Consider the following 144,179-nt stretch of genomic DNA (forward strand, 5'->3'; position numbering starts at 1 on the left):
CAGAGGTACCTTCCTTTAGTGAAAGCAAGGGCTGGGTTAGTGGTTTCAGGAGCTGCTATGCGTTTCCCAACGTTAAGTTATCTGGTAAAGCCATGAAGACAAAGAAGGAAGTTGCAAAAGTATTTTCCTTTGTGTTTAAAAAAAAAAAAAGATGAAGCCTCCTAAATCAGATTTCTAATTTTGAGAAATCTGGTCTCTTAGAAACAAATGCCCCTATATCTCAAAGAGGAAAATGCAAGCCCCCAAGTTCAAAGGCGGCATAGGGCAGGCTCTAGTGGAGATTGACTGAGTTTTTTTTTTTTTAAATAGTTGTTTGTTGTTTTTGTTGGTGCTCCTGTTATAAAGTTGGGTGGTGTGGTCTGCCCCAACCCTGTTTATCCCATATGCCCTGTTATTTTTAGTGTATGCTTTTGGAGAATGCAAAGCTTTAAATGAATGCACGTATGACTTTTTACGAAGAACTGGCTGTTCAAAGGAAACAGTAAGAATAGCATCAGAGCAAAGCATAACCAAAAGAAGACTCCTCTTTCACATCTCAACACTAATCTTTCAGTCAAGGTTGGCTTTCCAAACTGCCACTTTCCATGATTTTATTTTCTTTAGTCATCGAGAATAAAATCTTGAAAAATGCAAAGCCTTAAGCACTTTACCTTTCACACTCCTTTTCTCAGGAAGCTGCTAGAGGATGTAGCTCTTCCAAAGCCAGGAGGGTGTGTGAAGGAAGGGGGGGTGCAGGAGACCCAGGGGTGTAAGGACCAGGGTGATGGTGATGAAGAGTCCCCAGAAAACAGCTCTGAGGCTGACAGAGGAGTAAATTACTCAGATGGGGCTTGGGAAGGGAGGTCCCAGGGGATAATGGACAGGATGTGCAGATGGAAAAGTAACGTTGTAAGGTCTGTTGCAGCTCGATTGGGGAAACCAGGAAGAGTTACCTGGAAGACCACTCGGAACCAGTTCTAACTTGACTTAGAAACGAGATAGGACGGTACTTGCGCCTCCCACTGTGTAGAGCAGGTCACACATCCTGCATCGGCTCTTAGGATTTAAGAATGAAAAAAGCCATGTCATCTTGTCACTTTTCAAGAGTTCCAGTAACAACCCTGTTCTTCAAATAGGAGATTTACCTGTACTATGCACGTGGAATACTTCCTGCTGTTGTGCCAGTGGCCAAGCACAGAGTGCGGCTGCATCTCCCAGAATCCTGGCTGGAGAGCCCCATCTCTGCACCTTCCCACGGGCATAAAATTCTGATCGTTCCCGTTGCTCTTCCTGAGTATCCTTATCCAGACCTTTGGCTTCAGGTAACAACGGTGCATCTCCCTCGCCCAGTTTCCTAAGTCCAGCCTAGAGCTGACACCTCAAAGTGTCCCCTGCTCATTTGATCCGCTGCTTTTACAGATGTTAGGTTTACGGTCATATATGCCCCCCCTTGCAGAGGGTGGGCCTTCTTAGGGTCAATCTCTGGAGAAGAGGCTAATTGGAGGAAACGAGCCCCCCTAAAAACTGCCTAGGGTTATGGAAAGGAATTCTGGCCTTTACATTCTTTCTGGCCTTGTTGCCTTTAATTGCACAAGCCATCTGCTTCTTCCCTAGTGGTTTTGAGTTACTTCACTGAGCAATCTTTTCGAAGGCATTTTCAGTGACAACAAGGAATCCAAATTTAAGTTGAAAATGTAACAGTTGGAGTGCTAATAATGTAACTAGGTGACTGTTCACAGGGTTGCCCGTGGAGCTGAAGGGGAACACTGAGCTGGCAAAGAAAACTGTCTCAACTTCTCTTCTCCCGGCAGCTGAAATATTCCACTGACATTATTACAGAAATCTGAAGTTCTGAGTTGTTCAAAATGTGGCTCATAGAACCAGGAAAATACGGTGATTCCAGAACTCTAGAAAACTGTTTTGTTTCTTGGAAATTGTGCCAGGCATCAAAGACCTTTTAAAGCATAGCCCCAGCCTTCAGGAAGTTTCTATAAGATGAAGTAATGATTAATTCAGAAGAAACCACAGGGGAGAGAAGCAAAGACCACTGCTGATCACATGTAAGATTCGGTAAGGACTATAATAAGAGCCGAAGGACAAGGGTGAGGTCCAAAGGTCAAATTAATACAATTGCCCTATTATCCACACACAGAACTAAATGATTGAAAGAAACTACTGTAATTTTCCACATGAATAGGGTTCCGAAGTTATGCGTTTTCCTGGCTGTGTAAACACAGCTAATATGGTTGATTCTGAACATCTGGAACACTTTTGGCCACGTGTAACTTGGAACAGAACATTTGGCATCCTTTCTAAGGGTGTGTGTATTCACAACTTGGGAAGGAATCTCAACTAGAATTCCACAGTTAAAAGCAAATACAATTATTTAACATACTGAAAGAGTGCTATCCTGTGTGGTAGAGAGACACCAGCCAATAAAAGATGGAACCCAGGGCAACACAAATGTCCATGTGGCACAGGTCCTGTGGAATGTGGATGTATTCAGAGACTTCGGTGATTTTAAATTCTTAATGGAACCCAGATGCTCTTAAGTATTCCAGATATTATTAAAAATTAAATGGAATAAGAAGTGGCCACAAAATACTGTAGTGTTCCTATGATAATTGTTTTGAACACTGATGTACAAAGAGCTGCCTCCTTTTACCAACACGGCTGTTTCAAACCTACACTAGTAAAATTTTATGTAGTATTGATTACTTTTTTATATTTCCTGTTATAGAAATCCTGTACCAAGGGGGATAAGATATATTTAAATTTCTTTCCTTCTAATTATTATCCATCATGGCCAATGCAAGAAGGTAGAAAATAGAACCTTGAAAATGACCCAAATGACAGTTGAAGCTCCTTGTTTTTAAAGTCGCATGTTATGCGACTTTGCTTTAAAGTTTTTAAAGTTTTAAAGTTTTGCTTTAAAGTTTTACCTTTGCTTTAAAGTTTTTTGGCAGCCCCACAAAATATTTTGTGGTGGAAAGAAATTTCTAAATATCATAAAATTTGTTTTAATTTTTTAAGAAAGCAGAATTCAACATACACCTTTGAAAGGGGAGACAAATGCCGTACGGTAAGTTAATTTAACTTATATTTGCAAGTTATGTTTGAACTTAATGGGATGTCAACCAACCATATTTGTATCAAATGTCAGAGACATGGCTCATGACTGTGATGGAATCTTTAGTACATACGATCACTTGGGGCAAAATAATCTCTGATGAAAGAACTTTACAAATAGCTTTGTAAAAATGGTAAATACATGGGGAAATGGTAATTTAGGATGAGACTATTATCGTTTACAGAGGAATGTTTCTATTATCAAATAACCAGCTACACTCAATCCAAACTTAAAAAGTAGTATTTACTAAGGAATAATTACTCGCCTTTCACAAATGTCTAGGCTGTACAAAATGATTTGCTTCAATGTTCTTTTTAAACAGCGAGCAGCCCTTGTGCATTTAAAAAGTGATCGAGTTGACAAAGTATCATTTACATTTTTTTTTCAGGAACATATTTCCTCTTAAGTGAGATTCTCTAGAAGGTACATAAACAAATTTGTTCCAGGAAAGTCAGCTGAGGAGTGTTTTGAGTGGCAGTTTCACTTCTGAACAAAGCATTGTTCATAACCTTGTTGGTTTTATACCCTGAGGAGGGAAATGTATTTCGGAACAAAGGCTAATGTCATAAGGAGTTTAGGGCAGTCTGGTTTGTCATGTGGCTGAGATTCTTAAAAGGAAGCGGAAGTTACATAATTCAGTAGATCAGGTGGTCTGCAAGGGTTTGACTATTTTTGGTTTTGATGGTGAAGTTAAATCTTCGGAAATAACACTGCTAATTAAGGTAGTGTTCATATTTCAGGAACCTTAAAAAGACAAAATTCTCAGCTCTGAAAATTGAATACAAATGCATTCGCCTCTTTACTCCTTCCCATATGCATACATAAGGCAACATTAGCAACCAGAAAGATATCTAAGAGGCATCCTTTTAAGTAAGAGCGCTGTACTTTAGGCTTCCACTGTACATGGAATATTAAAGAGATTTTAACGTGCAATAATGTCCTTGGGTAGTCATGCCCTACCATGGTAATTGTTAGCGTATATTCATATTTGTGGTCTATTTGTGTCAGACCACTGAAAGTTCTAAAGAAAGTAACATGTTCTGGAAAATAACTACATTTCAGCTGTAGCTAATATATTTATGATCACGGTTTGACTCTAAACCAATAATATTTTGATCTTACTATGTCTACATAAATATTATTCAAAGATGAGTCATGTAGAGTGATATGATTACATTTCTTGGTCAATTTTCCTCACTTTTTTTCAGTGCTTTGTACTCTAATTTCTTATCATTAATTCACCTCCCCACTCCCAGAAGCAAGAATCCCTCCCAATGTTCAAATTATTATTCTTTGGGGAATTCCCTGGTGGTTCAGTGGTTAAGACTCTGCGCTTTCACTGCTGAGGGCGTGGGTTCCATCCCTGGTCAGGGAACTAAAATCCTGCAAGCTGTGTGGCATGGCCCAAAAAAAAAAAAAAAAACAAAAACAAGTTATTACTTTTTCTGGAGACATTCCTCCTAGAGCCTTCCATCACCCAGTTTCACGTGGAACTGCATGGCCATCGTACTAGAATCTCCCTTCAACATCATCCTTTAACTCTTTGGGCCTCTCTCCAGTGCTCTGGGAACCTCCTCATCCTGTTTTCCTTTCTTGTAGTGTTCTTACTAAGTACAGCAAAGTGTACATTTCCTTTGTCGTTTACTTCCTGAAAGAGGGAACATGAGAGAGAAGCTTGTTGATTCCTTGGTTGATATCAAAGTGTCTTCATTCTATCAAACTGGAATGACATAGTTTAGCCCAGGATAGACTTCCAGGTTAGACATCACTTTCCCTCATAATTCTGAAGGCATTGCTCCATTGTTTCCTAGCTTCAGGCATTTCTGTTGAGAAGTCCAATCTATTCTGATTCTCAGTCATGGGTATATGGCCTGTTTCTTCTACCTGGGAACTTTTAGGATCTTCTCTTTAATGTTTAAAATTTCACATCTTCAAATTTGCCTTCCTTGAACTCTTAGACTAATTTTTGTTCCCTTGTATCTTTCCACAGTCCCTTGACCTTTTTTGTTTTCAATTTATTTCACTGAAGTACAGTTGATTTATAATGTTCATTTCTACTGTACAGCAAAGTGATTCAGTTATCATATATCTATTTTTCATATTCATTTCCTTTATCACAGGGTATTGAATATAGTTCCCTGTGCTATACAGTACGACCTTGTTGTTTATCGATTCTCTATATGCCCTTGAGCTTTTTCTTAAACACCCATCACAACCCTATTTGTGTAATTATTATATTTTAAATTAATAGACTTTATTTCTTAGAACAGTTTTGGTTCACAGAAAAATTGAGCAAATAGTACAGAGTTCTCAAGTACTTCCGTCTCCCCACAGTTCACCCTTAATCTCTTGTATTAGTGTTGTACATCTGTTACAAATGATGAACCCGTATCGATACATTGTTGCACATCAGGGTTCACCCTTGGCATTGTACAGTGTGTTCCATTCCATCAACAATTCTTTGACACCACCTGGATGTCCTACAATTTCATTAAATCTGGCCCTAGCTACCCAGAGTTATAGTGTCAGATCCTACAGGTTAAGGACAAGGTCTCTAACAAGACTGCACCCATGTCACACAGGAGCCACAGATGGCATCCTCACGATGTCAGCACTTCTGTCCAACTTGGTTATAAATCCGGTGATTCCCACAATGCACCTTCAAATTTGGTGCTTAGAGTGACTCACTGGAAGCACTAGACTTTGGATTACGGTTTTTTTATAAAGTACACAAATAGCCAGATGAAGAGATACACAGGGCAAGGTCTGGAAGAGTCCCAAGCGCAGAAGCCTCAGTCTCCGGAGCTGGAGGTGCGTCACTCTCCTGGTACCTTGATATGTTCACTATAATCAGGAAGCTCCATCGAGCACTGGTGTTCAGACTCTTTATTTGGGGTTTCATGACGTAGGCGTGATTGAGTAAATTAACTGGCCCATAGAGGAACTCACTCTTCAGCACCCTCCCCTTCCTGAAGGTTGGGGAGTGGGCCTGAAAGTACCAACCTTGTAATCTTGTGCTTGGTCTTTCTGGTGACCAGCCTCCATCATGAAGCTTTCTAGGGCCCCTATTCCCCCACCCACATTTCAGCCATGAGCTACCTCCTTAGCATAACAAGGACACACTGGCACTCATGAAACTCCAAGGGTTTTTGAAAGACTAAATATATATATACATATATAATTATACCACGTATTGTCCGTAATGTCATGTATCTACCATTATAGTATCATACAGAATAGCTTCACCATCCTAAAAAAAAAATCTCCTGTGCTTCACCTACCTTATCCTTCCCCGTATTTTCCAAACCCCTGGCAACCACTGGTCTTTTTTTACTGCTGCTATCATTTTGCCTTTTTCCAGAATGTCACATGGTTGGAATCATATAAGAGGTAGCCTTTTCAACTGGTTTCTTTCACACACAATATGCATTTAAGGTTTCTTCATGTCCTCCACGGCTGCAAGTCTTTGAGCAGATATGTATTTTGCAAATATTTTCTCCCAGTTTGTGGCTTGTCTTTTCGTTCTCTAAACAGTGTCTTTCATAAAGAAGAATTTTTAAATTTTAATGAAGTCTAACTTGTCAATTTTTTCTGTCATGGATTGTGCTTTTGATGTTGTATCTAAAAAGTTATCATCAAACCAGAGGTCACCTAGATTTCCTTCTGTGTTACCTTCCAGAAATTTTATTGTTTTGAGTTATAAATTTAGGCCTATGATCTATTTCAAGTTAATTTTTGTGAAGGTGATAAGTTCTGTGTCTAGATTCTTTTAAAAAAATTTTTTTTCTTTTGCATGAGGAGGTCCCGTTGTCCCACTACCATTTGTTGAAAAGATTACCCTTTGTCTATTGAATACGTTTGCTCCTCTGTCAAAGATCCATTGAATGTATTTGTGAGAGTCTGTTTCTGGGCTCTGTATTCTGTTCCATTGATCGGTTTTTCTATTGCTGATACCCCACAGTCTTGATTACTGCAGCCTTTTTTTTTTTTTTGGCAGGCAGATTCTCATCCACTACGCCACCAGGGAAGCCCTGCTGTTGGGTCTTTGTTACTGTGCGCGGGCTTTCTCTAGTTGTGGTGAGCGAGGGCTACTCTTCGTTGCGGTGCACGGGCTTCTCGTTGCGGTGGCTTCTCTTGCTGCGGAGCACGGGCTGTAGGCGCGCGGGCTTCAGTAGTTGTGGCTCGCGGGCTCTAGAGCTCAGGCTCAGTAGTTGTGGCGCATGGGCTTAGTTGCTCCGCGGCATGTGGGATCTTCCCGGATCAGGGCTTGAACCTGTGTCCCCTGCATTGGCAGGTGGATTCTTAACTACTGCCCCACCAGGGAAGTCCCTACTGCAGCCTTATAGTAAGTTTGGACGTTGGGCACACACAGGCCCGTGACTTTGTTCTTCTTCTTCCAGTTTGGGTTGGCTCTTCTGGGACTTTTGTCCTTCCATACAAACTTTCTAATCAGTTTGTTCATATCCAAAATATAACTTGCCGGGATTTTGACTGAGACTGTGTCAAATCAGATTGGGAAAAACTGACATCTTGACAATAACAAGTCTTCCTATTCATGAACGTGGACTGTCTTTGCATTTATTTGTATCTTCTTTGGTTTCTTTCATCAGAATCTTATAGTTTTTCTCATAAATTTTGTATTTTGTTAGAGTTTTACCTAAGTATTGTTTCACTGTTTTTGTGCTAATATCAGTGATATTGTGTCCTTAATCTCGAATTCCAGCTGTTTATTGCTGTTATATAGGAAAGTGGTTGGCTTTTATATGTTAACTTTGAATCCTGCAACCTTGCTATAACTGCTTATTAGTTTTAGGGTTGGTTTTTTTTTGGTCAATTCTTTGGGACTTTTTACATAACCATGTCACCTGTGAACAAAACCAGTTTTGTTCCTTCCCATTGCAATTTTTTTCCCATTGCAATTATTTTAAAATGTCTATCAGACCACAAACTCTGAGGGCAAAGTTTTCATCTTATTGTCATCTCTTTTATGCTCAGGTTTTTATTTTACCATAGATTAAATTATTGCACTAAATAATTTAGCTAGAAATAAAATGCTTCTAAGTTACTGCTATTTTGTCAAGTACTGTTACTCCATGGTAAGTACAGAAAACTTAGGCAAACTGTGCCTCCGTGTCTTTGTATGTTAAAGATGATGTTGTATCTGTCTTTGACGTAAGGACCAGATAAGACTGCTCTATACATCAAGTTCTTCGGACAGTGCTTGGAACGTAGCCCTTAAGAAATAGTTTTTCAGTTTTTGTATTAGGATAAAGCTATTACTTTTGTGCACTACCACACCTAACCTTCAACAACCAGCAAACTTCAGCTCAGACGGACAAAGAGTAATAAATGCCAAAGAAAAAAGTTGTAACGCAAAGAAGGCAGGAGTCGAGAAGGGTTGCGGAGCCCGTGGGTGTGGTGGAATTTTAGGGCTGGCTGGGAAATGGGCGAACGGTAGGTTCTCGGGCCTCCCGATGTGTCGGAGGTGATGGGGGACTAAGTGACCGTGAGGGCGGATGATCAGCAGTGCGCTGGGGGCTCCCGGCCGTTAGGCAGGGAACTGTCTGGAGAGCGGAGCAGGTGGGCGGGAGCGGCAGAGCAGGCGCACGCCTCGCCCCGCCCCCGCCGTTACCATGGGGAGCGGGTCACCTGACCGAGCGCGGAGACGGAAGGCGTGGGGGGAAGGCGCGGGCGGAAGGCGGGGACGCGCGGCGCGGGCGGTCCTTGGGCGCGCACCGTCCTCCTCTCTCTGGGTCTCGGAAGTCTGAGCCAGTGACCGGCGGCGGCTGCAGTGTGTGCGTCTCTGCGGCCTCGGTGAGCAGCCCTGGGCGGGGAACCGGGGGACTCTCACAGGGCGTCTCGGGCGCGGGCGTGGGGCCCCGGGCAGCTGGGCGGAGGGCGTCTCGCGCTGCCTTCCCCTCTGTGGGCTCCGCTCCGCGCCCTTCCCGGCGCCCGGCCGGGCCCGGGGCGAAAGTTTGCGCGAGCGGTGCCCTTCGAGAGCCCACGACCCTGTGGGTTTCGGGGTCCCGTCCGGGGGTGGAGGGCGAGCCTGGGGCCCGGCCGGGGGCGACGCCCGCCGCCCCCAGTCCCCGTCCGCGGGCGACGCCCGCCGCCCCCAGTCCCCGTCCGCCTCGACCCTTTTTGTTCGTGTCGGGTGAGCTATCCGGGGCCGGTGAGGGGAGAATCGCCGGCTGCGGGCCGTCCTGGTGTCGCGTCCCCGGGCTGGGCTGCGTCGCCTTCCTCGGTGGCCGCTTCGAAACGTTGGGACGTGGATGGAGGAAGGAGGTGTTCGTTGCGCGGGCGAAGCCTTGCCTTTCGGGAGGGGGAGGGGGAGAGGTGTTCGCGGGGCGCTGGCTTCTGGAGAAGTTGGAGGAAAGGGAGAAACGCCCCCAGCAGGGTGCGCTCAGCAGGAATCCTCCCTCGAGGGTCGCGATTCTCAGCTTTCGCTTCAGGATTCGCTTGATTAATATGGAGCAGGCGGAGGCATGTAGATGTGGATAAAGTTTTCCCTTTTTACCAAAATGGATTAATTTAAGCAGGGAGTCTCCTAAGGTGCTAATTTTTAACGGGAGATTTCTAGGTTTATCTGGCCTGTGTATATTATCTGCACAGCTGTTCACGGTTATTTTTAATATTATGTACCTCTCTTAGGAAGTACGTTTGGTTTACGAATCTCACGACATCCAGTTGTTTCAAAGAAGAAACAGTTGATTAAGAAGGAAAGTTACAGGGGAACCCAGCCGCAGCCTGGTTAGCTTTATCGCCAGTATATTACAAATGGTGAAATAAAATGTGTCCATTCTTTTAAGTTTTTCTCTTTGAGGTTGAGGGCAAACGGTAAAAATGTGTTTGTTTTTTCTTTCATTTTCTCTGTTACCAACTTCGTTCTACGAACTTCTGTTCTTTGAACGGTGTTTAAATATTATAGATCAGATAGTTTGTGCTGCAGAATAAAAATAAGGATATGGAATGTCTTTTTTTTTTTTTTGCATCTCTATTGGAGTATAATTGCTTTACAGTGGTGTTGGAATGTCTTTTAATAGGTTCAGGAAAGAGTCATTCTATTAAAATTCACATTTAATTTTGGCACCATTAATTTTTAGTTACGTTTGGGCATTATAAGAAAGGATATGAGAATCGTGACTAAAAGAGGAAGCATTTACTAATAGTTGGCGGTTGAGTGTACTATTCAGTAAACAGTTCCTTTAATTGAGCATGACTCAACTATTTTTTCTTTCCTGTTTTTTTGTCGGATTTAGGTACTTCTTTAGGTAGTAAATGCCATAAGTTTCTAAAAAGAAAGATTCCCCCCCAAAAAAAACCAGCTGTTACATCTAGTCATAGTTATATTCACATTTATTCATTTCTTTCTAAGTGCTGCCAAGATTTTTTGCACATTTAGTTTTTGAGGAGGTAAGCAGTTACAGGGCTCAACATTTAAGCAAAAAAAGGGTATACAGTGTAAAATTTCCTTCCTTCAAGGTCCTCTAGCCAACCATATTCTCTTCCTGTAGGAGCCAACTCTTCGGCATTTTTTAGGTATCGTTCTAGGGATATTTTATACCTGTACAAACCTATAAATATATTTTCCCCCCTTCTGTTGTTTTTCTCTTTTTTTTTTATTGTGGTAAAGTACCCGTAAATTTTACCATCTTAACCATTGTTAAGTGTACAGTTCAGAGATATTAAATACACTGACATTGGTGTGCAGCTATCACCACCGTCCATCCCCTTGAGTCTTTTCATCTTAACACTGGAAGTCTCTGCGCATTAAACAGTAACGCCCCATTCTCTCCTCCCCCCAGCCCCTGGCAACCATCGCTGTACTTTGTGTCTTTATGATTTTGATACTGCAAGTACTTCATGTAAAGTGGGATCACGTATTTGTCTTGCTTGTGTTTGGTTTATTTCGCTTCGCGTGATGTCCTCAAGGTTCATCCATGTTGTATCAATAGTACATTGCAGAATTTCCTTCCATTTTTAAGGTAGGATAAAGTTCCGTTGTGTGTGTGTGTGTGTGCGCGCGCATATATATGTGTTGACATTTTGTTTATCCATTCATCTGTCGATAGACACTTGGGTTGCTTCCACGTTTGAGCTGTTGCGAGTAATGCTGCTGTGAATGTAGGTATACAGATACCTCTTCAGGTCCAGATTTCGATTCTTTTGGGTGTATACTCAGAAATGGAATTGCTGGATCATACAGCGTTCTATTTTTAATTATGGGGGGAACTGCCGTACTGTGTTTTATAGCACCTGTATCATTTTCCATTCCCGCCAACAGTGAATAAGGGTTCTAATTTCTCCACATCCTCGCCAACACTTGTTTTCTTTTTTTGATAGTTGTTACTCTGGCTGTGAGGTGGTATCTCATAGTTTTGATTTGCATTTCCGTAATGATTAGTGATGTTGAGTATCCTTTCATGTGCCTCTTGGCTGTTGCTCTGTATTTTTTGGAGAAATGTCTATTCATGTTCTTTGCCGATTTTGTTGTTTTTAGGAGTTCTCTAAATATTCTGGATATTAATCCCTTATCAGATATGATTTGCAAATATTTTCTCGCATTCAGTGGGTTGCCTTTTTACGCTCTTGATAGTGTCCTTTGATGCACAAATTTTTTAAAATTTTCATTAAGTCCAATATGTATTTTTTCTTTTGTGACGTGTGCCTTTGCATATCGAAGAAACCATTGCCAAATCCAATGTCAGGAATGTTTTGTCCTGTGTTTTCTTCTAAGAGTTTTATTGTTTTAGGTCTTACCTTTAGATCCTGGATCCATTTTGAGTTAACTTTTGTATATATTGTGTTAGGTAAGGGTCCACCTTCATTCTTTTGCATGTGGATATCCAATTTTCCCAGCACCATTTGTTGCAAAAACTGTCTTTTCCATTGAATGGTCTTGGCACCCTTGTCAAAAATCATTTGACCATGTATACGAGGGTTTATTTTAGGCTGTCTGTTCTATTCCATGGGTCTGTGTTTGTCTTTATGCTAATACTATACCATTTTGATTGTTTTTTAAAAATTTTTAAAAAATTTTTGGCTGTGTTGGGTCTTTGTTGCTGCACGTGGGCTTTCTCTAGTTGCAGCGAGCCGAGGCTACTCTTCGTTGCGGTGCGCAGGCTTCTCAGTGCGGTCGCTTCTCATTGCAGAGCATGGGCTCTAGGCGTGCGGGCTTCAGTAGTTACCATTTTGAATACTCTAGCTTTATAGTAAATTTTGAAATCAGGAAGTGTGAGTTCTCCAGTTTTGTTTCTAAGATTGTTTTCAATTTCTTTCAGCAGTGTTTTGTGGTTTTCATTGTACAAGTTTTTTACCTTCTTGATTAGATTCGTTAAGTAGTTTATTCTTTTTGATGCTATTGTAAATGGATTTGGTTTTGTGTTTTCCTTTTCAGATTGCTTGCTATTTACGTATAAAAATGCAGCTGATTTTTGTGCATTGACTGTATCCTGTTACATTGCTGAATTTGTTTTTTAGTTTTAATGCTTTTTTGTGGAGTCTTTAAAGTTTTTTAAACCCTAAACATATAAGGTCATATCTGAAAACAGAGATAATTTTACTTCTTTTCCCGTTTGGATGCCTTTTATTTCTTTTTCTTGCTCTGGCTAGAACTTGCAGTACTGTGTTGAAGAGTAGTGTTGAAAGTGGGCATGCTTGCCTTGTTCCTGACCTTAGTGGAAAAATATTCAGTCTTTCACCATTGAGTATGATGTTTGCTGTGGGTTTTGCATATATGGCTTTTATTATGTGGAAGTTGTTTTCTTCTCCTATTCTGTTGTGTGTTTTTATCATAAAGCGGTGTTGAATTTTGTCAAATGCTTTTCCTACATCAATTCAGATCTTGTGTTTTTTGCACTTCATTTTGTTGATATGTATTACTTTGAACAATTTTCATATGTTGAACCATCTTCGTATTCCAGAAATAAATCCCATTTGTTAAGAGGTGTCTAACCCTTTTAACATGCTGTTGAATTCTGTTTGCTAGTATTTTGTTGAGGATTGCATCAGTGTTCATAAGGGGTGTTGGTCTATAGTTTGCTTTCTTGTGTCTTTGTCTGGCTTTGGTATCAGGGTAATGCTGTCCTCATAGAATGAAAGTGTCCCCTTTTCAATTTTTTTGCAAAATTTTGAGAAAGATTGGTATTCTTCTTTAAGTGTTTAGTAGAGTTCACCAATGAAGCTATCAGGTTCAGGGCTTTTCCTTGTTGAGACATTTTTGATTACTGATTCAGTCTCTTTATTAGTTTTGGGTCTATTTAGATTTTCTATTTCTTTCTGAGTTAGTCTTGATAGGTTTTGTGTTTCTAGGAATGTGTGCATTTCATCTAGTTTATCCAATTTTTTAGTGTACAGTTGTTTATAGTGCTCTCTTGTAGAGAGACTTAATGTTTTATTTCTGTAGAAACTCTGCTAGTATTTCCACTTTCATTTTAACATGTTGAGTTTTCTTTTTATTTCCTAGTCCATTTAGCTAAAGGTTTGTCGATTTTGTTGATCTTTTTAAAGAACTAAATTTAGTTTTCATTGATTTTTCTTTATTTTTTCTCTTCTCTTTTTTATCTCTGTTACTTCCTTACTTCTGCTAGCTTTGGGTTTAGTTTGTGTTTCTTTTTCTGGTTCCTTAAGTTCCCCATTCCTTTTAACACAAATTTGAGCATACTTTATATACTGCACTAAATAATGCTTTGTTTTTTCCAGTTAATGTGATAATATTTTCAACCTCGTTTACTGTTTTGTGTATCTAGTACTTCCTCCTTTGTTTAAAGAATTTTGCTGTTAGAGTTGGTGCTTCAGTGAATAAAATGTTACATTTGTTGCTTTTTGTATGTAGGTACGCTTATAGACTAAAACCTGAAGTGGTATTGCTGGGTTGGAGGGTATCTGCATGTACGATTTTAGTAGATATTGCAAACTCACTCTTTGTGGAAATTATACTACTTTACACTTTTACCAGTAATGTATGAGTGTTTCTCAAAGCCTCATTATCAGAGAGTGTTGTTCAGCTTTGGATTTTTGCCAGTTCAATAGGTGGGAAATGGAATCTTATGGGTGAAAAGAAGTTATACTTCGAGTAGACTTCATATGACCCTCTTTCTCAATTGCTTATCATGATAGTCTCCTGGGATATTTATTAAAAGAGTAATTCCTACGTCCTTCCATGAAATCTGTGTCGGCTTGGTAAAGTATTTTTAACTAGTGCCCAGATAATTCTGATCTGATGGTGAGCCAAGTCTGAGAAGCACTGCCATGAAGACTGTTTAGGACTTTATCACAGTGTGTTGCGTGACACCATATGTGAATCGTCTGGAATGCTTATGAATCCACAGTGTACTAGAAAACATGATCAGTACTATTTATCATCTGGGTCCAGTGAATATTTTTTATAATTTAGGTCATTTTATGAATAACTTGCAGAAATGAAAATAAAGGCACAAGGAAACACGGTTTTACTAGAAACAGAATTTTAATAACAACTTGAACATAAGAAACCAAAAATTTTGTTCTGAGTTTTCCTGGTTTTGAAGGTATAGATAGCTGAAACGGGCAACATCTTTGAGTGCAACTAATTGCTCATCCACTGTCATCCATACAGTTGGGAGATACCCTTTTTATAAATATTGTTCCAGATTTCAGTTACATCTCTAATATATCTTAGCTTATCATTACTTTTAGGTTTTTTTCATGCACTTGGTTGTCAAAACACAATACTGGATTTTAGATTTCATATCCATCTCTAATAGGTTCTAACGTTACTGTTCAGTAATTTTTGTACTTGCGTTGTCAAAATGCAGTATTTTTGCAAACTTTCATGGTTCGTGATTATGACCATCTGACTTACATTTGCAAAGAATTTTCATTTATACTTTTATAAATACCAATTAGAGTAGTCAGTGCAACAGATTTTAAAAAATTTCTCTACATTGCTATTTTCATCTGGTCACCTTTGTTTAACTACCTGCCTTCATTTGGCTACTTAGAAACCAAATCCAGTAAGTTTTGCTGTATAGATATAAAAGAGGAAAGAAGATGGTAAATATCCTTTTAAACAGGATCTAGGGACTTGTTTTAAAATATTGCATGATAAAGTGCTTTCTTCAGAATGACTAACTGAAAAATTGTATTTTTTAAATTAAGTATAGGCATATTGTTTACTCATTGATTTTTAAGTTTGAGGAATTTCAGTTAGGATATCTTCATCTGAAAACTCATAGTCTGAGGTTTGCTTTTGATCAATTCCCTCATTATCATAAAAGTCTAGAGTACAGCTGTTTCTTTGTATTCATTTCTGATTTGTCTAATGTCTTCCTCCAGTTTATTCTCTGTGCCATCATGGGTGAAAAATGAAAAATCCCACATTTTCTACTGTGTTCAAAGAATACAGTTTAGAAGAAAGGCTACAAAGATGGTGTCTCCAGACTTCATACATTTTTGGAAGAGGATGCAGTACTTTGGGCAACACATACTGAAGGATGACATAATGTATTCCTAGAATGAATAAGAATGATTCTACTTTTTGTTCCTATTGTCATTTTAGTTTTTTCTTTAGCATACTTGGGAATAACGGATGAATAATGATTAAGTAATTCGTAGATACATTACCAAAACTGTTTCAAGATATGGGAAAAATAAGTTCACTAAGATTCCGTAACGCATCTTAGATTTATGAAGGAGTCCAGTTGAACCCTTGTGATATTTGTAAGGTAGGGTGATTTTACTCTATTTAAAGATTTTTTTTTCCAGTTCATCCCTCCCTCCCTTTCTTTTGTCTAAGAAAGAATAAAAGTCGTGAAATAGAACTTCTGAAAAAAGAAACTCAGAATTTAAAATTGTGTCCATTGGACGCTGATGGTATACAAAGGGTTAAAGGGCAGATTTCTGGACTCTACTCTTTTAGTTTCTGGGGCCAGGACTCAAGAATCTGTTATTAACAAGATTTCCAGGTTATCCTTATGGACTTGAAGATGCGATGTTTTAGGACCTTAAGAAGGCTTTTACTTTACTACCATATGGAAGTACTTTAGATTACTTCTCTGATAGAGCATTTCAATTGTTTCCTGTGCTGTGAGGTGATAATCTCACTGTGGTTTTGATTTGCATTTCCGTGATGATGTTGAACACCATTGCATGTATCTGTTGACCATCTGTATGTCTTCTTTGGGAAAATGTCTGTTTGGATCCTCTGCCCTTTTTTTAATTGTGTTTTTTATTTTATTTTTTTTCGTTGTAGAGTTATATGAGTTCCTTTTTTAGCTTGGCTGTTAATCCTTATCAGATGCGTGATTTGCAAATATTTTCTGCCATTTGGTAGGTTGCCTTTTCAATTTATTGTTTCCTTTGCTGTACCGAACCTTTTTAGTTTGATGTACCACTTGTTTATTTTTCTTCTGTTGCCTTTGCTTTTGGTGTTAAATCAAAATAGTCATCACCAAGACTAATGTCAGGTGGCTCATTGCCAATGATTCCTTCTAGAAATTTTATGGTTTCAGGTCTTATGTTCAAGTTTTAACACATTTTGAGTTGATATTTGTGTATGGTGTAAGATAGGGGTCAGATTTCATTCTTTTCCATGTGGTTGTCCAGTTTTCCCATTTGCTGAAGAGAATGTACTTTTCCCATTGTATATTTTTGACACCTTTCTCACAAATTAATTGACCATACATGCGTGGGTTTGTTTTGGGGCTCTTTATTCTCTTCTGTTGGTCTATGTGTGTGTTTTTATGCAGTATCATACTGTTTCAGTTACTATAGCTCTGTAATATAGTTTGAAGTGAAAGTGTGATGCTTCTAGCTTTGTTTTTTCCCTCAAGTTTGCTTTGACTATTGGGGTTTTCTATGATTGCATACAAATTTTAGGGTCGTTTATTTTCTTTCTTTTAAAAATGCTATTGGAACTTTGACAGAGATTGCATTAAATCTTTAGATTACTTTGGATAGTATGGACATTCTAACAATATTAATTCCTCCAGCCCAGGAGTACGGAATATCTTTCCATTTGTGTTGTCTTTCATTTCTTTCATCAGTGTGCTGTAGTTTCAGTGTACAGGTCTTTCACCTCCTTATTTAAATTTATTTCTCTGATGCAGTTGTAAATGGGATTGTTTTCTTAATTTCTGTTTCTGGTAGTTAATTGCTAGTGTATAGAAAGGCAACAGATTTTTGTATATTGGTTTTGTATCTTCCAGCTTTACTGAATTTATTAGTTCTAACAGTTTTTTGGTGATTCTTTCAGCTTTTCTACGTATTAGTAACATTTCACCTGCAAATACTGACAGTTTTACTTATTCCTTTCCAATTTGGGTGCCTTTTATTTCTTTTTCTTGCCTAGTTGCTCTGGCTGGAACTTCCAAGAGTATGTTGAATAAAAGTGGCAAGGTGGGCATCCTTGTGACTACATTTTTACATCCCCCACCCCCATTTATACTTTTGATGTCACAGTTTACATCCGTTTATCTGTGTTTCCCTTAACAAATGGTTGTAGCTGGTTGTGTTTTGTTTTGTCTTATAACCTTTATTCCAGCTTTGTGATTAATCCACCATGTTTACAGCTTTAGGTTACTCTGAATTTTTTTATATATTTTCTTTTACCATTGGGATTGATACTTTATGTTTTCCTGTTACTAATTAGCACCTTTTTGTTTCAACTTAAATCCCTATAAAATTTCTTATAAGGCTGGTCTAGCGGTGATGAACTCTGTTAGCTTTTGCTTGTCTGAGAAACTCTTTACCTTGCCTTCAAATCTGAAGGACAACTTTTCTGAGTGGAGTATTTTTTTTTTTAAAGATTTAATTTATGTTTGGCTGTGTTGGGTCTTTGTTGCGGTACGCGGGCTTCTCCTTGTGGTGGCTTCTCTTGTTGTGGAGCACGGGCTCTAGGTGCGTGGGCTTCAGTAGTTGTGGCACGTGGGCTCAGTGGTTGTGGCTCGCTAGTTGTGGTGCGCAGGCTTAGTTCCTCCGTGGGATATGGGACCTTGCCGGACCGGGGCTCAAACCCATGTTCCCTGCATTGGCAGGTGGATTCTTAACCACTGCGCCACCAGGGAAGTCCCCTGAGTGGAGTGTTCTTGGCAGCAGTTTTTTCTTTCAGCGCTTTGAGTTATATCCTGCCACTTCCTTCTGGCCTGTCTGCTCAGAGTCTCTTGGGAGTTCTCTTGTACATACCAAGTTGTTTTTCTCCTGTCGCTTTTTAAGATTCTCTCCTCGTTTTGATATTTTAATTATAATATGTATTGGTGTGGGTATCTTCATCTCTTTTATGGAACTCCCTGAACTTCCTGGATCTAGATGTCTGTTTCCTTCCCAAAATTAGGGAAATCTTCAGCCATTGTTTCTTCTTTCTTATGTGAAGGAAACTTTCTTCACGTAAGTTTTCTGCCTCTTTCTCTCCTTTCCTTCAGAGAACCTTACGATGCAAATGTTGGTTAGCATGTTGTCTCATACCTCTCTTAAGCTACCTTCATTCTTTTTTCTTTTTGCTGCTCTGATCAGATGAGTTACACTGCCCTGTCTTCTGCTTTGTTTCTTCCTTTCTTCAGATTCATTTCTTCCTTTTTTCTGCTTTGTCTAGTCTGCTGTTGAACTCCTCTGTTGTGTTTTTTAGTTAAGTTATTGTAGTTTTTAGCCTTATGATTTCTACTTGGCGCCTTATATTTTCAGTATCTTCTGAAATTCTTACTTTGTTCATCCATCGTTCTTCCGAGCTTGGTGAGCATCTTTATGACTGTAATTTAAAACTGTTTATCAGGTGAATCACTTTCATTAAGGTCTTTTTTACAGAGCTTTTATTTTGTGCTTTCGTTTGGGTCATATTCTTGTTTCTTCGTTTTCCTTGATTCTCTTTGTTCAGATAAAACAGCCACCTCTCCTAGTCTTAAACGACTGGCCTCACAGATGAGCCTTCTCGTTCGACCCTGCACTAGCTCTTGGTTGTATTTCATAACCTTGCAGCTTTCCCAGCAGCCTGCTTTATTGCTTTTGGCTCCCAGTAGTTGAGGGTGTGTCAGGTCTGTCACTGGCCCAACGGGGAGGATTGCGGTCAGCACCTAGATTCGGGCCGTTGGGAAGCTATGCTCTCAGGCAGCAGTTTTAAAAGTATGTGAATTTACCTGTTTCAGGGGAAGATTGGGAAATAGGCATTTCTGTCTGCTCCCTCTGCACTGAGCCCTGGTAAGACTGCCAGTTGACTGTGGCTTGTTTGCTACGGTCCTGTTGAACTGGTGAATACAAGCCCCGCTGGCCACCAGGGCCAGGCTAGCCAGGGATGTCCCCTGTGGGCGGCAGACATGTACACTGGCACTAGGTCCTTGCTCAGAGACGCTGGCTGCCTCGGGTGGGACAGAGAGAGGGAGAGTGCACAGATGGTACCTGCTGGCCCTCCCAGTTTCTGGAGAGAATTATAGCCCCTGGGTGTGTGTTTAATTACAAGCCTGCTTGCTCTACAGGCCCCAGCTTTGAAGATAAGGTAATCGACCTCTTTTACAGGGAGTCTGGGGTGCAGTTCAGTCTGCTGTCTTTACACTGTGCCCTGGAGGAGAACCTGTTAAGAACTGTTTTCTCGGTAGGCCAGCTCGGGGGGCACCAACTTGTATGGGTTCCACAGTTAGACCATCACTGGGCCGCACCTTTGGGCCGACAGAGCCAGATGATGGCGCCGTTGTCCTCTCCACAGATGCAGCGTACTGTTGGCTTGGTGGTGGTGGAGGGGACTCAGGTAGGGTCTTCCTCACACCTGAAGCTGCCTTCGGGGTGAGCATATCATACAGGTCCAGCCCCTTCCATGCAGCTGTCAGTAGGAGTGCCGTCGTCCTGGGGGACGTGTGAATGTACACCCTGCTGGCAGCCAGAGCCAGGCGATCAGGGGTTGTCCCCTGGGCGGCAGCTACAAAAACCGGAGCACCAGATGTGTTGCACCGTATTTTTTTTTTTTTTTTTTTTTTAAGATCAGTGGTTCTGCAGTCCTGAATTTTCATCATCCCAAGGTTTTTTAAAAACAACTCAGACTAAACAAGCTGACAAACATTGTTTTACCTTGAACGATCACACCATTTTTAAAAGGGGAGGCCAGTTGTAGTGGGTGGTTTGAGAGAAGGAATGAGTCAGTCGCTCAGAAAATGATGAGTGGTGCCATTTAGGTGACATTAACGGGACATCTTCACTAGCACGTTTCCTACTTTGTTGATCAGAGCATTGCTGCTAGAAAGCAAGTTAACTAGTTGTTCCAAAATATCATATACAGTGTCTGAATTTCAGAGTTCTTTGGTCTGTGCACATATTTAAGGACCAAGGAAGTTACCCTGACATTGCCCTGAGGAGGTAGAGGGTCAGATGGAAAACTTGATACTGAGGCAGAATTAGTCAAATTCTTTTTGTCTTCAGTTGCTCTGGAAGAACCCTGAAACTGTTCGAAGCACTGAGAAATCTCTTAGTAGTAATTGATTTGTGGGGTTATCTTCTAAAGGCCTGCACCACGGCGTGCAGAGGCGTTCAGTGAGGTGTGAGATGCAAGGAGGTTCCCGGAAGCATAGAGTGGGCCAAGCCTGGGTTTAGGGGTCAGTGAAGAGCACCAGTTCTTTTCAGGAATTAGACCAATGAAACAAAGTTGTTACTTTGTCAGGAATGTTGTGAGCAGACCATTAGAGTAGATGGCAAAGGTGTGGTACCTGCTGATCTCGGGAGCAGCGAGAGCTGTAAGCTCTCCCTTCTCACTGATTGCTCCGTCGGCTGAAGGGAAGGCCTGCAAAGAGATTTTGTCTTCAGTTGGTAGAGTCATAGTGTTTGATAGAGTTTTAAGTGAGAGTAAAATGGGAATTCTCACACTGATGTAATGGAATTATTTTCAGAGTTCTCTCAAATCTCATTATTGATCATTCTGAAATTCCAAACATAATTGAAAGGATTTCAAGAGTAGCCTTGTGGTTCTTCAAAAAGGGCTAAGTATTTTTTTTAATATTTATTTATTTATTTGGTTGCACTGGGTCTTAGTTGTGGCAGGCAGGCTCCCCAGTTGCGGCTCATGGGCTCCTTAGCTGTGGCACACGGTCTTCCCAGTTGTGGCATGTGAACTCTTAGGTGTAGCATGCATGTGGGATCTAGTTCCCCGACCAGGGATTGAACCCGAGCCTCCTGCATAGGGAGCGTGGAGTCTTATCCACTGCGCCACCAGGGAAGTCCCCAGGGCTAAGTATTTTTGACACTTAGCTTTAGGTCAAAGGTTTAAGTATACCATACAAGTGAGTTAATGGAGTCCTTCAAGAAAAATAATACAAACATTATTCTCCTGGAACGCTTTTAACAGTGTTGTTCGAAGTAGTAGGTTTGTTGGGAGTTCCCTGGTGGCTTAGTGGTTAGGATCCCAGGCTTTCATGGCCCTGGCCTGGATTTAATCCCTGTTCTGGGAACTGAGATCCCATAAGCTGCTCGATGTGGCAAAAACAAAACAAAGCAAAAAAACAAAAAAACCAAACCCAACAAAGTAGTAGACTTGCAAGGTGAGACGATTAGAACTTTGCAGTAAAAGTTTTAACCATATCTTCTTTACTGTAATTTTGATACTATTGGCTAAAATATTTGATAAACATTTGTTTCCTGTCAGGATAAGGTATTGTGTTAGATAAATAAAAAATTAAATGTGGGCCTTGATCTCAAGTAGCAGAGTTAAACATAAACTAGCTGTAATGAAAGGCAGAGTGAAACTGTAAACTGAGAGACACAAATAATGTCAGACTGAAGTCATCAAAGGTGACCTCACAGAAGTCACCTTGACTAAGATTTTGATAGAAAAGTCCTGGGAGAATATTCCAGGAAGAAGACAAAGCTTTCATAAAGATGTGGAGACACAAACACTTGACCTGGGTAGGAAATGGCAAGTCATTTGTGGCTGGAACCTTGTAATGTTTGGAAAGAAACTGGATGAAATGAGACCAAGAAATAGTTTGAAGTAAAAACATTGAGGAATCCTTTGTATTTTAGAAGAATGGTGAGATTTAATTAAGGTCAACCTACTGAAAATGAACAAACTAAATTTTTTAAAAAGTATAAGTTGGGGTGATATTTGTTATTTTTAAAAAAATTCTGGGAAGCCCATTTCTTGGCCTGAGTGTGGGTATGAGTGACCTCAGAGTTGTTGAGACAACTTCAGTTAATATTAGTTTGAAGAAAAGCTTCTGTGGGGATAAAAATTGAGAAAACTACTCAGTGAGTTTTGAAATGAGCCACTCATCCATTTCATTTTTCATGAGGAAAAATGGGATCTTGTAGGTGACCAGTGGCAGAACCAAAAATGGAAATAGCACCTGGATTACTGGTCAACATTAGTTACAGTGAATTTAAAATGATTGTGTTTATGATGTCGATAAAATGGTTGAAAGTTTAAATAAAATGGGTTTAAGGAGAAAGCTTCTAGGGAAGTGATCTTTTGAGACACAAAAGGGTACTTCATTTTGTTTCCCCGGATTAATAGAGTTAAGCCGTGTTTGATTGTGCTTTCTCAAGAATTTGCATTTTATCCACAAACCTAGGCCCCGTTTTCCTCTTCAACACTGTATCAGGCTACTGCTATTCAGCATTTTACTGGAGGTTCTACCCCAGGGCAATTAGGCAAGAAAAAGAAATAACATGGGCAGAGGATTTAAATAGACATTTCTCCAAAGAAGATATAAAATAGCTACTAGGCACATGAAAGATGCTCAACGTTATTAGTCATTAGGGAAATTCAGATCAAAACTACGATGAAACGCTGCTTCACGTGCAGTAGGGTTGCTGTAATAAACAAAGCAGACGATAGCGGGTGTGTAGGGCCTTGAGCCTTCACAGGCTTTATGTGTGCGGGCGTGGGCAGCGGAGCTCTTAGAACCAGTGCCCCGCAGATGCCGAGGGACAACCGCACTGGCCAAGATAGAAACTGGAACCCTCTCATGCGCCGGTGGGAATGTAAAGTGGTGCAGTCACTTCAGAAACCAGTTCAGTTCCTCGAAAAGTTAAAGAGGATGCCCATGTAACCTGGCAGTTTTACTCTTGGCTGTATACCAAGACAGGTGAGCGTTACGTGTTTACACACGAGTTTGGACGTAAATGCTCATTAGCATCATCGCTCAGAAGTCAGAAAGTGCAAAGCCACCCAAAATGTCATCGACTGCCACCCACAAGTGTCGTATCCATACAATGGAATATTGTTCAGCCATTAAAAAGGAGTGAAGTACTGGTACCTGCTACAGCATGAATGGACTTCGGGAGCATTATACTAAGTGAAAGAGACTAGACACAAAAGGCCACATGTCCTGTGATTCCAAGTTAAATGTCCAGAACAGGCAAATCGAGAGGCAGAAAGTAGATTCATACTTGCTGGGAGCTGGAGGGACGGGAGAATGGGTGGGCATGGGGTTTCTTTCTGGGGTGATGGAAATGTTATAATATTAGGTGATAGGGACGGTTGCACAACTCAGAATGTACTAAAAACTGTCGAATTGTATACTTTACAAGAGTGAATTCTGTGGTATGTGAAGTGTATCAATTAAAAAACCTGTCCTTTAGTATCCAGCTAGGAGACAGAAGCCATATAGTAATTTGAGCAGTGAAAGTTTAGCGTACAGAATTTTTAACGATACCATGATTGAAGACACAGGGCTTGGCCCGTCCGAAGTAAAGAGAACTTTAAAGAATACAGGAAGAGCACGTTTTTTAAGTGTCTGCTCCCCCCAGGGCTGAGATAGAGTGCCCCAGGATGAGCTGTCCTCTCCCCGTATCGTGATCCAGGCTTTGTTGGAGAGAGTGCAGCCGTCGCTCAGTGGACGGTGAAGTTGCTGAGATACCAAACTTCTGGATAAGTCTCCCTTTGGGGTGCTGCACCTTGGAACTCGCCGCAAGCCACAGGAAGGGGGTGCTAGGGAAAGCTACTCGTGAGGGATGCCTTGCTGGTGACCCCATTGCTGGGAACTTGCTCGACAGAGTACTGGGGACGGTTGGCTGCTGTGCACTGCGGGAGCTGGGTGCTCAGGCTGCTCGAAGGTGGCGCCTGGCTGGAGCCGTACACAGGAACTTAGAAAAGAAAAAACCCTTTCTCCTGCAGTGTGCCTCCAGCTTCCTCTGCTGACAGAGATCAGCATCTTGCCACCTGGTGGAAGAGCAGATAATTAGAGGGCCCATCTCCATTTCCACAGAGCAGCGGATTATGGGTGGATTTTGATTGGGAGGTAATAAATTGATATGTCAAACCCTGTACCAATTTAGAATATATTCTGTTTTGTTGGGTTTAAAGGAAGTGTTCATCTCAAAACAGCTAAACAAAATTTTGGAGTGTATATCCCTGTAATTCTTTTAGAGAATTGTGTTTTAAATTACTACAAAAAGCAATTCATGGTCACTAAAAATCGTTGAACAATATAGGAATGTTTAAAATATAAAAATGTCCCTCTTATCCCTCAGTCCCTTACCATCTATTTCATTCATTTCTCTTAAAGATAGAACTCTTGTTAACAGTTGGTGTGTATTGTTTTTTTTACATATACACATTTATGTAATATGTGTATATATATTTTCCTAATAATAGAGGTTTTATACATAGGTAACACGTATGAGATGTTGTAGATTTTTCTTAGAAGGATGTAATAATACTGGCTCAGTTGCCAAGCCCTTGTGTAAGCTAGATGAGTCACATAATCGTTCTCTTTGATTTTCTTTTTTTGGGGGGTGGTGGTACGCAGGCCTCTCACTGTTGTGGCCTCTCCCGTTGCGGAGCACAGGCTCCGGACACGCAGGCTCACAGGACCAGCCGCTCCGCGGCATGTGGATTCTTCCTGGACTGGGGCACGAACCCGTGTCCCCTGCATCGGCAGGCGGACTTTCAACCACTGCGCCACCAGGGAAGCCCCTTTTTGACTTTATAAACTTCAGAAATCAAGGGGCTTTTTACTAAGGGAAATTTAAGATCTGTAATGGATGTAGTTTGATCACAGAAGGGAGGAAGAGGTAGTTTGGCAACCGTTCGTCAGCCAGCAGTTTTTAGTATAGCTGCACGCTCATATTTTCCCATGTGTTTTGCAAATTAAATGTCTCTTGTGTTAAACATTTATACACGTTTATGTGTATGTTGCTGGCTGCATGTACTGTTGAAATTTCAATAAAATCTGAATCATAGAAATTTTTTATTTTTTCTTTAGGAAAATCCTGCAAAAATGTCTCTGTACCCATCTCTTGAAGACCTGAAGGTAGACAAGGTGATTCAGGTATGTTTAAGTCCTTTAATTTAAGTACTTTTTTTTTTTTCCATGTACTCTGCCATACGTTCTGGTTATAGGTGAAGTGAAGCAAGAAACTTAAATAGTAGATGTATTTGTCCGTTTTTACACTTTATAAACTTTGCAATTTTTTCTAAAGTTTTTCTAACTAAAAAGTTAGAAAAGCTAGAGATTCTTCTTCATTTCACTGTGGATTAATGGGTACACGTTATTATTTCTTTGAAACGGGACTGTACTCTTCAAAGATAGCTTGGTTTTATAACTAAGGTTTAAATGAAATACATTTTGTTGTTGTTGCGGTACGTGGGCCTCTCCCGTTGCGGAGCACAGGCTCCGGACGCGCAGGCCCAGCGGCCATGGCTCACGGGCCCAGCCGCTCCGCGGCATGTGGGATCTTCCCAGACCGGGGCACGAACCCGTGTCCCCTGCATCGGCAGGCGGACTCTCAACCACTGTGCCACCAGGGAAGCCCTAAATTAAATACATTTTTAAGTTGGTAAAATATACTCCAACTTCTTAGACGTTCATTGTCTTGTTTAAAATTCGTACGTTGTTCTTTTGGGTTTTCAGGTATGACAAGTCTTTAACATAATTGTCTTCTCTGAAGTTAAAAATCATAGAAAATAGGGAGGTACATACTGCTTTAGGAAGAGTAGTAGTGTAAATGCACAATGAAAGTGTAGTGATTTGTTTCTTTTTAAATGTAAGCAGCAGACAGTTTACTTGTTCCTGCTGTAAGTGGCTGTGTTAGTACAGCTTTTCTAATTTCAGTAAGTCAGAAATTTTTGTATTCCTTTATGTAAGTATTAGTTTTGAAGATAGATGCTTCTGCTTAAGAAGAAAGTTTGCGTTTGGGATCAATTCTTGCAGTTCTGTAGATTTTTATTTTTCTTTTTAACTAGAGATAATTGTATTTAATGAACCCATCGTGTTTCCAGGTTGCTTTCAACTTGTTCTCTCAAAGTCAGAATTTTTTCAGCTGTCATTTGTTCTTCTAATTTGACAAGACAGATTGAGCGCCCTGTTATACTTCTTTATTGCTAAAATCTTTTTGATATGATAAATGTGATGAAATTCTTTCATTTTGAGTTGTTTTAGTACTTCAAAGTTTCTTCCCCTAAAGATCATTTTACTTGAGGTCTTGACCTCAGTTTACTCTAAATGAGATTTACTTCTTAACAATTATTTAACGAACATAAAAACGTTTATTAGAAACTTGTGAGAAGAATACAAGTGTTTTTTAGGTAAAATGTTGGCCCTTTTAGGGTGAAAAAAAAAACCCCAGCAAAAATAGTAACAAACATGTAGCTGAAATTGTTAGCCGTGTAGCAGTGATGGGATAAAAATGGGGCGGGGGGAGATCGTGACCACTTGTTTCCATCATGGCGCCCCTATGGATGTTGATGGGTGGTTTGTAAAATCTCTGACATCCGTTCAGCTGCAAAGGCTTTGGTGCCGGACCGTTTTAAGTGGACTGTTCGGTCATCTGAAATCTTTTTTTCTTTGGTATTTTGTCATTGTTTTTCTCATGGTTTTTATTTCCACAAAGTTCATCTGAACAGGCACTTTCTTTTTAAAAAGCTTTCATTTGAAATATTTACCCTTCAAGAATAACAGTTAAGCCATTAATGTGATATCAGAGCACTAAGTGATAGGATTTGCAGATGGGTCTGAGAAAATGACTAATTTCCTTTTCGTGCTTTTTTTTTTAAGTTTTGATGGAATTGAACTTTAAATTAACCATAGTAGACATTGAGCAGAGGTTTTTTATTTTGAGAGCAGCGGAAAGAGAAGGAAACAGTTGATACTGGCAAATGTTGGATTGGAAGATAAAGAGGGCTATAGTCTACGTCAGGCTGACCTCTTGAAGGAGAGGCAAATTATATGGGTGTTTCCATTAGAAGACTTTTTATGTCCTGAGCAGAAAGCTGGCTGCCTGGAGATGTAACAGCAAGTAAGGAGGGGGACAGATGGTTCTTAAATTCTCACTGGATTTTAAAAGATTCCTAACCCAGCCACCGCAGTCTGGGGCTGGTTTTATTTTTTTTTTCTTCATTTTCTATGGTAGGTGATACTTGGGCTTTTGTTTTTGAGATGCCTCTGTAAAGGTGGTGTTCATTTTCTTCTCTCCTGGCCTTTTATACCACGGCAAAACTAAATCGCAGCATTTTGTAAACTGTCTTACAATCAACGTTAGGCTTGTGGCTTTCAGTATCATGCAGTCCCTGAACCTCCCTGTCCCCTGTGAGTCTTTGAGAGGAACCTGTGGTTGCCATACCTGTGCAAAATAAGCTGGTAAGAAACCGTGATTTCGTCAGTTTCCTGTCACAGTGAGCAGAGATTGACACTGGTGGCTCCATGAGCGTGGTGTCTCCACATGCTTTCTGTAATGGCAGAAACAACACACTCTGGCATAACTGTGCGCTCCGTGGGACACTCCCTGCCTCCAGACACCATCCCCCTCCCACCCTTTTTTAAAAAAATAGTTTGAGATTTCGAAGTATGTGTGAAATGCTGTGCTACATTTAATGGCTTACAGTCCTTAAGCCCTTATTGTACCATCTTCCTTCTGTTTTTACTACAGAATATATAGTAAGTAAATACATAACTTTGCAGAGAGCTTTTTATATATATTCTTCAGTATTCCTTGGATGAGAACAATAGCAGTGAATGAAAGAACAGAAAATAATAGATCAGTGTAAAAAAGGATCAACTTTTTAAAATTAGTAAATTCTGTTTTTTCAGAGCAGTTTTTAGGTCCACAGCAAAATTAAATGGAAGGTAGTTTCCATGCCAGTGACCCCCTCCCAGGCACCTCCCCCCGACTCCACCTGCACAGTGCATACAGTGCCCGCCTTCCCCCTGCCAGCATCCTCCCCAGCACGGTGTATTTGTTACCGTTGATTAACCTGCCCTGACACAGTACTGCCACCCCAAGTCCAGAGTTACACTTGACGTCCATTCTTGAGGTTGTCCGCTCTTGGTTTGCACGGATGTTTGGTGACATATGGCCACTGTTGTAGTGTCGTGTAGAATATTTTCACTGCCCTCACCGTCCTCTGTGCTGTCCATTCCCCCCTCCTTTTCCAGAATGTCCTGTAGTTGGAGCCTTTTCTGATTGGTGTCTTTTGCTTAGTGATGTGCTTTGAAGATTCCTCCATGTCTTTTCATGGCAAGCTCATTTCTTTTTAGTGCCGAACGGTATTTTTTTCCTTAGAGATTAGCCAAGAAGCAGTCCACTGGCTACTAGCTCCTTTTAGCTGATAGCTGGTGAAAGGATTTTCATAACTCAGCATACTTTGAGTCTGTGGATATGTTTAAAATTATAAAGATTTTCATGCTGCATTTTATTTCAGTTTAGATTGTGACAGATTATGAAACAGTAAATATTAAAGAATGACTCAATAACAAGCATATCAGAACATTTACAATCCAGAGAGTGAGGTACCTTCAGTGGTTTTGTAGACTTTCCTTATTTAATTAAGCTTCCATCTCTCTAAGCATTTTTGGGACTACTCTTAGCATTAATTTCAGTGCTAGGTTGATATGTAGGTATAAACTTCATTACCTAATCGACATATTTCTGACTAAGTAAAAAATGATATTAGAGATGGATCTTACAACTTCCTGCCAACCAGTGACATGTGTCTATTTTAGAAAGTCAGATGTATCTGTAAAGGAAAAAGGAGTTCCTTCAGTGGAATACTTAAAACGACACAGGCTGCAAAGGCAGCCCTGGGAGGAGTTCCTGGCATGCTTGCGCATGAGTTGTACTGATTTTAAAGTTTCTGCAAGCTTGACAGTTATAAGTTACATTACTTTACCGTCATTTTTATGTCAGTGATACGGTATGTGTTTTGCATACTTCGTATTATTTATGTATTTAGTATAACATAACCCCTTCTCATACTTGCTAAAATGTAGATAAAATTATTTCAGTGGGATATGCTAAAATGGCGAAATAAATATAAGTAACTTAATAAATATTTAAATTTTCAGGTGTTTTTCTGATATATGACGTTTTATATAAATACGGTTAAGCTTTTTTCACATGTAAATAAGATACTTAGACTAATTAGCAAAAGAATAACGAAAACGTAATGTGTGTAACCTTCATTTTATAATGCATTTTGAAAATATTAATTTGCAGTAGCACTGAAATATTGATTATATTTAGAATGGTGCTAAGTCATGTGTTATGCGATAGTGTTAAATATTTATAACATGAAATACATTTTTGATTTGTGGATTTTCTTTGAAAAATATATTGCTGAAAGTGTTTGGAATTAAAATTTCTTGAATAAAACTAAAGTGTTTTAGTTTCTTTTTGGAACTACTGGATTTAACTTACAAATTATATAACAAGTTTATCTGTATAGCATTGGTGTTAGAAGTTTCTTCTTTTCTTTTTCAGGCTCAAACTGCCTTTTCTGCAAACCCTGCCAATCCAGCGATTCTATCTGAAGCTTCTGCTCCCATCTCTCAAGATGGAAGTAGGTTTATACTTTGGGTTCATTCTCCTTGAACAGAGATACTTGTTAAGCCTTCTTTTGCTGAAATAGGGAATCCAAGATTTTTTTTTTTTTTTTAACATATACAGCATGAAATGGTGGTTAAAGCTCTAATAGTAAGAAGAAAAAAAATGTTCATTTCAAAAAATGACCCTTTAATCAAGAAAGTGAACTGTGAATATGAAGGTGTGTTTTATGACTTAATGAAAATTAAGTTAAATGGAACTCGCCGGCTGAACTGTCCTCTCTTTGCAGGGCTCGGGGGTCGGTAGAGTTGAAATTTCCAGCCGCTTCCTTCTGAGGGAACTTCCCAAATCCTGGAATCTCTCCCCGGGTTTCATATCCTTCTTCCTGGTCCCTTTTCCTTCTAAGTTCATAGGGATTCAGGACAGAACCCTTAAATAACATGACTTAAGATACAAAAGGAGTGTTAAATGGGTTTTTATGGCCTGTCATCTTAGAACATTGTTCCTTTTAGAAAATTCATTTTAAGTCACAAAGCATGTCAAAAAGAGCTTTTGGAAATAGTACCTGACTTTGCCACTCGGTTACATACTGTCAATATTTAAATGTACTGTTTCCAAGATTTCATTGGTATGTGCTTTTAACATTCCTAAAATGATACGACACTAAATAAATTTACAAGCTTTCAGTTTGTTTTTTGGTAGTTCAGAAGAATCATTTCATAGCTGTGTTTACTGAATGGATTTAAAAAGTAGCTGACTGGACAGTGTACATTTCGGTCCGTTGTTCTTAAGTGGAGAATCAGTGGTACGTTTACAAAATTCCTAATCAAATAGGTTTAAGAAAAAGGCAAGGCAAGGTAATCTGGAAAAATTCTTTCTACTCTTGAGTATTGTGAAATCTGAGGTTTCAGTTCAAATGTCTTATTTTACTTTCATCTTTAACTTTTTCTGTATTTTCCATTTCTACTTGTCATTACAGAGAGAGTGGGATTTTCCAAATTGCTAATTTAAATCCATCTTAGATTTTATAAGTTAAATGTAATTTTTTAACACAAGTAAAAGTCCATAATAACAACAGTTTTTGAGTATTCTACCAATGTTTTTTCTTTATTCATTTATTCGTTTATATTAGATCTCTACCCTAAACTGTATCCGGAGCTCTCTCAGTACATGGGCCTGAGTTTAAATGAAGAAGAAATACGTGCAAATATGGCCGTGGTCCCTGGAGCACCAAGTCAGGGGGTATGTATAGTGTGATTTTGAATATATGAAATCATACTTTACACGTAGATATAAGCTAACTCGTCTCTGTGGCTAACACAAACGTATAACTTTAGCATTGACCTCTTCCCAGGGATTTTAGATTGCCTTCTAGATATCGCTTTTTATGTAGTCTACTTATGTGCTGTGGCCGCTTTTCTAATTTATTAGGAGTTAGAGATTCAGATGCCTCTGACTGGTCCATTCTCCATCTTCTGCATTCAGTCAAAGACCTAGTGATTCTGTTTCTACTGTGTTTCTTCTATTCATGTAATCCATTCCAGTCCTGGTATGACCCTATTCAGGGTTTCTGTACTTGTAACCTAGATTATTATAGTAGTCTCTGACGTTTCCTCTAGTAACTTCTCATATCAGACAGTACTAGGCTGCTGCTAGACTCATCATTCTGAAATATAGGTCTGTCATACCTTCTTTTTGCTCATAATCTTCTAACATTAAGTCTAAAGTTCCTTGAAATTAGACACCAAACTCTCGGCTTAAATATAGTGTATCTCAGTCTTTTGTTAAGATTATTGCGATAAGACCATAGTACTTTATAGCACTTGTCGTAATTATAGGTAAATGCTTAACTTCATGAAGATGGCGTCCATGTCTGTGTTGTTGCCATGACCCCAGTGCTTAACACAGTACCTGGCTTTTATTTATTCACCAAATATTTATTAAAAACTTACATGAGTCAGGACAGTTGGGACGATAGAAACCACACTAGAGTTTTCAACAGAGATAACTTAAGAAATCACACAGACAGGTTGAAGAATTTAAAACAAAAGTGGAACACAGATGTAATTGCAGAAGGTAGCTGCTTCTCCTAGGACTGGGGCGCTACACAGGGTGGAGGTTGGAATTATCAGAGCTGACAGGCATGGTGGAAGAGCCCCATGACCTGGGCCTCAGAGGCGGGGACGCTGGCTGTGGGTACTGGTGCCTCTGAGGGGTTGTACCAGGGAGGCTGGTCCTGGGAGGGTCGGTAAAATCTGGAGAATGGAATCAGCTGCTGTCAGCAGCGTTAAGGGATAGACTCAGGCAGTGCTGCTAGCAGCAGGGGGCAGGCAGGAGGAACGAGACACTTGCCCTCTTCCGCGTGTGCTGGGCGCTAACCAGAACCCCCGGCAGAGGACTGCGTCATCTGCATGGTCAGGCCCCAGCCGCACCAGCTAGGGTGGGTTCGGAGCTGACAGTAGCTTATACCTGGTGCTGCCTGCTCCTCTGACCATTCAGTATATCCACATGCTTCCTTATAGTTTCCCCTTAAAAGATGCAGTTCTTCCTAAGATTGAGGTTCAGCAAATATTTTCTATTAAGGGAACCATGGTAAGTATTTTAGGCTTTGCTAGCCACATATGTCAGTACAGACAGAGAACTCGAAGGCCTTCAGGCAGAAGTGAACTTGGCAGACCTGAGAGACAAGGCCTAGGTGATGGGCAGACAAGGCAGAACATGGTAGCAGATGGCATTGGAGGGGTTGGCATTGGAAGGGTAGTCAGGGCCAGGTGGCCTGCAGCCTCGTAGCGCATGGTAAGGGATTGGGCTCTGAGTTGTGGGAGTGACATAATCGGATTTATTTAAAAAAGGTTTCTGTGCTTGCTGTGTGGCACATGAATAGAGGGCAAGATGGAGGCAGGGAGACTATCTGGAAGGTTATTGTAGCCGCCCTGGGCAGGAGGGGGCGGAGGTCACGTGGTGTTGATCATGCGGTCTTCTTAGTGAGAATACTAGGCAAGTGCTTAACAAAACCTGGTGGAAAGAATGAAGATTTCTTTTCCAAAAGTAAGGCCGCTCCAAAGCTGCTCCTTTTTTGGTCCTATATTCCAGCTAAACTAAATAATTCATTTGCTTCTTAAGTTTTTCTTTTTCTATCCTATTACCTAATTTTCCTGTGCTCTCACGGCTATAATCGTTGACTTTTTGTAATTCTTCAAAAGTTACATTTTCTGGTATTGTGTTCTAATTTGTAGTATAGCTCTGTGTGTTACTCCGATAGACCATCAACTTTAGAATATGGTATCATAATTACCATGAATTCTGGACGAAAAGATTTGCGGTCTGTGGTATGTGTGTAACGGTGGTTCCTCTTTCCCTATCATTGCTGCTCTGAGCATCACAATTACTAGGTAGATCAGAGCTTTTTATGACAGATTCCAGTTAAGAAGCCTTGGTAATAAATAAGCTCTTCCCTCACTGTCTCTGGTAGAGGGTCCAGGGTCCACTTAAAACAATAAACTGATTTTGGTCAAGAAAACTTGAAAAAATGAGGAACTTGAAACAATGGTACCTGACAGAGTCCCTAGTATAGCTATTCTAGGGCTGTTTGGTGTGTCTGTTCAGTTGGTTAATCCATAGATGTTTATCACTGGGGACGAGAAATACCATTTGAGTGTCTTGTGTGTGTCAGCACTCGTATAACATGCACTTTTCATCCTTACAGTGGAGCTGTGAGCTAAGAAGTTTTCCCCTTTTATAGAAACTCTGAAAGCCTAAGTAGGTTGTTGAAGATCAGGCCATATAAAAGAACCCTCTGGAAAATGCTGAGTGAATTTCAATAGTATGAGATGGCCTTTATAACGTTCAAGGATAATTTGGCTTGAAGACAAGCCAAAGTACACATGGAATGGAATAGATGCCAGTGAATTCACGAGGCAGCAGACAGTCTCTTGGAGACATGTATGTGGGAATAAGTTACCTGAAGAATTAGTTTAAAAAAAAAAGTCATTTTTGCAAAATATCAAATTTTATCTGAAGGAAATAATTTTCAGATTATATTTTGGGAAACCACAACTGAATATACTCAAGTAACATCATTTTAGATTTTTTCAGGGAGAATGTTTCTAAATATTGACAGGTTGTGTGTGTTTCTGTCAGCAGTTGGTAGCAAGAGCTTCCAGCATGAACTATATGGTGGCTCCTGTAACTGGTAATGATGCTGGAATCCGCAGAGCAGAAATTAAGCAAGGGATTCGGGAAGTCATTTTGTGTAAGGATCAAGATGGAAAAATCGGGCTCAGGCTTAAATCCATAGACAATGTGAGTATTTTGTATTGTTTATTTGAATTTGTCTAAATAGTTACTAAGTGATCAACGTTAGAATAATTTTAAATGTAGGTGCTTTAAGTAGTTTTAATGGTGCTCTGTGATCGAGAGTATTTTAAATCTGACGTTCCACGTGGAGACGCCGCCCCGTTCTGAAGAGGCAGAGTTGGGACTTCCAGCATTACCTTGAATGAAATTTTTTTTTTCTTTTTTGAGTCCTTTTCTTGGAATAAAGTTGATTAGTCTGCCTGTAAACATAACAGTTTATACAAGTAGAATTCTGGCATTGAAATAGGGCAACACATGAAGAAGTTAAGGGAAGACTGACCGGTGAGAATCAGTGGTCTTATGATGTGTGTTTTTAAACTAAATGAAGATCATAGAACTTGTTGTAATGTGGTTTTACAGGTCTGTTATTTCCATCCTTCAGTTTGGGTTTAATGAGGCATTTTCTAGGCAACAGTGACTTTCAAAAGTACTTTAGAGTTACTTTTGCCTCTCACCTGACCAGACTGAAGAAATTAAACCCAGTTACTCTGAGGAAACATTCAGGAATGTTGAGGATGTGCTGAGTCTTCACCCCGATTTGTGGGTTTGGGCATTATTTATTGGATTCCTTTTCAGTCTTCGGTCTTCTTAGCTCAGTGTGACCACCTTTGCACATAGAAAAGGATGGTGTGGCCCACGGCGGAAGGTGGCTGAGGGCACTGTGTTCGTCTTTGCACACTCGTTGCTTTTGCAAGACACGTGAGCTTGCTGCTCTGGGAAGCTCGGACTTCTCTGCCCTCCCTTCCTGTTTGGTGAATAGAGTACACTGCTGCCCCTTCCTCTGTCCTAAAGGAGGAGGAGACCACACTCTTCACAGCCCGTCCCCCATAGCAGTCATCCTTGCAGTGGGTTTGTCCCCTTGGCTGAAGCTCTTTGGTCCAGCCACTTTGCTGGGTGCCGCCTAGTTTCAGGCACCGCCCTAAAGTGTAAGACATGCGACATCATGTCTGACCCAGCTTAAGGTGGGAGAAAGGATCCAGCCTTACAAATGCTTTCGTATTGATGTTTTACCATGCTTCCTTTTCCTTTATGCTTACTTATTTATATTGTACGCAACATCTGAGATTGAGAGTTTACATAAGTAAAAACATCCCTGTGGGTTTAGTTCTCAGTTAATTGTACTTGAGTTTTCTGTATTCACTTCATAGTAGGTTCTTTTAACTGGAATGGTATTGAATGTGCCCACCTTTTTAGGCTGTTAAATCTAATCGTAGTGATTATGCATAGTTTAGCAAGTGGGCAAAGGAATTCTTCAGCTCAAAAGGTAGAGTTCTGACCTTAGACTATCGTTTTTTAAACTGTGAGAGAAATCACACAACTTCTAACACTTTACTCCCTTTCCCCCTAAGTAATGATCAGGTGCTAATACCTGTTTGGTATTTTATCAAACTCATAGAAGCTTACATTTATTATAGTAATCTGACTTTATTTTCCTTAGTCTTTTTATTCCAAGATGGGGGCGGGGGGTGATGGAGGTTGGTCGGGTGGGTCATGATTTGAGGTAGAAATTACCACTGAGATCTCACTTTTTTACCTATTTCTTAGGGTACTGCCTTGATAAAATTTTCAGTTTCGTTCTTGGGGATAATGACACAACTCATGTAATTTTTTAATTTTTAAATAGGGTAGATTCCTAACCAGTTGGTTCCTAAGTTTCCAGCATTTTTAAACATGTAACAGTGGTAAATGATGGGTGATTTTCCTGTTCTCTAGGGTATATTTGTTCAGCTGGTCCAGGCCAATTCTCCGTCCTCGCTGGTTGGTCTGCGATTCGGGGACCAGGTGCTCCAGATCAACGGGGAGAACTGTGCTGGCTGGAGCTCCGACCGAGCACACAAGGTGCTCAAGCAGGCTTTTGGAGAGAAGATCACTATGACCATTCGTGACAGGTGAGCTGGCTAAACAGTCCACGGGGAAACTCAAGACTCGTTTTCCTTTTCTTGGGCTTTTAAGGTTCTGTGAATATAATATTTTGTTGCAGAAAATGATCAAATGTTACTGGTTAGCCTTCTACCCTTGCAGCTGTGCAGTGCAGATTTTTCTTACGTAGTTTGACTTTTTAAAAATAGCATTCTGGTTTAGCATACACTTTATTCCAGAGCTTATAGAAGTTGGTCCTCTCAGAAGTCACTTTCCTTTCTTAATCTGTTTCTCTAGAAAATAGAAAAGAAGGATAGAAAGGTAACTGAGCAGCGGGCGTCTCAGCCTTGCTTTCCGGTTTCCTGCTCAGGGTAGACACGTGGTGCAGGGCCCCTGCAGAACTCCACGGGGTCTGCGGGTTCAGAAAACCCAGTCTGGCCTTTTGGGTGGATGAGGCTCTAGTTGTCAGGTGGGAGGATGGAACGCTTTCTTTAGCTTGTTTATTTATAATGGAAACATTCAGCACATGTACTGTGGGCTTCCTTCCCGGCCACATGGGCGTTGAGAGTGGACCTGTATCACATTGTTAGCTTTGGGGGTTTTATTCGTCTTAGTTAAATTTGTTTTATCTACCTGTGTGTTTCCATATCACACATGGTAGGTGGTAAACATTTTGTAGAGGAATGCCACCTTTGCTTTATAGCTAAGGAAAATTTCAAAAAGTAACTTGGACTAACACGAAGACATGACTGTTGTGAAGTTTATAACGTGCAGTTCGTATTTTGTCATGAAACCTGTGCAGTCACGTGGCAGCAGAGTTGCAGAGTGGGCAGGTGCAGCTGGCGGGCGGCCGGCGCACGCAAGCACACGGCCGTCTTAACTGCCTTTTCTCCTAAGGGGCTGGGGAACTTCCGTCTCGCTGCTTCTGTGGTTCTTCTAAAACAGAGCAAAAATATCTTCTATAAAGTTTTCGAAATCAAGATGTGAGAAATATTTTAAAGGTTCTAAACAAAATAAGTATTTCCTAAGAAAAATTAAGCTCCAGGAAATACTAAGAAGTTAAAAAAGATAAAAATTCATTTTTAAGACTGATTTTTGTTCAAACCTGTCTTCATGTTAAATTACAGCGAGTACTGTAATTTCAAGGGAAGAGCATATTGATAAACTGCATGAAGGTTAAGTCTTTGCTTATAAGAAGGAAATCGTAAGGCAGGCAAACCGTAATGGAGAGAATTTCTTAAAAAGTCATCTTTTGCACTAAGATGCACAAGACCTGTGCCATCCATACTAAGTAGCTCTCACTGGAAGCAGTGAGTTTATTGTGACAAAGTATCCAGTATGTCAGAATGGAAATCCATGAAAATGCTTACTTTGGAATTAAAGTTTTAATTGAAGCCATTATGTTTACAGGCCCTTTGAACGGACAATTACCATGCATAAGGACAGTACTGGACATGTTGGCTTTGTCTTTAAAAATGGAAAAATCACATCCATAGTGAAAGATAGTTCTGCAGCTAGAAACGGTCTTCTCACGGAACACAACATCTGTGAGGTCAACGGACAGAATGTCATTGGACTGAAGGTCAGGAGCACAACTTAGGACTCGCTCTACTGCAGTTTGATTTTAGCAAAAGCGTCTTTTTCATTTGTCTATTTCACTGGTGCTGTTATTGACCAACATGTAGAAATGCAGTGGGGTCCTGGGCTCTGGCCGTGCTCTCAGGCTGGGGCTACCACCTGGAATTGTGGCTCCTGTAGCCGGGGTGGGGGCAGGGCTAGGCTAGATCTCTGAAGTCCCTCGACCTAGAACTGTGGAGACCTGAGCGTTGAAGATTTTGAGGACACTCTGGATGAATGATTGCTTTTTTCAATCCAGGAGTTGTAGGAAATGTGCACTAGTTTATGTTCAGATTAGTACTTCATTCTTATGGTTTATTCCCTCCACATATTCCTAAATAGAACTATTTTGAGGTCTAAAGGTTTTCATTAAGACCTGCTCGTTTCATTAACCTGGGTTAAGAATACACAGCCGAGGGGCTGTGGTAATATTGTATATGGGGACAGTGATTTGATCGTAAGTGATGAGAAGAATGATTTGTTGGTTGACATTTTCAACTCGGTTTACTTAACAGTTACCACTCATGAAATTGTGATTCTGCTGAATTAAAAACTTGGTAAAGAAACTAGAAAAACTATAAATACCAAGGGTCAGGATTTTAGAGACGATTTTAGAGACATTAGCAAAACCTGAGAGGACATATGTCTGAGAGGACATGTTTTATATGTATTTAATAAAGCCTCAGTAGAATTAATTTTCATTGTGTTTTCAACAGGACTCTCAAATTGCAGACATACTGTCAACAGCTGGGAATGTAGTTACTATTACAATCATGCCTGCTTTTATATTTGAACATATTATTAAACGGTAAGTAGACAAATTCTTCAACCTGATGCTACGTTCGTGTGACCTCACAGAAGCACTGTGCTTCTTGTAATTCTCAAACCTTTGGGTTTTTTTTTTTTTTACCTAAGAGATGACATTGGCATTATCTAGAATTATCTAGAAATTTAAAGTAAATTTAAATCAGAGGAGTTGGTTGGTAAGGATGACTCCTCACAAGTTCCCAAGTATGGAATAAAATCCACTTCCTAAATTTTGATGTTTCCTAGTAGAAAAAGGGAGGTGGGCAGGCTCTCGTCTCAGTTTTCAGTGAAATCGTAGTTGTGGTCTGCCTGCAGCTCCTCTGCTCCGTAGACACCTGCTTGTGGTTCATGAAGAATTCTTGCGTGTGGGGTGTTGGAGAAACAGTCTTTTTTTTTTTTTGGCTGTGTTGGGTCTTTGTTGCTGCGTGCAGGCTTTCTCTAGTTGCGGCGGCTTCTCGTTGTGGAGCACGGGCTCTAGGCACGCAGGCTTCAGTAGTTGTGGCACACGAGCTTAGTTGCTCGGTGGCATGTGGGATCTTCCCGGACCAGGGCTGAAACCCCTGTCCCTGAACTGGCAGGCAGGTTCTTAAGACTGTTCCCCCAGGGCTTCTCTGGTGGCACAGGGGTTGATTCCCGGGAGCATCTCAGGAGGCAGCAGAGCGTGAGAGTGTGCTGTCCGTCCTCAGGGATGGGCCTGGAAAGCTGAGGACGGAGAACAGAAAGGGGGTGGCCAGGGCTGTCTGCCCAGCAGCTTTTACGCTCTGGCTTGGCTCAGCCAGCGTCGAATTCTTCTTGCAGAATCTACCTTGCACGTGGAAATAGAATTTAAAATATTAAAAACATACCACCTGTAATGGTTTGTTTCAGCTTCTGGGTAGAATGCAGCTAGCCGCTCTTGGGGTCTTGGCAGGGAGAGTTGTCAGGACTGATCCTGCAAGAGCTCACTTTTCTTAAACCAGTAATAGCTCCCACCCACTTCCTGCCAACAAGTGGCATTGTCGTTTTCTGTCTTCTTAACTATCCAGCCTTGATACAAGGACTTTTCTGTATCTTATCTAACTTTACTAGCCAGGATGCAGATAGCTTTTCACGCTGGGTATTTTAGATCTGAACTCATTAAAAAAAAAACAAAACCTTCCCCTGCATTCCAACTTGATGCTAACAGTGCTAGTTTGGAGTTTTCTCAGTATTAATAAAAGTGACTCTCTTGTAGGATGGCACCAAGCATTATGAAAAGCTTGATGGATCACACCATTCCTGAGGTTTAGAAGCCGCGGCGCAGTACAAACTTCACTGAAGTTCTCCCGTTTACATCTCTGGCAACGTACCTTTCTATTAGCACATGAAGCTTTCTAGGAGCCAGCAAGCATATGCTGCATGAGGCCCTTCCTGTCTCACGGTAGGGCTGGGAATCTTACTGTCTGATCCGACATCTTGTTCAGACTTCAAGATAGTTGTAGCCTTATCCTGATTTTACAGTTGAAAGACTTACTTTTGTAGACTAGTGTCTTTAGTGGAAACCAGATGCTTTTACAACCCGGGTCATTAGGATGACTGATCCAGGCTCAGCTCTGTTGGAACCAGTCACCTTCAGTCCTGGCTCTCAGGTAGTGCTGTTCGTTCATATCACTTTAGTTCTAGGGGATATGTGCATTTTTACTGTTACCATAGTGCATTTAGAATGATTACTTTTTTTTCTTTCAGTTCTGTTTGTATAAAACACCAATTAACACTGGTTTCATTCCATGTAAGCATTATTATACAGTGTATGTAGGCTGCCAGACTGTACTGACTATCATTACGTTTTAACTACCTTTACTTAATAGGCTTGGACTGTCACCTTAACAAATCTAGAAATAAAAGCCAAACTCTTGCTGCCTTTCTAAAACCCCCGATGCAATTACACGGACAGTAGCCCAGAGCAGTGTGAGGGTACATGTTGAGCAGCACAGCTGCTTAGCCGCAGTTGAGCTTTTCTAGTCCTTGTGTAATGGAAACTTTTCCTCTCAAAGTTACGGGTGTCACTTTCTGAGAAATGAATCACTAGATATGTAATGTAAAAATTCTTGTACTCACTAGGAGAAACTTTGACTTCTTTTCCATGTGTAGATGAAGTGGGATAATACCTGGTTTCGGCACTTACATGTAACGCAGCTGCTCTGGGCTGTCTTAATTTGCTCCATTTCCTGACCCCTCCCTGCAAACAGAATGACAGCGACACTTCATCCTGATTTGTTTTTCCTTCTCTTTGGTTTATGCCTCTTCTATTTTAATTGAAAATGTATAAATAAAGTTAGATTTTAGTCTGTCTGTTATTGCATCATTGGAAACAGTAGGCCTGTGGGAGACATTCATCTCCCAGAGCAGCTGCCACCCGGGAGCCTGAGGAAAGCCCCTCTGTACTGAGGGGGCCTGAGTGTCAGGAGAAGGGCCTCCAGCCGGGAAGCTGGACTGCACTGAGCCTACTGCTCTCCCTGGGGGCACCCAGGCCGAGTCATAGTTAACATTCAGCATACACCAGGGCTTGTAAACGGTGTAGAAAGATCTTAGGTCACATACTTGCTGCGGTTCAGAGGTCGTCAGTGCTACTGCTTCACAGCTTACCTCGTGTGAAATTCAGAAAAGCCAAGCACGGCACGTTTCTCAGTTTGATTCTCTACCTCGTTATCTGGACTTTGGCCTGAAGATAGTTACTGAAGCAGAGGAGGATGTTCACGGTACTCAGTATGGTTTTCTAGAAGGATCAGTACTTGAAGTACCCAGTACTTCGTTAATAAATCATTTAAATGAGAAAATGAAAACTGCTTTCATTACAGAAAAATATTTTTAATGTCATAGAAAAGATGGGCATTTAATAGCTATAATGAAATAAACTGTTCCCAAGAACTGCTAATCCTTCCCCAGGTTCTTAGAATCGGGGCCAGTCGGTTACAGAAAGTAAGCACTCCGTGGACACACATCCCGAAACCCAGTGGGCAGCAGTTGTGCCGAGTAGGAAGACAGAACGGTGACTCGGCAGCAGAGAACACTCACATTTTCTTGGAAAGTCCTTAAATTGTTCAGTGCTTTTGGGAAGTTTCCCCAGCTGGTTTAGTCTCTCTTAGCTATGCTCTTTGCCACCCAAACTTGGCTTCTGACCATCGTCATCCTGGGCTGACCACCTGCCTAACAAGTGTTAACGTTTTTCTCCCCAGTACTGCCACACCTCCATCTGCCTTAGAGCATGACAACTAATGGCTTTCAGTGAAGTCACCATGATTCATAAAGTTTAAAACCACTAATTTCTCATGTGGTAAGACTTCTAACTACTCTAATTGCACATTCACCAGTTCGTTTAAAAGTTTGGTTTAAAAAAGCGTTACATAGAGTTCAATAATATTCGAGGAAAAGGCACTTAATACTGCAATTTCCAAAACATAAGTTGTCTGTCTTCCCCTCCCGTGATGACACTGCTACACTGGTCGTTCATCCACATACACGTTACGGCACCTGCGAGAAGAGACGTGTGGTTAGGGGGTGAGCTGACCAGGAGGTACCACGTGGTCTTGTCCTATAATACAGTCTGCATGAACTCAGAATAACTACTCAGTACAAGGAACTTGGGAGGAACAAGAAACTATTTGAATGTAAAGCTAAAGCAACTGGGAATTGCAGAACAGAATACAAATATTATATACACCTGTGACAAAAGGCAGGCAGCAGATGAGAGAAGTAGGGAATTGGTGTGAGTTTGCTGGTTTACTTCCATTTCTATCAGGAGTCAAAGTGTTATTTAAAGCTTGTGAGCTGGGGAAGAAAGGCATAGACAAGTCACTTCAACGTATAATGTTACGAAGAAATAACCACACACGACAGTGACAGAGGGAAGAGAGTGAAGGTGGGCAGTCAGTAGACACTTACAACCATAGCCATTACAAGAATTATAGCCATTACAAGAATTAACCATAAATCCTCCAAGTGCTTGAGAGGAGAGGAAGACGTGCAAATGTAAGCAGAGTGAAAACCCAACGGGCAGAACGCTGACGCACACAGCAGCGCATCCTTCAATAATGTGAGACATCTCCAGAAACCCAGCTGCAGTCTTCCCAGGATGAGGCCCGGGAGTGGGGGGTCTGTGGGAGGAAGACTTCCTTTCCACTGTGATTCATTACTTTGGTACCATTTCCATTACTTTTGTATTGTTTCTTTCTACCGTGTGCATGTATTAAATGCACATACAGCTTTTACTTGGCTTTTAATTCTCCATGTGGAAGTTAAAAACTTCCATTCTGGAGTCGAATGTCTCTCAACCCAAGAGATGCAGATGGCCTGGCCAGCCAGGATCTGGAGGGGAACGTCCACGGCACAGTGGACACACGGGGAGTTTTCTGCTTGAGAAGGGCTCGTCTGCTGGTGGGAAAAGCAGGTTTGGTGGAGTCAGGTCAGCGGCAGACAGCTTACCTGTGTGGCCCTGGATTCTCTCCCTGATCTTCCCCCCGAGCAGGTCCCAGACAAGCAGCTCACCGGACTGACTCCCGGATAAAACAGAATTTCCGTCCCAGAGAAAGCACCTGCAAGAAGGATTCAGAAATCATCCTTTCATCATTGGTCATGAAGGAAGGGCCAAAGCAGGCCCTGCGCCGTGATCGTGAGCCCGTCCATAAATGTCTTCACCACGAGTAACTCGAGAAAGTGCACCTCTGGGGCTCTTCCGAAGTCATAGAAGAGATGAGCATTCCTGTCTGCACATCGACGACGTTTAGACAGCCGTCTGCTCCTGCGCTGAGGACGTGGCGACTGTCTGAAACACAAGGCGGAACGTGGATACGGGTTACAGTTCACGAGTGTGGTTTAGATTAATCTGAGATTTTACTGCTGAATCCAGGGCCCAAATGTTCGCTTGAGCTACAGCTACAGCTACTTGTTGTATTTAACCAATGATGACTAGCCTCTCCCTGAAACGCTTCTGTTTTTAAGACACTGGGGCTGATGACCCTTTGGTGTGAATTCATTTACACCTTATAATTTCTCCAGCGAGGTGAGGAATTAAGAACAGTACCTGATACGGCTTTTCTGATACAAATACCACATACACCGTATTTTACCGTGAAGCAGCCTTACCCATAGGCAAAACCTCTTTTTATCAGCAAACAGTGCTTTTCTTTTTATATTCTTATTATATATTTCAAAATAATAATTCCAGTTCCCCTGGTGTTATCTGTATTAAAAAGGCTAATACTACCTGGGCTGAAAGCAGTATCACATACAGTCCCTGAGTGACACGGAATCTGGTGCAATATGGTGGCTGCAGTGAGGTCCCAGATAGTCACTGTGCCTTCTTTGGTGCCTGAAACCAACAGTGTGCTTGCAGCGCTTAAACTGATTGTATCGACCTAGAGGAGAAAACAGACAGTACTCCATTTAGAATCATGGTCACTGAGCTGTGTTTCCCCAGCCCATTCTTTCAACACCACCTACTGAATGATAATTCATTTAAAAGTGAAATTCTTCATATGCCAGTGAATACAATGAAGTATTGCTGGGGTAAACGTAACTTTTAAAAAGCCTAAAATTGACAGTCTCAGAATGATAACTCCATGAGTAATAAGTGGTAGCAGGGTGCCGGACTGCCCGGAGCACAGCGGCTCCACCATCACCTGGGGAGGTGGGCATCTCTCAGGGTTATCCTCGCACGCCCTTCTTGAACTACACAGTAAATAATACGTCTCAACCCCAGTCAGTCTGCTGACCATGCAGATTCGGCACCAGTTCACAACCTCAGAGGAAAGGCAGTAGTACCGCAGGCCACGGCAGGAGATGCAGCCGTGACCTCGTGGAGACAGAGCGGGTGAACAGGACGCGGTGCCAGCCTTGTGTGTGCCCGCTGCACGCACCATGCAGACAGGTTGGTGTCCTCACCCTAGACAGAGGGCCCCCTTTCCACCCTTGGTGTCAGAAAACACATCTAGTTGCCCCGATAGTGTGAGGATACCCAGGTATTCAACATCGTGCTCAGACACTGGCCTTTTGGAAGTCTAGCTGGACGGTAGCTAATTCTCAAAGAAACAGCAAACTGGGGGAAAAGAGACAAAGAAGACTTGGAAGCCCAAAGAGCTCCAAGAAACGAGCTGAGAGTTTGCCTGTGCTCTCCCCTCTGATGAGCAAAATAATAAGCAAAGCAAAAGATGGTAAACACACAAGTGAAGCCAAGAACCTCCACCACCCCGGACGGGTCAGCTGGGCTCCCGTGCAGCTCTGTTGCCGGTACTCACGCTGACATCGTGCTCCAGCTCGGCCAGCAGGTCAAATTGGTGTCTCCTGGAGCCTGGCATCTCTGCAGGAACCCCGGACCACACCTAGGACGGGACCCATTGCAGAAGGTAGTTGCAAACACTACAAAAGCATTTCTAACACGTGCAGGAAAAACTCTCCTGACTGACCAACTCCCCAGCTGCCAACGAAATGAAACGTCGCGAGGCTCGGTCCCTCTGCCACGTGCCTGAGCTTTTATTCCCACCACCACGTGCTTCCCGAGAGTCTGCTGTACCCGTGTCTGCTTCCGTCTCTTGCACTTGCTGCTGTGACTTAAGTATTGGGTGAACTAAAGAAATCAGAGTGCGGAAGTGTTGTGTCTATTAAGGTTTTGAGAAAACTCAAAAAGGCAAGTCACCAAAAAAATTTACTGAAATCACACGTAGGCAAGAAAACTGACCTACAATAATGTCCCCCTCAGGGGCGGGGGCACAGAAATGATGAAAACGTCTTGAAGAAATTCTAATGGTTTTAGGTTCTTGCTTTCTGTTTATATAAATGCAAATTGGAAACCAAAGAGGATGAATACCACTGTGGTTTATGCAGTAAAGTAGTGCAGAATTCCAAAGAAAAGGCCAAGTATGGTCCTACGTCAATAATGGTGAAGGACTGTGTGTTTCTGTGTTCTGACTTTAAATACAATGTCTTGCCTTACAATGATTCTCCACTTTAACTTGATATTTACTGATCAACTGCTAGTTCCGTAGCTGCGTGAGGTAAGAGGGGCTGCTGTATGTTTCCCTCTAAGTCCGCTGTCTAATGAACCACCCAACCCCCAGCGGAACACACAGGACAAACTCAGGAAAGCGTCCTCTTATATTAAGATGTGACCTTCCACATCCTTATACGTCACTCACACTTCGTGAAAAAGTGACAACACATCAACAGCAGGGAGCTGAATGGCTTATAATATTTGTATTATCCAAACATTTTAATTTAGAAATTGTATATAAACCTTCACAGTAGAGTCCCATGACGCAGAATACAGCCTGTTGTCATGCCAACAGATCTTACTAACAGCATCGTCGTGTCCCATTAATGTGTCTTGGCGTCTTCCAAATGCAATGGAGTAAAAATAGCTAACATAAAAGATAACGAGAGCTATTAAGACAGCATTCCAGCTTAATGTTAAGACTCTTAAATACATTTTCAAGAAACTTTAGGTCATTTAATTCTATACTTATAAGGCCCACTGGAATTACTAATTACTTGTTCTCATGTTATTAAACCAATACTCAAAATGTGAATTTAAAACTAGAAATTTCCAGGTCTGGCTCATCTGTGTTTTCACCTCAATTTAAAAACTTCTTGGAAAATAGAGTCCGACTGGAGAAATTACTAGATTGAGATAATCACATCCAAACCCAACTGTCCTCATCTGTTCCCTTTTGCAAACAACGGGAGATCCGCCCTCTCCTGCTTCACGTCCACACGGGGAGCTGCACTGCGTGTGGAATCGCGAAGGGGCCCGCGCAGATGCATACACATTGTTATCCCACGAAGAGCTTACGACAGTGGCATCTCCTGGTAAAAGTAAACACGATGACAAAGCCTGAAATACAAATGATCCAACATTAATAATTTACAAAATTAGTGAATCCTTAATGGGGTAAAGCTATCTTACAGGTTCCCCCAAATTCATGCTCAATTCCGTTCACTGTTGGCCTTCCTCACATTCATGAAGTTTCTTTTCATCTGGCTAATTCCAGATGCCTAGGTTCTTCCCAAATGTAGGAAAGTCAAAAGCGTGTCGAGTGCATGAGGACCTAGCCTGACGGTCCTCACTGCCCTGGGCTGAGGGACCCCTACTCACATCAGAGTGAGTCGCGAGGGGTGCAGGTAGGGACTGTCCTCAAGAATCCAAACACCAGCTCTGAGGTTACAAGACTCAGGTGGGGAAGGAAAGCTTCCAAAAGTCTTTAGGGAATTTCAGAATCTTTCAGATGCTTTACATTAACAATAAAATGTATTTTTTCAGAAAAACTGATTTTCTAGTATTAGATATCCTATCAACTCAGAAATGCATTAAGTTATGTAAGCAGCACACAGACGTTTAGTCTGACAGTTCCAAAAAAGGCAAGATTTACTAAGGAGAATTCTACTTTCTAGGTTACAGATAAAACCACGATAACATGAGAAGAGGCAGCCTGAAAAAATTTCTAGCTTAGAAGGAATCTATCTAAGGCATTCTGAACAGAAATAAGCCCGATTGTTTGGGAAGAAACAAACTCATATATGCGTGTATATAAACAAACTGCTACATGAAATTCCACCGTAACACTGATGTGAAATTAAAATGAACTCACCATATTTGAAAATGATATACTTCTTTGTAGCATCTTGGATTCTTTGGAAAACATCTTCAAGGTAGAATCTAATTTAATAATGACAAAGCAAACATATAAGAAAGATTTCCTGACCCTTACAAATGACCAGCACACGCAGAGGTAACAGGCGAGGTGACCGAGGGTCATGTCCCCGACGAGGACGCTATGGTCTGTGGAATTCTATGATCTGCGGCTCCACAACAAGGAGGTCAACTTAAAGCCATGACCGAAGGCAGATTTAAGCCTAATTACTGACAGAAGCTAAAGAGGACGAAAAGAGCGATTTTAATATTAAAGAAAACAAAAAGATTTGGGCAGTGTTTTTCTTTTCACATAGCCCAATTATGGTGTGATATCCTTGTAGGGCATGACCATTTATGGAAGAGAAGCACTAACTTTCTAAATAATAATTACAATGTCCAAGCTCTTAATTTCCTTGCCTAACAGAAGCTTTTAGAAGTGCATCAAGGTAAACCTCTTAAGCGACAAGACTGCAAATTACAATGTGCTCCGAACATCCCATATTTGCAATATGTAACATTACGGTTCCTAATTTGAAAACATACAGCATGATAAATAAAAGGTCAGATGAGCTTCAAATAATGTCTTCTGTATAGTAAAATCTAATATTTCCACCTAATTTTTGCCAACACCAACACGCAGACGTGCACTGGGGCGTCCTACAGAAAACAGCCAGCCTGGTGTGTAAAGCTGCTTTTCTCAACTCAGAGGTTCCCTCTCGTACTAGGGGTAATCATGTCAGAGGCTGCTGAGAGCTGGTCCCCCAGGTGATGGGGTCACCCGTGGGGTCACCCATAAGCCTGGACACACACCACCTCTGAGGAAGAACCGTAGCTCTGGGGTGATCGTCAGGGTATACGTAAGTCAGTAATGCAGGTGTAAACAAAAACGCATATAGATCAGCAACGTGAATTATTAACGGTGAAGAAACAAAAAAAAAAAACCAAAAGCTTTTGACTGAAAAGAATCCCCCGTGCCCCCTTATTTGGCAAGTTCACAAAGAAGTGCTAGGCTTAATAAGCCTCAGAGGGTTAAAGCCCTGATGCTCGTAAAACTCACGGTTTACAAGGTCAGACCAGCACAGGGAACAGGGGGATTTAACAAACCATGACAGACAAATCCAGCCAAGAATGCCGGCTTTGCTAACAGGTCAGGGTCTCGTCTCGGGTGGTAGCACCGGCAGGAACCCTGGCAAAGCACGACTGCTCACTCATGCCACCGCGTCGTCTCGGTGACCCCGGAGTGGCCCCGTGTGTTCGCCGCACGTGAACCAACTTTGGTCCACAGTGGGATCATTTTCTGCGCTTTGTGGAAAACTGTTTTACGCATCTGAGATCATATTTGAAAGAGAAAGGAAGGACGCTATGGATGGTGAAGCCACGATCCCAGAATCTGAGAGCAGTAACTCTGATTTACCCGGAGGTGGTGCAGTTGGACAGCACCTTTCCTTAACTTAATGGATGAAAAGCAGAATTTCCTACAATAACGAACCAAAGCGCCAGTAGCCAGCCACTCACAGCCAGGTACGAACTCTGTCCAAACCAGGCAGCTAAGCTACTCGCTTCTCATCTCCGCTGCCCCGGCGCGCCTGTCAGCAGGCTTCAAACGGGACGACGGGGACGAGATAAACAACGACTTATGGTGTAGACGGCCAGGAAGGGCAGCGCTGTGGCTGCCAGCAGAGGCTTGACGCTTAGCCCTTTTGTAGGATCAAAACAGTGAAGTTCCAGTGTGTCATCAAGCTAGTTACAAGTCCCATCAACCAGCCACTGCAGGGCTTCTGCGTGACTCTGGTAACGTGTAAGACATTAACAATGTGTGAATTAGATTTCGAGCTAAATCCTCCAGTCCACACCCAGAAGCACACACCCAGTGACGAACGTGAAAAGCTGACAGCACGTGTGCCCCGTGCCGGCGACGATCGCCCTGTGTGTGGCTCGGCCCTCAGGGCGGGAAGGTCCCAGCACACGCTCTTCGCCGCCCCAAATCCTGGGAAACCTTATCAGCAACAGGGAGGCATTCTTCATTACTGTTTTTGGCTCATCACAGTGGAATGTTACACAATACACAACAAACTAACTGCTCAAAATTTATTTCACGTGGAGGTAGCACATGAAGGTACAGTCCTGGACCGAGTCAGGAAACTTGGACATTTGTGATTCCAGGTAACCCCCCTTTCAGGTAGGAAAACCTACCTTGTGAGGTTGTAAAGACAGATGACCCACTGCGAGACACTGCTATTCCAGTGACTGCCCTGTTGGAAAACAAGGTTTCATAAATTACCATCAACCACGTGCTAGGAGACCGGTCTCCTTCAAGGCCTTGATTTAATTCAGCCCAGTGTCCGTCATCATTTTCGTCACAGCTCGTTCTGCGGGACCTGTCCCATCCTTCCACCAGGCGTTAGCAAGTCATGGCTTGGCAACTCCTAATTCTGTCCTGACAACGCCTGCGGCTGGAAAACACCCCGACCCTTAGCTCCTGGGCCACCCTGCACGAAGGCTGGCTGCCTGCCCACGTCTGCCCCCTGGATAACCAGTAACGCTAGGTGACCGCCACCCAAACCACCGACGCCCCCCGAGCAGTCACTGCACTCGCTTCATCACTTAGCATCTGGCCAATGACGATGTCACCGTCTGGTCCTGAGGCAGGCTGGGACCGGGGACCCTTTGCCACAGAGCCTGCACCCGGACAAACGTCTCCTCCGGCAACAGATACACAAAGAAATTGTGAAACTATAAGGAACTGAAAATAACTGCATGCGTGTACAGCTGGGGCAAATTATGGGCAGCAAGATACAAAAAGACCAAAAAACCCAACTGCCACTTCTGAAGAGCTGGGAGCAAAAGCAGGGCACTGCCCGAGCCCCCTGCACACACCACCCAAGGGGTGGGCACGCCACCTAAGCCCCGCTCCAGCCGACCCCTGGACACACCCCTGCCCTCACTCCAAAGAGGGGACCAGCTCGCCACTGCCTCGTGGGCCCAGCAAGGGCACCTGCTGTCTGTTCTCACTCCCCTCCCCCCCCGGCAGCAGGAGCCCCAGTAAAGCCCTGCCTGAATCTCCTGTCTGGCCTCTTATCAATTTCTATTGATTAAGGAGGCCAGGACCCTGACTGGTATCAGTCCCAGCACGTTCTCTTAAAGGTTCACTCATGTCTTCAACTGCCTCGGGTGACAAGGCCCCTTTCCACGTGCCGTTTAGAGAAGGTGACAAAGGAAAGCCGCTGTTATAACGACTAAGGTGGGACTTTGGGTTGCTCTGCAGGAGGCTGTGCTCTGATTTGGAGCCACCGATCGGACGGGGACCGGCCCGTTCCGTTCCACCCATGACCAAGTGTACGTGATATCAAACGTCAGACAGGACGTCGGTGGCCCTGGAGCAGAACAATGGGCCTCGTCCCTGGCCCTGAGTTTTCTTTTCTGGAACAGGATGGGTCAGCAAGGTCAGTGCTTCCCCAGCCTTCCCACCAAAGTTCATCACTAGCCCTGCAGACAGGGGACCAGGGACACTCATGACCACTCTAGGGCCAACAGCAAGCCTGATTTTGGGGAAGAAAAAGGTTTGTTAGTTTTTTAATAGATCTTTATTGGAGTACAATTGCTTCACAACACTGTGTTAGTTTCTGTTGCATAACAAAGGCGAATCAGCCATATGCACACACATGACCCCGTGTCCCTCCCTCTTGAGCCTCCCTCCCACCCTCCCTATCCCTCCCCTCTAGGTGGTCACAAAGCACCGAGCTGATCTCGTGCTATGCGGCTGCTTCCACCAGCCAACTATTTTACATTCGGTAGTGTATATACATTGATGTTACTCTCACTTCACCCCAGCTTCGCCCTCCCACCCCATGTCCTCAAGTCCATTTCCTACGTCTGAGTCTTTATTCCTGCCCTGCAACTAGGTTCATCAGAACCTTTTATTTTTCTTTTTTAGATTCCACATATATGTGTTAGCATACGGTATTTGTTTTTCTCTTTCTGACTTACTTCACTCTGTACGACAGACTCTAGGTCCATGCACCTCACTACAAATAACTCAATTTCGTTTCTTTTTATGGCTGAGTAATATTCCATTGTATATACGTGCCACATCTTCTTTATCCATTCATCTGTCGATGGACACTTAGGTTGCTTCCATGTCCCGGCTACTGTAAAGAGTGCTGCAATGAACTTTGCAATGTTCTCTCTGTGTGTGGCATAACACACACATCTGTTACCATGTTTTAAAAACATACATTTTCCCTGACAATATCAGTAAATGCAACACGTGGGTAAGACATATCCTGTTCCTCCCCGAAGGTTCCCACCATCAAGGACTGGAGGGGCCGTGTACTTCTCTTGAGAGGCACACAGCTGCCTGCTGTCTGCAGACCCCATCCCGTGCTCTAGAATGACCGACAGCAGAAATGACACACACCCATTTTGTGCCACGCTTTCCTATGCCACACTGACCCCTGGTGGCTGTTCACTACTATGGACAGTTTAGGGGGATTAAAACCAATCAAGACCCCCAGGCCAAGACCCCAGCATGTGCGTAGCCGCGGCCGAGACGTTCTTACTCTTTGTGGATTCTGTGCTGCTCGTGGAGCTGCAGTCGGGTGATGTTACTCCAGGCCAGCGTTCTGCTTTCTTCGGTCAGGTCTTCAAAAGACTCTTCACCTGGAGAGACTACGTTAAATGGCAGCTCAGTCAGCTAAATTTCTGACCAGGGTCGGCGACGACAAGCGTCAGAGGCACAAGATTTTCTATTAAAATCAAATAACCAAGAAAGCAAAACGTCCACTGAAACAGAGCTGCTTCAAAAGGTCCATGTTAGTCAAGGGAGAAGAATGAGGTGCATCATCGAAATAAAACAGCAATCATTTGGAGAAAGATTAGAAAGTATCTTTGAATACTGCGGGTCTTTGTATACTTTTATCAGTGTTTGCAGAGTTTTCACTCCGCCCCTAAATTGGGAACTTCAGGAACTATGACCCTGAGTAACCATTTCCTTGTCAGCAATCTTTGTATAAACCGGACAGTTCCCTAAGAACACTGCCATTTGCTTTTGGTTTCCAGACAGAGGAAGAAGAGATGAAACCAATTACTACCGTGCTCCTGAACAGGACTAGCTAAGCAGTCCCCAGTCCCTTCACTTCTGTTTTAAGAAAGGCTGGAACAATTTCCCTTTTAAGATAATCCTCGTGGGTGGGCCTGGTGATTAAGCAGAGCACGGGTTTAAGGGCATCACGAGATAATCTCCAGTCTTCATGACTTAACCCCAGAGACGAGCTGCTGGCCAGCCCTGGGTCACGTGACCGCGAGAGGCCCAGCTGTGTGGCCCGAGAAGCCTGGACACTCCTGGGACAGAGCGCAGAGCGGGAGAAAATGAGAAATCCAGCGACTTTGCTCCCGAGGTTCCATACAGTGTCAGACTCCTGGGAGCCTGGGGGTCTGAGGCTGTCCTATGTGAAATGTAAAACGTGGAAAACTGGATGAAGGGGAGCACCTTCTCCTCCCTTTCCAAATACCAGATGTGACACAGGGTCAAGTTCATTTTAGCACCTGGCATAGACACTCTGTAAATGTCTGTCAAATGACTGAATAAGGAAACAGAAATGAAGGAAACAGAGCACCCCGAATTCAAGATCTGCGTGTCGGGGCAGAAGAGGAGAGTCAGGACGCTGGAAGTCGTTCCTGGGAAAGAGCAGGAACGAGCAGGGCGACGGGGACTGCTACAGCAGTCACGGCCAGGGCGGATCAACAAGAACGCAAGAATGGCTAAGAATCAAACACCAGCTGGGCAAACCTCAGAAAAGAAAGAACATAACAGCAACAATGAAAAATACTGCCAAGTCTCTTTAAATTACCAGAAAGTAAAAGTGATTTGATTTCCTTTAAGGTCAAAAGTTAAAACAAACAAAACAACAGCATAACAACAAAACAACAAATAAAAAAACAGAAAAGATTTGGTTGTTTGCAGGAGAAATGCAGTGAGACAGTAACACAGAATCATCTCTAAGATGCCCAGGGTTCATGATTGGTCTTCTCTCCAGAATCCTCAGAAACGTCTTAATCAGAAAAGAGAAACAGAAGGTGCTCACATTGTTTATTTATTCTCTTTTCAAAATTTACCTGGAGTATCTGCCGTGGAAGCATTATAACGGGAGGGCTGGGACAAGCTTTTAAACTTTGGGGTGATCCTTCGAGGATGCGGTGTCACAAAGAGCTGCTTTGGTGTCTGCCCAAACTCCAAGATCTGGGTGAGCATGGCTACCTTCTCATCAGGGTCCTCAATGCTTTAGGACAGAACACAAACCACGTGGTGACCTCTAGGTGCAAGCTCCTTGATCTGCATCACTTGAAATTTGTGCATTCAACAGGAGAGAGATTAACCCTCAAACAGTAATAGACGCTACATGCCGGGACCGTCTAGACCGTATCACACATCTTTAATTTCTGAGGCTCGGTAATTTACACAGTGGTGAAAGCAAGCCGGAATTCACTGTAACATTTCCATACCTTAACATCATCAAATAACTGCACTAATCATTTACACAAAGAGGTCATTTGTACTCATGTAGAAACTCCTTACTGACATATAAATACCTGTTCAAGTCGACACCTCCTTCGTAGGTCAGGGGATGAAACACTGAAAAAAAAGAGACGTTAAACACTATTGAAAGATGTGCTGTTTTGTTACAATATACACTCTGTTTATTTTAGAAACTCAACAACTTTAAACTATTATTCAAAGAAACTGATTTTCACTTTGCGAAACAGCCTGATAACGTCCAGCTTGGGTAAATATCAAGCTGAACTATTATCTTTTCTGAGCAGCGATCCAACCGGCCGTGGGACCGTCTGCTACCTCAAGTGTGCTTCTCGGTCAGCACGCCTCTCCCCAGGAGAGCGCAAAGCACCCTGTGTGGCGTGTGAGGGGTCAGGTCCACACCCGTCCCCGTCGCCAACGCTGAGAAGCCCGGCGGAGGAAGAACCGGCCCCGAAGAGGAGAGGGCAACCGCGGGCTTCCCTCCGCTCAGTCCCAAAGACACTCTGGGGCCTTCGTGGGAACCAAGGACACCGTCCCACCCTACTCTGATGGAGCTTCAGTAAAAGTGATGGAATGGGGTGGAGAGCACATGCTGAAATTAGAAGACTCTAGCACAAGACCTCTTGGGACCACGGCAAAGCAAAAGCACTTTCTCTCCCGCCTTTTATTCAGTATCTAGTCTGGGGTCGCTGAGCCAGGAGGCACCGTCCACTGAGACAAGATGCTTCTGCTAAGGAAATAAGCTGCTCTGAGCTCAGTCTGGGGGTTGCTTTTGTTTCCATCCAACGCTAAACGGAGTTTCAGTGACTGTTACACACCATTGTGGGCTCCAACAGCATCCCTCCCCTTCTGCTTGTAGCCAAACACGAGATCGATCCACTCGTGAAGGTGCTCTGACACGTAATCGCTTTCCAGTGCGTCTCTGCTCTTCTGGAGAAAGTCCTCGGGACCTAGTAGGTTAGACTCGATCAAAACACCCCATTCCTTTCATCTATCCATATGCAGACAGAGCTTCTGGGACAGGCACGAGGGACGTATTTCTTAATGAGTCTCCCCCCCAATCATATAAAATATAAATTTTGGGGGTTGGGCGGAGAGGCAAAAACCATTTTTACAACACTTAGCTTTCTCGAATGCATAATAATGGTTTTACATCACAGACTCATAGAATACTTACAATTTGGAATAAGACTTTACCATCTCATTTAGGTAGAGGATTATACTGTTATTTGAAAAATCTAAGCAACTAAATAATAATACTGAAATTGCACGACTAAGTAGAGAATTTCTATAATTCAACACTTCCAAGGTGGTACTCACTCCGTGCCCAAGGGGGGAGTTCTACGTCATCAACCATCTGCCCTCCTTGTCTCTTTCCCAAATCCAGCTTCAGACTATTGACTAAAAAGCTGACATCATCACCATAGAATTCCGGAATCAGCTGAAAGTTTCAGGGGAAGAAAAAAAAAGAACAGTAACATTTTTTAAAGCAGTTACAAACCACAAGCCCAGTGAATCATTGGCTTGGTAACTGCTTACCTCTTTAAAATCAGTTGCACCATCCAAACAGTTTTTCCAAGTTTCTGCAATACTAAATATGAAAAAAAATTCAACTGATTTTAAATCTAGGGAATGGAAACAGCAACAGCAGCACTTCCTAGGCGCCTGGGTGCTATTCTACACCTTACCTAAATGACATCATCTCGCTCATTCATCCATAATCCCCAATATTCACATGAGCTACCCCATCAGAGGAGCTCATGTGGATACTGGGGATTCACAGAAGAGAAAACTCTGGGCCCACATAGGGAGTGAGCAAGGAGTCGGGATATGGACCTGGGGGGGTGTCCCCAAGTCCAGGCCAGGGACCTCCCCCATACATGGCCTCATCGAAGGGCCACTCGGGGCAGGTGCTTAAACATGAAAAATCAGCAGTTATTTTAAGGGCTCATTTCAAAAAGGGATTATAAACAGACATGTGCAGAGCTTAGAAAAAGACTAGAAAGACACAGACCAAAAGATGAACAATGAGTGTTATCTCAGTGTGGTCAGGTGCCACCTGAAATTTATTTTCTTCATATTCTGATTTTTGGGGCTAAGAAAAGATTACCTTTATAAAAAAAAATAATTATTTAGACACTGACAGGGACTGTATTCAATTCATAGCAAGATTATTTAGAATAATGAAATGTTGGAAACAGCCTAGGTGTCCAACCATAGAGAAACAGTTAAAATAGTTAAATTATGGCATATGTTAGGATGTGATACATTAATTTTAAAAAAAATCACCGTTTTGAAGAACATCCAATAATACGGGGAAAACTAAGATCTAACAAAAGGCTATAAAGTACAAAAGGCAGGACAACAATACTCTATTTAAAATATGTTCTCCATCACTAATCATTAGAGAAATGCAAATCAAAACTACAAAGAGGTATCACCTCACACCAGTCAGAATGGCCATCATCAAAAAATCTATAGACAATAAATGCTGGAGAGGGTGTGGAGAAAAGGGAACCCTCTTGCACTGTTGGTGGGAATGTAAATTGATACAGCCACTATGGAGAACAGTATGGAGGTTCCTTAAAAAACTAAAAATAGAACTACCGTGCGACCCAGCAATCCCACTACTGGGCATATACCCTGAGACAACCATAATTCAAAGAGAGTTATGTACCACGATGCTCATTGCAGCTCTATTTACAACAGCCAGGAAATGGAAACAACCTAAGTGTCCATCAACAGATGAATGGATAAAGAAGATGTGGCACATATGTACAATGGAGTATTACTCAGCCATAAAAAGGAACAAAACTGAGTTATTTGTAGTGAGGTAGATGGACCTGGAGTCTGTCATACAGAGTGAAGTAAGTCAGAAAGAGAAAAACAAATACCGTATGCTAACACATATATATGGAATCTAAAAAAAAAAGAAATGGTTGTGAAGAACCTAGGGGCAGGACAGGAATAAAGACGCAGACGTAGAGAATGGACTTGAGGACATGGGGAGGGAGAAGGGTAAGCTGGGACGAAGTGAGAGAGTGGCATGGACATATATACACTACCAAATGTAAAACAGACAGCTCGTGGGAAGCAGCCGCATAGCACAGGGAGATCAGTTCCGTGCTTTGTGAGCACCTAGAGGGGTGGGATAGGGAGGGTGGGAGAGAGATGCAAGAGGGAGAGGATATGGGGATATATGTATACGTATAGCTGATACACTTTGTTATACAGCAGAAACTAACAGACCATTGTAAAGCAATTATACTCCAATAAAGATGTTAAAAATATATATATAATACTGACACAATTGAACAAATATCAAAAAGAAAAAAAAAGATGTTAAAAAATAAAATATGTTCTCACATTTACACACACACACGACTACACAAAACCTGAGAGGAATACATACAACAATTACTGTAGTGGTGTTATTCATTTCCTTCCATTTTTGTTTAAATCTGGTTTTTTGGAAAGAACGTATTGCATTTGCATAATAAGAAAGTTTAAAAAGTGCTAAGTGAGGCATTTATGTCGAACCTGTTGAACATTCTGTCTGCGTTGTCGAATCGTCCGTTCTGCAGACACAGCATGTACTCTGGTGCTAGAGGGGAAAAAAGTCACAGTTAAGCAAGATCACAAGACCACTGAAGAGTCCACGTGAAATAACGTGTCCCTGGGAGAGACGGCGAGGAGTCTTACCAATCCTGACCAGATAAAACAGCACGTAGCCTGGGGAGGAGTAGTGGCTGCCGTACATGAACTTGGGCTCCGGCATCTCCTGGTAGCGTGTCTACAACACAGAGAGAAAAAGTCCTGCTGAGCGTTGGCTGTGAAGACAATAACCGACTCCAGTAGTAAAAGCCTAAGGAAATCGTGGCCTGGACACATTCTAGCCCCTAATTTCTCTCCTAAAGAGGAAAAGGAGAAGATAAAAAAGAGGGGGGGCTTCCCTGGTGGCGCAGTGGTTGACAGTCCGCCTGCCGATGCAGGGGACGCGGGTTCGTGCCCCGGTCCGGGAAGATCCCACATGCCGCGGAGCGGCTGGGCCCGTGAGCCATGGCCGCTGAGCCTGCGCGTCCGGAGCCTGTGCTCCGCAACGGGAGAGGCCACAACAGTGAGAGGCCCACATACCGCAAATAAATAAATAAATAAAAATTTAAAAAAAAAGGGGTGAAAATCTGAGTAATCACAGCATTCTTGCAACAAGTATCTTGGTGTTCTTGGCCTCATGGTAACAATGTCTGCCGGAGCAGGACTGAAAAGAAGAAATTTTATGCATCTCTTGTGCAGTTCATCAGAGAGCACCTTCGTGAAAATAAATGGGTGAACCTGTGATCGGCTCAGCTTCCTGCCTCCTGAATTGTAAGCAGAAATGCAGATGGTGAGCCGCTAAATTCACAGGGGAAGGAAGGCAGCGGGCAGAGGGAGAGAGAATACGCTCAGAGACTTCGGTCTCTCCAGATATACTTCCCCTAAGTCTTGAAGAAACGAGTTTCAGGTACTATAAAAACACAGGGGAAGGGGGTTCAATCCCTGGTCAGGAAACTAATATCCCACGTGCTGTGTGGTGTGGCCACAGAGTGAATTTAAAAAAACCAACAAAAACAATCAAACAAAATATATGCCAGAGCTCCCGGGTTGCTTAGACACCAGGAATCCCTGAGTCCACGTACCAGCAGCCTCTCCAGACGTTCCTTGTTGAGGGCCCCTACTGGCTTACTGAGATCCCGGAAGGTTCCTGGATTTGACAGATCTATAAAAGAAATAAAATTTAAAAAATTACTTACAATAAATAAAGCAAACAAGCTTACCCTTAATAACATTATCTCCCTGAATGAATTCACATGCACACATTTATTTCCAAATAATAAATAGCTTTTTAAAAACTGAGACAGATCCATTAGAATGAATATTTCTGATGATTATTAATATAGCTGTAAAGGTTAGAATTTGAAGACCTACTGACAAAAAAACTATATTCCAAGTAAAACAACAACGAAAAATAAACAAATTTCAAAAGCCATTATTCTACCAAAATTTACTTTTTAAGTTTGAATTATAGTGAATATTATTATTCTGTGATAACAGCATAATTTGAGAACTGGGGACCTGATATTATCAAATAAATTATATTCCTAGAAAATCTGTTACCTCTTTCAACTACAAGGGTGCAGTCAGCGAACTGTCAAAAGTAATTCAGTGTTCACAATATCTAATTTTAAGACATTACAAAATAAAATGACAGTACAATCACATTTTTGGTAAAATAATTTGAGAGAGAGAAAGAAGTATATATACCACAAAGTTAAAATGGTTCTCTCTCGGTAATGTAATTACTGATGCGCCTTATTTCCTTCTCTGAGTGTTTCAGTACTTTCTAAGTGTTCTTTAATGAACAGCTATTACGTTTGGTAATCACATGGTTTCATGTGAATTGAAAAATAATATGGTAACCTGAGGCGCAATTTTCAAAGTGAAAACTTAAGTATTTGAAAACATAGTACTTATTTGGTAGCAGTGGTAACACTGGCTGAAGATCCCATGCATGTCTTCTGGGTGTGGCTTTCAAGAAGTATGTGAGTACTTTTAGAATTAAAAAAAATTCAGACACAGTAGAGAAAACATATAGAACACACGTCATTCCCATGACACCCATCCGGTATCGTGGCATGGAGACGGGCCATCGTCAGTAATAAGATCAAACGGGTTCTACTCTGTTCACGAACCACAACGTGGTTCTAAGAGGGAAGGTGTTCTTTGCTCTAAAAGCCCGTCTCTGTGGCACGCACCCAGCTCGGAGCTGCTGTAGTCGCCGACGACCCAGGGGAACACGGGGTACTGGGAGAGGTCGTTGCAGCTGCGGTCGGCCAGCGTGTTGAGGTGCAGCAGGTACTGGTAGTTGGACAGAAGCCCGCGCTGCCACTGCAGCGTGTAGCCCTCGGCCGTGCGCTCCGCCACGTGGTGCTCTGGGGGGACAGGTGAGGGCAGGCCCGGGTCACACTGAGCTCCACGTGTGCGGGCAGCAGTCACTCAACATGTGAAGGCGCTACAGAGGCTTTTCAGTGTCGACCCGTCAACCCATTTTTGAAAAGTACATTTTAAAACAAGAAAAGTAGGCTACAGTTTGCTTTTACCGAAGAGTTGTTCTGTCAAGTGTGAACAAGCATCTCCAAGATCCAGGAGGGAAATTATTAAATGTATGATATAAAACATATCACATCTGTGAAATACATGATATAAAACAAATATGAAAGTATGGAGCAAATACGTAAATATGACATGGTAATATATGTAACATTTGCAATATTTATATATAGTCTACAATATGTGCTAACAAAGAATCCTTCCAAACGTGCTTGAGTTTTAATGCCTTTAAGAAGCCATGACCATCTGTAAAAGCTCATTTCCTCCATTTCTTATGAAAGTAAAACGAAACAATCTTTTAGTTTTCTTTCAGATCTGGAAGCGGGGTACACTACGGCTAATTTGTCACTGACTACGTATTATTTATGCAAGTGAGGAATCAGGAAAAGCATAGAAACTGCTGAAGGAGAAAACAAGTATCTGTCAGAATTCTCAAACTAGAAGGACCAGAAAGAGCCCCCAGAAATAACCTCAGGAAAGATGGAACCACAGATGGTGTGGCACCAGTGATAACTTTCCTGTAAAATGAGTCAACTGTTCTATTTTGTTTAGAAAATTCTGCTTTCAGCTTTGTACTGGCTGCATCAAACTTGTCTAGCTCATTTGCTGACTCAATATTTATTCTTATACACTTTGCCAAGTTTCTTCTCTAATCAGCGACCAGGAAAGGGCTTAAAAACTCAAAACACTTATCCTCTGATTTTCCACTCTCAGAACGTCTCAGAGAAAGTCTGAACCATCTCAGCAATGAACTCAGAGAGAACAGACGCTTCACAGAAGCAGACCTTTTAGGCCATGGCAAGTTTTTTGACTTGAGATTTTAGGACTCACCATGAAAGTTGAGTTTTTTGTTGTCATCTTGTTATAGTTAGAAAAATTAAATGAAAAAAATTAAATCAGGAGGCAGGAGATAACAGTACACTTATACCAAAGCTATACTTAAGCACTAAGTTAAACTGAACAGCTTAGTGTGAGAAGAAAAAAAATGAACTCAAACCTACTGTAAAATATGTTCTTTATTGAAAATAAACTATTCCTCCTTGAGAGAAAACCTTTTCTAAGGGAATAAGTCACTACACATCTCATAGATGACCTCACTGCACACGAGAACAGCAAACTAAGATGGTATTAATAAAATCCCAACACTGATTCTTTAAAATTCCATTCTAGTCACCTGGCAATTTTGAAAACAAGAATAATTTAATTCAACCATACAACTTAGCATGTTTATGCTTGAAAAGAAAAATACAGGTGTTCTCTCTGATGAAAGTGGGAAAATTCACATTTCCCATGGAAGACTGAGGAAATATTAGCTGTAAGCAAACTGAGTCCTACGGTTCCATACTGAGCATACAAGGTTCCTGTGTTCCTTTTGTACCGTTTTCCGGCTTTGAGATTAAGACCACAATTAATGATCACAGACACATGACTGGGTAACTCACTGTCTCACATGAAGAAACTGAGTCCTGGTTTACATAAACTAACATAAGACAGGACTGGACATAAAAATAATTAGGTGGATTCTTATAAAATCCATTCAACTTGGGGGTTGTTAAGATACAAAAAAACATTTAAATATATTTATCAAAAGTTTTTAAAACACAGGATTGAACTATTACCAAATTTCATTTATATTTCCCTTAATTTTCAGTATGCCATTCTGCTAACTGTAGTTACTGAGGAGAAGTAAGTAGAACCACAGAGAGCTGATTTCAGATACAGAATTGCTCTCCTCTCACTTCCCATCCCAGTTACTCGGGAGTTGAACCACCTTCACGCGAACAGATACAATGAAGAGTGAGCACCAAACCTAGGTATGTAGCAATGTAAAAATAGAGGTCATCTCGGTCTTGACGTTCATAGAACTTCAGGTAGACGTCAGAACACAGATCATCTTCTGTGCAAAACACTTCCAAGCCCTACAAGTCCAGAAAGAGAATTAAACAAACGGTATCTCAATGTGAGTGATGCAAGTACAAAAGCCTTTCAACTAAACACTTGCTTTTTTTTTTTTTTTTTTTTTTTGCGGTACGCGGGCCTCTCACTGCTGTGGCCTCTCCCGTTGCGGAGCACAGGCTCCGGACGCGCAGGCTCAGCGGCCATGGCTCATGGGCCCAGCCGCTCCGTGGCATGTGGGATCTTCCCGGAACGGGGCACGAACCCGTGTCCCCTGCATCGGCAGGCGGACTCTCAACCACTGTGCCACCAGGGAAGCCCCTGCATTTTTTATTTGTAGGTCTTGTATGCATATTCCCCAGCAATAAATTTGATTTATAAGGACAAGACATGTGTCTCAGCTAAACTTTACAAAATCCCTTTTGACCCTGAGGATCTTTAGGATGACAGCATCTGTGAGTTTATTATGTTGAAATTCAAAATTGACTAATCCACGTCTCCACCTATCTTCTTCAGAGACAAAGGTTTAGCTTTCTTTTACAAATTAAGTCATAATGATGTCAACTTAAACTGATAATCGAATAACTCATTTAATTAGTAGGATGCAATTATTTTAAGAAAACTATGAGCTGTGTGAATGTTGTGAGGGTGAAGCCAAGACGGGACAGGAATAGACAGAGAAAGGATGAAAGCGCAGCGCTGTCCTAGGTTCAGATACAGGCTTCCAGCGCTACTAGTGAGGGAACCGAGGGAGTGAACTCCTAGAGTCTCGATTCCTTTGTAAAGTAGGGTATCATCTACCTCACAGGGATGGCGCTGATAAACGAATATTGTACATAGATTGCCCAGTAGGCAGAAGGTACTTAATCAATGCCAGTTTCTTCTTTTTCTGACTGCATCTCTATACCCAAAGGAGGAGGAGATTTTTCATAGAATCTGTTTCCCTAATCCTCTGTTGGCACTGGAAATGGAGAATTGCCTTTTAAGTAAAATAGGCAGGAAAACGGTTAAATTTCATAAATACAAAACACCGAGATGAGATGCTTAAATAACCACAATACTCTTGTCATGCCACCAACTTACTGGTTAGTCTCTGAAGGAGAACAAATAGATTTATATCGATGTCAAGCTAAAACCCCTTGGAGTCACACCTTCCGTGGCGACTGGTTTCTACAATAATCGTGTGAGACTCACAGAAGTGTGGACACGGGTTTATTCAGGAAAATGGCGGGGAGGGCCGCCTAAGTGACTGAAATGGTTATTTTATCCATTTCTCCCTCTCAGCAAGCCTGAAGGCTGAATTAATACAAGTTAACCGTGAGGATACTACAGTTCCACTGAGAGCTGCTGTCGCAGCTTCCAAACTTTGCTTGGAGACCTCGCTGCTGTAACTGGACTGGTTCTGCGTCCATTATCCCCACATCCCCACACAAGCCCAGGAGGACCCTGAGAACTCAGCAGGGAGAAACTCAAGGGCACTTGAGCCCCCCTGCTCTTGGAGCCAAAGCCTTTTTCCCAACAGCCCTCCCCCCACAGAAAGAGTCGCTCCTTGATAAACTTCCAGCGCAGCCAAAAGAAGGGGCTGCGGGCCTCACGGCCCCTCTGCTCGCAACACAAACACCCGCGTCTTTCAGACGAGCCCAAGGTGGGTGCAGGCCAGTAAACCACTGGCCAAACTGAAGATAAGACAGTCATCCTCTAGAGGGGATGTTCCCCTCGAACTCACCAGAGGCATGAGACCATGTCTCCTCTTGTAAATGCGGCGGACGTCGTGGAGTGTTATCTGGACCATGGGTTTCTTTAAAAGTAGAAAGACAATCTCAAATGTCAAGATTCTGACACAATTAGAAGCTGCCCTTCAGCTGCCCCACCTTAACTTCCTGACGGGTCACACCTGAACACCTGGAAAGTGAGCTCTGAGAACAGGGCGTGCCTCACTTTACACGCCGGTCTGCCCTTTTCACTAGCTTTGTGACCGTGGACCAGTCCCCCTACCCACCCCCCACCCCCACCGGTACCCCCCAGGATAATGCAGGCATCTAGCTTTCAGCTTTCTGCAGGGTTGCTGAGTGGTAAGAAATATTAAAGGATTGGTGTAGACCTCCTCTCAGGAATTCTCCTATTTTTATAGACCTACGGTTTGCTCAGAACTGACATACAGCTTTTTTTTTTTTTAGGATCCTGTCTTTTAGCTCCTTAAACTACAGCGTAATAAGCCTCATAAACAGATATAGTATAAAGCAGGGCCTCTAAACTTCATAAGGAGGAAAACTGTCTCGCTTCTCTGGAGCCTTAAAATGCTAGTGAGAGAGGAACAAGGTCACAAAAGGTACTGAGATTGGCTAAAAGGCGACAGGTCCACCCTCCTCCCTCCAAGTAAGAGGGAGGGAGAGCCTGCAGACGCAGGGTGTGTAGCCGTGGAAGCTGCCTGAAGACTGGCCACGGCCCCCAGCCCAGACCTGGGACCCTGAAGCTGTGGCTTATACTCAGATACTGTTGCTCAAGTATTGACCGAGGCCACAGCAACAGCGTTGGTCCAGCCAATCGATGACGCCACAAAGAATGCCGTCAGCAACGTGTGCTGTGTCCGCTGGAGGGCCCGGCGAGTGTGCCCTACTACCTGGTGGACAGAATTGTTATAGCATCACCGTTCACTTTGGAAAGTGTTCACGTTTCAGTGACGTGTAACGACCGACCAGCCTGGAGAGTTTCTTCCATGGCAGAAAACACCCCTGTTCTTGAAGCTACCTGCCGAACGGTCCAACTGCACTCGAAGAGTATTAGCGTTTCTGTTGTTTCAATGAACCACTCTGAAAAGGGTCCGCATCTAGGTAAAGCCGCCAATCTTTACAAGTTTTAGTGCAGAAATCTGAATTCATCTTTACTGTGTGGCCTCGTGAGCCTAAAGTCATCGTGCAGGAGAAGATGTTTCCAGCATCACAGCAGCAGAACTGCAGCTGCCCAGTGACCGCAGTGCCATATGCAGCTCTGCACTGGCTGGAGAGGCCACTGCCTCTGGGACAGATGCAGATCTACTGATTTGGTTTGTAATTAAGGGAGAAGGAGAAATACAACTTAGGTGTACATATCAGCAAAAACACAGAAAGCATTCATCTCTAATTAACCTTAGTAGATTTCACTGCTCTCTTGAAGAAGTGCTTCCGAGTAGAAAGGTATAAACCTCTAATGACCCTTTGCTAAAATCAGGTATAAACCTCTAATGACCCTTTGCTAAAATCAAAAGGGGCAGGGTTTCTTTTCCCTCCGAAGTAACAGAGAGTAAGTCACAAGAGCTGAAACACGGGTGAGGGTGCATCAGGATTCCACGGGGAGCCGTTAAATACCAGATGCTGGATGGGGACGGGGGTAACTCTGACCCTCCCCAAAATGTGAGAACACTCTGTCAAGTCAAGTTCACAGGAAAGAGAGCTTGAAGACGCAAACGGGAACACCAGAGGAGCCCTCCGCTGGCCTACAGACTACTTACCGGGTACCCATTGAGAGGCTGGAAATACAGGTTGGTGTCAGTGATGCACACGTGGCCGGGATTCGTCACCAGAGGTGTCACCATTTCTGCTTTGCATTCCATGTGCAGCTTTTCAGAAACACTTTGGAATCTGAGAATATGTTTTTTCCAGCAAAAGCAAGAAAAATCAGAAATCGATCTACTTTCTAGATTTAACTTTATCTGAGGGAGCTACAAAGTGACTGCAGAACAGGTGTCTAAACACCACATTTGATACAAGAAAACTGGTGATATAAACCAGTCGCCTAAATAAAACTGACTTTCTTTTCAATGGTATAATGAATACTTGAGTTTTTTAAAAGCAGATGAGGTTACGTATCAAAGAAGACAGACAAGTAAAAAATACCAAATAACCCTGTTATTGGTACTCTTCACTCCTCTCCAAATAAGTCGGCCTTGAAACTGTTCTTACATTAACAGGATTTTCTATTTTTGTGTCATTAAGACCTATTTTATTGTCATAGAAACTGTTTTGGCATGGGTAGCACTCACTGCACACCACATTCTATAAGGCTATGAGTTTACTTGCATGTCAGTTCCAACGTATAGTCTTTTGTGGATCTACTGCAGTAAAACCAGTCAAAGGTGATCACCACTCCCTCCTAAATTATGTTAACTCATCAAAAAAGTCCATTTTCGTTCTGCTTTACTAATTTAAAAACAAATAGAAGGGAAACAACCAAATCATCAAGAGTTTAGGCAATTACTTAGTTAAATAACTGAGCTAAAAATAAGTCTCCTCTGGGACTTCCCTGGTGGTGCAGTGGTTGGGAAACCACCTGCCAACGCAGGGAACACAGGTTCGATCCCTGGTCCAGGAAGACCCCATATGCCGCAGAGCAACTAAGCCCATGCGCCACAGCTACTGAGCCTGCACTCTAGAGCCCGCAAGCCACAACTACTGAAGCCCACGTGCCTAGAGCCCATGCTCCACAACAAGAGAAGCCACCACAATGAGAAGCCCATGCACCACAACAAAGAGTAGCCCCCATTTGCAGCAACTAGAGAAAGCCCGCACACAGCAAGGAAGACCCAACGCAGTCAAACAAAACAAAAAGTCTCCTCTGTAAGTAGTAGAACAAAGCAGGGCTTCCCTAGTGGCGCAGTGGTTAAGAATCCACCTGCCAATGCAGGGGACACGGGTTCGAGCCCTGGTCCGGGAAGATCCCACATGCCGTGGAGCAACTAAGCCCATGCGTCACAACTACTGAACCTGCGCCCGAGAGCCCGCGAGCCACAACTACTGAGCCCGTGAGCCACAACTACTGAAGCCCACGTGCCTAGAGCCCATGCTCCGCAACAGGAGAAGCCACTGCAGTGAGAAGCCCACCACCAAAACAAAGAGTAGCCCCCACTTGCCGCAACTAGAGGAAGCCCGCGTGCAGCAGCAAAGACCCAACGCAGCCAAAAATAAATAAATAAAATAAATAAATGTATTAAAAAAAACAAACACAAAATCACACAGGAGCAGGCTTCCTCTTCCAGTTTGGACGTGAAGGAGACCTCACAGCTCTCATCCCAACCACAAAACCTGCCAGATGAGCTACACAATCCTTGCTATGTTTAGAAACCCATCAGAAAGCTCAGGTGCAGAGAAACCTAAATGAAGGGACCAGCAGTTGAGTGGCAGCAGGAGGGGCAATCTTCCACAGGGGGTGAGGGCTGCAGGATGAGGGAGACGCCAGACAGCAGGAGTCAGGCCTGGAGGGCACAGATGCTCCGTGGGCGGAGAGCTGGAGGCTCAGCTGGGAAGCACAAGGATGTCTGCAAATCCTTCAAGGGCACCGACCCCAAGCCCCGCTGAGGACAGCTCTGCGCACTCCCGCTGTGCAACTGGGCATGGGGACCTGGATTTAACCCAGCTCCACTCATTACACTGACGGAGCCCCCAGGGCAAGCAGCGGGCAGGATGGGGGTGGGCATGACCACCTCCAGAGGCAAATATTCCTCAGGTCAGTCTCTACAGTTCCTTTAAAACAAACTTCCCAGCACACAAAAAATTTACAAGAAACACAAAGAAGTGAGTAAATATGACCCGCACTCATGAAAGAGAAGATTCCACGGAAGAGGACCCGGACGTCGGATCCATCAGAGGGAGTCGTTAAGATAACTGTAGTAAATGTGCTAAAAGATCCAGGAGAAAAGATGGAAAACAGACGTGAAGGGAAGGAAAACTTCATCCGAGAAGTAGAAACTACGAAAAAGAACTGAAAGGAAATGCTAGAAATGAAAATCTGGGCGAGAGGAAATGAGGAATGACTTAAACAAGCCTCACAGACTGGCACGGCAGAGGAAAAGCCCAATGTGGCTGAAAACAAGGCCAATAAAAAAGTCCCCACTGAAACAGGACAGAAGGAGAATAATAATAATTAAAAAAAACACAGAACAGAGTGTCTGAGATCTAAGCCAAGCTATAAAACATACTAACACGAGTGTAACTCAAGTCACAGCAGAAGAGACAGGAGACGGGGCAGAAGAAACACTGAGTGGAGAGTGGTGAAAACTGTCTAACGTAAGACACCAGTTCACAGGCTCTGTTACCCAGAAACCCCCTGCAGGACAGGCGCAGAGAGACTACACCTTAATTCACAGTAACAACAGGACAAATGATGTGACTTTTCACAGGAAACAATGGACAGCAACATACAACGGAACGAAAACCCTTCAAGTAGTGAAAGAAAACCCTGTGAACCTAGTATTTTATCTCCAACAAAAACACCCTTCAAAAATGAGAGTAAGGGCTTCCCTGGTGGCGCAGTGGTTGGGAGTCCGCCTGCCAATGCAGGGGACGCGGGTTTGTGCCCCGGTCCGGGAGGATCCCGCATGCCGCGGAGCGGCTGGGCCTGTGAGCCATGGCCGCTGGGCCTGCGCGTCCGGAGCCTGTGCTCCGCGGCGGGAGAGGCCACAGCATTGAGAGGCCCGCGTAACGCAAAAAAAAAAAAAAAAAAAAAAAAAAAAAAAAAAAAAATGAGAGTAAGATAGAGGTATTTTCAGACAAAGCTGGGAGAATCCATCCTGACCAGATATGCACCGTAAGAAATGCTATAGGAAGTTCTTTGGGCTTAAGAGAAATGACACCAGATGCAACACCGGTTCTGCAGGAAGGAAAGACAAGCATCAGGAAACATAAGTATTCAAATCTCCAAGTAAACAGAAAAGAATTATTTCTCAGTGTTTCAACTTATGTACCTATAAATGCATGTATCTCAATTCTTGGGATTGGGAGTTTGGGATTGACATGTACACACTGCTATATTTAAAACAGATAACCAACAAGAACCTACTGTAAAAAAAAAAAAAGTAAAAAGAAATTCTTTAAAAACCTAAAAGGGGGCTTCCCTGGTGGCGCAGTGGTTGAGAGTCCGCCTGCCGACGCAGGGGACACGGGTCTGTGCCCCGGTCCGGGAAGATCCCACATGCCGCGGAACGGCTGGGCCCGTGAGCCATGGCCGCTGAGCCTGCGCGTCCGGAGCCTGTGCTCCGCAACGGAGAGGCCACAACAGTGAGAGGCCCGCGTACAGCAAAAAAAAAAAAAACCTAAAGTAAGAACACCATATCATAGGTTTTATAGAAATTTAATATAAAACCACAGATCACAAAGGGCAGGAGGGGTTATGTGGAAACACACCGCTGTAAGGCTCTTGAATGACTGTAAAGGAGTGTAATATACTCTTACCTGAAGGTACGCTATGTACCAGGTGCATATTGTGAGCTCCAGAGTGACCACTAAGAACGACACCAAGCACTACAGCTAAGAAGTAGAATACTTAAAAACACCAGATCTACCCAAAAGAAGGCAAGAAAGGAGCATCAGAGAAACAAAGAACAAATGAAATGCTAGGAAACAAATACTAAGAGAGTGGGTTTAAAAACCAACTATATCCATAATTACATAATATAAATGAATTAAACAATCCAATTAACAAGCAGAGGCTTTCGGACTGTATAAAAAGACTCAACTATATAAAGTGTTTTTTAGAAACGGAATAAGACACAGACAAGTTAAAAGTAAAAAGGATAGAAAAAGATACAGCATGCAATCACAACATGTAAGAAAACTGGTGTCTTATAAATGTATGTAAACCTAATAACAGAGCCTGCCAGTACACGAGGCATAAACTGACAGAAAGAGAGGGGAAAATAAACAATTCCACAATCATCACTGGTAATTTTAACACCCTCCTCTCAGTAAGTGACAGAGCAAGTCAACAAAAAGTCAGTCAAGTATAGATGATCCAAACAACCATCAGCCAACTGGCCCTAAATGACGTGGACAGAGCACCATACTCCACAACTTCAGAGCACTCGTTCCTTTCACGGGCCTGGGAAACCTGTGTCAGGACAGACTACGCAGAGCCATACAACCCATCTCAACAAACATCAAAAGACTGAACCAGGGCTTCCCTGGTGGCACAGTGGTTAAGAATCCGCCTGCCAATGCAGGGGACATGGGTTCGAGCCCTGGTCCGGGAGGATCCCACATGCCGTGGAGCAACTCAGCCCGTGCGTCACAACTACTGAGCCTGCGCTCTAGAGCCCATGAGCCACAACTACCGAAGCCCGTGTGCCTAGAGCCTGGGCTCCGCAACAAGAGAAGCCACCGCAATGAGAAGCCCGCGTGCCACAACGAAGAGTAGTCCCCGCTCGCCGCAACTAGAGAAAGCCCGCGCGCAGTTAACGAGGACCCAACACAGCCAAAAATAAATAAATAAAATAAATTTATTTAAAAAAAAAGACTGAACCATATACTCTCTGAACCGAGAGTATTAGATTAGAAATCAATAACAATACAACAGTAACAAGATCCCCAAATACAGAGAAGATAAACAACATACTTCCAAATAACCCAAAGAAAAAACCCAATGGGTCAAAGAAGAAATGACAAAGGAAATTATGAAATATTTCATATGAATGATAATAAAAACATATTAAAATCTGAGGTGATGCAGCTGAGCAGTGCTGAGAGGTAAATTTATGTTCGAGTCCTACTTATAAAAGAAGGTGAGGTCTAAAATCAGTGATCTAAACTTTGTAGGAAGCTGGAAAGAGAACAGTTTAAACCCAAAAGTAAGCTGAAGGAAATCAATTTTATATAAAATGATTTTTATATAAAAATAGAGAAAAATCAGTAAAGTCAAAAGTTGGATCTTTAAAAAGGTTAATAAAATTGGCAAAGCTTCTAGCATACTGATAAAGAAAAAACATAAAGCATCAACGTAAGGAATGAAAGAGGGACCATAACTGCAGATCCTACTGACATTCAGAGGACATTAACACTTGATGCCCGCATCTGACAACTTTGATGAACTGGACAAAGGTTTTGAAAAAAATGCAGCTTTTGACAAATAGACACAAGAAGAAACAGACAACCTAACTATGTGTCAAGCAAATAGACTGACTAAGTAAGAACACTTCAGGCCTACATGGCTTCACCAGTAAATGTGGTTAAAATTTAAGCAAGAAATACAATCCTATACAAACTCTTTTGGAAACAGAAGATAAGGGAGATTTCTAACCTCATGTTATGTGGCTAGCTAACCCTGATGGCAAAACCTCACAAATACACTAAGATTTACAGAGCAACATCCATAAACAGAGATGCAAAAATCCTTTACAAAAGACTAGCAAAGCAAATCCAGCAATACGTAAAAAGAACAATATATCGTAAGCAAGCTGGATTTATCCCATGAATACAAGGTTGTTTTAACACTGAAAAAACAACATAATCCACAATATTAACAGAATTAAAGAAAAAAAGATTCAATAAATGCACAAAAGTACTTAACAAATTCTAAACTTATTTTTGAAAATCTCTCAGCAAACCAGGAATAAAAGAAACTTTGTCTCTCTGATAAAGGGCATCTATGAAAAACCTACAGCTGGAATCATTCTTTTGATTTTTGTGTTTTTTTTTTTTTTTTTTTTTTTTTTTTTTTTTTTTTGCAGTAAGCGGGCCTCTTCGCCGTTGTGGCCTCTCCCGTTGCGGAGCACTGGCTTCCGGACGCGCGAGGCTCAGCGGCCATGGCTCACGGGCCAGCCGCTCCACGGCACTGGGATCTTCCCGGACCGGGCACGAACCCGTGTTCCCTGCATCGGCAGGCGGATCCCAACCACTGCGCCACCAGGGAAGCCCCTGGCATCATTCTTTAATGGTGAAACATTAAACCCTTTTCCTGTAAGATCAGGAACAAGGCAAGAATATGTCTGCTCCCACTGCGTCTATTATCAAACTGTGCAATGAGGCAAGAAGTAGAAATAAAAGCCCCAGTATTTCTGTGAAACTGTCATTATTCACAGATTAAGTAATTATGGATATAGAAAACTCTATGGAATCTACAAAAAAACCTGCCAGGACTAATGAGTAAATTCTGAATTTGGAAAAGTCACAGGATACAAGGTCACTGTGTTCCAAAAAACAACAAACCAAAAATCAACAACAAAAAACTACTTCTATATACCAGTAACAAATAATCGGAAACTAAAATTTCAATAGCATCAAAAAAATCTAGGATTACAGCCAACAAATCTAGGATTACAGCATCCACACCCACTAAACATATAATAATGGGGGAACTGGATGAGGGGAAAAGAACTCTTTGCACTCACTGTCTTTACATCTTTTCTTTAAATCTAAAATTAGTCCAAAGTATTTTAAAGAGGACATTTTGGGGTACAAATGGGGAAATCTGAATATGGAGCTATAAGTTACCCGGCATACAGAATATTGCTACTTGAGTGTTATAACAGTATGGAGGAATGTCACAGAACTTTCTTGTGAGAGATACATGTTGAAGTAGTTATGGGTGAAGTGTCAGGAAGTCTTGCAGTGTCATTTCAAATGGTTCAGGGAAAAGTTGTATGCATATCTTTATATGTATCACACAAAACATACATACATATGCACATCAGCCATACATGTATACATACATACAACATATATACAGACATATATGCATTATTTATACATGTACACAAAGCAAATTCAGCAAAATGTTGACTAACGCTTGGTGACCTATAGGGTACCTGTGTTCACTATATTACCTTTCAACTTGTGAGGACTTGAACTTTTTCAGAATGAATAGGGAAAAATAAATATAGTTTCAATAAAAAAGCATTTCCTTGGAAGTATGATGAAAATTTATCTCAGCAAAAATTTACCTTCTTTCTTTTGGAGGAAATATACAATCCTGAAATATCTCACTTCACGCTGCAAAAAAGTCTTCCCCAAATTCTTCAGCCTAACACTTTGGAGACTGGATAAATCAAAAGTTTCATAGTGAACCATTTTAAAAATTAATGTCATGCTGAAGCCCAGGATTAAAGTCTAGATTGCTACTTAGAAAAATTATGCATTCTAAGTAGGTCAAAAGAACTAATTCTTATTACTCCTTTTCCTTCCTAAAATGGAAGCTATTCTTTCCTCCCAACAATCCATTTAAACTAATATATCCTACAAGTACAAAAAGAAAATTAATGCTATATAAGTGAAACAGAAAAAGAAGTAAACAAACATAAACACAGAAAACACGTTATTGGCCAGATGGCTTTTCTGGCAAATTCTTTAACATTTGAAAATGTAGTGGTAAGGGTCACAAATCTCACAAAGGTAGCAATAAAACAGAATATTACAAACGAATCTCATTTATACACATAAGCTTCTAGCAAAAGCCTAGCCATAATAATCCATAAATGAATCTATTCAACCAATACTTTCTACTTTGTCCTAGGCCTGAGGATTCCGAATACAAAAATCTAAAAATATCTAAAATAAAAATGATATCTAGTGACTAGAGACTGAAACAATCACTACGTAAGATTTTGTACACGTTAGAGAACCTATATATAAAGTTAATGGAATGGATCACAATGTTTAGCAGGGTTGCTGAAAACAAAAACAAAAATCTACTACATTCTAAGTATCAACAATAAAATGAAATCTTTAGGATATCATTTACAACACCATCAAAAATACGAAGTACCTGGAATAAATCTAGCACAAGAGCAGAAAGAACTTTATAAAGAAAAATTATAAAGAAGACTTAAATAAATGGAAAGTTTCGCTGCAATCACAGTCAAAATCCCAGCAGGCTTTTCCTTTATGAAACTTGACAAGCTGATTCTAAATTTATACAGAAGTGTGTAAGACCAAGAACAGTGAAGACATAAGTTAAGAAGGGAAAGAGGGTGCAGGACCCTGCACTGCCTGATATCAAGAGCTGTCCTAAAGCTACAGTAATTCACAGTGATACCGCAGATGGAGATAGAGACAAATGGCCCAAATCTACTTAATAGAAGGAAATCTACTTAAAATAAGTCAAGAAACAAATAAGAGAACAGGTTAATATAAAAGTATACTTACTTGCAGAAAATATACTGGATACTTAGAAAAGCCAAAAAAAACCCAAAAACAAACAAACAGAAACCCAACACACCCCAAAACCAAAAAACTGAAACAAAACTCCATTAGATCAGTAAGAATGTGGTCTCTAGGTCCTGCAGGACACCTCAGGAAGGTACCTAACAGCTTGACGGGACGGGAAAGACTTTCCAGAACAATCCCAGCTCAGCTGAAATGAGAAGAGTAAGGAAGAGTTGGGCGGGTGCAGAAGAGGCAGGAGGCCATAAGGCACCTCAGGCATCGCACAGAACGCAAAGATCCAGAGCAGAGCATGCAAGAGGCACCGGCGGCCGGAACAGTGACAAAGGCTAAACCGGAGCCCCGCTTGCAGGTGAGGTTAAGACTCTACCCTGAAGGCAATGGAAGTCTGGAAGAGTTTCTAACAGACAAGTGATATGATGAAATAAGTTCCTTAGAAAGAATGTATTTTAAAAGTACATTTGGCACAGTGAGGGAAACGGGATCGGAGCAGGGAAGGCTGGAGCTGGGGACAAGCTAAACGCTGTCACTGTGATCTTAGTGGCAGGGGCTGGTGGCCTGAACGGAGGCGCTAACATGTGAAAAGACAGGAGCTCGTAGACTGGGAAGATCGTGGAGAGCACCTGGCACCAGGCCTTTCTGATGGACAGATGTCAGCTGGGAGAAGTGGCAAGGAGGCCCCAGACTCTGCTCTGGCACTGACGCCAGGGCCATTCCCCCAGACGAGCAGGTTTGGGGTGAGGCAGGTGGTAACACCCACTATCGGTTCTGGACACACTGAATGAGGCCCCAGGTGACGATGCCACTGCTTTCGCAATCAGGAAACAAAATCATTGAAAACTTACCTGTTTTTGTCAAATGATGTCCTAGCCAAACGGGACTGCAAAATGGCTGTTATCTTTAAAACAGAATCATTTAAAAAGTATGGATATAAGGATTTATAAGTGACATATCAATACACGTTCATTCACGATAAAAGATACAGATCTTTAGAAACTCTTACCATAGCAGTTTGGTCCCCAAGGTTTGTCCAGACAGGATGCTCTGTGAAGCTACGGTTATATAAATACACAGAATTTATTTTTTCTCTCAGGTGCTTTGAAGATATTTCCTTAGAAACAATGAAACACAACCACCATTCTGTTACTTAGTAACAGGTAATGAATGACTCTGATATATCTATGGCTTCTTCCTAATGTGTAGTTTTCAAGTTCAACATATTCAAGTAAATCTGTTTCAGATTTATAAAAAAGGTTATGGTTTTGGTAAGACAAATGAGTATGAAATTCTTTAAAGAAAAAAAAAAAAGTTTATGCCTCAGTTTGCCAGTGAACGTCTGAGAAAAGCCCTGGCTCACCTGAAGCAATGTCTCCACGGACACCTTCCACCTTCCCTGAAACATCCAACTCGAAGACATATTCCATTGTGCCCTAAAAAAGAGGGAGACCAAGCATGTCAGGATCCATCACTTTAAGACATCTGCAGCCCCCTGCTGGCCTGTGCAGGGACCTGCCTGGCGTGCCCTCCCTCCGCCCACACGGAATGAGCGCCCCAGGCGAGCAGAGTCTGTTGGATTTACTGCTGTATTTACCAGCTCCTTCCTTCTGCTAATTTTGGGCTTAGTTTGCTCTTCTTTTCTGGTTCCTTGAGGTGTACAGTTAGGTGTTTAAATTTGAGATCTTCAAGGTAAGCGTTTAACACTAAACTCCCCTCTTAGGACTGCTTTTGCGGCATCTTTGCAGTTTGGGTATATATGCTGTTTTCGTTTGATCATCTTGAGGTTTTCTGTTCTTTACTTCTTTATTGGAGTACAATTGCTTTACAATGTTGTGTTAGTTTCTACTGTACAGCGAAGTGAATCAGCTGTATGTACACCTATATCCCCTCCCTCTTGAGTCTAATTTCTCTTTTTTATTTCTTTGACCCATTGGTTGTTCAAGAGTGTTGTTTAATTTCCACATACGTGTGAATTTTCCCGCTGCTATGGATTTCTGGCTTCACTCCACGGTGGTTGTAATCTTCTTAGCTTTGTTGACTTGTTTTGTGACCTGACACGTGACTTGTCCTGGAGAACGTCCCGTGTGCACGTGAGAAGAGCGTGTGTCCTGCTACCGTTGGGCAGGACGTTCTGGGTGTGTCTGTGAGGTCCATCTGGTCAGAGTGCTGGTCGAGTGCTCCGTTTCCCGAGTGACCTTCTGTCTGGATGATCTACCCATGACTGAAGGTGGGGCACGGACGGAAGTCTCCTCTGTCCTGGTGCTGCTGTCGGCCTCTCCTTTCAGTCCTGTCAGTGCTGGCTTCATACACTCAGGTGCTCTGAGGCTGGGTGTGCAAGTGTTGTGGCGGTTAATTTTATGTGTCACAAGCTGCTTTCTTCTCTTTCCCCTGAGGGGTGAGTCTGCTGGGCTACACCTGCCTGTGTCTCTGGTGCAGGGGTCCCCTGGAGCAGCTCTTTCCTGTTTTCAGGGGTCCCCAGGCATCTAGAGCATTATGGGTCCTGTCAGAGGTCCAGGACAGGTGAGACAGAAGCCAGTCCCTCAGGCTGGCTTCTGCCCCCCAAAAGCCAGAACATTGGACCTATGGTCCCGTCTTGTCTTTCCCTTCCCAGGGAGAAGATGGGAGCTGGGAGTTCCCTCCAATCACGTGGCACAGTGCCAGGGGAGGGACTACAGTGAAAGGATGCTACAATGTTCCCACAGCTTCAGGGTGGCTCATTTCATGCTCACCCTGGGGCGCAGGGCAGACTCTTAACTGGTTTTCTGGATTTCTCACAAAGGGAACTGAGTCAGTCTCTCCATAAGAGGAACAAGGGTCTGGGCTTCCTAGTCTATCAAGTCTCATCACCATGGTCAAAGTCACAACCCCGCCCCTTTAAACCTGAGAATCCTTTGGTGTCCTAATTCACAAGAGCTTTTCTTTGCTTCAGAAAACCTTACTCATTTCCTTTTACGTAACTTTTCAGCAGCTTTGCACTTCAAGTCGGTGACAGGAGAGCCTTTGCAGGAAGAGTACACCAGGCAGCAGTTCTCAACTTGGGGGGCAGGGGGGCGTTCCACCACCCTGCGGGGCACTTGTCAATGTGTGGTGCCACACAACAAAGGGGACAGTGCAGAGGGGGGCACTCCGTGGGTGGGAACAGCCTGTAATATAAGGGGGCAGCCCCTCACAATGAAGAACCGTCCTTCCCGAAGTGCCAATAGCACCACCTGTGAGTGACGAGGTCACAGTATTCACCGTTTCTGAGTGACTGGCGCATGCAGATGTTTCTTGTACATAAAACTCAGAGGGGGCTGCATGTGGCTGGCGCGTCCCCCTCAAGCTGCTGCTGAGAACCCACAGGCTGGCCTGTGACCGGAACTGCCATCCAGCCTGTCGGACGTCTGCTCGGAGAGGGTGGCTTTTCCTAATTCAGAAGCGTCATTTATAAGAGCAGCAGTCCCATCTCTAGGTCTCGTAAAAACTCTTCTGCAAGGAGTTACCCCTTTACTGCATACTAAGCTACAGCATAAAGCATTAATTAAAGCACAGAATGGCTGGATGTAACGTCTAGTTACAAGTCTTGTGCTCACGGCCCCTCAGAGCTTCTACCCAATCAGCAGCATTTATAAATTAGTACTGAGCTCTTAAATGAGGGTATTTTATAGCCTATAAGTATTTCTCAAACATTTAAAAGAAGTTCTCATTGATAGTCAGTAAATAATCTTTTTTTTTTTTTTTTATGCGTTACGCGGGCCTCTCACTGTTGTGGCCTCTCCCGTTGCGGAGGACAGGCTCCGGACGCGCAGGCTCAGCGGCCATGGCTCACGGGCCCAGCCGCTCCGCGGCATGTGGGATCTTCCCAGACCGGGGCACGAACCCGTGTCCCCTGCATCGGCAGGCGGACTCTCAACCACTGCGCCACCAGGGAAGCCCAGTAAATAATCTTTTAAGTGATGCATATTCTGATTTCAACTTTTAACCTAATAATTTAAGCTTTTTTTCCCCCTAATAGACACGCCAATTTTGAAGTTAAAAAGTTAATTGAAATCTCTCGGACTAAAGTCTGTCATTCCCTTGGGTAATTTTGTTATAACTGCTAGGGAACAAGCTTTCAAATACCCATTACATTGCATCAAAGAAGTTAACAGAGACACAGAATCTTACTGCTCAAAATCACTTTGTAAATTGCTGGGGATAAATGAAAAGCTTTACTTACCCTTTCTATTTTATATGGTGCAACAATGTTGTGTTCTTTAATGAAATATACCTGAGAAAAACAAATCAATACTTGTAAAATATTAAACATTATCACAGTAATGAGTTACTGTTAATTACGATGTTACGAATCGAATTTAAATCATTGTTACATAATCTGTTTCCAAAAGCACTTGCATTAATATGAGTATAGCTTTAAAGTTCTGATGTTAAAATAACAAACATTAAATTAAAAAGAGATTCATCAAGGCAACAAGGTAGCAACCACTGCTGGATAAATACAATGTCTAAGATGTCTTATGAATGTCATCACTTGTACCCAGTAACCAGACAAATGAAGGAAGCTAATCTAAGGCTGATTTTCTAAGAAATGAGTAAAACAAAGTCATTGTGGTATGAAATCCATTCATCAACATAAAGAAAACTCTCTTCTCTAGACAGACACACACACACACACACACACACTCCTCTTTATTCTATCAGCAAAAGAATATTTGGAAGCAAAACTCTAAAAGCCTAAAGAACCATAACATATTTCTGAAACACTGTGACCTGGTAAGTAATCAAAAAACACAAAAGTTGTGTTTATTTGGTTGTGTGCTTAACCCAGGAAGCTTAATACTTGAAAGAGTAGCTTATATCTAGTCACACCTTGATGTAAAGCTGATTTTCAGTTTATTTGACATGAGACCTCTTATACAAACTATTGAAAGGAGGTGGGAGGATTTGGGGGCTTTATTCTTAAGTTTATTAAAATTATACTAAAATGTGTATATATATATATATATATATATATTTTTTTTTTTTTTTTTTTTTTTTTTGGCGGTACGCGGGCCTCTCACTGTTGCGGCCTCTCCCGTTGCGCAGCACAGGCTCCGGACGCGCAGGCTCAGCGGCCATGGCTCACGGGCCCAGCCGCTCTGCGGCATGTGGGATCTTCCCGGATGAGGGCACGAACCCGCGTCCCCTGCATCGGCAGGCAGACTCTCAACCACCGCGCCGCCAGGGAAACCCCTAAAATGTATAGTTTTATAATGGAAACCATACTTTCAACTGAAAAAGTACCTACTCCTTTCAAGATAAGGACTTTCTAGAATAAAGCGACCGTGTAGAACGATACTCTAGACATAATGAGAATACAGGTGTGGACGGGAATCATCAGTACTGGTGCTCCTTCCCCAAACAGATGTGGCCATAACTGCTCTCACATCCGCCAGTCAAAGCAGCACGAAGTCAGAGAGCCTCTGAAATGCTTTCTTCCCTAAAATTATTAGAATCATGGAAGGCAGACTTAGAAAATCACCTAATCTGATATCTCCCAGGCTTCATAAAATAATTTTCAATATGCATTAAAAAGAGGCATGAACAAGAGGGCTAAATGATCCAAAAACCACCGGAGGCTCTCTGCTCCCGACCATTCACCCCTTGAGAATCTCAACACTTCGCGCCCAGTCCTAGCGTAAAGAAATCTCTGCATCTTTGTTTCCCACAGCTCTTCCCATGCTTGCTCGATCACAGAATACTTTTCTTTGAACACTTCAAGGAGCTGGAGATCCGCAGAGAGTGGAACCAACGCTGACCTCTACCCTTTCATTTTCAAGGTGAAGAAGGTGAGATTCACAGCAAAAAGGCAGTGGTAATGAGCTCTACTCCTCTCTCATCTATAATTTTTTAAAGATCTACAGGTGAATTGAGTACAGCTAACCCTTGAACAACATGGGTTTGAACTGCATGGGTCTGCTTACATGTGGATTGTTTTCAGAAAATATATTGGAAAAGTATGTGGAGATCTGGGACAATTTGAAAGAAGATGAACTGTGTAGCCTAGAAATATCAGAAAAATTAAGAAACTGTTATGTCATGAGTACATAAAATAGATGTAGATACTAGTCTATCATATCATTTACAACCATAAAACATACACAAATCTATTATAAAAAGTTAAAACTTATCAAAACTTACGCACACGCTAACAGACCGTACATGGATGGCACCAATCTTAGTCGAGAGAAATGTAAATAACTATAAAGATGCGGTATGAAATCACAGCTGCATACGTTCACCGTAGTTCACACTGTACCACGGTCATAACTTCATAGCCGCCTCCTGTGATACTGCGCTGAGGTCCAGTGCTGAGTAACCTCAGAAGGCTGCGGGGCGCTATCCATCTTCATGTAAGCAGCAGTGAACTGGGCATCACAGTAAAAAGTGGTCCCTCCCGGTTCTTGTGCATTTTTCATCGTGTTTAGTATAAGATCACAAACCTGGAATAACACCACGGGACCCACACGAAGTGCCACTAGTGATGCTGGCCGTGCTCCCGAGAAGCAAAGTCGTGACATTACGAGAAAAAGCTGAATTCCTTGATATGTGTATCACTGATGGAGGTGAGGTCAGCTGCTGCGGTTGCCACCATTTCAAGATAAATGAATCCAATGTAAACACCATTGTAAAAAGGAAAAGGAAATTCATGAAGCCATCAGGCAGCTACCCAGCAGGCGGGAGAACCTGGCACTTTTGGTGAACTACCTTTTTATCACGTACTGAAAATGCAGCTTTTACGTGGGTGCAGAGTTGCTGCGTGATGACTAATATGACAACTTAAAGCGAAAGGAAGGTGAAGGATCTAAAGCTGGAAAATTTAATGTCAGCAAAGGATGGTTTGATAATTTTGGAAAGAGATTTCGCTTTGAAAATGTCAAGATAACAGGAGAAGCAACTTCTGCCAACCAGGAGGCAGCAGACAAGCTCCCAGACACCATTAAGAAAATCACTGAGGAGAAAGGATATCTGCCTGATCAGGTTTGAAAGCAGATGAAAGTACCCTCTTCTGAGGAAAAAAAAAAAAAAATCCACAAAGGACGTTCATTAATAAGGAAGAGACACGAGGACCTGGATTTAAGGCAGGAAGGGATAGGCAAGTCTGCTGTTTTGTGCAAATGCAATGGGGTCGATGACCAGGACTGCCCTGATCTATAAAGCTGCTGACCCCCAGCCTTGCAGGGAAGAGGGAACCCCAGCTGCCAGTCTTTTGGTTGGACAACAAGAAGGTCTGGACAACAAGAACGCTTTTTCTGGATTGGTTCCATCGATGCTTTGTCCCTGAAGTCAGGAAGTATTCTGCCAGTATGGGATGGCCCTTTAATGTTCTTTTAATTGGACAATACCCCTGGCCACCTAGAACCCCACGAGTTCAACACCAAAGGTGTCAAAGTGGTCTACTTGCCCCCAAACCCGGCATCTCTAATTCAGCCTCTAGATCAGGGGTCATAAGAACCTTTAAGGCTTATTACATATGGTACTCTGTGCAAAGGACTGTCAGTGCCGTGGAAGAGAAATCATGAGAGTCTGGAAGGATTACACCATTGAAGATGCCATGGTTGTTACAGAAAAAGTCATGAAAGCCATCAAGCCCAAAACAGTACATTCCTGGAGAAAACTGTGTCCAGACGCCATGCATGACCTCACAGGATTTACAACAGAGGAACAAGGAAATCATGAGTCGGAGTACGGATACGGCAAAAAGAGGTAGAGAGCTGAAACGTTTCAAGATATGGATCTTGGAGAAATTCAAGAACTAATGGACACCACACCCGAGGAATTAACAGAAGACAACCAGAGGGAGATGAGAGCTTCCAAACCAGCGCCAGATGACGAGGAAGAAGATGTAGAAGCAGCAGTGCCCGGAAACAAACTGACATGAGACCACCTAGCAGCAGGCTCTGATTTCTGAGACTGCTTTTTGGCTTCTTTCATGACATGGACCCTTCTCTGACACAGGCACCGGAACTAAAGCAAACGGTGGAAGGAGCATTGGTACCGTATGGCAACATTTTTAGAGAAATAAAAAAGCAGAAAAGTCAGCCAGAAATCATGATGTATTTCCGTAAAGTTAAACTGAATGTGTCTGCCTCTCCTGCCCACCCCGTCCCCCCTCCATCTCTGCCACCTGCGACAGTAAGACCCCCCCCCCCACCCCACCCCGCTGCTTAACGTGAAGACAGACGACAGGAACGAAGACCTCTGGGACACTCCACTTCCACCTAATGACTAGTGAACAATCATCCTGCCGTACAGTTAATAAACTCACCTGCTGTGTGTGTGTCTTCACGTGAACGTCTAATAACCACGTGGAGGAAGTGTATGATACATTTCTGTGTTCACCACTGTCATCATCACCTGAGCACTCACAGTGTAGAACATCATGTGCGAGACTTGTACTGAAGTGGACAGCCTATCCTTGCACAGGCATAGGGGAGTGATTTTAATATAAGATTAATCATGTATTAGTTTTCTGGTTTCATAACTTTGCTTTCAAAGAATTCCATTACTGTTCAGATGTCTTTCTCTATCATCACGGGTTTAAAAAAGAAAAATGTTATCATGGTTGGGGCTTCCCTGGTGGTGCAGTGGTTAAGATTCCGTCTGGGGCTTCCCTGGTGGCGCAGTGGTTGAGAGTCCGCCTGCCGATGCAGGGGACACGGGTTCGTGCCCCAGTCTGGGAAGATCCCACATGCCGCGGAGCGGCTGGGCCCGTGAGCCATGGCCGCTGAGCCTGCGCGTCCGGAGCCTGTCCTCCGCAACGGGAGAGGCCACAACAGTGAGAGGCCCGCGTAACGCATAAAAAAAAAAAAAAAAAAAAAAAAAAAAAAAGATTCCGTCTGCCAATGCAGGGGACACAGGTTTGAGCCCTGGTCTGGGAAGAGCCCACATGCTGCGAAGCAACTGAGCCCGTGCACCACAGCTACTGAGCCTGCGCTCTAGAGCCCGCAAGCCACAACTACTGAAGCCCGCGCGCCACAACTACTGAAGCTCGCGTGCCTAGAGCCCGTGCTCTGCAACAAGAGAAGCCACCGCAATGAGAAGCCCGCGCACCGCAACGAAGAGCAGCCCCCACTCGCCGCAACGAAGACCCAACACAGCCAAAAATAAATAAATACATTTTTTTTTAATTTTGAAAATTAAAATGTAACCACGTTTCCCATACTGAATTATGAATCTGATACAACACTGTGTGCCATAACACTTTTATAATGATTCACTCAACAGTGTACAGGCTTGGCTACTGGGAAGCAATACTGATGACACAGGCTACGATAAAGCAGTCATCCTGCTGCTGCTTCATTATCAGTGCATGAATCATACTTGTAAATAACACGTTTCTTTTTCACATTATCTTTTCTTTTTTTTTTTGCGGTATGCGGGCCTCTCACTGTTTTGGCCTCTCCCATTGCAGAGCACAGGCTCCGGACGCGCAGGGTCAGCGGCCATGGCTCACGGGCCCAGCCGCTCCGCGGCATGTGGGATCTTCCCGGACCGGGGCACGAACCCGTGTCCCCTGCATCGGCAGGCTCTCAACCACTGCGCCACCAGGGAAGCCCCTATCTTTTCATTTTTGATGTCTAATGTTAGTAACACATCTAACATCTACAGTGTTTTGTATCACATTAAGACAATATTGATGTAGGTACTGACAGACATGATTCATCTTATAAACAGATGACAAACTTACAGTATGGATAAGTATAGTACATACTGCAAATGCATTTTCTCTTCCTTATGATTTTCTTAACATTTTCTTTTCTCTAACTTATTGTAAGAATACAGTATATAATACATATACCATACAAAATATGTGTTATCAACTGTCTATGTCATCAGTAAGGCAACAGTAGGCTATTCGTAGTTAAGTCTGGGGGGAGTCAAAAGTTATAAATTTTCACCTGTTTGTGTATGTGGGCGCAGGGGTCAGTGCCCTAAACTCCCACTTTGTTCAAGGGTCAGTTGTGTATGACAGGAGAAAAAACGTGTAATTTATCTCCGTATTGCCAGTGTTCACATAGTACTGGATGTAAATGTGAAACGAAGAAAAGGTGACCCCAAGCATTCTACTATGATTAGACAAGGCTACACATCCTGAGCTGTGGCCTCGGTTGTCACCATGAGTCCATCTGAGCTCACTGAAGTGGGAGGTGCTGGCCTCCCACCTTCCAACTGCAGTCCTTTATCTCAACCCTCACACACTGTCAGGACTCCTCAGGACGGACCCACACAGCCTGCAGGCACCACACGCTTAATGAACATTAAGGAACGCATCAGGGATCACAGCTTCTAAGACATACAGTTCTCAATGACTAACTTTAAAAGAATTTAAACATCATTCCCTGTGGCCTTCATTTGAGATTTCTACAAATAATTTCATTGTGCTTAAAAAAAATGTGTATATATATGTATGTATATATACACACACACACATATGTATGTATTTATTCATTTAAATGTTCATTCAGGTTAGAAAATAATGTTTACTAGGTGCTTCTTACCTGACTGAAAATGAGTGAGATCCCCCCGGATACCACCCTAAAATGCAGATAAAAGTTATTAAATATATGTAATTTTTTGGTAGAAGTAAAATTACACAGTTGTAACAATGACGTACTTTGCAAAGTGTCTATTGGCTCCATTTTCTCCATGTTTTCCTATTTTTATACAATCTCTCAAAGGAATCTGGAAAAAATTGAGAGAAATATTATAAAAATAAGCCAAGGTAAACTATATACAAAAAATAGGACCGTTTCTGTTCACATTTAAAATGCATTTACCTTAATGATGGGCTGGGATATTGCATCCGGTTCAAAAATAACTGATTTTGAACATATTTTTAAGGAGCCTCTGATTTTCCTAGAGATGAAAGTACAAAAGGTTATTATTAATGAACGTAACAAAAGTCACAAAAGAATCATAATACATTTTAACTAGAATGTAGATGACTAAAGTATCAACTAATAAAAGATCAACAAAGAGAAGGGTATGAAAGGTTGGAAAATATAGCAAAAATATTTTCCTCATCTCCCCCTCCCTAGAGGTTAAAGAATCTGCATGTGTTGTAATAGGGTCTCACTGGTTGAGCACTGTCGCATGTATTTTATTCGCATTACTTCATCTGGTCCTCACAGCTACTGTGAAAGGGAAACAGTTTTCTGATCCTTAAGAAACGCTGATTCCATCCTGTCTGTGGTAAATTCTTTTGACTTTTCATTTCCTATATCTTAAAGAACTATTCAGAAAGCAATACTAAGCATCTAACGTTGATGAGGTAGGAGATTTTTTGTTTTCTTATTTATAATCATGCAAGAATAACAAGAGTTTGAATTTAGAACCCAGAACGCTTTTACCGGTGATTCTGGGGTACATAGGACAAAACACAGGTTAAGAAATGCTGGAACATCGTCTTATAAAAAAATCACCTTAAGATTAGTTTCCAAGAGTACATTTTATCTACAAGTGAAGCTCTACGGATCTTACGTTTTTTAAAGTCACTTGTATGACATCTGGACTTTTTCTCCAGACATTCCTCAGTGTCCTAGTGAACGCTTTTTTTTTTTGCGGTACGTGGGCCTCTCACTGTCGTGGCCTCTCCCGTTGTGGAGCACAGGCTCTGGATGCACAGGCTCCGCGGTATGTGGGATCTTCCCGGACCGGGGCACGAACCCTTGTCCCCTGCATCGGCAGGCGGACTCTCAACCACTGCACCACCAGGGAAGCCCGTGAACACTTCTTACTCTGGCCGTTCCAGGGTCTCTTAACTGAAGCAATTATGTTACTTATACTCTAGAAAGACCGACCTGCTCTTCCTGCTTCTGTACCCCGCCCCCCCCCCCCTCCGGCTGAGTCAGTTCTTTTGCTATCAAAGAAATCTCACATTCTTCCTGGCTTACAAATACGCCAATGGTGTTCTAACCCACAGGATAAAGTCCCATCACAATCTGAGGAAGGCCTACCTCTGTGTACGTAGATAATATGTACCCAGTGCACAAGAAGGCTCGTCATGCTGAAGGTCATGATTTAGCCTGCAATTCTTCTTCCTCAAAAGCTCTTTTAAATTTTGATTTTATATCATTTCTTTCCATGCTGTTATCTGCATTTACTTTCCTAACACCCTAAATCACCTAATAATAACTTAAGTACTTCTATGGCAATTGCTAAACAAATACAAATAGAATAGAAAATTCCCAAGTATCAATCACCTAGTTTCTGCAGTTGTTAACATGCAGTCATTCTTGTTTTGTGTACAACACCTCAGAACCCTGCTGGATTTTAGGTAAATTCCCAGACATCCTATACTTCATTTATATATACTTTAACATGAATCTCTGAAGATAAACTATTTCAATAAATGACCTATCACTGTCACATCTAATAAAATTAATAATTCCTTAATGTCATCAAGGATACAGCCAGGATTCAAATTTTTCTATTTCATAAGTGTGTTCTTATAGTTGGTTTGTTCAAATTGGAACACAAAAGTCCATATTACATTTAGTTGACAGGTCTCTCAATATCTCTTAATCTAAGGCAACTTTCATTTTCCCGCATTACGAACTTTGCTAAACACATCTCTGTGGTTTTCCTCTATCCCATTTCCTTTATATAATTGGTAAGATTAAAAGACTTGACCAGCTGGGGTTTGATTTTCTGGTAAGGGTTCGTCAGAGGCAGTGCACATGTACTTCCCTCGAATCAAGAGGCCACAGTGGGTTCAGGAAATGCCTATCTTGATACGTGCATTAAAAAATTTCTCAGCACCTTTTCATCTGCTGGTTTAGCAGCCACTGAATATTCTGTCTACATCACAGGTTGGCAAACTCCTTCTATAAAGAGCCAGATAGTAAATATTTTCGACTTTGCAGGCCATTTGGCCTCTGTCACTATTCAGTTCTACTTCCGTGTTGCAGGAAAGCAACCACACACAATATGTAAACAAGTGGGTGTTCCAATAAAACTTTATTTACAAAAACAAGTAGCAGGCCAGATCTGACCATAGTTTGTCGACCCCTGATATAGATCCATTATTCACTAGGGGTTGACATTTTTAACATTCCCTCTGTGTTTATTATCTAGAATTCATCAACAAAGAGCAGCTTTAATTATCTGTGATTTGGTTACCCTAAAGTACAATTTGTACAAGGAAAGCAGGAAAAATGCTCGATTCTTTACGTTTATCAAGTTTTAGAAAAATGAGTTGGTGTCCTAGTACCTTCAAAGGTAACTGATATACATATATATACACACACACGTGAAATAATATATTTATATTACATATATGTCATTATGAACTCATGGATTTGAGCCCTTCTGATACATTTCAATCCACTACCCTCATTATTCTTTTTTGGTGTTCAATCTGTCCCATTTTTTGCCCAGCTCTTCAGGGTGGCCTTGTGCCCTTTTAATTCACATGCAGTCATTTCTGATACCTTCCTTTCTTGCCAGTCTGACAAGATGGTCCAGGCTCACCTCCCACATTTCCTCCCCTGACTTAGATTCAGGCAAGTCTCCAAAGAGCCCTCGTTTCTTTCAGTGGAGAGTAGCATTCAGAGTAGCTTCACTGCTACCGAGTTCTCACTAGGCCTTTTCAGAGATGCGAAAATCTTCCTTACCTTTCATTCTGACTGCCCTTGTGCCGAATATGATTAGCTGTATGCTGTTCAAAGTAGTACTCCTCCAAGTTAAGCAGCAGCAAGGAAAATCTAAATTTGGGGAAAAAAACAAAACCGCATGTTTATTTTTTTAAGTATAAGAAAGCAGAATATTTCAAGCATGTGTTCCCAAAGTGCTTTTCCATCCATTACATCAACAAACACTTACTAAGTGTATATTATATGCCAGGCACTCTTCTCTATCAAGACAGACCTACCCAGCTATGCCAAAAATAAATAAAATTGTTTACCAGGTGGATTTATTATTCCTTTACAGAAACTCCAAATTTCATGAAATAAAACCATGTATAAAACAGATAGCTGGCGGGCACCTCCTCTGTGATGACCTAGATGGGTGGGATGGGGGTGGGTGGGAGGGAGGTCTAAGAGGGAGGGGCTGTATGTATACATACAGCTAATTCACTTCACTGTATAGCAGAAACTAACACACCATTGTAAAGCAATTATACTCCAATAAAACAACAAAACTTACTGTTGCCTGAACAGAGCTCGGAGCTTTCCCACCTACAGTGTTCATCCTTTGTTCCCCACGACTACACACAGGGCTTCCCCACCCCCTCTTCCCCACCACAAACCATCCTCCACTGTCATGGCTCATGGGTGGGTGACTTTCTCTTGCTACTTCCACAAGACCAGTGCCTCTGAGAGGCAGATCTTTAGATATTCCTGTTATAACCAATCTAAGGCTTTGTACGCAACAGGTATTTAATAGATAAAACGAGTAAGCTGAACCAAATGGGAATCAGTTCTTTTTAAAGCTTTAAGTGCTTTAAACTTTAAAAAACAAAATAAAGTAACAGAAAAAGTATTAATTTAGTTGCATGGCCACAGAAACAAATATATGGCAAAGAACTGAAAACAACTGTTTTGTTTGTTTTGTGGTAAGGACCAGGAAACATCAACGGCACCCAGAGTCACGGGGAGTCGTGTTCATGAAAAGTATGGTACTTGAGATGAGTCTTGAAGTTCCGGTGTATTACAGGAAGACATCTAGATTAAATACCGCAGAATAAACGTAAGTGTTTATTTCTGCTCCCTCTGGAAAAACACTACAATGTGAACAAAAATTTTTTAAATAGTAACCCCCCACACAAAAAATAGTAAAACCCACAGACTAAAGGAAATTGGAGAGACATAAAAGCAGATGAGAGATACCTACAAATTTGTGAGACATGCAAAGCAGATGGGAGGAATGAGCAGTGATCAGAAGCCGGAAGAGCAGATGCCTCCAGAAAAGGTACCAACCAGGAGGAAACCACAAGTTCCACAACTGCAGGTGTCAGGTACCAAGAAGGTAGGGATGGAGCCTGGGGGGATGGCTGGAAGTCCAAACGAGGCCAGCAGCCACGATTCCTCCCCCGATGGTTCTCCCTACACATGGTTTTTCAACACCAAAATTAAACAAGAGACTCCAAACTAGGCACCAAGCACAGTGGAGAGCAGCGCTACTGCATGAAAAGACAGTGATTAAACAGAAAGCAGAAGACATATAACACTCCAAGCAGCAGACTGTGGGTTATTTTTGGAAAAAAAACTAAATAGCCCTAGAGAAAAGACCTATGGATACTAACATTTCAAAGAACCATCTACAACACCATCCCACAGTGAAGCCCAACAGAAAAGGCCTACCCAGTGCCACAGAATTACATGCTTCACCCTTAAATATGAACGCACACCCCAAGATCACCAGCCTCTAATGTGAAAGAACTAGACCAAACAAGCAGAAGAACACAGCTTGAAGGACTAGAGACAATGAACAGAAGAAAAGGTCAAAAGACTATAATTAAGATCCTTACAAAGAAGAAATTATATCCATGAAACAAGATACTGCTTGCTTGAAAACAAACTGAACAGAAAAATAACTCATAAATTAAAAATGATGACAGCGGGAACTAGCTTTACCATCAAAACAGGCAATTTTTACTGGCCTGTTCTACATGTTAAAATCCATGAACAAGAATTCATCATAGGCTAAACTGCCGGAGCTCAGTGTAAAATGCTCACTATCAACACTTACTCCGAATTTCGGTGCAACCACAGAAGTTCAGATTGGTAGGACCGTCCTCTGATGCCCGAGATAATTTCCAAGAAGGTATAAATCAGAGGGATACTAAGTGCCTTGGCCCTTGCTTTTAGCTTGTATTAATAAGTTGAAACCTTTTGCTCGGGCTGGAGCTATGCAACCGTCTCTCCTCCTTCTTCCTCTCCCCACTCCTCCTCTTAGAGGGTAAAATAACTCTTCGTCAATAAGACAGTGGCATAATTTTGTTGCTCTAAAAATAGGCTTCATATGGGCTTCCCTGGTGGCACAGTGGTTGAGAGTCCGCCTGCCGATGCAGGGGACGCGGGTTCGTGCCCCGGTCCGGAAGATCCCACATGCCGTGGAGCAGCTGGGCCTGGGAGCCATGGCCGCTGAGCCTGTGCTCCGCAACGGGAGAGGCCACAACCGTGAAAGGCCCGCATACAGCAAAAAAAAAAAAAAAAAAAAAAATAGCCTTCATAGACAACCAGCTCTTCCATATAATTTTTAAGATATAATCCTATCTTTAATACTGTTAAAATGTCCATACCAGCCAAAGCCATCTACAGATCCAATGTAATCCCTACCAAAATCTCAATGGCATTTACTGCAGAAATAGCAAAAAAAAAATCCTAAAATTCATACAGAATCAGAAAGTCAAAACAATCAAGAATGAAAAACAAAGCTGGAAGCCTCACAGTTCCTATATCAAAAGATATTACAAAGCTACAGTATTAAACAGTGTGGTACTGGCATAAAGACAGACATATAGACCAAAGGAACAGAATGGAGAGCTCAGAACTAAACTCTCATAACTCTGGATCTTTTTGTCAAGAGATTCAAAGCCACACAATGGGGAAAGGACAGTCTCTTCAACCAGTGATGTTAGGAAATCTGGATATTCACATGCAAAAGAATGATGTTGAACCCTTCATACTATATATAAAAATTAACTCACAATGGACTAAAGACCTACTTTTAAGACCGGAAACTATAAAACTCCCAGAAGAAAACATAAGGTGAAAGCTTCATGACACTGGATTTGGCAGTGATTTCTTGGATATGACACCAAAAGCACAGGCAACAAAAGCAAAAATAGATAAATGGGACTACATCAGATTTAAAAACTTCTATGCAGCCAAGAAAACAGTCAACAAGCTGAGAAGACAGCCTATAAAACTGAAGAAAATATTTGCAAACCATATCTGATAAGGAGTTAATATCTAGAATATATAACGGACTCCTACAACTACTCAGCAACAACAAAAATTAACCCAATTAAAAAATGGGCAAAGGACTTGAATAGGCACTTTTTTTTTTTTTTTTTTTTTATAAATTTATTTATTCATTTATTTATTTTTGGCTGTGTTGGGTCTTCGTTTCTGTGCGAGGGCTTTCTCCAGTGGCGGCAAGCGGGGGCCACTCTTCATCGCGGTGCGCGGGCCTCTCACTGTCGCGGCCTCTCTTGCTGCGGAGCACAGGCTCCAGACGCGCAGAGCTCAGTATCTGTAGCTCACGGGCCCAGCTGCTCCGTGGCACGTGGGATCTTCCCAGACCAGGGCCCGAACCCGTGTCCCCTGCATTGGCAGGCAGACTCTCAACCACTGCGCCACCAGGGAAGCCCATTGAATAGGCACTTCTTCAGAGAAGAAGATATGCACATGGCCAGAAAGTGTATGAAAACGACACTGAACATCACCAATCATCAGGAAAATGCAAATCAAAACCTCATACACTATTAAAAAATAACAAACATTGGCGAGGATGTGAAGAAACTGCAGGTGGAATTGTAAAATGATGCAGCTGCTATAGAAAACAGTATAGAGGTGCCTCAAAAAATTAAGAATAGAACCACCATATTCAGGTTCCCTCCAGTAGGCAGATGACCTCTATCCTCTGTCATAGCCTCACGGATTCACGTATCTCTCATTACCTGCTTCTTTAGCTATTCTTTTTAGCCCTTTCAAGTCATCTAATTGCTCCAGCAACCAGGACATTGTTATTGACTCTTGTTCATTAAAAGGCTTGGCTTCCAATGCTCCATGCCTAGAGCCAGATTCAAAACTACAATGAGGTATCACCTCACACCAGTCAGAGTGGCCATCATCAAAACGTCCACAAACAATAAATACTGGAAATATATACAGAACTCATACAATGCATTAGAAAAAAACAATCCAATTTAAAAATGGGCAGAGGGGGCTTCCCTGGTGGCGCAGTGGTTGGGAGTCCGCCTGCTGATGCGGGGGACACGGGTTCGTGCCCCGGTCCGGGAAGATCCCACATGCCGCGAAGCGGCTGGGCTCGTGAGCCATGGCCGCTGAGCCTGCGCGTCCGCAGTCTGTGCTCCGCAACGGGAGAGGCCGCACCGGTGAGGGGCCCGCGTGCCACACACACACAAAAAAAAAGTAAAAATGGGCAGAGGAGCTGAATAGACATTTTCCCAAAACATACAGATGGCTGACAGACACATGAAAAGATGCTCAACATCACTCATCATCAGAGAAATGCAAATCAAAACTACAATGAGATATCACCTCACACCTGCCAGAATAGCTATTACCAAAGGGACAACAAATAACAAGTGTTGGTAAGGATGTAGAGAAAAGGGAACCCTCCTACACTGTTGGTGAGAATGTAAACTGGTATAGCCACTGTGGAAAACAGTATGGAGGTTCCCTAAAAGAACTAAAAATAGAACTACCGTATGATCCAGCAATCCCACTCCTGGGTATATATCTGGAGAAAATCATAATTTGTTGTTTTTTAAAAAATAAATAAATTTTTAAAAAAATTATTTATTTATTTTTGGCTGCATTGGGTCTTTGTTGTTGCGCACGGGCTTTCTCTAGTCGCGGCGAGTGGGGGTTACTCTTCGTTGCAGCACGCAGGCTTATTGCAGTGGCTTCTCTTGCTGCAGAGCACGGGCTCTAGGCTCGCGGGCTTCAGTAGTTGTGGCTCGTGGGCTCTAGAGCACAGGCTCAGTAGTTGTGGCACACGGGCTTACTTGCTCCACGCCATGTGGGATCTTCCCGGACCAGGCATCGAACCTGTGTCCCCTGCATTGGCAGGCGGATTCTTAACTGCTGCACCATCAGGGAAGTCCTGAAAACCATAATTTGAAAAGATACATACAACCCCAATGTTCACTGCAGCACTATTTACAATAGCCAAGACATGGAAGCAATCTAAATGTCCATCAACAGAGGAATAGATAAAGATAATGAGGTACATATATACAATGGAATGTTACTCGGCCATAAAAAAGAGTGAAATAATGTCATTTGCAGCAACATGGATGGACCCAGAGATCATACTCAGTGAAGTAAGACAGAGAAAGACATATATCACTCATATGTGGAATCTAATTTTTAAAAATGATTTAAATGAACTTATTTACAAAACATAAACAGACTCACAGATTTTGGAAACAACCTTACGGTTACCAAAGGGGAAAGGTTGGGGGGAGGGATAAATCAGGAGCTTGGGATTAGCATATACACACTACTATACAGAAAACAGATAACCAACAAGGAACTACTATACAGCACAGGGAACGCTCCTCAATATTCTGTAAAAACCTATATGGGAAAAGAATCTGAAAAGGAATGAATATATCTTTATGTATAACTGAATCACTTAGCTCTACACCTGAAACTAATACAACATTGTAAATCAACTATACTCCAATAAAATTTTTAAAATAGAAGACACTTCCCTGGTGATCCGGTGGTTGAAACGCTGCGTTCCAAATGCGGGGGGGGCCGGGTTCGATCCTTTGTCAGGGAACTAGATCCCGCATGCCACAGCTAAAGATCCTGCATGCCACAACAAAGACCCAGTGCAGCCAAATAAATAAATATTTTTTAAAATAAATAAAAATAGAACTACCATGTGACCCAAAAGTCCCACTTACAAATATATATCCAAAAGAACTGAAAACATACTATCAAAGAGATGTTTGCATATCCATGTTCACGGTAGCATTATTCACAATAGCCAAGAGGTAGCAGCAACTTCAATATCCGTTGATGGATAGATGGATAAAGAAAATGTGGCATATACACAGAATGAAATATTAGCCTTAAAAAAAAGAAGGAAAACCTGTCACATGCTACAACACACGTGAACCATGAAGGCATTACTCTAGGTGAAATAGGTCAGTCACAAAAAGACAAACACCACATCATTCCACTTACATAAAGTATCTAAAGTAGTTAAACTCTTACTAAGAGAAAAGAGAATGGTGGTTGCCAGGAGCTGGGGGGAGGCAGAAAGGCGAGTTGTTCAGTGGGGACAGAGGCTCAGTTTTGCAAGATGAAAAGGTTCTAGAGATCTGTCTATCGCACAACAATGTGAACATACGTAACACTACTGTACCGTGACTTCAAAATGGCTACAATAGTGGTTGAGAGTCCGCCTGCCGATGCAGGGGACACGGGTTCGTGCCCCGGTCCGGGAGGATCCCACGTGCCGCGGAGCGGCTGGGCCCGTGAGCCGTGGCCGCTGAGCCTGCGCGTCCGGAGCCTGTGCTCCGCAACGGGAGAGGCCACAGCAGTGAGAGGCCCGCGTACCGTAAAAAAAAAAAAAAAAAAAAAAAAAAAAAAAAAAAAAAGGCTAAAATAGTAAATCTTAGGTGTGCATTTCTTTAAGCTTTTTTTGGATTTTTAAAAATTTTATTTAAGTATCTTATGTGTTTATGCCAATAAAAATATAGTCACGGGCTTCCCTGGTGGCGCAGTGGTTGCGAGTCCGCCTGCCGATGCGGGGGACGCGGGTTCGTGCCCCGGTCGGGGAGGATCCCGCGTGCCGCGGAGCGGCTGGGCCCGTGAGCCATGGCCGCTGAGCCTGCGCGTCCGGAGCCTGTGCTCCGCAACGGGAGAGGCCGCAACAGTGAGAGGCCCGCGTACAGCATAAAAAAAAAAAAAAAAAAAAAAAAAAATATATATAGTCACATCAGCTATTGTATGACTAAAGTCATTATTTTGGTAAATGAATTATAGCCTCCTTAATTTACTAATATGCCTATTTTGTAAGTAATATAAAACACATGATAAAGGGATATAACCACATCATTATTCAAAGGATTAAGAAACTTTTCTGAGTTTATTTTTTTCTTTTTACTGAAGTATTCAGTTATACCTGCTTGAAAATTTTTGTATGTAAAAACTATTACTGTAAAGTTTCATGGTGTTCTGAACAGTGATTTTCAAAGCGCATTCCATGGAGTAAAAGGTTCCAAGCTTTAAAAAAAAAAAAGTAAAAATAAGAACACTTTTATAATTTTATGATCTCCCTCATTAGTGGTGTATCAGACTGTAAATGATCTCTTTAGGAGACTCGGGGCCCTGCTCCTGGGTATTCCTTAGTTTACTCCATCTTTACAGACGTGTAGTGACATTTTCTTTAGATAAACTGACTCATTCTGCAATTTAACTTTCCTGAAGAAGATGCTGTCCCATCCTCAAATTGCAAAGCCCTCAGAGTTAACCCTGCCTTCACGGCTACCCAACGATTATTCAACACTCTGTTGATAAACAGTATTTATAATGGAGCCAGAAGATTTTGCTAGTCAATCATTTCTCTAGTTGGAGATGTAAAACTAGCTTCACTGTGCTGAAGAGGACTGTGAGACTGCAGGAAGTGCCAGGACACCTTAGTGACATGTGCACGGTGGCAGAAAGGGCCCGAGTGGCCTGTATTTGCATCTCTCCTCTGAACACCCCACTACCCTTGGATTAAGCTAGACTGTAGGGCCCCCACTACCTAGAGAGCTGGTTGAACTAAACTGGGCATTTTTGGTAAGCTTCTTAAAATGGCCCCTGAAACAAGGAATGAATTAAGAAAATGTTTGAGAGACAAGAACACTGTCCTCTGACCCACTGTTAGAAATGTGCCCCCAAGAATACATCTGACAGCAACCTCTGAATCGTCAAACAAATCTTATCTAACTATACGAACATCAATTTCTCCTTTCTCAATTCTGCTATTAAGACATCACAAAACCAAACCTCATTCTGTGCCAGAGTTCAGCTGAACTAAATTGACTGCATTTTCCTGACCTACCAGTCAGAACTCTGTCAAAAAAGATCAGATTAGCATGAAATGACTTCATACTGAATTCATGCTGGAGACGGATGACAACTTCCTCTCCTAGCCGTTTATAAAAATCTGTCTGATCTAGAATTAGCACTCAACCTACTTATGCACATATGCTCTTTCTGCACCTTTCCAAGTTCCTAGATCATGGAAACATGCTGTGGTTCCAAACTCAAACTCTCCCAGGAGTTTACACCAGGAGACCTAGGCGCATGGGTGTCCTCTGCATCCTAACCCATCTCCTGAAAGTCTAGCCTGTCACTTTCAGCCTGATGGTATCATTAATAGAATACAAAACAAGAGCCACTTCCTCTGTCATGAGTAATATTTTACACTGCTGGGCTGGGCCCTAGGCAGGAGCCTAGTTTTACACACAACTTCAGGAGACTTAAAAAAAAAAAAATATATATATATATATATATATATATATATATATACACACACATATTTTTTAATCTGTAGCATCGTTTAAAGCAAGCACTCCTCTGGGACTTTAACTTTCTTGATGCTTATAGGACTGTGATATCCTCTTAATCTGTCCTTGGTTGTTGCCCTTCTTGCTTTATATATTTTTATAAAAAATTATAAGCTCAGAGGAACACTACCTGTACCACCATTCTATGTTTATGTGCTTGTCTGATTTTTTTGTAACTCTTCACCAAAGACCATTTGGATTGGACGTTCTGAATTCTATTTCTGACAGTTTGACAAACTTCCTAGGTCAATATCCTTTTCAGAACTGTCCAGTAATGATCCTGTTTTTTTCCCCTTCCTGGACACTTACAATATCTGCCTTCTGAAAAATTTAGTTTCTATGCATGTCAGAATCCTTCTTAATCCCCCTGGGCTTCAACAATAAATAACTTGATATGACTGCCTTTTCTGATGGTTTCTGTCATTGCTACTTGGTTAATGACTCTTTAATACTCAATTTTGAAAAGTTCTCAAGCTCTCTGCCTTAAAATAATTTAAAATTTCCATAAGGAAAGGCAAGGACCGGGAATTAGATCTCATCAAGCTTCGGCTGGGTAAGGTCTCTCATTTTCTGTGTTGCCACTTCCTGTTTTCAATCTCCATCAGGTACACATCCACAATTTTTTTCCACCCACTTGGGTGGCCTGTAACAAATGAACACAATTACGTTATCTCTGTTCCTCTTTCCCTTAAGTCGTCTGGGTTTTTCCGCGTGGTTCACGGACTCCCCTGCAGATGCAGATCTTCAGAGCCCACTGCCTCACCTCCTAATGGGTCTCCCCTTTTTGAATAGGTCTATAGCTTTTTAGCACTAGATTCTGATCTTGAGTCCCATCCCATCAAGCTTCAGTGACACCTAAACACATATTAATCCCCTTTTGTAATAAAACTTGACTCATTATCCATGTTCCATGCATTTTTGCATAGAGACATCTGAGTGATTAAATATTATTTCTAGTCCTTGAACCAACTGTTTTCTCATGTAAATTACTGGCCCTCCCCCCCCCCCCCCCAGCAGCATTTCATGCCCACTGTCCCCCAGTGTAGCCAATTTCACTAATTCGCGCTGTCTCCCAGGGTAACCAATTTCACTATTTCATCTGGCCCGCTGATCCCTTCCCTTGGGAGTAAGTTTAAAACTCTATCAGACCCTAGGAAATTACATTCTCCTTTGACTATGTGAGAGGCAGTTACTTCCTGGCCAAGATGGTTCAGATACCGAAATGCCTTTCACTGACACCATCCATAAAGCCAGTTTCTATTTTCAAGTCTCAACAACCTGTGAGAACAAATGGCCACAGTATCACCTAAGCTCTCTAAGTCTTTCAATTTCTTCACCAGGGGTCACAGCCCCAGGGAGGATACTTCCAGTGAGCCTTCTCTACACTGTCAAGAAGATAAAAGCTGGAAGATGAGTTTGAAGGAACAGACAACAAGGACTCTAGATGAATGCTTAATTACTGTAATCTACAACAGTGCTTCCCGAACTTTAAGCATCTGGGGATCTTGTTAAAATGCAGATTCCGGGGGACTTCCCTGGTGGTCCAGTGGTTAAGACTCTGTGCTCCCAATGCAGGGGCCTGGGTTCGATCCCTGGCCGGGGAACTAAGATCCCACGTGCTGTGTGGTGCAGTCAAAATAAAAGAAAAAAATCAACTTGAAAATAAAAGACAAAAAAAAAAAAAAAAAGCAGATTCTGACGCGGAAGATCTGAGTGGAGCCTGAAATTCTGTATTTTCTAACAAGTTCCCAGGCGGAGCTGAGGGGCTGGCCCATGGACCACACGTAGTAACACGGTACTAATGTCGCCATAAACCAGGCGTGGAGCGTTCCTGAATCATAGTAAGTTTCAGAGATACCATAAAAATAAGCACTGGCCTAGGATTTAAAACAGAAGCAGCGTGCTGTGGCAGAAAAGCGGCTGGACTGGCTCAGAGGACATTTGCTCTAGGCTTAGTGCAGCCAAGTCTTGGCTTTGGACTTTTAGTCAAACACTTTGCTTACTCAGGCCTCCAGCTATAAAGTGAGGGGAGGGAGCTATAGATTAGTTTACCTCAAGAGTCCTTCCTTAACCAGTGGGTTTATAGATTAAATAAACCTGGGCCTAAAGAAATCAGCAGGAATTCCATTTCAGGCATCACGGCAGATTAGATATCCAAAGAAACAATCTCGATACAGATCCTCTAAAACTGCTGGATAAATTGCTAAAAATTTCAATGCTCGGCTGAGGTGACAGAAAAGTAAGGGAAGGTCTTAGAAGAGAGAAACAAAAGTCAGCAGGCACTGGAGCCTGAATTCAGGAGGGGACAGTCATGGGGGGAGGGGGAGGGAGGAGAAAAAGCTAGGATCCCTAAAGTAACACCCTTTGAGGGTAGAAATAAAAAACCACCCACCCTACTCTCCCCAGAGGGATATGGTAGGACCTTGGCTCTGGGCTGGGGACAAAATAAGTTTCCTTTAGAGCCTGAAACCACAAGCCTGCCTTGACACACATTTGGGGTTAAAATTCACACTACCTTTTTAGCCAAATAAAACTCAAACCACTGTGGTCTCTCCCTCAACCCCAGTCAGATATACATGCAAACACTTTCTGGAAAAATACACTTTAAATCCAGATCTCCAAGAATTCCCGAAAATAACTCAAGGAACAAAAGGCCACAATCCAAAATCATAAATCAAGTGAGGAAGTAAGATTACTGAATGGAGGTCAGTACAAGTAGCAAACTACTCAATGAAACCTGTAAAGGCTACAGATAATTATTTTCTGTATCTCATCATTACAAGGATAAGTTTAAAGAAATAGAAGGACATCAAAAGTACAAGAAAGGGGGCTTCCCTGGTGGCGCAGTGGTTGAGAGTCCGCCTGCCGATGCAGGGGACACGGGTTCGTGCCCCGTTCCGGGAAGATCCCACATGCCGCGGAGCGGCTGGGCCCGTGAGCCATGGCTACTGAGCCTGCGCGTCCGGAGCCTGTGCTCTGCAACAGGAGAGGCCACAACAGTGGGAGGCCCGCGTACCACAAAAAAAAAAAAAAAAAAGTACAAGAAAGGAACACATTTTTATCAAAAATGATCAGGCAACTGTAAGCAACCCAAACAAAACTAGAAATTTTAAAATATAATAAGTGAAATTAAAACTTTAGAGGGATAGACAGCAAATTAGGCAACTAGAAGAAAAAAATTAGTAAACTGTAAGATGGATTTAAATAAGCCACAATGCAGCACAGAAAAAAGATAAGTATTAAACAGTCATTTTGAGATATTAAAAGAATGGGGAGAAGCAATATTCCAGGAGCTAAAGGCTTGGCTACCAATTTTCCAAAACTACTCCAGCTTTAGGAACCCCATCCAGGAGAGATGAATAGAAGGAAATGTCTGTATAGACAAACAGCAAAACACTACAAAGAAGAGACCTTAAAAGCAGCCAGAGAAAAGGCAGATTCCTTACAAACAGCAATGAGACCAATGACAGGCGTTTGTTGCAGGCTGGTCTCCCAGAACAGAAGGTGGCCACCCACAAAGCTCCAGAGAGACCTGCCCTGCCCTGTGTTAAAGGCAACAGTCTGGGTCAACAAGACTGAACCCCTGGGACTTCCCTGGTGGCACAGTGGATAAGACTCCGTGCTCCCAATGCAGGGGGCCCATGTTCGATCCTTGGTCAGGGAACTAGATCCCACATGCGTGCCGCAACTAAGGAGCCCGCCTGCCGCAGCTAAGACCCAGCACAACCAAATAAATAAATACATAAATATTAAAAAACAAAACAACAACAAGGTTGGACCCCAGTACCTTAATCATGCCAGAGGAAGTGGTGGCAGCTCCCTAACCATGAACACAGACACGTGAACCTACCCGACCATATTATGCAGGCTCAAGTGCAACACTTAGCCCCCAATCAAGCCAGGAAAGGGACCAGGCCAACCCACAGCCACAAATGTCACACTGGGCCTGGCGAGCAAGGTTCTATCACAGCGTAACTCCGCTGTGTCCCAGCCCTGGGTCACCCCATGGGGTCCAGGCTTCTCCTGGAGTCTGCAGCCTGACCCTGCCAGGGAGCTAAGAGCCACACCAGGAGGGCACGGCGCATGTGTTACTGACCTCCCTCTCCTGTGCTGAGTCTCCCCCACCAGTGCTGCTCCAGCAAAAGCCTGACACATATTCCTGGCCACTTGCCTTCCTTTGCAGAATCTTCAAAAGGCTGAGAGAAGTATGCATCCAGCAAAACCGATTTTCAAAACAAGGGCAATATAGGGACATGTTCAGACAGACAAAAACAAACATAGTTTACTATCATCAGACCCTCATCAGGGGAACTTCTAAAGGACATTCTTCAGGAAAGAAAATTCTGTAGGGAAGATATTATATGCAAGAAGGAATGCCAAGACAATGGTAAATATGCATGTAAACTATACAAGCATTAACTAAATAATTATAATGTCTAATTTGTAGGCTTAAAATATACTGAAAATACTGGACAATGACAGACTATAATTTTTTTTTTTTTTCGGTACGCAGGCCTCTCACTGTTGTGGCCTCTCCCGCTGCGGAGCACAGGCTCCGGACGCGCAGGCTCAGCGGCCATGGCTCACGGGCCCAGCCGCTCCGCGGCACGTGGGATCCTCCCGGACCGGGGCACGAACCCGCGTCCCCTGCATTGGCAGGCGGACTCTCAACCACTGTGCCACCAGGGAAGCCCCAGACTATAATTTAAGATGGGCCAACAGGAATTAAGTGTTCCAAGGTCCCAATATTGTTAGGAAGGAGGGTAAAGAGAATGATTAGCCTCAGACCTTAAGTTAAATATAAATGTTAAAATTTCGAGGGTTAGCACTAGAGAAACAGAAACAATATGTAACTCCCACACTCTTCAGGACAAATGAAAGGGAACAAGGGGATCTTAGTTAATCCAAACCAAGGAAAAATAAGAAAAAATTAAAGAAATAAAAAAGTAAAAATGATTCCAAATAAATTGGTAATATTAACAAATGTAAATGGACTAACCTGTCAAGACAAGAAGTATGAGAACAAATTAATAAAAAGTTCAACTACAAACTATTTATAAGAAATAAGCCTAAAATCTAAGGACAAGAAAAGGTGGAAGTAAAAGAATGAAAAATTATATATAATGCAAATAACCAAAAGAAAACTAATATAGTTATATTAATATCAGACAAAATAGAAAAAGAATCATTACTAGGAATAAGGAGGTCATTATCCATTGATGAAAGATTCAATCTGCTAAGACATCAATTCTAAGTTTAAATAGACTTAATAACATACCCTGAAAATAGTTATAGCAGAAACTGATAGAAATACAAGGTGAAGTTAGCATCATGAACCCTCTCTCAATCAGAAAAAATTCATTCAAGATCCAAATAACTAACAAGCTTAACGTAATAGATATATATACAGAATCCTGTACCAATATTAATATACATCTATTTTTCACCTCACATCAAACATTTGTGAAGATTGACTACATACTAAGTCATAACACAAAACTTCAAAGTATTAGTATTATACAGACCCCATTCACTGAACACACGTTAAAAAATTTAAAAAAACAAAAAGATAACTTGCAAAATCCATGAGTTGGAAATGTTAAATATCTGATGAGAAAAAGATGAAATCACAGTGGCATTTAGGAAAAAACCAGGCGATGAATTCCTTAAATGCCCATTTTATATCACATTTGAAAAACCATACAGCCAACACACTCAGAATCCACTGATGGGAGATTCTAGTGTCTTCTTAAATGGTAGCCATTTTGGAAGATGCTAATTTGAGACAGTAATAAGGGAATAAGACGATAGGCTAGTAACGCATTTTGGGTAAAGCCAGTATAAATTCTAAGTTAATCAAAAAATTAGCAACATTTATTTCCACTTTCACTGTTTTTTTGTTATGTAAGAAAAATAACTATGATGTAAAGAAATAGGATTCGTGTCGATTTCTCTCAGCCCATCAGCAGTCCTGACTGAGCACTGATTCTGCAGTTTACCTCCATTTTCAACACCTGGCAAATCCCAGCGAGGTATTAAAGGAATAGGATGACCAGTCTTAAAAACGAAAGATTAAACCAGAGTCTAACAGATCACTTTGCCATCTCAGCACGTATTTTCAGTATGACAAACACAGAATCAACTGACAAAATAAACTTATTAAGATATTTATATCAGCCAAGAAATTTAACATCAGCATAAGCAAGAGAATTATCCACACGTGGCATGTTTGAAGCAAAGTTGAAGTCTAAGGAATCCCTGTAAAACGATTAATGCAATATGTGAGCCCAATACAGAACTCATAATCATCACGTTTTATCCTGGAATGACAACTTACAAGCCACAGCTAGGCAATTTGTTCTGTGACACTTAGAAAACTGACTCTCTTCCAGTGGGGACATGCCTCAACTATCTCAATTTCTCTATCATCCAAAAAGAAAACAGCTGTGGTTCCCCCACCACTCCTAGATGTGAACGTGAAAATATACAATTAGCTTACTCCTAAATCTTGACATAGAATTATCTTAAGTAGCAGCCGTTTGTAGAATACCCTCGTATGCTAGCCCACTGTACACATCTGCCTTTCCCAACAATTCCAAGGGAAGCTATGTGAATTGTCTTTTTAGATTTGTTTGCATTTATCTTAACACCTGCAATGGACATTTTAGAACACCAGTGAGATCAACATGGCTCCTTCCCACTAAGTCTTAAGCGGGATAACACTGTACTTAATCTGAATAGCCAGTACCTCTTGTTTTCTAATACTGAAAACTACCCAGAGCGTTTCTTTACAGCATCACCAATAAATGATACCACTGTATAGTTGTTTAAATCAGAAACCTGAGAGTACGACTGCTATGTTTAGCAAGTAAAAATACAGGACACCTAGTTAAACTGGAATTTCAGATAAATTACAAACATTTTTTAGTATAAGTACATATCAAATATCACATGGGACATACTTATATAAAAGGTTACTCACTGTTCATCTGAAATTCAAGTTTAACTGGGCATCCTGTATTTTATCTGAGAACTCTAAGCTGGGATTCTTCCTCTATTACCTTCTACATGCAGTCCACTCCGCCAAGACCTATCAATGCTACTTCCTAAAAACATCTAAAATCCATCCACATGGGCTTCTCTGGTGGCGCAGTGGTTAAGAATCCGCATGCCGATGCAGGGGACACGGTTCGAGCCCTGGTCCAGGAAGATCCCATATGGCGCGGAGCAACTAAGCCCGTGCGCCACAACTACTGAGCCTGCGCTCTAGAGCCCACGTGCCACAACTACCGAAGCCCGCGCGCCTGGAGCCCGTGCTCTGCAACAAGAAGCCACCGCCATGAGAAGCCTGTGCACCACAACAAAGAGTAGCCCCCGCTCGCCACAACTAGAGAAAGCCCGTGTGCAGCAACGAAGACCCAACACAGCCAAAAATAAATAAATAAAAAATAAAAATAAAATCCATCCATTTTTCTCCATTTCTTCTCCCACCACCTTGGTCTAAGCCACCAATCTAAGCATCTCCCAACAGCCTCTCTGCTTCTACTTTTGTAGAAATATCACTTATTCTAAATATATCAGCATTTATTTCTCTTAGTGTGAAGCTGATGCTAACTTCAAGTTTCTCCTTTCTGGATCATTATTGGGTAGCAGTAGAAATCTCAAATCTCTAAAGCAGCGCGACAGGGACCAATGAAACTGCAACTCTGAAGAGGTGAGGCTTTCATGGTGACCTCTGAAACACTTCCAAGGAAAGTAACAGTTCTCTTGGGTATGCCGCAGTCAATGACCTGTCAATCATTTTGCTAAATGGTGTTTATTGCCACAAAGAGATAAGCTAGGGGAAAAAAACCTGTGCAGCCAAGGTAAATTTGGGGCTCAATAAAGTTGGTTTAAAATACTCATCTTGGGACTTCCCTGGTGGTCCAGTGGTTAAGAATCCATCTTGCAATGCAGGGGACGTGGGTTCGATCCCTGGTCAGGGAACTAAGATCCCACATGCCGCGGTGCTACTGAGCCCTTGCACTACAACAAGAGAGCCCATGCGCCTTAACTACAGAGCTCATGCACTCCGGAGCCCACGTGCCACAACTAGAGAGAAGCCCACGCGCTGCAACAAAGAGCCCACTGCAACGAAAGATCCCATGTGCCGCAACTAAGACCCAATGCAGCAAAAAAAAAAAAACACAAAAAACCACCAAATAAATATTTTAAAATAAAATAAAATACTCTTGTCTTTCAGAGAGAATTCTAAGATTTAGAAAAAGACTGCTTGATTGTGAGACACATTCTTGTCATTTAAACTGCTATCCTAGGGACACCATCCTGGTTAGTGTACCCATCAACACAGGTTGCAAAGCCACGGGGCAGGGCATTAGAGAATTGGGGCAGTCAGGAAGTAGGATTCAAATAAAAATATGTGGCACTGACTTTTTCCGATTACCGATGCTTAAGAACAGTTGCTGCCTCCTGACTGCTGAATAATTATTTCGTTGTGAGAGCTACAGTCATCCCTGAGGGCTGCTAGCCTGTCACGCTGCCCAATCAATGGATACCAACCAAGGAGCTTACACAGAGAAATGCCAGGGCAGACTTTAAGACTGGTGTGACGCTGCAGAGCTGTACGAGCTAAACAAATTAAACACAAATTACTGTCGTAGAAATAATTGGCAGGTCTAAAGAAAGCAGGATTCCCTGTATATCAAAGAAGCCATAGAATTGTTACAAATGACTCCTAGATCATAGAACATGATGGCAATTCAAGTGTTTCAAAGTTCTTATGTAAATGTGAACATTCATCTATTTAATACAGAATACCAAGTCTTAATGTTGTTGGTACTGAACAAAGAAACTATTCACGCTCTCTCCACATGAAACAAGCATTACAAACGAAGTCCCAAAAGCCTCTTACAAGAGTGAGTTACTTTATTCAGGATCCAGTTATCACTACTCAATAAACAAGCCTGTCTGTGGATAAAGCCTAATCACGCTACCAAAATCGTTCTTGGAAGCCCTATCCAAGATACGTGTTTTTGGTATATCTTCTTCTCTACAGTGGAAAATGAAATTCCAGGGTATGGATATCCTGGCAGAGGCCAATATTACAGGTGAGAAAAGGGTATGAATGTTTGCACCGGGGTCCAGTCAATCCCCACACAAAGAAGTGTGGGCGCTGCAAGACTGCACAAGCCTCAACGTCTGCACTTGTTATCTCACGTACAATCTGCTTCGTTGGTCCCCACTGATCACACAACACCAGGGCAGGCTAGCAGCACTCCGAGATAACTGGCTCCCACATCCAAAACACTCTGTGTAAAATGACTCATTCCCAGCTCCTTTTGGCACCTGGGACCACAGACCCAAGGACCAGCAAGCTGTCTCACTAGAGATGCACTGGAAGTCTGCTTAGAAGAAGTGAGCTTTCTCATAAGGGACTTCTTCCCTTGGAGGCTGAGGATCAGAAACTCTTGAACCATAACTGCTTCGAGGCCATTTCAGCCGTTGCTCGTGGGACCCCAAATCCTCACCGGGATGCCGATGATCATGACTGTCGTGCCTCAGCGCTCAGGAGTTCAGAGCCTTCACATGCACTTACAATAAGGTCCACTGTTCGGCAGACAACGTCTGGCGGGTTGGACCCGGGCTTTTCTCAGTATCAGGCCTCCCTCAGAGGCTGTCTCCCAGCCCAGGAGGGCAGGGATCTGCCCAGGCATTTGCTTGAGGGCTCAAGTCCGCGGTAACAAGGCGCGGTGATGGGGGGCACCTGCGTCTACCCCGCGGGGGTCCCCGAGCCGCGCGGTGCCGCCCGAGAGTACAAGCCAGCGGCAGGGGGCCGAGCGCTGGGACCCGACGCCGGGGGTCTGGGGGGTGGGCGTCGGGGGTCCGCCGAGCTCACTTACACCCCACGCCCCCCGCACCCCCGCGCGGCCCCTTCCGGGTGAGCCACGCCGCGGCGGCGGGACCCGCGTAGCCGGCCGGGCTCCGCCTGCGCTCGGCTCCGCCGCGGGATGGGCCCCGGTCCGGCTCCCGCTGCTGCCCCCGCGGCCTCGGGCCCCCAACGGGCCCAGCCTCCGCCCGCGGCTCGGCCCTTCCCCGGGGCCGGGCGCTCACCTCTCCTTGGAGTAGAGCTGCAGCTGCTGCTCGCGCCGCTTCTTCCGGATAAACGCCATGGAGGGAGGGAGGGAGAAAGGGCGGCGCGGGCGGGCGGGGCGCGCGCGGCTCCGGCTCGGACTCCTCCGCAGCTCTGCTGCGCCGCCGGCCGAGGAAGTCGGGGAGCCGCGGAGGCGGGCCCGGCAGCCGGCCTGCGAGGCCCGGCCGGGAGAGCGCGCCTGCGGCCTGGCGTCCCGAGCGGCGGCGCTGGCGTCCCGGAGCCCACGCTGCGCCCGGCGTCCGGCAGCGCTCACCGCCGCATCCTCTCGGCGTGGGGACTCGGGGCGCCGTGACTCAGGCCGGAGGAGGGGCGCGCAGTCACCCGAGGCACCCCGAGCTCAGCCGCTGGGTGCCCGGGACCCAGAGGCCGGCCTAGGGTCTCTCCTTAGGCCCCAAACGTCCGCTGCTTCAGCAGCTACCCCGCAGCTCCCTTTCGCTACTTTACGCTTGAAGACGGAAGACGGCCCGTAATCTCTGCCAATTTGTTGGCCACAGGGGTTCCGAATAACATTTGGGCCTTTTATCTCTTGGTAATTGAAATAATTAGTCACATGACTTTCTCTTTTTCTTAACAGCTTTATATAACTCACATGCCAAATAATTCAGCTGTTTATAGTGTAGCATTCAATGGTGTTTAGTATATTCACAGATATGTCCAATTATCATTAGAGTTGAAACTAAGCAGGACCCGCGGGGTTGGAGGATCCTGGGTACCAGAGCCTTGTGCTCCTTGTTTTTTGTTTGAAGAAAAAGGCTTTGGTCTCCTGGGCCTTCCCTGCGTTGCAAAGGGCAGATTCACACAGCTACTAATCAGGGAAGTGAGGGATGGCAAAAACAAAGGAATAGCAGTCAAACAATAGCGCTTCTACGGAGCAAAGCCCCGGTTCCTCCTCAAGGGAAACACATAAGCTAGCTCTGAGCTCAGAATCCTGTAGGAACTAAGGCCCGCAACCAGGTGGAGGGATGGTAACTTCAGGCTGAGCCCAGGGTTCCTGGAGCTCCGCCCTGTGACCTCCACCAACCAATCAGATAAGTCACACACCAAATTTCGCCTATAAAAACTCTTCCCTGAAAACCACCCAGGGAGTTCAGGTCTTTTGAGCACCGGCCACCGGTTCTTCTCGGCTGGCCCCTGCAGTTAGCCTTTCTCTGCCCCAGACTCTGACGTTTTCAGTTTGTGCGGCCTTACGGTGCGTCAGGCCCACGAACTTGGGTTTGTCAGCGCAGTTTTGGAACATTTGCACCACCTGAAGAAACCCACCCACCGATACCCTTTAGTTATCCCTGCAAGCCTCCCAACGCCATCAAACGCTAACCAACTTAGTCTCCAGGAATTTGCCTATTCTGGACATCTCATAAAATGCAATTATAGATTATATAGCCTTTTATGTCTGGCTTCTTTCATTTAGCATAATGTCTTCAAGGTTCCTCCCAATACTGTAAACAGATAGGGTTAGGGGGTCCACAGAGAAAGTGAACCAGGCATGGCTTTCTTGACATAAGCCTAAGCCATTTTGTGATCTAAGCCTGGACACAATGCTTGTCCTTGAACCGGTCTCAGTAATAATGAACTTAAGAGAATAAAAGGACGAACTTATCAGGCAGGAGAAGCAACAACAGCAAAGATAACAAATCAGTTGTAAAGACTCCCAGTTCTATTTCAATGGTAAAGACTAGCCTAAAACACTGCCTTGAGCTGTTTTGCAGAATTTAAATCCCACCTCCGGTGCCCAACCGCCAGATCAAGTGGAATCTAAGGGATGATGACGGTGACCTTTTCTGACCCTCGACTTCAATCAACTAAAGTTTGGACTCTGCCTACTGCCCAAGCCCCTTCATGAATATGCATGTACCCATAGCACAGGACTTCCCTAATTTTGTTGTTTGGAGAGACACTGCTTTAGGAAACACTTGCAGTGTTCTCCTTATTCACTGCAAGTCATAATAAACCCTTTCTTCTCCCAGGCTTTGGCTTGGTTGTGTCTTTTGCCTCTAGACCCACCAAGAGGTGAACCCAGTTTTCGGGTAACAGTACGTCATTCCTTTTTATGGCTGAATAATACTCCGTTGTATGGATTTACCACACTTTGTTTATCCATTCAGCAGTTGATGAACACTTCAGTTGTTTACACCATTTGGCTATTATGAATAATACTATGAACATTCATGTACAAGTTTTTGTATGGACATGTGTTTTCATTTCTGTTGACTACACACCTAGGAGTTCCATTTCCACCAGCAGTGTATAAGGATTCCAATTTCTTCACATCCTTGGCAACACTTGTTATTATCTAACTTTTTGATTATAGCTATCCTAGTGGATGTGAGTTATGACTCTTTAATATATCCTAAGAATGAACCTGTGGTTGTTCACCTTTGAGGGATTCTTAAATAACAAACTTTAAGTTGTACATATGCTGACACATACCTAATATTGTCTTACAGACCAGGTTCTGAAGGGTTAAATTTTTAAAGCTTCAAGGTCAATGTGTATTTCAGCTCTCTAGTATGTGGAAAACAATATGCATAAGGTGGCCACCATCACAATTTTTTGGAATGAATAAAGGTACACGGGTGCCCTGTGACCTGGGTTGAGTCTAATTGAAACCCTGGACCTCATATTAGGACTTGAACCCATGTGCCAGGACTGGAACCCAGCCAAAACCCAAATTGGGACTTGAACCCAGGATCTTTTGAGATCACACGCCTGGTCTCAGGACTTAATGAAGCTCAGGTTCTTTATGTCTCATCACAGAAAGAATTCAGTGAGTGACAAAGTGATGCCTAAGAAGTTAATTTATTCAGAGAGATACACCCTCCACGGACAGAGTGTGGGCCATCTCGGAAGGCAAGAGGGCCCGAAATATGGGCTGGGTAATTTCATAGGCTAATGAATGGGAGGATTGTTCCAATTATTTGGGGGAAGGGGTGGAGTTTTCCAGGAATTGGGCCACTGCCCACTTTTTAACCTTTTATGGTCGGCCTCAGAACTGTCATGATGCTGGTGGGTGTGTCATTTACCTTGCTAATGTATTACAATGAGCGTATGAGGCTCGAGGTCTACTGGAAGTTGAATCTTCTGCCTAGTTGGACCTAGTTGGTTCTCACCAATTTTTGTCATGTCCTATGGCTATATCATTCTTTCACAGGTTGTGCCCTGCCCCCTTCCCTCCTGTTTTGTAATGACCAAGTGCTACACAGAATCTACAATGTAAAAAGATGTTGGCAATATTAGCCCAGTGTTCCTATAGGAAATTGTGATGTAGTCAGATAGCCAAGACAAACATGAGAAGGTACATGATGAAATAAGATAATAAAATTTGCCAAGAGGTACAACATGCTAACGTTCTATATGAGAAGTGCTACAATAGATGCTATGAGTTCGGAAGAGAGAATTCACCTTGGCTGGAATAAGGCAGGAAAACAGCATGCAAGTTTTCTCCATTTAGTTAAACGATAAAGGATGATGTGACCCTGGTGGGGTCACAACGATTCTTTCCCTGACCGAACTCTAGCCAAGCCCCTTTGAGCTTTCTTCTCAACTAGGCCTCAGCCTTGGCCTAGAAAAACTACAGACCCTCAGCACAAATGATTTTGCCTACCACCCTCCCGCCACGTTAAAAGACTTGTACAAACACTAACAGCTTCTTTTTTATTTTTTTAAACAACTATCGTTTTTTTTTTTTTTTTTTGGCTGCGTTGGGTCTTCGTTGCTGCGCACAGGCTTTCTCTAATTGTGGCGAGCGGGGGCGGGCTTCTCTTGTGCAGCACAGGCTCTGGGCGTGTGGGCCTCAGTGGTTGTGGCGCACGGGCTTAGTTGCTCCGTGGCCTGTGGGATCATCCTGGACCGGGCTCGAAACCATGTCCCCTGCATTGGCAGGTGGATTCTTAACCACTGCACCACCAGGGAAGTCCCAACACTAACAGTTTCTGACAGCTCAAGGCCTCATCCCTAAGATGACCCCAACCCCCCTTAAATGCCTGCCTGAGAAAGCAGCAAGGCTGCCCAAAGAACTTACTGTTTGTTATAGCCAACACCTGACATGGGCCCTGACTGCTGTTTCTTAGGGCATTTACTAAAAAGGGCTTACAGCTGTGAATTCTTTCTCTGAACCCTTGAGATGTATTTGTATCTCTTACAACCCAGGAGTGCCTTTCTCAAGGACTTGAATGCCATTCCTTTGAAATACAATCATCAGGAAGGACAGGGCTTCTGTGTCCTGGTCTCCTGGGAAGATAACTGGCAGCCAGCAGATGGAGACACGGCATTTACACCCACTTTCTGTGACTTTGCACTTCCCAGCCTTATCTTCGACAAGAGAAGGGGAGGAAACTCACTCAAAAGGATTTTCTTGAACAACAGCCTCTGCTGTCACAGAGTGTGTGTTTGTGGAGAACTAAGGGAGAACTGAGGCGGGAGCTCCCTCACCCTCCCCCCCAAAATCACCAGTCCCCGGCATCTGCTCCCTTCTCTTCATTCCTGCTGTTTCGAAGTATATTTGCTCCCATCAAAGGCAAACTTCTTCCCACTCAACAACTCAGCCTTTGTAATTATCCTTTCTCTCTCCCCTCTTTCTCTCTCTTGCTTTGTCTATTTCTCCCTCACTTTTGAGCCATTCCTATCTGAATATAAATATAGTTTTCTTTTTATATATATATAATTTTTTATTTGGCTGTGCCGGGTCTTAGTTGTGGCACGTGGGATCTAGTTCCCTGACCAGGGATCGAACCCGGGCCCCCTGCATTGGGAGTACAGATTCTTACCCACTGGACCGCCAGGGAAGTCCCTAAATATAGTTTTCAAAAAATGTTCCCTTTATCCCACATCTCCCTCCATCTCCCCATCCTCAGTGAAACTTCTTGAAACACCTGACTCCCATGCTGTCTCCATTTTCTCTCCCTGCCTGCTCGTCGATCCATCCCACTTGGACTTCTGGTTCCACTCTGATGCTTCTTGTAAGTTCACCACATTCACTGGTCACTTCTCCACACTCGACTCTGCTGAACTCTGCAGAATTCAGCGCCGTTGTACATGGCTTTCAACACAGCTCTTCCCCCTTTACTTCCGAGACCCCACAGTTTCCTTGCTTTCCTCCTACCTTGCTTCTTCCTCTTTCTCAGTCTCCTTGGTTGGTTTCTATCCTGCATGACTTCTTAATGTTAAGTCTCTGTACTCACTGTACAGGTCATTCCGACGAGTGCCGTGATTGGGTGATGGGCGAGGGGAGGATAACATCTTCCGTTTGTGTGTGTGTGAATTAAATTTAGTAGCTCATTTCCATGGTTTTCTCACATGGATATCTACCAGGGAGACATGGGGAAAAAATATCTCAGGATATACAGCCAAGTAAAAGTTTTCAGTGGAGGCTGAGTGAGAGGTTACTTTGAAATGGATGTCCCTCAGGAAATAGAAGTTTTAGGACATTGGACTTCCACTGAAGCTGAGGAAAACCTTGAGCCAGTCTTACCTTGACCTTGAGTTGCTGACAACCATAGTTTGAGGTAATAACACCTACCTCAAATGAAGGTGATTGTGAAACCCCATAACTGAGATTCGGACTTGAGCCCGCTGTCTTTTATATTGGGATCACACACCTGGTCTCAGGACTTAATGAAGCTCAGGTTCTTTATGTCTCATCACAGAAAGAATTCAGTGAGTGGCAAAGTGATAGGTAAGAAGTTGATTTATTGAGAGAGAGACACACTCCACAGCCAGAGTGTGGGCCATTTCAGAAGGTGAGATGCCCCAAAATATAGGCTGGGTAATTTCACAGGCTAATGAGTGGGAGAATTCTTCCAACTATTTTGGAGAAGGGGCAGAGAGTTCCATGAATTGGGTCACTGCCCACTTTTTAGCCTTTTATGGTCGGACTCAGAGCTGTCATGGTGCCCATGCGTGTGTCATGTAGCTGATGTATTGTAATGAGCGTATAATGGGGATCAAGGTCTATTGGAAGTTCAGTCTTCTGCCGTCTAAGGCCTAGTTGGTTCTAACCAGTTCTCCTTGTGTCCTCAACAGCTACGTCATACTTTTAAAGGTTGTGCCCTGCCCCCTTCCCTCCTGATTCAATGGCACACCGCAGGAGATACGGTAAACTCTGAGAGACCTTATCCCTTCCTCCTGGCCCTCGATTCTCATCCCCATAAAACTCAGAGCTTTGTTCTCTTGAAACAATTTCCATTCAGAGCTGTTTTGCATACACAAAACACATCTTTGAGCTCTTGATAATGTTTTTATTTTCACTTCACAGACTAAAGCTCTAAAAACGTTAAAGAGCTTTGCACTCCCCAGTCTTTAAAAATTGCATCTGGTTGCAGATGACGATATGCAAATGTATGTACCTCCCATTTGCAAGGTATCACTTGTCAGAGTAAACCAGAACATTGTTTTCACTGTATTCTGTTTGCAAAATAAATATTTTTCACTAGTGTGTATCTGCTTAAGTCAATTTTTAAAATCTTATGAAGACATAAATATTTACCTATCACCCTTTCTTAAGTTAGAAGCGGTAGCATACATTTTTTTACCTAGAAAAAATGCCTATTTTTTACCTAGAAAAAAAAGGGCAATCTCCATTCTCTTACGTATGTTATGAGTTCCTTCCATGAGGCCTTTGAGCCTGTGTTCTCTCTGCCTAAGTTGCCTGTTTACCTTTCTCCCACCATTTCTCCCTGTTGAAATCCTACCCATACTTGAAGTTGCCACTCAAGACTCTGAAGTCTTCCCCAATGCACCCAAGGGGAGCTCATCTCACATCCAATCACTCAGTACGTTTATTTCACACCTGTATACATCAGGCAAGGTGGTGGGCACTGGGCAGTGACTTCACAAACCTCACAGTCAGGTGGGGACTTCAGCGTGATCTCACTCCTCCTTATTAGGGTGTGTGTCCACATTAGGTTGGAATCTTCGGGGACAAGGAACAGTGAGTTGTTGGTCATTGTAGCCACTCACCACAGCGTTGTGCACTTACGATGCTCAATAAATATGTGTTAAATATTGTACTCTTTTTTGTCACCACTCTGTTATGATTTGTTGCACTATGAGTAACAGAAAACTCAGTCAACAGTTGGAGTTCATTTTCTCATTATTGGCATTGTTTGGATAGCTCAGTCATCTGATGACTTTTCTCTTAGTCCTGTAGTCTTTTGGTCACAAGATCACTGCTTCATCACCACGATCAACCTGGTTTCTGAGCTGAAATAAGGAGGAAAGACAGTCTGCCTTGCTTGTTCCTTTTGCCAGGCAGTCAAAAGCATTCCCAGAAACACACTCCAGACTCCCACTTACGTCTCATCAGCCAGAACTGTTGCATCGGCAAAGCCCATAGCAGCAGTGAAGACTAAGAAAAGCAAGTATTTAAAATCTGCAGGCATGGGACTTCTCTGGTGGTCCAGTGGTTAAGAATCCACCTTCCAGTGCAGGGGACGCAGGTTCGATCCCTGGTTGGGGAACTGAGATCCCCCCTGCCGCGGGGCAACTAAGCCCACGGGCCACAACTACAGAGAAGCCGGCGCACCACAACGAAAGATTCCACATGCTTCAACTAAGACCCGACGCGGCCAAAAATAAGATAAATAAATAATAAAATTTGCCGGCAGGATAGTGGAAAGCATCCAGGAAGAAGCGGGTAAGGAATGTTCTTGGGTCACCCGACCAGCAGTGTGTACCCCATTACTAAGATAAAAATAGCCAACAACTGGACGTTGATAGCTCTTCTTAAGGAAGATCACTCTTGGGGCTTCCCTGGTGGCGCAGTGGTTGAGAGTCCGCCTGCCGATGCAGGGGACACGGGTTCGTGCCCCGGTCCGGGAGGATCCCACATGCCGCGGAGCGGCTGGGCCCGTGAGCCATGGCCGCTGAGCCTGCGCATCCGGAGCCTGTGCCCCGCAGCGGGAGAGGCCACGGCAGTGAGAGGCCCGCGTACCGCAAAAAAAAAAAGGAAAGATCACTCTTTGAGACTTTTATTTTCTCTTCAATAAAAATGTATTGAGGGCTTCCCTGGTGGCGCAGTGGTTGAGAGTCCGCCTGCCGATGCAGGGGACGCGGGTTCGTGCCCCGGTCTGGGGGGATCCCACATGCCGCGGAGCGGCTGGGCCCGTGAGCCATGGCCGCTGAGCCTGCGCGTCCGGAGCCTGTGCTCTGCAACGGGAGAGGCCACAACAATGAGAGGCCCACGTACCGCAAAAAAAAAAAAATGTATTGACTGTTTACTGTATGCCAGGAAATGTTCTAGGTGCTGGAGACACAGTTGTGAATAAAGTCAAGTCTCACCTTTATGGAACTTACATTCGGGTGAGATTGACAGATTTAAAGAGCAAGTGACATAAATTCAGGCAGGGATAAGTACCGAGAAGAAAAATAGAGCAGAGTAAGGGACAGAGTGTGAAGCGGGTAGGTACTGCTTTAGATAAGGGGGTCATCGAAGCCCCTTCTGATGACCGATAGTTGAACTGGTAAATGAATGAAGTCAGAGACTTACATGTGAAGACCTTGGGCAAAGGCATTCCAGACAGAGGAATAGTAAGTTGCAGCAGCCCTGAGACAAGAGCTGTAGCAGCTGGAGCCCCCGAGGGAGGGACTGAGGCAACAAGGGGCCAGAGGCATGTGGCCAGGGAGGGTGCTAGATGCTTCACTATTATTATTATTATTATTGTCATTGTTAGTTATGTATGACAGAAGCCACTGCAGGATTAAGAGCAGGGGGGTGACATGATCTGATTTAAAATTTAAAATCTGACTACAGTGTAACTAGCCTGATAGACGCTCAGAACCTAAACGGACAGCTTCAAAATTTGGATGGGAACAGTTACCAGCTCTTTTCCTTTTCACTTCTTGCTTAAATAACAAACAGAATGTTCAGCTTAGGTACCTGGAAATCAGAGGTATAACCGGCTTCAGGGTTCATTGAGCCAGCGGCTTAACAATGTCATCGAAGACAGTTTCCCTCCATCTTTGTTAGACCTTCAGCATCATTTAACTGGATTGGAAGTCTAATTCCCCTCTGCACAGGGCTGATGGGTATTTGCTGGTAGCAAACCAGCTGCGCACTTTCTCCCTCACGGCAAGAGGTCACGGTAGCCCAGTGTGCATAGCAACAGACCAGGGTTACCCTTGCTCAGACCCCTTAGATCACGGCTACCCTTTGTAAGTCAAAGACTTTGTCAAGGAGATGGAACCGTCCGTGGGATTTAGATGGAGGCCATCTCTATAGCTGAAGGTGGAGTAAGCTTTCCCCAGAGCATACGGGCTAAGTGAAGAAGGGGAGGAAAGACAAGTGAAAATGTGCATGTGAGAAGGACCAGGTTGTGAGGCAGCAATGCTAGGCGGACAATGCTAGGCGGACACCACAGGTACCACTTGCGTTTCCTCACCGTAAGCAATGTGGGGCACACCCCTTCTCCCTTTCATGCCTGTCACGGCTTTCGATTTAGTGCTGAGCTTACTGGAGGATGAAGACCTCACATTTTCTCAGACAATTCTTACAAACTAGATTAAAAAAAATTTTAATGACTTTCCCATGTAGTTAAAATTGTTTCTGAAACGCTGATTCTTATGTCCAGTTGCAAAATCACCGTGTGCTTCAGGAACTACGTATGCCCATGTTTGCACCAGTGTCCCCTCCCCGGGTAGTGACAGCCGTCCAAGGGCACCTGTCAGCTGTCACCTGCATAGTTTATTTTCCCTGTGTGAGTAAAATGACGGTAACTGCTAGAACCACTCCTCATTTAGGATCTTCTCCCTTGTACTTTGTAAATCCAGGAACTTTTTACCAGACACGTTACCCACCGGAGATTAGAACAGATTAGATTAGAAGGTAAGCAGGAAATGATAAATAAAACAGTGATTAAAGATATACATTATCTTCTCTCAAATACAGAAATGTCAACTTCATTAATAAATACATGAAAATTAAAACAAAATGCAGACTTCCCTGGTGGTGCAGTGGTTAAGAATCCGCCTGCCAATGCAGGGGACACGGGTTCGAGCCCTGGTCTGGGAAGATCCCACACGCTGCGGAGCAACTAAGCCCGTGCTCCACAACTGCTGAGCCTGCACTCTAGAGTCCAGGAGTCACAACTACTGAGACCACGTGCCACAACTGATGAAGCCTGCACGCCTAGAGCCCGTGCTCTGCAACAAGAGAAGCCCACATGCAGCAACAAAGACCCAATGCAACCAAAAATAAAATAAATTTAAAAATAAAGTAATTAATTGTTTAAAATCCATATTAATATTTTCTTAGTCATTTTAGGTCTACCACTGAGGATTCCTCATGTTCTTCCATAAAGAGTCCAGGCTCACAAATTCCCACCCTGCTTCCATCTAGCCTCTCCAGGACTAAGTAGTTCTGCCTCAGGATCAACCAGGGGCTTGTTAGAAACACAGATTGCTGGGCCCACCCCGGAGTTTCTGATCTCGTAGATCTGAGGTGGGACCTGACATTCTGCATTTCTATTAAGCTCCCAGGTAATACTGATGCTGGTCTTGTGACCACTCTTTGAGAAACAGTGCTTTAGAAAAACAAATTCCTTTCCAGTCTTAAAGAGAGCAGTTCCACTCCCTTCTGTTCGTCCTGGTGTCAGCAAATACGCAAAACCTGGGGTGCTCACATTGCACTGCAACTGCAAGCACTTATCAGCACCTTTTCCCCAACAAATACAGCTCCCTTTCTAAAAGGAATTGTGTGCCAGGTTTAAAGGAAAGATGCCATTTCCCCCCCATCATCATAATTGTCAATATCATTGCTATCTGAATTTATGATGTGATTACTTTGTAGAAAACACTACGCTTAGTACTTTGCATTCATTTATTCTGCAATCCTGTTGGGAGCTAATTCTCCACGACTCTCTCACAATTCTCCGTGTTAGGCGTCATCAGACAGTTTGTTCAGAAGTATTTCCATTCCAGGAGAGTAAAGATCGAGAGCATCCTCTCCCTGGAGACATCCAGGAGAGTAACGATGAAGACCTCACCCTCCCTGCCCCGGGGAAGACTTGCTAACATCTCAGGACAATGAATGTAATAGTTCTCTCCAGAGCACAGAGTGCCCAGGTCTGCCAGCAGCCTCTGGATGCGGTTGGGGGTTTCTGAAGCTTGGTATTCCTGAGCTGTGACGCAGGACCACCGTGCACCCACGTCCACTGGGCCTCTTCATTTCTCCCATGTGACTTGAGGGGCCGTAAGTAACACACTACCCCAATCCACGTGGGCGCATTGTCCCCACACCAGCCGATCTAGCAGCTGTCACCGGCCACTCCTGAGGAACTGCTAGACTTCTTGGCAAATCTCTAAGATTGTTCTGTTATTTCCATTCTTTGGAAGAGAACAACTGAAGCATTAGGCAGTTTAATAACATGTCCAATGGTAAGTGACAACGTCAATTACTAAGTGACAGTGGCAAGATTTGATCTCATGTCTGCCTGACTAGAGTCTACTTGCTTTGCAATTATACATTTCTAGTAGCAGTTCTGAGGCGTTTAAAAAAACTAAGAATCAGAAGTCCTCATTCCCGTAGTAAAGCTCTAAGTAACCTCACAGGAAGAAAACAAATTTTTCCACTCCTGTCAATACACCCAGCGGAGCCCCAAAGAGTGAGAGCTGCTCCTGGACAATCTTCCCTGAGAGCAGTGGCTTCAAAGGGAAGAAGGTGGGAGGGGGAAGGGCAAACTCACGTTTCTGACATCATCTTAAAGTTTGCTTTTCCTCTGTTTCTCTTAGTAATTTATAATATTTGTAAATCTGTACAAATATTGTAAATCCGTAAATCTGTATTTCAGTCAGGTTTATCGAGGTACAGTTTACGTACAATAACACTAATCAATTTTAAGCGCACCATGCGATGCGCTTTGACAAACGTGGACAGTCCCGTGGCCTCCACCTTGCTTGTGATACAGATATTCCCATCACCCTAAAATGTTTCCCTGTGCCCTGTTGCAAGGAAGCCCTGCGTCCTTTCCTGGTTCCTGGCAACCACTGATCTGCTTCCTGTCTGTTGCTTTCTCTTGTCTAGACTTGCATATAAATGGAATTATGAGCAATTATGTAGTAACTCCTGTCTGACGCCATTCCCTCAGCACCGTGCTCTTAAGATTCATCTATGTGGTTACCTGGACTACTGGTTCCTTCTTTTTTTTTTTGCTGAACAGTAATCTTTGTATGAATACACCACAATTTGCTTATCTCTTCAACAGTTGGTGGAAATCTGGGATGTGTTCAGTGTTTTGGGCTATTATGAAAAAAGCTGCTATTAACATTTCTGAGTACAAGTCTTTGCTGGAATATATATTTTCTCCCATGTCCTGGGGGCTATCTCCTGGAGGTTCCCGGGGTAAAACCCAGCTCGTAGCATGGCATGTGATACTTTTTAAGAGCCTTTCTCTGTCTATCTCTCCCACCGTATCTCTAAATATTTTCTGACACAAAGTCTGTAGTCCATTCATTCATTAATCCAACCTCCGTGCACGCAAACAATGCTAAGGACTGGGATAAATATGAACAAAGCAGAGACAATCCCAGTCCTTACAGAGCATCTAGTGGGTAGAACTGACTACAAACAAACATATAAAATGATTGCAGGGAATTCCCTGGCGGCCCAGGGGTTAGGACTCTGCGCTTTCACTGCCGAGGGCCCAGGTTCAGTCCCTGTTTGGGGAACTAAGATCCCACAAGCCGCATGGCACGGCCAAAAAAAAAGAAAAAAAAAGTGATTGCAGATCATGAGTGCTACAAAAGAAACAAGAGATGAGATGACACCAGCTAGCTGTCATAGGGCAGAGGAAAACATGGTTGGAGGTGAGAAGATCATAGAACAACAAACTGGGAGGTCGGCTGGCTCTGCCGTGTGGGTGCAGATGTCATCAAGAGTAATGATAGGGTAGGAAAGAGGAACTCGGTGAGCGCAGAGCCTTTCACGAAACAGGTGTCAGTAGATGATAAGCCCTGATGTCATTAACTTCTAAGGAATTCTGGTTTTTGAAGGAGGGAGGAAAAGACGTTGTTTGAATGCAGCAAAATGGAGCAAGGAAGATGCTTCTCTCTTGGTCTTAAGGTATGTGGGTGTAAGAAACCAGGATTACGCAGGACAAAGGACGAAGGGTTTGGGAGGATAGGGGAGAATGGCGAGGAGCTGGGATTCAGAGTGAGTGTCCTGTGTCAACAATGGCTTGAGAAGTTTGGGCTACTAATCATAACAGGAGTAAAGAGATGAGAAATGGGAGGATGGGTGGGAAAATTGTAGCTTTGGGTCCTGAACATATGGGTCCACGGCTTCTGCTATTTGCTCACTTCTGCTTTCTCTGAGATTCAGAAGCCTGAACAGGATGCTTTGACTGGGAGTCTGAACATGCTTGCCCACACACTCAGGCCTTTGCCAAGCTCTTTTGACTCGGTCATTTCCCTGTGCTCTGACTTCCCGTTCACGATTCGAGTCAAATTTCACTTCCTCTCTGAGCTCCCCCATCACCATTTTTACCGACCCACAGCCTGAGTGAGCCAGAGCAGACTCGGAAGCTCGAGCACCCTCACGGCCTCCCGTTCGGAGTCTAGGTTTAGCTCACACTGTAATGTAATTACCGGTCTACATTCCTGTCCACCTAACTCTCTCAACGGCCCTTTCAGGACAGAGATCGTGTCACTCATTTCTAATTTGTAGCAATCATAGCAATTCACGAGTGTCTGTCCCATGCACACCTTATCAACGAAAGTTGACTGCAAGAATAAGAAATTCAACTCCATCGGTCTATTACCTGCTCTGTGAGGTCGTATCTCCTCTTATTTATTGTACTTATCTTGTTCAAGTTTCAGAGGGTGCTCCTTCCTTTAGTATTTCGAGCTTAGCTAACAAATCCATCTCACCTTACTCACGTGCTTTGGAGTTGTGTGTGCTGTGTGTGGCCTATATCCCGACACACTGAAGTGTCCACACTTGGCAGCTTGTTCTTCCAATGAACCTTCTCTCTTCCAGTGTTGCAGTCACGTCAGTTGCCCTTCTCCACCCTAATAAGTATAGACTCCCTTTGTTTCATTATTCAAAAAGCACCACTTGCTTTACTCTACTTTTGTTTCTTAATCTCTTCACTAGGGCTGAAGATCAACTTGGAAAGCTGACTGAAAACAGGCCTGGCTATCATTGTGTGAATAAGTAGAAAATATCACTCTACACACGGCCTTAACATTCAAGAGATTTTAACTGAAAAGTAGACTAGATTTCTGATCACTGAGTGTTGTGTTACTTGCCACATTTAATATAATCATTTATTTAAAGGGCAGCGACAAATGACAGGTGTAAACGGATTACCTGTTTGTGGATACATAAAGAGTGTGGAAACTAGAACATAGTCATGGTTAGGACAATACAAAACATCCAAATCTACGTTAGCACAGATTAATGAATAAGATATTTGGGGAAGACCACGCAGATATGGCATACTGCTTTTTAAATGATACCAATTGCTTTTGAAAACAACGAAGCCTCCTCCGAATGCTGCCAAGAATCGTGGAAGGCAGAAGAATAGCTCCCCAAAGATGTCCACACTTTAATCTTCAAAACCTGTGAATATTTACCTTACACGGAAAAAGAACTTTTGAAGATGTGATTAAATTAAGGGCCTTGAGATGCCAGGATTATCCTGGATTACCTGCATGTGCCCAGTCTTATCACATGGGTCCTTTCGTAGCTGTGGTCAGAGGGAGATGTGACCGTGAGATGGCAGTGGGAGAAGCACTCGAGCCACGCTTGGTGGCTTTGAAGACAGAGGCCGTGAGCCAGGGCATGTAGGCGGCCTCTATAAATTGGAAAAGGCAAAGAAACAGATTCTCTCCCAGAGCCTCCAGAAAGGAACACGGCTCTGTTGACACCTCGGTTTTAGCTCTGTGAGACCCTGCACAATGGTAGGATAATAAATTGTGTTGTTGGAAGCCACTGAGTTTATGGCAGTTTGACAAAGCAGCCATAGGAAACGAAAACTTGATAGTATTGTAAAAGTGATAGAACTGCTTTCCAGAAGGAAAAAAAAAACAACAGTGAAAACTTGGCTAAGAGTTGTATCTAATTTAGATGGAAATGAGGAAAGTAACTTTGGAGCATGAATTACTCGTGATTATTTTTTTCTAAACAGGTCTAACGACTACTTAAAACAGAGGAAAAGACAACATGGTATGCACCAAAAGGCTCACAGTGCCGTCTTAGTTAGTGACGTTGTGGGTACAGCAGTACCCCCCTTCTCCGTACTTTCATTTTCTGTGGTTTCAATTACCCACGGCCGACCTCAGTCTGAAAATATTAAATGGAAAATTCCAGAAATAAACAATTCATAAGTTTTAAATTGTGCACCGTTCTGCGCAGCGTGATGAAATCTCCACCCCACGCAGGGTCCCAGCCATAGATGCCGTGTGCTCCTGACAGCTGACCCAAAGCAGATGGTCCCCCTTCTGACTTAGCGTCAGAAGCTCCGAAGCAGCCTAACGCTAGGTCACAGTGCCTACGTCACTCACCTCGCTCCATCTCATCACATAGACGTTTTATCATCTCACAGCATCACAAGAAGGGTGAGCACGGTACAATAAGATATTGTGAGAGAGAGAGATCACATTCACACAGCTTTCATTACAGTATGCTGTTCTAATTTTTCTATTTTATTATGAGTTACTGTTGTTAATCTCTTACCGTGGCTAATTTATCAACTCAACTTTATCGTAGGTATGCACGTATAGGAAAAAACAGTACACATGGAGTTTGGTCCTACACGCGTCAGGCATCCACTGACAGTCTTGGAACATATTCCCTGCAGATGCGGGGTGGGGGACACTGTGTGTGTGTGTGTGTGTGTGTGTGTGTGTGTGTGTGTATACACACACACACACATATAGCCCCTATTTATCTATATACTTGTTTAGTTTTTTAATTTTTCTACAAATATATGTCACTTTGTATATTAACAAAATATATGGCCAAAAACAAATGGAAGTGAGCAAGAGAAGAAATGATTTATTGCAAAAAGATCTGGTTCAAAGGTCACTCATAACAAAAATCATTAGCCAAGAGCAAGTTTTCCAGAGTCAGGAAGACATTCTCTTTCTAAATACTCAAAGGTAGCAACACACACACACATACACACACATCTGTGAATCAAAAATCAGAATTTTTAGGGACTTCCCTGGTGGCGCAGTGGTTAAGAATCCACCTGTCAATGCAGGGGAGGCGGGTTCGAGCCCTGGTCTGGGAAGATCCCACATGCCGCGGAGCAGCTAAGCCCGTGCACCACAACTACTGAGCCTGAGCTCTAGAGCCCACGAGCCACAACTACTGAGCCCGTGTGCCACAACTACTGAAGCTCGCATGCCTAGAGCCCGTGCTCCGCAACAAGAGAAGCCACCGCAATGAGAAGCCCGCCCACCACAACGAAGAGTAGCCTCTGCTGGCGACAACTAGAAAAAGCCCGTGCGCAGCAGTGAAGACCCAACATAGCCAATAAATACATTACTTAATTTTTTTAAAACTTAGAATTTTAAAAATCCTTCATATACCGCATGAGCTTGAGAGTTTCCTAATATTCAAAAGAATGTTCTTGATGAAATCAGTGTGGATATTAACAACTGTGATTTTTTGTTAACACAGTAATAATGAAATTTGTCAACATTTGGAAGTTACAAAATCATACATGGGTGAAAGATCCATTCAGAGTAGGAGATAGATTGATGGGTTTTCATGTAACAGAGGAAGAAAAGTTCACTGATATGGTTTTGGTTTCCCCATTCAACCAACCTTTTAGAAGTTACCACTTGTTGAGTTCCAGTGTTGTACCAAAGAAGAAAATCCAATTATCAATACATGAGAAGGTTATTAAATACTCCTCCCTTTTCTAACTACATATCCCTGTGAGATCAGATTTTCTCCATATACTTCAGTCAAAATGAGATATCACAACGGATTAAATGCACAAACATATTGTGGGAATCCATTAAGCCAGACATTAAAGAAATAGTCAAAATATGAAACAATGCTATTCTTCTAATTAATTTTAATCCAAAAACATGTTTTTATGCAAATATTCATTTTAACACGCAGTGAGTTTATTACAGTCATTTTATTTTTTTTTAATTTTTAAAATAAATTTATTTATTTATTTTTGGCTGCGTTGGGTCTTCGTTGCTGTGTGGAGGCTTTCTCCAGTTGCGGCGAGCGGGGACTACTCTTTGTTGCGGCACACGGGCTTCTCATTGCAGTGGCTTCTCTTGTTGCAGAGCATGGGCTCTAGGCACACGGGCTTCAGTAGTTGTGGCACACAGGCTCAGCAGTTGTGGCGCGTGGGCTTAGTTGCTCCGCGGCATGTGGGATCTTCCCGGACCAGGGCTCGAACCCATGTCCCCTGCACTGGCAGGCAGATTCTTAACCACTGCACCACCAGGGAAGCCCCTATAGTCATTTTAAAATATTTTAAAAACACCTCGCTATTAATTTCTAATATGGTAAATATTAGTATATATAACCTCCTATAAACAAAAGGTGTCAATAATTTTTAAGAGAGTAATGGGTTTGGGAGAGGAAGTTTGAGAACGGCTAAATAAACAAAGCCATCAGGAAGTTCTAGAATCTGACAGCTTCTGAAAGAGAGATTGCAAAATTTGTTAGCCAGAAATGTCTTGTATTTGACACACCTGTCGTTTCAGGAAGGGTTAAAAATATGAAGGTTCTAAGAATAGTTCCAGTTATCCACACAACTGCTAAGATTTCTGGTTGTTGTGATAAACTGAACTGTAAATGAATTACTTTAATATAAAAGAGATTTTCCTATCCTATATGTAATAAGAAGTGCAAAAGTATGAAAGACATTTTGATCCTTTGCTACGGGGGACAATGGTACTTTATTAAAAGAAAGGAGAAAAAAAATGAATGGAAATTGATACCAGAAGGTAAGAGTTTTGGAGCCATTCTAGAGAAAATAGCCGCTAAGAAACTTTGTGATAAACAGAATTATAGACCATGAAAAGACTGGAATTTCTAACTTGACTGAAGGGATATCTGAAACAAAAAGAGTAACATGGCAGCTAAAATAAAACCTCAAGTTTAAGAAACATTCTTTATTCCTGTAGTTTTTATAAAGTATACCATCAATGTAAATAACCAGGGAAAACGTATTTTTTATCCATACAACTTCTCAGCTGCCACGTCACTGACTAGCTGGGTCATGGTCATGACCATGGTGGCAAATAACAGCCCTTGAACTGACTATCTGCAATGTGAATAGTTCACGTATGGAGAACTGGGAAATCATTTCATGTAATTTAATTTTCCATCTCTACCCAGCAGGGAAGGTGTCTCAGATATTTTCCAGAGTCAATGATTGTGTTCCCCTGATTATGATTCTAGGGATACCGTATTTTAATGCTAGTTAATTGAGCCAATGATTCCTTCATCACTCGGGCTCCACTCACTACACGGAGGAACTAAATGGGCTGAAACACAGCACTGGCCCGAAAGGGCTGCTGAAGAACTCCATTGCTCCACACCATTCAGCCACAAGGATAACGACTTGATGGTGATCCAGATGGATGGCTAGAAGTCACCAATGTCACTGTACCACTGGCCATTCTTTTTACTGCTCATTCACTTAAGTCCCGTCACAGCACATCTTACGGTCTCATAAGGTAGCAGTTGTTTTTTTTTTTTTGGCTGTACCGTGCAGCAATGTAGGATCTTAGTTCCCCTACCAGGTATCAAACGCGCGCGCCCTGCAATGGAAGCATGGAGCTTTAACTACTAGACGGCCAGGGAAGTCCCCATAAGTTAGCAGTTTAGGAAAAAAATATAAAAGCTTTCTTTTTTTTAAATTGGATTAAGGGTCTACTCTGAGTGAGAAGCTATAGATGAAAAATCATATGATTTAATAATAACTGCATAACAATCGTTATAGTGTTGGGTTACAGTGAATTTTAGGACACAAATGTAGAAGGTGTTTGTGGGTTTTTTGGCAAGCAGCATCCCTTGCCTCTTTCCCATAGAATACTCCTTTCCTTGTGAGGACTGTCTGATCTCCCACTGAATTTAATCTGGGGAACTTCTTGTTAGACAGATGTTCCTGCCTCACCACGCCAATGGTTGGGTACATAACCCAAACTTGATGCACCCTCCATTCAATTTAAATCTTGAATGGAGTGACAGAAACTGAGGATGACTTAAGTGATTTATTATTCTAGAGGAACAAACTAGAAAAAGCTGTTCTTGCTGCCATTTCATTCCTGTTGCTCCAGTCAGTAGTTTCTGGAGCTCCCTGGGCTCCGACCATAAAACCCTGCTTCTCCAGCCCCTGAGTCTCTGAACTCCTGATTATCTGTCCAGAAAACCTCCTTTTTGATTAAGTTAACCAGAGCCTAAACACGCAGTTTTTGGCTTGCAACCAAAGAACACCCGTATAAGCAAGTGTCCATACACGTATTACCTTTAAACCTGCTAAGAGGAGCTGCAGCATCACGCTGCCTAAAGAGCATTAGCCTTAGTTGTGTGCAAGAGAGTGCTGGCGTAAATCCCTCAAACCTCGGTCAATTCAAACACCTCGAGCATCCATGAGAGCAAAGAACTGCATTCAAGAATCACTGCAGAATTTGTACGCCGCCCCAGGCACTGTGCGAGACCCTAGGCCAGACATGGGAGATACGGAGATGAGAACAAAATGATTGCTTGTCTTCAGAGAACGTATAATCTAGCGGAGGAAATAGACATGTACACAATGAAACAGAACCCACGCGGTAAGTGCCACAACGGAGGGCGCGGGGCAGAAGCCACAGATATTTCCTTCTGTCACGTAGTTCAAGAAGGAGTTAGGCCTTAAAACAAATTGGATTTCTCCAAGCAGAGAGGGCAAGGAAGGTATTTCAGGGAGATTAAAACAGACAGATCACGAGAGACCGTGGCCTGACTGGGGAACAGGGGTCATCCTCGGCAGCGAAGGCAGAACACAGGAGGCGCGAGAGGTGCAGGAGGGAGGGCGGGTCTCGCTTTTGCCCGACTGGCTGTGCGGAGCCTGCACGCACTTTGGTATTGGAAAGGAGAGCCCGCATTCCAGCAGCGGAGGCAGAGATTAAACATCCCAGATGCAGTGAGTTACGTCATGGCAACTGCGGTCACTGCTGAAAAGGCTGAGCACGCAGCCCTCGGAGGTCAGGGTGTGATGGAAACCGACCCGTGTGCGCGTGGCGCACTCGTCCCCAGTGCCGGGATCCTTCCCTAAGGAAATGCTGTCGGAGGCTCGACCTGAAACATCGACTGTCCCGCCGTCCTGTGTGGCCAGCGAGGGGCCTGGGGCAGGAGGGAGACTGAAGTGAAGGAAGCTGGAGTCGCAGGAGCGCAGACCTGTGAGGGAATCTGTGGCAAAAGGCTGTGGCCCCGACTTCAGAAGAGCCTCAACTTTAGACTCTGACCGTCTCTCCAGCTGAAGCTGTGTCTACCGTCACAGTATGTGAGTGTTTAAAGCACTGGTGTGTTAAGTAAACACTGTAAAACATACCATAGTTTTTCACTCCCCATTTTATCTTTCTGGGGGTTTCTTCTCCATCACAGCCTCTAAAATTCTACGTGGCTGGGGCCCCGGGCTCCTCGGGTTCTGCTGGTGAGAGCGCGACGGGCCACACGGGCCTCGCTGGCTGTGGAAGGACCAGACTCGTGTCCCCAGGCCAGGGGAGGCCTCAGAGGGGTTCCGTCCACACCTGAGAAGCGCTGTGCCCGTTTTCCCACATTTATCAACTCCTTCTGCTTTTCGCCGCTGCCTGGCAAGGAGGGTATGTTTAGCCTTATTTTGCAAAAGGGGAAACCAAGGCTAAGAAGAGGCTAAATAATTTGCCCAGGTCACACTGCTAGGAAATGTTTAAGCCGGCTGTTTAATAGGGACCTAACTGCCACGCTCAAGCCCTCTCCACTGCCTCGTGGCCACCCCGCTGCCCTGCAGAATTGTAAGAAATACTGGGCAACGCTGGAAAGCACAGGAGTGTTAGGGGCTGAACTGCATCCCACTCAAATTCATATGTTGAAGATCTAACTCTCAGTAGCTCAGGTGTGATCATATTTGCAGATGCGGTCTCTAGTTAAAATGAGGTCTGTAGGGTGGGCCCTAATCCAATATGACCAGTGTCCTGATGAAAAGAGGAAATTTGGGCACAGACATGTACGTGTGAAGACACAGGTAGAAGGCAGCCATCAGAAGCACAGGAGAGAGGCCTTAGAAGAAAACAAACCTGCAGACACCTTGATCTTGGACTTCTGGCCTCCAGAACTGTGAAAAAGTCTACTGATATTTCTGATGGCTAAGCTATCTGTCTGTGGTCCTTTGTTATGACAGCCTCTAGCAAGCAAACCAGCACAGGGAGTTTGTTACCTTTTTTGTACTTCTCTGCGGGGCTGATACTGTTCTCTTTCCACAGATGCCCACGTTCCTGGCAGATTCCCTAATACAATATTCCACCGGCTACAGTCAGAGCTTTGCACACCTGGCCTCCTCCCCATAATTAAAAATTATCATCAGGTTAATCTTCAAAGCCTGGCCTTCCTATCATATGAAGGTGCATAGCAAAAGGTTAAACCGTTTAAGCTAAATCCTGGCAACGGTCAATATTAGCCCTCCAAGTTGAGGTAAAGCCTTTACTCAGACATTAAGAATGCTACGACATAATTAAAGCTCTTAAGGTGGGATACAAGTCTTAAGAATTTCAGGTACCAGCCGTTAATCAGGAGAGAGATTTCTGAGTAAACTTTCAGCATCTTTGGAATCATCCCCAAAGCTCGTGCAAAAGGCTGACTCCACTAAAAGGAATATTTTGGCAGATGGAGGGGTTGAGAAGCTCGTGAAAATGTACTCTCATGGCTTGTCTGGCTTCACTAATTGGATCAATATTTCTTGTGTATTTTTTTCTCTTAAAAAATAAAACCAAATACAGTACTAACCCAATGCCTTTAGAAACCTGTATTTTGTCTTCTGGAGACTTTTTAGTGTTATAATTCCCTCAACCACTCTGTAATTCTTTGTTAAGTTTTAATGTGGTTTAAACGCTCCATCTGTAGACAATGCATTATTTCCGCCTCTTTGCCAGCAGGTGTAGTGTTTCCCAGGAGTCTGTTTTAGAGCGCCTTCTGGTGGTTCGCAGCTATTATGACACATCCCTCTGTAGCATCTGCATCCATTCCATCTCACGGTGATTGCTAAGGCCTGCTCACCAAAACAATAACAGAAGTTATGTGTGCAGTAGATTGCAGCAGAGTGATGCTCAGCTTTACAAATTAAGAATAATTACTCAACGTGTGACTGTCAGGAAAAGGACAGGAGAGTTTTGGGGACGCAGGTTACAACCACTCTAGCAAATGGCTCTTCCACCTGGAACTATAAGACATACTCTGAAGGATGCATCGTGTATTTCTATCGCTTCCTGAATTTGGCTAATTTTCAGTCTGGGGTGAAGGTAGAGAAAGTGCTCTGGCTTTGTGTTATGTCTGCTCATATTAAGGTCTCTTAGAGTGGGGCAATATGACTAATTACTAGCTCCTTCCAAGACTTTTTATTACTTGGTGATGAATCGTTAGAAGAAAGAGCTCAGGGCCTTGTGTTCACATTGCTCCTTTGCCTTACGATCTAGGTCTCTGTGCCTTTCTTTTTATTTACTATTTGTCTTTTATTGTCGTAAAAACACATTAAATTTACCACCTTAGCCTTTTTAAAGTGTGCAGTTTCTGTGCCTTTCTGACTTGACTTTTTTTTTTTCTTCTCCGTCTGATCATGCCCTTTTCCTTGGTACTTATAACACTTAAGTACTGATATAGAAATGAAATAAAACATGTAAGGATTACAATGATAAATTGGCCCGCATTATGATGTGACCAGAAAACCTTGTGAAAAACTTTCAGAAACAGCAAAAAACCAAGCCTAGATGTATATCAGAATGAGTGTTCTTTTCAAAGTCACAACCTTGGGAAATTAAACACTTACTAGAAAGACTTTATCTAAAATTCTGGCTTTTACTTCAGAGAATAGTGAATGTGAGTTATGTCTTCCTTGCTGCAGAATCATCCGTCTTCAGAAATAGGTTCGGTTTTCAGAAACTGACAGAAGAGATATGGTTAATAACATAGATGAGCAAAGCTGAATCATAGCTAGTTGGGTCAAAATTTAACCTCAACTTAGTTAAGGAGATGTGTTTTCCTATGTAACTTGTAAATGGATTTTCCAGGCAGTTCCCAAAGAGGAAATTTTAAAATGTCTTGGGAAATAGTAGCATTTTTTGGAATAAAGAAAAAAAAGGTGTCGAGCTATTTAGAGATGACAAAGCATTTCAACTTTATTTTCTCGTTTAACCGTAACACAGCAGAAAAGTAGATGAAAGGGATATTATTATTATTATTATTGTCCCCAGCATGTGGATGAGAAAACAGAGACTTGCGGAGGTCCAGTGTCTGGTTCAAGGTGCTGTAATTGTCCACTGTGGGAGTGATTAATCTGGACATGGGACAGCAAATCCCATGTTCCTTTAGCTCCACCACAACTCTACAGTGACTAGCTGTTCAGGGACATTATTTGAGATATAGTTTATGGTATTTTTGCTTTATGAAAAAAATCAGATAACTCTTATCATAAACCTATACATCTTGTCACATTAAAAAACTATCTGATGAATGGGAAGGAAGTCTGGAAGAATATCTGTCCAACCTGTTAGCAGTTGAATGGTAACATGATATTATTTTCTTCCTGAAACAACACGAATGTGTGTATTGACAATCAGAAAAAAAGGCGTTATTTGTAAAATCAATTTCAAAAGAATTAATTGCAGAGTTCACAATTCATAGGTTTTTTTTTAAATTAAGATTTTATCTTTTTAGAGCACTTTAAGTTCACAGCAAAATAGAGGGGAAGGTTCAGAGATTTCCCATATGCCCCCTGCCCCACACCTATACAGCCTCCCCCATTATCAACATCCTGTACCACAGTGGGACATTTGCTACAATTGATAAGCCTACCTTGATACATCATAATCACCCAAGGTCCATAGTTTAAACTACGGTTCACTCTTAGTGTTGTACATTCTATGGGTTTGGACAAATGCATAATGACATATACCCATCATATATGTAAGATGATGATATCAGAGTATTTTCACTGCCCTTAAAATCCCCTGTGTTCTGCCCACCCCCAGAAACCACTGATCTTTTGACTGTCTCCATAGTTTTGCCTTTTCCAGAATGTCACAGAGCTGGAATCATACAGTGTACATCCTTTCCAGATTGGCTTCTTTCACTTAGTGATACACATTTTTTTTTTTTTTTTTGTGGTACGCGGGCCTCTCACTGTTGTGGCCTCTCCCGTTGCGGAGCACAGGCTCCGGACGCGCAGGCTCAGCGGCCATGGCTCGCGGGCCCAGCCGCTCCGCGGCATGTGGGATCCTCCCAGACCGGGGCACGAACCCACGTCCCCTGCATCGGCAGGCGGACTCTCAACCACTGCGCCACCAGGGAAGCCCAGTGATACACATTTAAGGTTCCTCCATGTCTGTTCATGGCTTGATAGGTCACTTCTTTTTACTGCTGAATAATATTCCATCGTGTGAATGTACCACAGTTTATCCACTCACCTACTGAAGGACATGTTGGTTGCTTCCAAGTTTTGGCAGCTGTGAATAAAGCTGCTGTAAATAACCACGTGCAGGTTCCTGTTGCTCTATATCCTCAGCAGCACTGAGTTGTCAGTGTTCCAGATTTTGGTCATTCTTTTTTTTTTTTTTTTTTTTTTTTTTTTTTAAACATCTTTATTGGGGTATAATTGCTTTACAATGGTGTGTTAGTTTCTGCTTTATAACAAAGTGAATCAGCTATACATATACATATGTTCCCATATGTCTTCCCTCTTGCGTCTCCCTCCCTCCCACTCTCCCCATCCCACCCTTCCAGGCTGTCACAAAGCACCGAGCTAATATCCCTGTGCCTTGCGGCTGCTTCCCCCCAGCTATCTACCTTACTACGTTTGTTAGTGTGTATATGTCCATGACTCTCTCTCGCCCTGTCAAAACTCACCCCTCCCCCTCCCCATACCCTCAAGTCCGTTCTCCAGTAGGTCTGCGTCTTTATTCCTATCTTACCCCTAGGTTCTTCATGACATTTTTTCCCCTTAAATTCCATATATATGTGTTAGCATACGGTATTTGTCTTTTTCTTTCTGACTTACTTCACTCTGTATGACAGACTCTAGGTCTACCCATCTCATTACAAATAGCTCAATTTCATTTCTTTTTAAGGCTGAGTAATATTCCATTGTGTATATGTGCCACATCTTCTTTATCCATTCATCCGATGATGGGCGCTTAGGTTGTTTCCATGTCCTGGCTATTGTAAATAGAGCTGCAATGAACATTTTGGTACATGACTCTTTTTGAATTTTGGTTTTCTCAGGGTATATGCCAAGTAGTGGGATTGCTGGGTCATATGGTAATTCTATTTGTAGTTTTTTAAGGAACCTCCATACTGTTCTCCACAGTGGCTGAACCAATTCACATTCCCACCAGCAGTGCAAGAGTGTCCCCTTTTCTCCACACCCTCTCCAGCATTTATTGTTTCTAGATTTTTTGATGATGGCCATTCTGACTGGTGTGAGATGATATCTCATTGTAGTTTTGATTTGCATTTCTCTAATGATTAATGATGTTGAGCATTCTTTCATGTGTTTGTTGGCATTCTGTATATCTTCTTTGGAGAAATGTCTATTTAGGTCTTCTGCCCATTTTTGGATGGGGTTGTTTGTTTTTTTGTTATTGAGCTGCATGAGCTGCTTGTAAATTTTGGAGATTAATCCTTTGTCAGTTGCTTCATTTGCAAATGTTTTCTCCCATTCTGAGGGTTGTCTTTTGGTCTTGGTTATGGTTTCCTTTGCTGTGCAAAAGCTTTGAAGTTTCATTAGGTCCCATTTGTTTATTTTTGTTTTTATTTCCATTACTCTAGGAGGTGGGTCAGAAAGGATCTTGCTGTGAGTTATGTCATAGAGTGTTCTTCCTATGTTTTCTTCTAAGAGTTTGATAGTTTCTGGCCTTACATTTAGGTCTTTAATCCATTTTGAGCTTATTTTTGTGTATGGTGTTAGGGAGTGATCTAATCTCATACTTTTACATGTACCTGTCCAGTTTTCCCAGCACCATTTATTGAAGAGGCTGTCCTTTCTCCACTGTACATTCCTGCCTCCTTTATCAAAGATAAGGTGTCCATATGTGCGTGGGTTTATCTCTGGGCTTTCTATCCTGTTCCACTGATCTATCTTTCTGTTTTTGTGCCAGTACCATACTGTCTTGATTACTGTTGCTTTGTAATATAGTCTGAAGTCAGGGAGCCTTATTCCTCCAGCTCCTTTTTTCGTTCTCAAGATTGCTTTGGCTATTCGGGGTCTTTTGTGTTTCCATACAAATTGCGAAATTTTTTGTTCTAGTTCTGTGAAAAATGCCAGTGGTAGTTTGATAGGGATTGCATTGAATCTGTAGATTGCTTTGGGTAGTAGAGTCATTTTCACAATGTTGATTCTTCCCATCCAAGAACATGGTATATCTCTCCATCTATTTGTATCATCTTTAATTTCTTTCATCAGTGTCTTATAATTTTCTGCATACAGGTCTTTCGTATCCTTAGGTAGGTTTATTCCTAGATATTTTATTCTTTTTGTTGCAATGGTAAATGGGAGTGTTTTCTTGATTTCACTTTCAGATTTTTCATCATTAGTATATAGGAATGCCAGAGATTTCTGTGCATTAATTTTGTATCCTGCTACTTTACCAAATTCATTGATTAGCTCTAGTAGTTTTCTGGTAGCATCTTTAGGATTCTCTATGTATAGTATCATGTCATCTGCAAACAGTGACAGCTTTACTTCTTCTTTTCCGATTTGGATTCCTTTTATTTCCTTTTCTTCTCTGATTGCTGTGGCTAAAACTTCCAAAACTATGTTGAATAAGAGTGGTGAGAGGGGGCAACCTTGTCTTGTTCCTGATCTTAGTGGAAATGCTTTCAGATTTTCACCATTGAGGATGATGTTTGCTGTGGGCTTGTCATATATGGCTTTTATTATGTTTAGGAAAGTTCCCTCTATGCCTACTTTCTGGAGGGTTTTTATCATAAATGGGTGTTGAATTTTGTCGAAAGCTTTCTCTGCATCTATTGAGATGATCATATGGTTTTTCTCCTTCAATTTGTTAATATGGTTTATCACATTGATAGATTTGCGTATATTGAAGAATCCTTGCATTCCTGGAATAAACCCCACTTGATCATGGTGTATGATCCTTTTAATGTGCTGTTGGATTCTGTTTGCTAGTATTTTGTTGAGGATTTTTGCATCTATGTTCATCAGTGATATTGGCCTGTAGTTTTCTTTCTTTGTGACATCCTTGTCTGGTTTTGGTATCAAGGTGATGGTGGCTTCGTAGAAAGAATTTGGGAGTGTTCCTCCCTCTGCTATATTTTGGAAGAGTTTGAGAAGGATAGGTGTTAGCTCTTCTCTAAACGTTTGATAGAATTCACCTGTGAAGCCATCTGGTCCTGGGCTTTTGTTTGTTGGAAGGTTTTTAATCACAGTTTCAATTTCAGTGCTTGTGATTGGTCTGTTCATATTTTCTATTTCTTCCTGATTCAGTCTTGGCAGGTTGTGCATTTCTAAGAATTTGTCCATTTCTTCCAGATTGTCCATTTTATTGGCATAGAGTTGCTTGTAGTAATCTCTCATGATTTTTTTTATTTCTGCAGTGTCAGTTGTTACTTCTCCTTTTTCATTTCTAATTCTATTGATTTGAGTCTTCTCCCTTTTTTTCTTGATGAGTCTGGCTAGTGGTTTATCTATTTTGTTTATCTTCTCAAAGAACCAGCTTTTAGTTTTATTGATCTTTGCTATTGTTTCCTTCATTTCTTTTTCATTTATTTCTGATCTGATTTTTATGATTTCTTTCCTTCTGCTAGCTTTGGGGTTTTTTTGTTCTTCTTTCTCTAATTGCTTGAGGTGCAAGGTTAGGTTGTTTATTCGAGATGTTTCCTGCTTCTTAAGGTGAGCTTGTATTGCTATAAACTTCCCCCTTAGAACTGCTTTTGCTGCATCCCATAGGTTTTGGGTCGTTGAGTCTCCATTGTCATTTGTTTCTAGGTATTTTTTTATTTCCTCTTTGATTTCTTCAGTGATCACTTCATTATTAAGTAGTGTATTGTTTAGCCTCCATGTGTTTGTATTTTTTAAAGATCTTTTCCTGTAATTGATATCTAGTCTCATGGCGTTGTGGTCGGAAAAGATACTTGATACAATTTCAGTTTTCTTAAATTTACCAAGGCTTGATTTGTGACCCAAGATATGATCTATCCTGGAGAATGTTCCATGAGCACTTGAGAAAAATGTGTATTCTGTTGTTTTTGGATGGAGTGTCCTATAAATATCAATTAAGTCCATCTTGTTTAATGTATCATTTAAAGCTTGTGTTTCCTTATTTATTTTCATTTTGGATGATCTGTCCATGGGTGAAAGTGGGGTGTTAAAGTCCCCTACTATGAATGTGTTACTGTTGATCTCCCCTTTTATGGTTGTTAGTATTTGCCTTATGTATTGAGGTGCTCCTATGTTGGGTGCATAAATATTTACAATTGTTATATCTTCTTCTTGGATCGATCCCTTGATCATTATGTAGTGTCCTTCTTTGTCCCTTTTAATAGTCCTTATTTTAAAGTCTATTTTGTCTGATATGAGAATTGCTACTCCAGCTTTCTTTTGGTTTCCATTTGCATGGAATATCTTTTTCCATCCCCTTACTTTCAGTCTGTATGTGTCTCTAGTTCTGAAGTGGGTCTCTTGTAGACAGCATATATAAGGGTCTTGTTTTTGTATCCATTCAGCCAATCTGTGTCTTTTGGTGGGAGCATTTAGTCCATTTACATTTAAGGTAATTATCGATATGTATGTTCCTATTTCCATTTTATATATTGTTTTGGGTTCGCTACTATAGGTCATTTCCTTCTCTTGTGTTTCGTGTCTAGAGAAGTTCCTTTAGCATTTGTTGTAAAGCTGGTTTGGTGGTGCTGAACTCTCTCAGCTTTTGCTTGTCTGTAAAGGTTTTAATTTCTCCATCAAATGTGAATGAGATCCTTGCTGGGTAGAGTAGTCTTGGTTGCAGGCTATTCTCCTTCATCACTTTCAGTATGTCCTGCCACTCCCTTCTGGCTTGTAGGGTTTCTGCTGAGAGATCAGCTGTTAACCTTATGGGGATTCCCTTGTGTGTTATTTGTTGTTTTTCCCTTGCTGCTTTTAATATGCTTTCTTTGTATTTAATTTTTGACAGTTTGATTAATATGTGTCTTGGTGTGTTTCTCCTTGTATTTATCCTGTATGGGACCCTCTGTGCTTCCTGGACTTGATTAACTATTTCCTTTCCCATATTAGGGAAGTTTTCAACTATAATCTCTTCAAATATTTTCTCAGTCCCTTTCTTTCTTTCTTCTTCTTCTGGAACCCCTATAATTCGAATGTTGGTGCGTTTCATGTTGTCCCAGAGGTCTCTGAGACTGTCCTCAGTTCTTTTCATTCTTTTTTCTTTATTCTGCTCTGCAGTAGTTATTTCCACTACTTTATCTTCCAGGTCACTTATCCGTTCTTCTGCCTCAGTTATTCTGCTATTGATCCTATCTAGAGTGATTTTAATTTCATTTATTGCATTGTTCATCGTTGCTTGTGTCATCTTTAGTTCTTGTAGGTCCTTGTTAACTGTTTCTTGCATTTTGTCCATTCTACTTCCAAGATTTCGGATCATCCTTACTATCATTATTCTGAATTCTTTTTCAGGTAGATTGCCTATTTCCTCTTCATTTGTTAGGTCTGGTGGGTTTTTATCTTGCTCCTTCATCTGCTGTGTGTTTTTCTGTCTTCTCATTTTGCTTATCTTACTGTGTTTGGGGTCTCCTTTTTGCAGGCTGCACTTTCGTAGTTCCCGTTGTTTTTGATGTCTGTCTCCAGTGGCTAAGGTTGTTTCAGTGGGTTGTGTAGGCTTCCTGGTGGAGGGGACTAGTGCCTGTGTTGTGCTGGATGAGGCTGGATCTTGTCTCTCTAGTGGGCAGGTTCACGTCTGGTGGTGTGTTTTGGGGTGTCTGTGGCCTTATTATGATTTTAGGCAGCCTCTCTGCTAAAGGGTGGGGTTGTGTTCCTGTTTTGCTAGTTGTTTGGCATAGGTTGTCCAGCACTGTGGCTTGCTGGTCGTTGAGTGAAGCTGGGTGCTGGTGTTAAGATGGAGGTCTCTGGGATATTTCCACCGTTTAATATTATGTGGAGCTGGGAGGTCTCTTGTTGACCAGTGTCCTGAAGTTGGCTCTCCTACCTCAGAGGCAGAGCCCTGACTCCTGGCTGGAGCACCAAGAGCCTTTCATCCACACAGCTCAGAATAAAAGGGAGAAAAAGTAGGGAGAATTAGTAGAAGTATGAGTAAAGAAAGAAGGAAAGGAGGAAAGGAAGGAAGAAAGAAGCAAAGAAGGAAAGAAAGGAGGGAGGGAGGGAGGGAGGGAGGAAGGAAGGAAGGAGGGAAAGAAGGAAAAAAGACAGAAAGAAAGATGATACAGTAAAAATAAAATAAAGTATAATATAGTTATTGAATTAAAAAATATTTAGAAAAAAAAAAAAGGGACGGATAGAACCTTAGGACAAATGTTAGAAGCAAAGCTATACAGAGAAACAGATTTTGGTCATTCTAATAGGTGTATAGTAGTATCTCACTGTTCTTTAAATTTACATTTCCTTGAATTTGCATTTTCTTTAAATAAATTTTCAGAAGAGGAGTTTTTTTTATTTTAAATAGATAAATTCTTGAAAATGTATATAGGAAGAAGTTATTCTAAACTCGTAACTGAATAAGAACACATACGGTGGGGTCGGACATTTTTTAGTGATCTTTGATCTATTTGTTTAAAAACCTCTTTGAAATTCTAATGAAAATTGTGAACTCTTTCATCTGGAATATGTACATGATTTCAGAATTTTGCCTATAGTTAATTTGTGGGCGATCTAAGCACCATCCGGAGGCCATATACTACCTATTCCTGTTTTGGTTTTTTTTTCTGAGAATTTTCTTTACAACTATCAAAAGTTTATTTTTTATGTATTAGATTTATAACATCTTAATTGGTAAAATTAAATTAATATCTTCTCTATAAATGGAGAAAATATTTCTTTATTAGCATAGAGATATTATTTTTTATCGTCTCTCTGTGCATAAGTACCTGAATGGGTTAAGGTCTCCTTAAGAACATTATTCAACCTATGGACTAAATTTCCTCCCTTTCCCTTCCCTGACTCCCTTCCCTCCATCTCTTTCCAGAAAGGATTTAAGGCAGTTTACAAACATGCACTAGATAAAGGAAAAATAAAGATAATTCAGTGAGTAAATTTGGGCAAAGAGAGACTCAGCATAGGGCAAGTGAATTGAAATAATGTCTGCTTGGATGATCTAGAAGTGGACCACCTCTTGGACTCCGAGCTGATGACATCGAGAAGGAAATGTGGTGTCTCAGGTGAGTCAGTGATCATAAGAGAAGACTTAATCACGGCTTAGGAGAAGCACATTTATTTTTGGCACTAAGTCCAGAGAAAATGTTTTTATGGCGGTTCTTATCAGGAGGACAGGAGCAGTGGACTGAACAATATCTTTAAAAATATCCATACTGTAAACAGAGTAATGAATTACTCAGGGCTGCTTCTTATAGAGAAGATCTCAATAGAGATCCATCACAGTTCAATGAGCAACTTTCTGGGTAGGGAGCCTAAGGAATATGGCCCCTGTAACCAACACTACGACACTCTGACCTTAGTCCAACAACATGAGTAGAGGAAGGGTTAGATTGTCTGTCCTTCGGCAATCTTCCACAAAGATAGCTTTTCTCAACGACTTTTGATAAATATTTTTAAAAGCTCTATCAGGATAATACATGCATACAGTAAAGTACTGTGAAATAAAATTTGTATTTATGGCAAGACAAGAAAAATTTAAACATAAAAAATTTTCTCTTCCCTTTGACCTCCTCTCTCCCCAGTTCTGTGCAATGTGTATCTACGTAATGCGTTGACCAAACCTGCCCCATCGGCAGAAATACCTGCTTAACCATAAAGAGCAACATTCTTCTAACCTCAACAGGACAACTCGTAGAAGACAACATTCCTACCTGATCATGTAAGGGGCCAGATCTGGATTGTGTAAACTGTCAATAATACATCATTTAATGTACAGCCCTCTGTTTCAAAAAACTTATATAACCACACCTTGACTTCTAACGGGCGCAAAGTTCTCGAAGCTTTCTGAGATTCTGTTCTGTTTCTGAGTTTTAATCCTCAATTGGGCTTGAATAAAAATTTCCATTTCCTTCTTAAATGGACTGATTAATCCTCCGTTGACAGTATCCAATAGTAGATAACAGCTTTGACACAAGCAATAACTTCCCCCCCCCCGCCCCCCATCCTCCCCACCCTCTAGACTCATTCCACAGAGGCACTTACTACACTATGCTTATTTCTTCTAGTGGCTACTTTCAGAACACTAAGTAAACTTTCCTGATTTATAAATTTTAGGTAAAACCTAAACTTTAATTTTAGATTGAGCTGAGCTATATTACTCATCTCTGATTGACAACTATCTTCAGTTCTTCTAAAAACTTACACTAATAAAACTCTATCTCATATTTCATCTGCATGAAATAAAACTCTATTTCATCTGCATATAAGATGAAGATATTGGCACATCTAAATTTCTTCCCCCTTACCTGCCTTCCTTTGTAAATTATACTTTTATTTTCACATTGTAAATATTGCTAAAGTTTGCTACCATTGTATTATATTCTGTAAACTTGCCTTCTTCATATGCTGAATTACTTCTGATAAGCAGTTACCTTATTATGGTTACTAAATTATTATTTACTTTTAGACCAAGTGGTATACTAGGATTACATGTCCTTTTTGGCGGGTCCATAAAAATCATACGACATTTGAATTTGCTAATTTGGACCATAGTTTTCTTTTACAGCATTTGGTTTTGCCTAGAGTTTCTAATAAACTTTTATTTCTTGTTTACAAAATAGTAGTATTGATATCCTCGTATCCTCATATTTTCACATTCTTGCAGTTGTGCTACCTGTTGTGTGGGGTCCTTTTGCTTGGGGTCCCCTTTCTCAGTGGGGAGTCCTCCCCATGCTTTGTCCTCTGCCCCCATCTGGGTCATGTGTTCTCTGGAGCTGCTGAACTGTGTCACCTTTGGGTTTGTCTTCACTGCTCAACCTCTCAATGGTTAACCAAACCTTACATCTTTCTCTTTCCTCTATTTTCTTTAATCTTCCAAGTAACGTCCTAAGAAAGGGTATGAAGGAGTTAAATTTTCTAAGTCTTTCTTTGAATGGCCCAATATGTCTTTATTCTGCCCCGACATGTGACTGATCATTTGTCTGGGTAGAGCATTTAGGTTAAAACTCACTTTATGTCGAAACGTTGAGGGCCGTGCTCCATCGTCCTCTCACATCCATTGCTCTTGATGAGAAGTCTGGCATCAGTTTGATCCTTGAGTTTTTGTAGGTAACCTGTTCATTCTCTCTGGCAGCTTTCAGGAAATTCTCTTTATCCTGATGATCTAAATTTCATAGCAACGTGTGTAAATGTTTTCCCCACTCATTCCATGGTCCTGTTCAATTGGTGGGTCCTGTCCTTCTGGACTTATTATTCAGATGTTGAACCTAAAGAAATGATCCTTTAATTTTCTTATATTTTCTCTCCTATTTTGTAGTCTTCTTTGTTCTACTTCCTGGGATATTTTCTCAACTTTATTTACCAACTTTCCATATTCGATTGACCCTTTGTGCCTCTTTTCTCTCATTCTCTATTTTTGAGGGGATATCTTTACCCACTTATTATACTTTACAAAATCTGCTTTTACTATTAACATTAAAGATTTTTTCCCAAGAGCTCTTACTTGGCTTCTTGATTATTCTCTTTCATGGCATGCTGTTCTGTTTTTGTGTGGTTATAATATCTCAGTTCTTCCTGAGTATACTAAAAATACCTTTTAAAAAATCTATTTTCTGAATTTTCTGTTTTCTCTTTGTTTATGTTTGACTTTCATGCTGCTGGGTTTTCTCCTATTCCTGGTGATTTATGATTGACATTCCTATTTAAGAGAAAGCTTAGGGAGCCCCAAATGCCACAACAAGATCAGGTGTGGTCTCTCTAGGCAACCAAAACCCACACTAGAAGCTGTAAAACTCTCCAGGGAACATTCACATCTTTAGTAAATAGTCCTCTGGATTTTTTTTTTTCCCCAGAATTAAATGCTAGATTTCCTGATTACTTTGAGTGGTTAGGCAGGCTGAGGAACTGAAGGGTATATCCTTTGTGTACCCAGAACTTTAACAGATTCCCTGCTTCCAGCCCCACTTGTTGCTCCTGCCCTCTGTCAGATCTTCTGACTCTGAGCCTGGAGAATCATACATGTTCCCAAAGGCAGATGGTTCCCATCTCTTGTGCAACACCCTTGGAGCACATTCCTGATGGTCGCCCCTTCTGCTGTGTTTCACCTGACAATACATTCCACCCACTTAACTTTTAAAATATTTATTTATTTGGCTGCACCAGGTCTTCACTGCAGCACTCGGGATCTTTGTTGCTGCATGCAGGCTCTTAGTTGTGGCGTGTGGGATCTAGTTCCCCAACCAGGGATGGAAGCTGGGCCCCCTGCATTGACAGTGTGGAGTCTTAACCACTGGACCACCAGGGAAGTCCCTCCACCCACTTTACACGGTCCGCCAATTTGTCGAAATCTCTCATATGCTGTTGATACTTCTCATTTGCACTGCTATTACAAGATATTCTTTTAATGTATTTCTATAATTTTACTTCATTGGGAGGAATAGAAGACTTTCCTTCCATAAGTACTCAATGGCAGTCAGCTTCAGATTATGCTCTGTTATGCACTCAACTGTGTCACCTCAAAAGCCATAGGTTGAAACCTTAGTCCCAAATGCGACTATATTTGGAAATAGAAGCTTTAAGGAAGTAATTAAGGTTAACTAAAGTCATATGGGTGGGGCCCTAATCCAGTAGGACTAGTGTCCTTGTAAGAGGAAGAAAAACCAGGAATGTACATGCAGAGAAAAGACAATGTGAGAATAAATAAGAAGTTGACCATCTTCAGGCCAAGGAGAGAGGCCTCAGGAAAAACCAAACCTGGCAACACCTTTTTCTTGGATTTACCACCTCCAGGACTATGAACAATAAATGTCCATTTAATCCACCCAGTCAATGGTATTTTGTTATGGCAGCCTCAGCTGACTAATACTTGCCCTAAGAATAGTACCCATAGTTCAGACAGTCCATATTACCAAGTAAGTTCTGGGCTTACTATTTCAGCTGACACATTCCCATGAAAGTGAGGAGTTCTAATGCTTCATGGCAGTGGACTAAGGGAATTCTCAAGGCTGGCTCCAGACATTCATTTCTTAAGAAATGGTTTGGGGACTTCCCTGGTGGTCCAGTGGGTAAGACTCCACACTCCCAATGCAGGGGGCCTGGGTTCCATCCTTGGTCGGGGAACTAGATCCCTCGTGCATGCCACAACTAAAGATCCTGCATGCCGCAACTAAGATCCTGCATGCTGCAACGAAGACCCGGCGCAGCCAAAATAAATAAATAATATTTTTTAAAAAAAGGAATGGTTTGGGCTGTAGGTGATTTTATACATATACATATATATATACACACACGTGTGTGCACACATATACATATATGTATGTATGTATGTATTAGTAATGGGAAGGCTTTTCTAAAATTTATGCTAAAGACATAACTCAATGGAGAAAAGTGATCAATGTGATCACATAAAAATGTAAAAGTTCTATACAGAAAAAAATTGCCTTGATAAACAAGTTCCGACCATATAGCACGGGGAACTATATTCAATATCCTGTGATAAGCCATAATGGAAAAGAATATGAAAAAGAATATATGTATAACCAAATCACTTTTCTGTACAGTAGAAATTAACACAACATTGTAAATCAACTGTACTTCGATAAAATAATTTTTTTTTTAATTCCCTTAGGCAAACAAGAGTTGAAAAGCTGGGGAAAATATCTGGGCAAGACATTTTAGAGACATGGGCTCAATGTTTACCAGTTAAATACTTTTTTAATGAAAAAGGTAAATACCATAAGAGAAAACAATAGAAATCAAAAGATAAGAATAAGCAACTCATTAAAAAAAGAAATATAAATGTACAAAAATAGATGTAAAAAGTATCACTGGTTTAGTATACCTGTACCCAAATACCACCACCTGGAATAGAACTGATCATAATGCTACCTGTCTTGGAATTATTCCCCACTTGCTCTTTGTATGTATGAAACAGCCATTGTCTGTGGTGCACTTCCCGCTAGTACAAGCTAGCAGCAGCACGAATCATGCTCTCTGCGCCGTGAGCTTTGGCACTCTATACTGTCCTCTAAACGAGCACATGCTCTCCCAAATTAAATCTACTCTGCTAAATGCGGTATTTATTGCTTGGCCGCTAAGATATTTGTGTTTGGAAATAATTTTTACTTATAATGGCTGAAAAACGTATGCATGTTGTAGTGTTGAATTATGCAAACAATCAAAGTTAGAGCACCACCATGGATGCTGAGATGGAAATTTTAAACAGTTGCTTAAAGTATTTTTTAGAAAATGTTGAGGATATAGAATGTGTGGTAGCCACCTTCTTAGATGGGTTAGTTTCCTGTGGCTGTTATAAAAAAAAAAATACTGCAAACTTGGTGGCTTAAAACAGAAATGTATGTGTTCATTGTTCTGGACGCCAGAAGTCTGAAATATATCATTGGGTCAAAGCCAAGGTGTTGGCAGGGCCATGCTTCCTTTGGAGGCTCTTGGGGAGAATACGCTCCTGGCCTCTTCCAGTTTCTAGTGGTTCCTGGCTTTCTTTGGCTTGGGGCCACATTTTCAAATCTGTCTCCGCTCCATACTTACATTACCTTCTCCTCTGTACGTCTGTGAAAATTCCCTCTGCCACTCTCTTGTAAGGACATTTGTGATGACATTTAGTAGTGTCATCCACTTGGAATGTGCAGAATAGTTTTCCCATCTCAGGATTCTTAACTTAATCACGTCTGCGAAGACTTTGCCATACGCGATAACATTCACAGGTTCCAGGAATTAGGGCTTCCTAACTTTTGGTGGGGGACAAGATTCTGACACCAATCACTATGTGTGGTTTCTTCCTGCACCGAGCAATTCTCAGACACCAGCTGGGTGTCCTACAATTCAACTCAATTCTGCAATTATGGACCTAGAGGTAGTGTCAGATCCCACAGGTTAAGAGCTCAGTCGTACAAGATTCCCTCCCCCACCACTGCCCCAACTTCAGAGGCTATTTGCAAATCCTCGTTGTCATCTGTGCTTCTGACCAACTAGTTATAGATTGAGAGTTCCAACAACCCCTTCCTTGGGTTCAATTAATTTGCAAGAGTGCTTCACAGAACTCAGAGAAATATTTTCCTTATTAGATCACCAGTTTATTATAAAAGGGTTTAGCTCATGAACGGCCAGATGTAAGAGATGCATAGGGCAAGATATGGAGAAAGGAATGTGGAGCTTCCGTGCTCTCTGAGCAGGCCACTCTCCCCACAAATCCATGTGTTCACCACCCGGAGGCTCTCCGAACCCTGTCCTTTGGGGGTTTTGTGGAGGCTTCGTTACATAGTTGTGATTGATTAAAACACTGGCCACTGGTAACTGAACTCGATCTTCTGCCCCTGTCCCCTCCCTGGAGGTGAGACTGAAAATTCCAATCCTCTAATCCCGTGGTTGTTTCCTCTGGTGACCAGCCCTCATCCTTAGGTTACCTTGGGGCTTTCCAAAGGTCACTGCACGGACATAACCAAAGACGTCTTTATGGCTCTTCTTAGGAAGTTCCAAGGGTTTTAGGAGCTCTGTGCCAAGAATAGGGATAAAGACCAAATATACGTTCTGATTATAAATCACAGTTCATGGACAGGGGCACGATTCTTTCTGCCACAGTGGCCCCAGTAAACCCTATCTCCTGGTGCTCACAGCCTTGTCTAGTTCTCGCGCATATTGACTAGGGTTGGGCGACGTGACCAATAACATAGAGC

At 42.5% G+C, this 144,179-nt stretch overlaps 2 protein-coding genes across 10 annotated transcripts; one reads left to right on the forward strand and one right to left on the reverse strand.

Annotated features, from left to right (window-relative positions):
* Window positions 1-8,754: 8,754 nt before the first annotated feature.
* Window positions 8,755-40,768, forward strand: SDCBP (syndecan binding protein). Of its 9 annotated transcripts, none has more exons than XM_032609454.1 (10): window positions 8,782-8,923; window positions 25,264-25,329; window positions 29,756-29,834; window positions 30,108-30,116; window positions 30,951-31,060; window positions 33,959-34,120; window positions 35,888-36,063; window positions 37,445-37,616; window positions 38,368-38,459; window positions 39,672-40,766. In XM_032609454.1, exons 2-10 carry the CDS (start codon window positions 25,279-25,281, stop codon window positions 39,724-39,726), a joined length of 906 nt encoding a protein of 301 aa, XP_032465345.1. In that variant the 5' UTR covers window positions 8,782-8,923; window positions 25,264-25,278; the 3' UTR covers window positions 39,727-40,766. The 9 variants fall into 9 exon arrangements, with proteins under 9 accessions (XP_032465340.1, XP_032465345.1, XP_032465347.1 ...); XM_032609448.1 differs by having other exon boundaries at window positions 8,792-8,923; window positions 33,962-34,120; XM_032609452.1 differs by adding an exon at window positions 24,174-24,297 and having other exon boundaries at window positions 8,800-8,923; window positions 30,108-31,060.
* NSMAF (neutral sphingomyelinase activation associated factor) lies at window positions 40,157-106,429 on the reverse strand. Its single transcript, XM_032609446.1, is given in 33 exon segments — window positions 40,157-41,947; window positions 42,899-43,008; window positions 43,136-43,238; window positions 43,680-43,830; window positions 44,710-44,793; window positions 45,705-45,828; window positions 46,234-46,301; window positions 47,056-47,123; window positions 49,293-49,351; window positions 51,659-51,758; window positions 53,214-53,377; window positions 53,688-53,730; window positions 54,450-54,581; window positions 54,952-55,072; window positions 55,171-55,222; window positions 57,172-57,235; window positions 57,334-57,424; window positions 58,308-58,387; window positions 59,424-59,600; window positions 61,589-61,697; window positions 63,401-63,472; window positions 65,162-65,291; window positions 74,423-74,475; window positions 74,581-74,601; window positions 74,603-74,629; window positions 74,935-74,952; window positions 74,954-75,007; window positions 77,773-77,823; window positions 84,095-84,131; window positions 84,211-84,278; window positions 84,374-84,452; window positions 87,212-87,301; window positions 105,976-106,429. Coding segments are annotated over 33 exon segments (2,754 nt in total). The 5' UTR covers window positions 106,035-106,429; the 3' UTR covers window positions 40,157-41,852.
* Between the last annotated feature and the right edge of the window lie 37,750 nt (window positions 106,430-144,179).

Source organism: Phocoena sinus, chromosome 17 (assembly GCF_008692025.1).
Source record: "Phocoena sinus isolate mPhoSin1 chromosome 17, mPhoSin1.pri, whole genome shotgun sequence".
NCBI lineage: Eukaryota > Metazoa > Chordata > Mammalia > Artiodactyla > Phocoenidae > Phocoena > Phocoena sinus.

Excerpts from the sequence above, each read along its gene's own strand:
- SDCBP (XM_032609454.1), top strand. The coding sequence starts at position 25,279 with ATGTCTCTGTACCCATCTCTTGAAGACCTGAAGGTAGACAAGGTGATT. Across the intron at positions 37,617-38,367 it reads AGAATGTCATTGGACTGAAG|GACTCTCAAATTGCAGACAT; the intron begins GTCAGGAGCACA and ends TGTTTTCAACAG. Across the intron at positions 38,460-39,671 it reads TTTGAACATATTATTAAACG|GATGGCACCAAGCATTATGA; the intron begins GTAAGTAGACAA and ends ACTCTCTTGTAG.